This window comes from Armigeres subalbatus, chromosome 2, assembly GCF_024139115.2.
Source record: "Armigeres subalbatus isolate Guangzhou_Male chromosome 2, GZ_Asu_2, whole genome shotgun sequence".
In the NCBI taxonomy this organism is placed as follows: domain Eukaryota; kingdom Metazoa; phylum Arthropoda; class Insecta; order Diptera; family Culicidae; genus Armigeres; species Armigeres subalbatus.
The window spans coordinates 3553551-3677579 of record NC_085140.1 but is presented as its reverse complement, the minus strand read 5'-3'; the positions used below and the strand labels follow the sequence as shown (position 1 = coordinate 3677579).

General features: G+C 38.3%; 3 protein-coding genes and 1 pseudogene across 7 annotated transcripts; 2 read left to right on the top strand and 2 right to left on the bottom strand.

The window, feature by feature from the left end:
- The first annotated feature begins 7154 nt into the window (after nt 1–7154).
- LOC134208802 (uncharacterized) lies at nt 7155–8261 on the top strand. Its single transcript, XM_062684749.1, has 3 exons — nt 7155–7289; nt 7348–7503; nt 7569–8261. Exons 1-3 carry the CDS (start codon nt 7155–7157, stop codon nt 7641–7643), a joined length of 366 nt encoding a protein of 121 aa, XP_062540733.1. The 3' UTR covers nt 7644–8261.
- A 3457-nt stretch (nt 8262–11718) lies between these two features.
- On the bottom strand, nt 11719–13125 carry LOC134213942 (putative nuclease HARBI1; annotated as a pseudogene).
- A 1256-nt stretch (nt 13126–14381) lies between these two features.
- On the bottom strand, nt 14382–104762 carry LOC134217493 (alpha-tubulin N-acetyltransferase). Of its 5 annotated transcripts, none has more exons than XM_062696258.1 (8): nt 104478–104762; nt 62563–63057; nt 31905–32054; nt 31238–31482; nt 30630–30741; nt 30243–30399; nt 16627–16670; nt 14382–15817 (listed from the first exon to the last, which is right to left on the bottom strand). In XM_062696258.1, the coding sequence occupies exons 2-8, from the start codon at nt 62667–62669 to the stop codon at nt 15070–15072; spliced, it is 1563 nt and encodes a 520-aa protein (XP_062552242.1). In that variant the 5' UTR covers nt 62670–63057; nt 104478–104762; the 3' UTR covers nt 14382–15069. The 5 variants fall into 5 exon arrangements, with proteins under 5 accessions (XP_062552242.1, XP_062552245.1, XP_062552243.1 ...); XM_062696261.1 differs by having other exon boundaries at nt 104491–104762; XM_062696259.1 differs by lacking the exon at nt 104478–104762 and adding an exon at nt 85402–85550.
- Nucleotides 104763–119782: 15020 nt separating this feature from the next.
- Nucleotides 119783–120916, top strand: LOC134213940 (microtubule-associated protein RP/EB family member 1-like). The gene is made up of 3 exons (XM_062693396.1): nt 119783–120022; nt 120088–120664; nt 120740–120916. The coding sequence occupies exons 1-3, from the start codon at nt 119902–119904 to the stop codon at nt 120813–120815; spliced, it is 774 nt and encodes a 257-aa protein (XP_062549380.1). The 5' UTR covers nt 119783–119901; the 3' UTR covers nt 120816–120916.
- The last annotated feature ends 3113 nt before the right edge of the window (nt 120917–124029 follow it).

The window sequence follows — 124029 nt, the reverse complement described above, 5'->3', positions numbered from 1 at the left end:
CAGGTTTCATGCGCAAATATTTGGCTTATTCCCCTCCCATATTTCATACGGCGTCATTCAAGACTGGATCGCATTCGATGGACTATGTGCCAGCTAGATATGCCACGGTTTGAACTGCTTGACCCCACAATAGTTTGTCAACATTACTATCCGCCAGCATAGAACGGGCTCTTTCTACTAGAGTACGGTTCATCCGTTCACTTATTCCGTGTTGCTCGGGCGTATATGGAACCGTTCACTCAACTTGTATACCACGCCCCTTACAGAATCTTTCGAACTCACTATTGCGATATTCGCCACCGTTTTCGCATCGAAAGCGACTTATTTTCTGTCTGAGGTCACGAAAGCTTCATAATTTCGAAACTGTTCCAGTACTTCATTTTTCGATTTCATTAGGAACACAATCGCGAAATGTGACCAGTTGTCGATAAATGTCACAAAATATCTAACACCATCTAGTCCTACCGGTGTCACTGGTCCACAGACATCCGAGTGGATTGTTTCGAGCACTCGCGACGACCTTTTTGCTTCACGTATGGAAAACGGAAAGGTCCTTCGTATGGCTGCTGCAACGATTTCTTCACCAAGTCCACTCGTACAAACACGTATTTGCAATCCTGTAGAGCATGTTGTTTGAAAATCTTAGGTTTTGCATGATGGGTTACCTGCTTCGGTTTCAAATGATCAAAAATTATATGCTATTCCTGAGCGTAATCGCTACGGTCTGGTTCCGTTCTTGCTTCATCGAAGAGTTCGCCGGGTATGCGCAGTTGTTGACCATAAACTAGCTCTGCTACTGAACAGTTAAAATCGTCCTTTACCGCAGTCCGTATTCCTAAAAGTACCAATGGAAGTCTATCCGACCAATGCTTAGCATCCACATACATCAAAGCAGACTTGAGAGTCCGATGAAACCGTTCCACCATTCCGTTGGACTGTGGGTGATAAGCAGTTGTACGCAGATGTTCCGTTCCCATAATTCTGTTAAGTTCTCCAAATAAAACTGATTCAAATTGTCTTCCTTGATCAGTAGTTATGCGTTGGGGTACTCCAAAACGAGCTGTCCACGAGGAGTTGAATGCTCGGGCAACCGTTTCCGCAGTAATGTCCGCGATAGGTACTGCTTCCGGCCAGCGAGTAAATCTGTCGACCATGGTGAGCAAATAACGAAAACCATTTGAAGGCGGAAGTGGGCCAACTATGTCTACGTGAACGTGGCAAAATCGAGATTTGGGAAGGCTGAACTCGCCAATCGGTGCTGTTGTGTGTCGCAAAACCTTTGAACGTTGACAGTCAATGCAGTGCTTGACGAATTCATTCACGTCTTTGTTCATTTTTTCCCAAACAAAACGGTCAGCAACCAGCTTACGAGTGGCACGAGCGCCAGGATGTGCCAGTCCGTGCACAGCATTCAGTACAATCTGGCGATGTTGTGGCGGAATATACGGTCGAACTTTACCTTCAATTGATACGTCGCAATAAATCGGAACAGCACAATTTGGTTTTTCAAGCTTTAATGATGACGATCGCAGTAATTCTTGTAATTCAACGTCACTCGCTGATCAGCAGTAACAACACTGAAATTGATCCCCGATGAACTTGAGTCGACTATTTTTACCCGTGACAACACATCAGCGATCACGTTATCCTTTCCGCTTATGTGACGAATATCACTCGTAAATTGGGAAATGAATTGCAAATAACGATCTTCATGTGGCAGTCGGGCGGAAAAGTTGAATGACAATGCGTGAGTCAACGGATGATGATCAGTGTAGATAGTAAATATACGTGCTTCAAGGAGATGTCGAAAATATTTCACTGCCATCTTCATGGCAGTCAGCTCTCTTTCGAAGGTAGAATATTTTTGTTGTGCTGGCGAAAATTTCGTTGAAAAGAATCCCAACGGCTTCCATCCTCCATTTGAGAACTGCTGCAGTACTGCACCAGCTGCGGTGTTTGAAGCATCGACCATCAATGCCATCGGTTTAGTGGCATCAGGATAATGCAGTAAAGCAACGTCAGAAAGAACTGTCTTGAAATGTTCGAATGATTCTTTTGCACGATCGGTCCAAACTAAATTTCTGTTGTCATTCTTCTTGTTACCAGGAATCATCATTAGAAGTGCTGCTTGCTGATAACTGGCTCGAGGAATGGATCGCTTATAACCATTAACTAGTGCAATAAATCGGCGGAGTTGTTTAACGGTTGAAGGCAGCTCAAATTTACGAATTGTTTGTACTCGATCCGGAAGAGGTAGAATCCCATCACAATTTATCAGGTATCCAAGAAATTCTACTTGAAGTTGGGCAAAATTACATTTCGAGAGGTTGATAACTAAACCATTCTTCCGCAAACGTTCGAAAACGATGCGGACATGCTCTCGGTGTTCCTCCTCCGACGCTGAAGCAATGCATATGTCATCAATGAAAGTTATGACAAAATCCAGATCTCTAAAGGGAAGATCCATTAATTACGTAACGCAAAAATTGGACTTTTTCAACCCCCCCTCCCCCCTATGTCACACTTTTTGTATGAAGCTTCTGAAAATTTTGTATGGATCGTCACACTTTACTCAACCCCCCCTCCCCCCTCTAAGCGTTACGTAATTTGTGGACGTTCCCAAATAGCTGGTGCATGTACCGTTGGAACGTCTGCGAAGCGTTGCACAGACCGTTCTGCATCGTTAAAAACTCGAATAGACCGAACGGCGTGATTACTGCTGTTTTTGCGATGTCGTCGTCGTGTACCGGTACTTGATGGTAGGCGCGTTCGAGATCGATCGTGGTGAAGATTCGTTTTCCCTGAAATGCATTTAGCAGATCGTGAATATGTGGCACAGGGTAACGATCCGGCACGGTTACCTTATTCAACGCACGGTAATCACCTACAAAACGCCACTGTTCGTTCTTTTTGGGTACGCAATGTAATGGACTTGCCCAGGGACTACTTGACGGTCGACACAAGCCCAATTCCGACATCACTTGAAATTCTCTCTTTGCAGCGTCTAGTTTATCCGGAGCCAACCGACGTGCTTTAGAAGCGACTGGCGGACCCTTGGTAATTATGTGATGTTTTACCTCGCGTTCCTTCACTGCTGCTCGCATCGTCGATGGTAGTGTAATTTCACGGTACTCCAACAGCAGGTCTCGAAAAGGATGATCATTATTTATTGTTGTTACTCCATACACGCAGGCAGCATCCAACCCACAAATTGAGTGAATTTTCTGATTCTTGATTCTTGAGATCAACGAGAATGCCAAAGAATGCGAGGAAATCGGCACCAATAATTGCTGTATTTACGTCAGCAATCACAAAATTCCAACAGAAGCGACGTCGCAAACCTAAATCTGTGGCAACAAATCGGGATTCGTATGTTTTGATGCTTGTTCCATTTGCAGCATGAAGTCGGAAAGACGTGGGACTTTTCATACGTTCTTTTCTTGTAGCGGGAATGATAGAAACATCTGAGCCAGTGTCTATTAAGAACCGGCAGTTACTGGTGTGGTCAAAGATGTGTAAACGGCGACTTTCGGAAGGTGTGTCCACTGTTGCCGCTTGAGGTGGACACCAATCTAGTTTTTTGAACCAGCAAACGAGCAGGGTTCACGACACTGGTGCGCATTTCTTCCGTATTTTCGGTGATACCAGCAGAACGTTTCATTTGATTCTCGGCGAATCCGTGATGATGAACGGCTACGTGATACACCGGTTTTCAAACGTCGAACTTCGGCAGTAAGCGCAGCGATCTGATCTTGTAGGGAACTTAGTTCCAGTCCTGGTATTGTGCCAGAATTTGACGATGCCAACATTTTGTCTGCCATTTCTGCGATTTTCGGAAGGGCATCCTCGCTTATTGTCAACACAGGTTTGATTCGTTCGGGCATCCGTTGTAGAAAGAGCACTTTCATGACATCGTCGTTGATGTGCAATCCGCCGGCTAATTCCTGCATTCGGGCCAGCAGATGTGTTGGACGCATATCCCCCAGGTCGCAAGCATTCAATAATCGTTCCAATCTTCCTTGGGCGGAGATCTCGAAGCGGGCGATGAGACGATCCTTCACTGCTTTATATTTATTCGCTGCCGGAGGGTTTTGAACCAGATCCGCAATGTGGCATATTACGGATTGGTCAATTTTGTTGATAATGTGATAATATTTTGTTTCATCAGCTACCACTCCGGATAACACGAACTGCGCTTCGGCTTGTGCAAACCACATAGCCGGATCATTTCGCCAAAAATCCGGAACGACGATGCCATAGCTCCATTTGCATTGGAACACGACCGCATCGGCTCACTTGTGACGCGATCGACTTTCCAAAAATCGAGCTGGTATAATTTCCCAATACGAAAACCGCATGCCACAACTTCCGATCCACGATTAATTTTTACCTTCCCCCAACATGCATAACACGCATACCTGCTTCATCTGCATCGTAGTGCCGGAATACATGACCACGATCGTCTCGCCGCCTTTCGCAATCACTATTTCCACTGGTTTTCGCAAAGGTTTTAACTCTTCGAAAAGCGTCTTGTCGTTAACCAGGTGATCTGAGCAGGCAGAATCAATATACCACTGTATTCGATCCGACTTCACTGCTTCTTCTTTTCCTTTGCTCACACCTACGAAACACACGTCACCTTTACTGATGGCAAGGTGCGCCTTGGGCTTTCTTTCCTCCGTCTTCCTTTTCTCCTTCCGGATCGGGCAATCTGATATCTTATGCCCTTCCTTCTTGCAGCCAAAACATTTAAATGTTTTCTTTGGTAACTGCTGCTTCGATCCGAAAAAAGCAGTCTGTTCGTTGGTGAGGGAAAATGAATCTACTCCTTTCCGTTTCGTCACCTCGTCCAGTAGTCGACACTTCACAAATTCAATGCAAAGTTGTTCTTCTGACATAGTTTCGAGTGCCGTTATTACAGCAGCATACGATGGCCCTAGTGTCAACAGTAGATGGCAGATAACATTAACTTTTTCCAGCTCTGCACCAGTCGAGCGGTACTCGCGGACAAGTTTATCGAACAGCAGGAATTGCAAACTTCCGCCGTCGAAACGGAGAGATAGCATCCTCCGGTTGAGGTGCATTCGACTAGCTATACTCCGACGTTCGAAAACTTGCTGCAGGGCATCCCACCCAACTAACATTTAATGTCAATGTAAATGTTATTTCAACTCGTCTATACGGCTTCAAGCTGAATATTTGTGCTATACATATGATCAAGAACTTCTATTCAATGCTTTTACCAGCAAATCTGGCGAATCTATTCAGCTATTTTTGACGTGTCTGCACAACTACTTTACAGCATGTTACACAATTTTTTCTCAATCTTTACTAAACCATTTAGTAATATAATTCGCTTCAATGGCGCTTATTCAGATTTTTTGAATCTGTTAAATAAGTTTTATACAGCCACTGAATTCAATTTGATTAAATATTATTTGAGAGGAGAGTAAATTTCGGAGTTTATTCAATGTTTTTTTTTGTGAAAACTCAAATATCAATTTTGTTGCTACCTAGATTCGAACTCCTGATCTCCTGATTTAATGGCCGCTGCTCTGTCATCACCGTCACTTTGACATAGGTAAATAACAAAGATAATTATGGATGTGCTTCTTCGCATACCCTATAGGTTGTTTTACTAACGCAATTTTCAGATTCATGCTGTATAAACGTTAGAAAGAGGCCTACATGCTGCTTTCAGTACATAAGCTTAAAAATTATGCTTTCAGCATTATTTCAACCATTATTCAAACATCTATCAGCATGTTCTGTTGGCTAACTTTTATCCATCATCAATCGCTGAAATTGTTTTTAGGCAACATTTTCTCGATCTGTACAGATGCTACTTTGCTGCTAATCGTTTAACAGTAGCCGTCAACAGAAATATCGCTTCTAAATGGCTTGTTCTCTTACGCTATCTGCTAGCATTAATGACAGCGCTTTTTCAGTTGCTATAAAGCAGGTGAATACCTTTGTAGCTGCATTACAGAAATCAATAGCTCATACACAGCTCCGGCAACAAAAATCAAATGTAAACATAGCGGTTTTGACGTTCCATACTGATATGCTATTAAAGAAGCAGTATAAGGTTTACTTAAACGTTGTGTAATCTTCAAAGATACAGAAGTTGCCTAAAAGCTTCGTCAGTTCATTTATAGCGCCATTACGCTATATTGTTAGTGCTGTAACAACAGCCAAAACGTTTTCATTGTGAATGCTACTCACCGTAATATGGGAAGCTGCTTACAAGCAACTCGGTTACATACATGAGCTCTTAACCGATAAGCTTTGTTGCTAATTCAGACAGAGCTGTTTTATGACTATATGAAAGCTGCATAAACGATAAAAGATTAAATATATTCGGCACACTGACTAGCTGATAGATATTTGGGTAATAGTCGAGTTGAAGTTTAAGGGATTATTTGCGGATGTTTTTTTCTTTTATTCAGCATTGGCTGCTTTTATTCAAATATTATACAGCCAAAGGCTAAAAGTTGAAGCTTTTAGCACCAAAATTGTTAGTTGGGCAGACATCCTTCGGGGAATGTTTATCTTGAATGTATTCAAGCTGCGAGTCGTGAATGAGCTTAGACCGTTTCTGCCGTTCCACTTCTTTCCTCTTCTTGATTTCGGCTGTATCCCCTGGTGCTTCCATCAGTTCATCAATCTCATTGGCATTCGTCCGAACACACTCGACGAGCTCGTGTTCCTCCAGAAGGATAATCATATTATGGATTAATTAATTTAGCTTTAGATGTGGTGTTGTTCGGAGACGATGTAGATGCTATGGAAGGCCGTCTTGAATCAACAAAGATAGTGGTCCTTATTACGAACGTCACTTCACGGTGAAAACGAAGTGGAATGAGCACACCCCTACTACGGGAATCACCCAAGTGATGAAAAACAAAAAAGTTCATCCAAAGTGACAACTGGATGAACTCGGGGCTATTATGGTTGCCACGTCACCCGCATTTTAGCGAAAAAAATGACATGTACCGTGGAAAGTTGTCACCTTCGTTTTCAAACGTGAAAAGCAGTCGCATATAATGGAGTAAGTTGAAAAATGATTGTTAAGCAAATATACTTAAATTTTTAATTATTGAAATTATTATAAAAAGACAAACAAATTCCAGTTTGCTTGGTTTGTGTCCTTCATGGAGGAAAATCCCGAGCTGGCTAGAGGAAGCAAATTCGTAGCGCGGGATTTGGTTACTTCCCTATGGTGGAAGATAACGGATTCCTTGAACAGTTTGGGCCCTCCAAATCGTTCCGTTGCAGCCTGGCAAAAGGTATTTGCTTATATTTTGCTGAAATTTTGGACCGGCAATTTTGTTTATCTTATAATAGGTTTGGAATGACAAAAAATTGCAACTGAGACGAAAGTTGCAGCACAACAAGACCGAGCTGACGGCCACTGGAGGTGGGCCAAATAGCCTGCATTCTTTCAACGATCTGGAAGAAACCATAATTCGCCTCCTTTCGCTGGAGAGAGCAGTCATAATGGTAATATAATAGAATATTTCATAATTTATTAACATATCTAATAATCTCTTTTCTAATAAATTTAGGGTCTGTTTTCGGTACGCAGTTGGCATCCGGTCAAGCACCCGGTTCATCTGGAATGGATGAAAACCAAAACCTAGCCGAAGTATCAGCTGGCGAGCCGCAGGCTATAGAAGACGAGGAGCCTACACGGGACAATGCAGCTCGGGAAGATGAGCCAAGAGGTCAGTCGAATGGACGAGGACGTGGACGTGGACGAACAACCAAACGTAATTTCCGAAAAGCTCTCCTCGAAAAGCAGACTGACGATCTCTGCAAGATAAAACGCCATGTATCGGATTGCGCACGATATGCGCGTAAATCGTACGATTTGCACGAGAAGCGATTTGCGCTTGAAACAAACCGATTTGAGCTGGAAGAGGAAAAATTTCGATTCAAAAAGCAGATGATCCTGGATAAGGAGAAGAATAGAAATCAGCAGCTAGATTACCAGTTGCAGATGCTGCAATATAAAAGCAGAAGCTCGACTTTGAGATGAGACGAAAGTCTGAGATACCTGAAGTTAGAGACGAAAGTGACGATGAGTAGATTACTTCTTGCTTTGTTATTGTTCTCCTTTTTCTGTAATAATTTAATTTAAGCAATTAGTATTTTAACGTCATTGTTTTGAAGACATAAAAATAAAAATGAGAACGCTGAAAACTTTTTCATACTCACTGTAATATTTAGTACTATTCCTTACTATATTTATTCAGTTATGAACTCTCTAAAATACTAAAAAACATTTTAATAAAGAATTTAAAAAAATATACTATTATTATTTTATTATTTAGTATTTTCTCCGATATTTTATACTGCTCTGAACGGCGTATTCCTATCTCGTTTCCTATCCACGTTTCCGGGCCAAGAACATTATTTACACGCTTAAAATAAATCACAGATTTCTATGACGTTGATGCAAAAACGAATTGAATTCTGATCTTTGTATCACTGGGAGTATGTATCATATCATAAATGCTGACGTGTTTTTATTTATACGTGTAGATCCAAAACCACTCCAGTTATATCTAGAATGATCATGAAAATAAACTTGATAAAACTCAATTATCCGAAGGAAAAAACGCCAGCAGGAATAATGCACGAAGATTCTATGAGAAGTTAAACCATTCACGTAAGGACTCCACAAAACGCTCCAATCGAAGAATAATCGCCGCCGTATCAAACTGACTATCTACCAGTCTTCACGAAAACATGAGCGGCGCTGAGCTTGAGTGCAGTTTTTGCAAGTTCATGTTCATCCCGAGCGCGCGTTCTCCTTCAAGCTCGTGTTCACCATCAGCATCGAACATGGGTGCGAAAAATGAACGCGGTGCGGCTCAGCTCAGGCTCGAGCTCAAGTTCAAAACTTGGGCTGTGTGTTCAGGCTGTGTGCTCATCCAGCATGCTGTGTGCTCAGACTGTGTGCTTAGGCTGAGAACTGAGGCTGTGAGAATAGGTTTTGGGCCGAGCGCGATGCTTTACGATTATGCGGCACGTTTCGCATTCGCCATAGTTAAGCGGCATAGCAAAAAAAGATGAATCGGAGTTGGTAGATGAAAACAAGTTGTGCTTTCAGCATTTGCATTTGCGTGCATCAAACGGGACGTTCGCAAAAGTACCCATTCTGCGTGGCCCTTTAGTATGCGAAAAGCAAGCGTGTTATGTTTTATTGTAGAAAATAATCCAAAACGTGAAGCAAACTAACTTTAACATGAAAATTTAGAGTGTTAGCAAAGATGGTACATAACATTATTGTTTCTATCCAGCTTTATTAAAAGAATGAAACTCAATTGGGGAAGCAAATGAAATATAAAATCTTCCTAAAAAAATAAAAACATAAAAAGTGTACAATAAACGGATTAGTTAATTGATTACCACTAGCATGTTTGGGTCCAGTCTAGAGTGTTTTCGTGAAGGAAACATTTTCGACGCCCTGGACATAGTATATTAATTGTGTTTTCTACATAAGATACACAAAACACATGTATACAATGGCAGGCATAGAAAAGCCTCAATTATAACGGTTCCTTTAAATGCTAATAGGGAACACTTAGTTCAAAACAGGTCAAGTTGTAGTTGAAATGTAGATCCACTGAAGAAGAAATGTTTCGATGTTGTAAACTGTGTGTCAACTTATTTTGTTTTCCACAAACCCTCAACAAATTGTGTTGAACATATAGAATTGTGATAAGAAAATTATTTTGAGCTTTTTAGTGGAATGTTTTCACCTGTCATAAGACGAGTTTAAACAATCCCATTGAATTCCACCACTTAATTGTATCCTGACAGATACGTATTTCGACCTCAACAGTAAGGTCGTCTTCAGTGTCTCGTACTTGACTCGACGTCGAGTCAAGTACGAGACACTGAAGACGACCTTACTGTTGAGGTCGAAATACGTATCTGTCAGGATACAATTAAGTGGTGGAATTCAATGGGATTGTTTAAACTCGTCTTATGACAGGTGATATAGAATTGTTTTTTTCTATAGTAGGTAGATACATAGTAAAGTACGTGAGTTAAAATTTATGCATTAGTTGTTCAATAATTCCGATTTCACATGGAGGCTTATATAATCGTGAATTAAATACTTCATTGTTGATTATCGCATTGCCAAAATATGTACACACATTTCCATCCCAAGTAGAGAGAAATCCCTCAGTGCCGGACAACTTAGTCACATTACGTAAAATTCTATAAATTTCGGGTTCTGCGATAGGTACCTTTTATACACAAAATATACGATCCATATTTGATTATTCGAACATGGTTTCTGATGATGTACTTTGATAATGACTGAAGGTAAAAAAATCACGGATTACCAAATCGTCCTCCAATATCGTAAACTTGAGCGGCATAGGAAAGCAACCGAAAGAATTTTTGAAACTCTTCTCAACAAGTCTAAAATATATTCAATTAAAAATGGTTAGAAGTACGGGGTTGGACTTTCCTTATGCTTATGTTTTTCGTAGAATGTCCTTTTACTCTGTCATTGAGGATATTTCAAATATCTACGCGCATAATAAGAAGATAAATAAGTTCCTTTTTACTTTTACTAACAAAGTATCATCGAACCATTGAAATTCAATTATATGAGAACTAGAGATTCAACACAAATATGCTAAGCCTAGCCAACCAAGCAATGTCTGTTGATTTTGATTGTAACCGATGTTATGTACCGTGCTCAAAGCGGCGCTCACAGCCGCGCTGAAAACATCAATGTTCGAGCGCCGCTGTGAGCGCGGTGCAAAACATGAGCATCCAGCCTACGCTCGAGTTCATGCTCATTTTTACGAGTGCACGTTCGAGCCCGAAGCGAATGTTCATTCGAGTGCGGCAGCACGGATAAACATTTGCGCGGGGCTGCACCTTGAAGACTGCTATCTACAAAACGCTCATTAGACAGGTAGTCCTCTGCAAACACACCTGGACAATGCTCGTGGAGAACCAAGGCGCACTTGAAGTCTTCGAATGGAAAGTTTTGCGAGCTATCTATGACGGGATGCAGAAGGGACGATACGCTTCATGGAGGAGGCGAATGAACCACGAGATGCATCAGCTGTTGGGAGAACCTTGGTACTAACCGCAAATATCGGAAGACTACGACGGGCCAGGCAAGTAGTCAGAATGTCGGATAATAATCCGGTGAAAATGGTTTCCGACAACGATCCCGCACAAGAAAGCGAAGTGAGCAACTAGCAAGGTGGACGGACCCTCCGTAGACGGTGTGGTTGGCGACTTACAGCCATGGACCGTGCTGAACGTAGACGACTGTTATGTACTGCAGAGGCCACTCGGGGCATAGACTGAATAAATATAAATATTACGCCGAACAAGAAACCAACGATCGGAAGGAGCGATGCTATTCTAAAAGTAGGGGCGCTATTATAGGGATAGCGATGAGGACTCCCGTGGATGTAGAATAAATAGTCTACATCTGGCATGATATTTAAAAAGGACTATGTTATCTTTATGAACAAAATTGTGTATGTCAATGGAGAGCTTATTTCAATCCACCAGTACAAACTAACAGATCAGAGTTCTCTTTTCCTGCAGGTAATGTTGGTTTGGATTGGTGAGTGTATTGAAATTTTTGTTTACAAAATATAGATAGACCCTTTTAACATGTTACGCCAGACATCTCCCTCAGAATATAATGATTGGACTCGAAATATGTATGGTTGAATAATTAGTTTTAATTTTATCCTTTTTTGTTTGTATTCAAGAAGCAGCAACAACAAGGCAGTTCACAAAATGTTATTCAAAATTTGTTCTCTGATTCTTACTCCCTCATTTTGATTTCCGTTAACATCACGCAAATCTAAATCTTCTCCTTCATCTGCTAATTCCGGTTCGTCGTAATCCATTTTATGTTGAATGCGGAGATTATGTAGGGCAACACAAACGTTGATAATCTGTGTGGCTTTTTCAGGTGTATAATGAAGTTGTCTTGCTCCTAATAAACACCGGAACGTATTCTTGGCCACTCCAATGGACCGTTCCACGGTGATTCGGGTTTTGGAATGTATGTCATTGAACCTAGTGTGTCGTTCGGTGGTATTGGCACCTGTACGGAAAGGTGTTATGAGAAATGGTTTCAAAGGGTAACCAGCATCACCTGTAATTATTAAATTATAGATTTAATTTCACAAACATTACATTATTTACGTTGTGCGTTACGATTAGATAGTTTTGTATCCATTTCAATATATTCAATAACTAATTTATTACCGAGTAATCAGGAGCTCCTCTCCCCGTTGTTGTACCTTTGTAATAACAGCTGATTTAATGAACTGCCGTTCCATACAAAAGAATCGTGGGAGGATCCTGGATGATTAGCATCGAGATAGCGGATCATTAAGTTATTATCACAAACCTGTAAAATTTGCAAATATTAGCATGAGAGAATGAGGTCTAAAGCATTGATTCAACTTACCAACAAAACATTCAGACTGTGAAATCCTTTCCGATTATAATACAGATGTTTATCGCGAGCCGGTGGGATGATGCTTATGTGGGTTCCATCTATGCATCCAATTACTCCTGAAATCCAGTTTTCTGGTAGAACGCCAGTTTAATGGCATTTGTTTCTCGATCTTCGGACGGAAACTGGATAACAGTAGGACACACTTCATTTTCAATGATGTCCAATACAATTTGCAGCACTTTTGACATTGTTGGTTGTGCCAAGCCAATGTATCGGTCGTTTCCCACACCTTTCTGGTAATTACCTTCTGCAAAAAATCTCAACGATGCCGCTAACATGACCGTTGGAGAAACAGACGTGGACAATTGAACTGGGTTGATTTTTGCAGTAATGATTTCCAGAAGGTATACAGAAATATCCTTTGAAACTCTGAACAGTCGGATGAATCTGGGGGATGAGTTTCAATGTACACTTCCGATTAAGCTAACAAAGTATTTTCAAAACTTACGATTTTTCTGTTTGATCAAGCGGATTCGAGTTATCCCTGATCCGCCTACGTTCTGCTGCCAGGTTAGCATAATCCTCCTCGTCCTCACTGTCGGTTTCGAACCACAATTCTACACTCATTATTGAAAAATAATTTCCACAAAGTTGAACTTTTAATCATTATTCAAGTCAAAACATCAGCTAAAGAAATGACAGCTCATGTAGCCGATGTCGAATGTCACTGCTTCAGGGCTATTCTGAACATCACATCACTGTCGCTGTCACTTCACGGAGTTCATTTTGATCACTTCACTGTACGTGACAACGATAATAGGTCTAACAAGGTGAAGTGATGTGTGTATGGAGTGCAAGTGAACGTGAAAGTGACAACGATAATAAGTACCAGTATTAGGCGTTTTCGTGGAACAAGGTTCAAAATATGTAGCTGTTTGAATTACATGTAAAATTTTTTTGATGGTTGTTTGGTGAACGGTTCTGAACTGTGACCCAATTTGGCCTTTCGATTCAGTTTAGACTAATGCTGTCCAATGAGCAGCTCGAAGTAGCTCGAAGTTGTTCCCGTCCTGCTCGTTCTTTTTTGTCAACAAACGGGCATGAGCGTGACAGGAACAACTTCGAGCTACTTCGAGCTGCTCATTGGACAGCACTACTGCTTTCACTAGGTAATTTCCAAAACATTAGACGAAAGATGGGAAGCAGTTTTACGATAGACGGGGATACCTTCGAGGTGGTCGAGGAATTCGACTACCACGGATCCTTGCTAACGGCTGATAACAATGTTAGTCGTGAAATACAATGTCAATAATGTTTCAAATTCTTTTTACGTCATGTGCCGCAAAAAGAAGGCCATAAAACGAAGTTACGTATAAAAAAACTGCCGTTAAAAGAGGGTTGAGTTGAAAGGCAAAAACTGTTCACAATCATAACAAGGCATGAAAACCAAACTTGTATACAAGTGCGAAAAAACAGAATCGGATAGGTAGCCCCGAACCAGAAGTGATGATTCTCGCTTTGTTTTCGCTCATTTTGTGTTAGGGACCGCACAGCTGTGTAGAACAAGTTGAAATGCATCATCAGAACCAATGTATTGCGAAACTAGCAAAAGTTTACGAGGGCCTGGACATGTTGCAGGAATAGCGGACAGCAACCCTGTTAACATGATGTTCGCTTCAAATTCGTTTGTAACAAGAAGGCGTGAAGCACAGCGAGTAAGATGGAAGGATTGGATACGACACGACCTGGCCAGCGGTACGCAGTCGTGGTTGGAGGGATATTGTTGCGTCGAATTTGTATGGGTCGTTTTTGATCATGATCAATTCGAGAGTTGCAGATCTTCAGTTTTATTGTCCTATTCGGCTTTAATCGTAATGTATGTGATATTTTTTATAGTGAAAGTAAGCTCCTATTATCTACTGATTTCCAGACGTTGTTCTTTTTATTTATGTGTCATGATTCAATTTTTGCACTGTAAATCGAATAATACATATTGATCAAAGTGGTTTCTTTGGTTTTATTGTTTTAATACTAAAATTTGCACGAGTTCTATATTTGTTAGCCTTCACGTTGTATAATAATCATATAATATCGAAATGGTATAGTTTACATTCAATTGCACATTCAGATTTGATCATGTTTAAACGAAGTTCTGGGAGTTATCATCAATATCGTTAGTTGTGCTAGTAATATAACTTTTGGAATTTAATCGACATTCCTTTTTCAGTGAATGATGTAATCTTTCAGAAAATCTTCCTGAATATTTCTGCAACAAAATCAACAAGAACGAATTCGGATATTTATTCACTTGTAACGTAAAACAAGATTTAAACAGAAATATTTGAGCTGACGGTAACTCAACAGTTCAACTAGGTACAACAAGCGTCGACATCTACACAACAATACGGCTAAGGATTTTCTTCAGGTTTTTTAGTTTTCAAATGCGAGAGATATGCTACTCTGACTATCATGCATGCAGCCTCCGTTTTTTTTTTGGTAAATACGAGATTCAGTATCAGATTTTTCATTAGAGATCAATTGGTTAATATGTTACATCAATACAAAATCGTGATTCTGCATGGAGTGCATTTGGGAATGGTTTACCACAACTTGTTGTGGTAGAATTTCAGATCGAAATGACCATGATCGGTCAGATGGCTACTGTCGGAACCCTTCGAGTGAACCGACTCATTATCATTATCTCCGGAAAGACTGTTCCGAGTGCTTGATTTTCCAATCGGACGGTTTATTTTCACCGATCCGAATCCCTCGTTCTCCTCCTGATCGAATTCCATCTTTCCCGAGGGCATAACGGCGGCGCCTACCCCGGAGGACATATTCTTCAGGCCAGTGTGCTGTTTGGAGTACCGGATCGGTTTCTTCAGGCCCGGATGCTCCGGCGTCTGCTGCTGGCTGATCGATTGAGGAGAAGCAGAATTTTCACGATTAGTCATCATCTCCTGGTGGGGAGACTGGTGCTGCGAAAGCTCGAGGTGATGCGGGTGGAAGCTGTATGGATCCGGATCGGCATCCGGTTCCGGTATGTCTGCATATTCGTCGGCAAATTTCACCTGCTGCTGCTGATGATGGTGATTGGCGTGATAATCGGTGAAGTCGGTGGGCGGTTCCGACATGGACAGATTCCGCAAGTTGGCCGATAGAACCTCCTCGGCAACTCCGTCACCGTTGCTGCCGGGCTGTTGGTCCGGGTTCGTTTCCTGCTGGTGGTCATACTCGTTCGAGTCGTGATGGGGATGATCATGATCGTGATGATGGTTTTCGTAGTCATTATTGTTAGCGGAAGTAGCTGGAGGCGCATGATGGTTGTTAGTGGAAGAAGGAGAGGTGCTGCAAACACAAAGTCACAAACCAGGTTTTGTTGTGTTCGAACTGGGTTAGTACTACAGATAGATGGTGAACTTGGCAGATTACTACATAAAAGGTTTCGAACGGAATAGTGATACAAACAAATGCATATTCATGCTGTACAAATGCGGAACTACGTGGGACTATTTGGGATGGTGATATTTTTGTCCTTTAAGATAAGAAGCCAAACTTATTCGATTTTCGTAACAATCTGATGAAACAAAATCAGTGCAGTTTATTAAGTATAAAAAATAATCAAAAATAACAAAATCGGAAGAAAATTGTCGATCGCGAAAAATAATAATTTAGCTATTGTTTTTATTGCCAAGAGCAACCTGATATTGCAGAAATAGCCCGTCTTTTAATCGAACTTGGTAAAATAACGATTGCACATAGATTCGTAGCACCTCAAATAAAGGACGATCAGATCTTAAAAGTAATTACATAATTTCCTCATTGAAAAAAAAATGTCACACTCCATTGGGTCTCATCTCTGGATTGCAATAGGTCGATCACATAATTTCATTGCCGCGCGGCTGAAAACTCAAAAACTTAGTGTAGAAAACTACAAATACGTATGCACTAGTAGCTATATCGGTGTTAGGAGTCAGGTGTGTGTATTTTTGTTCAGTTTAAATCATAGAAACTAATACGATTTTGTGGTGGTTGAAGCTCTATATAAAATTTCTGGAAATAAATTGAAATTGGCGAAATTAAATTCTAAACCTACGAAGTCTAACATCAGCAAGCAAATAAGACAATATGTCGTGGAAGATGGTTTGATGGCTCACCTATTGGGCTCCGTGGAAACCGTTGTGGGGCTGTTATGAATTATCTGAAAAAGAGCATACACACAAAACAGTTATTAAGGAAGTAATCACATACAATAAAGGCACGAATTTCACTTCGGATCCAGGCAAGGGAAATGCAATTATTTGGATTGGTTCGGAAGGATATAAATCAAAAGCCTCAAGCAGTGATATTATGACACGCTCATAATAATACAGAAGCTCAACCGCAACAACTAAATTGCATGCAATTGTAAGTACGACTTGAATTGCTTGAGTTGAGGATTACACTGGCACTTGAGTGCTCATTCAGAATAATTACTTCACGGCAATCTAAAACTTGCATAGCGAAATAGAAATAACGGGCAGGCAAAATCACTTTAACCCACTTTTTGATTGATATGTAGGTGCCAGGTAGGTTCTCAAATTGGATGGATAGAATCTAAGAGTGTAATCATTTTGGGCTTTTCAGCAACAAAGTTTTGCACGACAGGTCATGATGTATAATCAGTTCTAGTAGTCATGGATGTAGATAGAATATGAATCAAAAAAGATCAATCATCAAAATGTTTTTAATGAAATGCTCTAATATTCGAAAACTTGAACCGTTGTGATACACACAATACCACCCATAAAATCTCCTTATTTTAGTTATTCGCAATTTAAATTTTTTTACGGAAGTTTCCCTACTTTCTATGTGACGGTTTTATTAAGGTTCATATCAAATCAATATTTGAAAGGAAAGAGTATGCAAAAGGCAATAAGTGGACACAGGCGGCTTTCTTTATACCGTCATTAGCACGTCAGCTACAATAAGGGCGGACGACCTTGTGGTGTAGTTGAATTTTAAAAGATGGGCTCGTTACACTGGCGAAAAAAAAACTCTGATGAGCAAATATCATGCAATTGGGTGCTTCATAAATTTTAGAATGGCACGACGCTAGCAGAGGTCCGGCTCACACGACGGTATGCACGCGATAGCGTCAAAGTTACATGGTATGCGGCAAATGTGACATAATTTCGTTGTAATTTTGAAGAAGAGAAAATTAACATTCGTTCAACGGACATACGCGATACAGTTTGAAGCATGTGACCTGGTTAAATAGGAAGAATGTTCTCATATGGGAAAGGGATTGGCCTCTCCGGCATTGACACGTTCCAACATGGCACGGCATGCAGCAGGTCATTGTCCACCGTCATATGTGATGCAGTAAAATTGAGGCAGAAATCTAGCAGCGACCTAGTTCTGTTGAAGAAAGTGAAAAATGCTGTTTGGCCCATGGAGTGAAAGTGAAAAAAAAGATTACTTTTTGAGGCAGGTAAATAACCTAGGCACAACATATGATTGGAATTTTTCGCTATACAGTATACATGAAAGACTTTCCTTATCTTAAAGCATTTGAATTTCATTTAACTAACACACCGTCAATCAGTCAGACTCCATTTCCACCTTGAGGGACGAACATCTTCAGGGGCGTTTGTCGTAACTTTGCTTGACAGCAGCTGCGTTTCCGGTGTCACGCCGAGAGCAATTTTAGTCGGTGGCCGCGTGAATGAGCATGGCGCTTTTTCTTGCGTTTGTTTTTTTTCAAAACTTCATTCTTCTGATATTTGCTCAGAATTTTGCTGGAAATGCTTTCATTTATTTATTTATAATTCTAGTGACTTCCATTTGCAGAAAAAGTGACCAAGTAGTGACTTTCAGATAGTGACAAAAAAAACTCAAGATCTCAAAACTCATGTACCTACGACTTAAGGAATCAAGGCAAAATATTAATTAGAGTCATCCAAATAGCTCACCTTTCATTTTCATTTTCATTTTGCAGCGTTTGGTGGGGCAATGAAAGCGCAAGTCAATCCAAAGCCCTCTCTATGGTAATGGCAGAAGAGTCCTTGCAGACCACTTGAACGCCATGGGGTAGGATAAGGATGGGGTGAAGTGAGGTTCGGATTTGGAATCGACTCGACACTAATGCAAAATGTAATTGAATGCAAACTAGTTAATGATCAAAGGCTAAAATGATAATGTCAAGATTTGTAGTACAATTTTTTTTCTAGTCATTAAAAGCAATTTTTAAAATGCAATGTCTTCTTGTTTGCCTTGGAAGCAGCTGATGTGGTTTGAAAGGCCACTTAGGCATATAGTACAATTATAAGTTATTTAATGTGTTAGCTTTTTGTGACCACATTGAAAATGTAAAAAAAATATTGCGTATTAGTGTTCTATTTTATAACTTTTATTTATGCAGAATGAAAATTAATTGATTTTGTTTGCTCTGAGTGTAGGTTATGCGTTCGTCAAATCACTTTGTTTACCTAAGTCATTGTTTCGTCAATATTTTCAAGCTGTGTCGACACTACAAACTCAATGTAAGTTGTATCATGTAAAAGTGGAAACTGCTAAAGAACTTAGTTTGTTCCATAATATTTTTTTGTCAAGGTTGACTATAGCTTTAAACTGTTCTAACAAGTATCTTTATCGTTGATTAATTACGGTGATTATCTATTAAGTTCTAATCAAGGTCAGCTATAGGATTCACTTTTCGGTGGCAAACTAAAGCATCACGCCTATTGCCTATCTATTTGTAAAAATCATCGAAAATGTTAATAGTGGAAGTAAATGGAAGAATAATAGTCTTTTAACCTTGTTATAAGATTGTTCATATACCATCATTATAATGTGTGGTATTTTTTATTATTACTCTTCAAAGAGAGGCATAACAAAATAAAACTGGCACCACGTTCCTAGTTTAAAAAAAAACTTCTACTCAGTGAATCAAGCAGTCGATTCCCTACGAATGTCGTGAAAACTTTGATTTTCAATAAATGCCTAGCTAGCTTAATGCAAGCGTGGCTACGACTCAGCGTCACAGGGAACGCATCAGAAAAGTATTGACGAAAAGAAGAGAACTCACATCATTATCACTGATGAAAAAGGCCTCTGCCTGACTGCACTACCATTCAAGGCTCCAAGACACGATGTCCGTTGGATCACATGCAAATGCCGTAAATTAGTGCGTCAATGCTAGATATGTAACGCGGCACCAAACAAAAATAGTCAACATGTGATACCACCACGACAGGATATGTCTTTGGTTGCCATCTCAGTGCTAATGGCGTAAGCCGACCCACCGCGGCGCGTGAAAACTTGATGAATAAGATATGGAATAATTTTACCAGTAACACTTGTTTATACATTAACAAAGTGTTCAAAATTTACTTGTATAACTAGGCAATGATTTACTAATTGTTAGACAGAATTATTTTTTTTAATTTAAACAACAATTTTGCTGTAAGTTTTACACTATTATGGGGAACAATGTTTTGTATGAGTTTTTCCTACAACCTCTATGTGAAACAAAATGCTTTTTATGATTGAAAATCATGTAAAACATTGCTAGATATCAAATTATGCCGACTCACAAAGCTATTAATCGGAAATAGGTCTAACTGCTGGTTTGAAAAACTTTTAAAAATTGAAGAAAATATTGCCATTTAGAAAATAAAACTGTTTCCAGAAATAGCATTGCGAAATAATAAAATATATTTTGAACATTTGTAACGACAAAGTATTGACCGACATGGGCTTTCCTCTTCTCAAGAAAAAGGGAAATTTCTATTGGCGCTGATAATCGAAAAAATCTCCACGGTATACGAAGTTTTTAAAAATTTTCTCAAAAATTCTGAAAGCAATTTAATTAAAAACAGTAAGCAGTACGGGGTTGGACTTTTCTTATACTGTATAATAGTTTACAAAATCGGTAAACGCACGTAGACATTTTTGTCTCGAATTTGAGCAAAAAAAAATTTGGAATCATTTTTTTTAAAGCGAAGCGCAAAAGCAGATTATTTGTTGCTTCAATATCATGAAAATCGGCTTTAAAAGTGTATTCTCTATCTTATAGAAAGCAATTTATGTTGCGCAGAATATGGCACAACATTAACTTTCTGTTCCTACACTACTAAAAATTCACACATATTTATTGGAAAAAATCCATAGATTTAACTTATGACGTATATCAGCGCATACATAACCAATCTCCACGCGAACTACTTATTAAATATATATCCAAATAAACTTTATGTGTGGTGTCGAATTAGCAATTATTTAATTCATGCGTGTTTCTATATCGATTATATTACATACTGCCGCTACTCGCATATCAGTCCCATTTCGGTTTTCGTCACTTTCGAGATAACTCCGTAAATAGTATTCAACTTTATCATACTTCCTCATAACATGATAAAAAATGAGACTTTGTTCGGGAGAAATGTGAAAAAATACCAAACCAACCTTGTCCCATATTGAATGTACCCGCATACCAGTCCCATTAAAATTTACATAAGCTGATTGCTCAAAATTCAATTATTTTTTCATTGATCTGAATCGTTTTACAAGCACTCATTGAATGGGGAATGACTCTGCAAAATTTGAACCAAAACGCGAAATGTTTGAATTTATTAGATTTTTTAAAGTTTTACATGGAAAATGCGTTTTGAAACTTCATCGGCTATTATCTCAGTGTGCGAAAAACCAATATGGGACTGATATGAAAGTACCGGCAGCATATATCTTATATAGGTATTTTTGGCAGTGTAATTATGCACGCGGAATGGATAAGTACAATAAGCCTGGCTTGTCAACCCAAATTGGACGTAGCAACTGTTTTGGCAAGAACACATATTTCAAAATGATATCCGGATAGATAGATATCCGCAAAGATGCAAGGGACATTTGCCACTTGGCCTTGCGCACCACAGCTCCACTATGCGTTTTTTGAAACTTCGAGGTATCTAATCTAAATGTGTATATCACGTGACTAGCACGAATAATTTTCCCTGAAAATTCGACATAATTCCTCACTCGGATATTTCCTAGGCCGGACTGGCATTCCGACATTTGTGAAAATAGCACTTTCGGCAATTATGTTGGACTGTTCTTATTATTCACGTTGGATTATATTTATTTCCATTCCATATAAATATCCGATTTGATCGGAATAAAAAATTGCCTTTTCATCATTGGAGAACTTTAGAACACAAGAAGGCAAAAAAGTGACTGGAACATTGACATGAACACAATAACTGATCTGGAATGTTGTCTTATATTAAAGTTCGGTTTGGAGCGGATGTTTTTTTCGTTTACTTAGCGTACAAGAACGTTTAAACGTTGTAGTCAGATAGACTTCAGGGTACATACATGGTACTAAAAACGTGCAAAGTAATGAAATATTTGTATAAATGCTCAGAACCATTTTATGGGACAAAAAATTACCCAAACTGAGTTTTTATTACTGTGCGCAGAATTAGAAAAATTGTGCGCAGAATATGGAACATTTCAAAATATGTGCGCAGAATTAGGAACCATATATGATAATTTACAAATCGATTAATAATATATGCTCTTAATCAATTTAATCAAAATTTTCATGATTTATAGTCTTCCGGGGATTATGGTTACAGATCTACTACATAAAGATATTCATGAATCATTATGGTTTCTCGATAACAATGATTTTATTTCAATTTTTTTTAAATGCGCAGAATATGGCATCTCCACGGTACGTCTAAGGGGAAGGCTCGAATACAGGGTGTAAAACGAAAATTTCATAATTGGGGACCGTCACGATATTATGTTAGATTTGTAATATTAATAGGACCTTTATCTTTCAATGGATTTTACAGATTTATGTATTAATCAATTCGCAAACTCTTTACCAATTTGCCAGTAGTATTGAAACTTTTGAATATCAAAAGGGGGCTTGGTGGCCTTGTACCACTACTTCTGCCTCATAAGCAGGAGATCAAGGGTTCGATCCCTGGCCCCTTCCCATTTCATATTAGATCATTCCATTAATCATATAGATTAATCTTTTTGCAAATCAAATTCTCATTGCTAGCAAGCAGGATTTTAAATATAGAATTTCTATAACAAGCTGCCTGTTACTTAGTAGCAGTAAATAAATGTAAAAAATAAATTGGAATTCATATGTACCCCATACGGATGCCAGATACGGCCACTGTTTTCGAACAGGCCTCATACAGATGCGAATGTATGAGGCTTGTTGTCGGGTAGCGGCAGTGAAGTAGACGTGTACCTGGTAGGAGAATCCAATAGCATTCAAATTTAAATTGTAAAAATGCAATCCCATTAGAATTCACTTTGATACTTTCCAATTGTTCTAGTACTCTAGTACTAATTCTCATTAAATTATTCCTATCCCAAAGATCGCATCACTTACCAGAAAGTGAATCCAGATAATATATCCCTTCTTACTAACACAACTCGTTAAAGGAGGCTGATCGGAGAGCTCTCTGAGTGTTTGAGCGTAAGGTGCTGCGGACAATACTCGGCGGTAAACAGGAGAACGGTATCTGGCGGCGTCGCATGAATCACGAATTGTACCAGGTGTATAAAGGGCTGGATATTATTAAGCTTATACAACACGGCAGACTACGGTGGGCTGGTCACGTTGTTCGTATGCCGGAAGAACGTCAAGCGAAGATAATATTTAGTAGAGAACCCGGAAGAGGCCGCAGGCTTCGTGGAAGGCCGCGTACACGATGGCTTTTTGCAGTTGAAGAGGGCCTGAGGGCGCTCAATGTTCAGGGCGACTGGAAGCGATTGGCCCAGGATCGAGTCCAGTGGAGAAGGATACTCCATTCGGCGTAGGTTCATCGAAGAGCTGTAGCCCATCAAGTATCAAGTAAGTACTAACACAATATCCTATCCTGAGACGATTGTGGAGATGCAGAGGTATACTAGGTCTCTAGTAACAACGAGAGTCGAAGTAATAATCCTTCCTTTCCTTGATGACCGTGAGCAGTGGCGCCGGAAGTGGGTAGGACAAGTACGATATGTCCTACGCACGAATTTTCGTGGGTGGGACAGTCAAGGCATTGTCCTACCCATGATTATGCCGAGCAGAGCATAAAATATTCACCGTCACGAAGCAACTTCGGCCCGAATTTCAACAAAGTGTCCATCAGTTGAACGTCGGGGTCAGATCTATGTGAGTAATTGTTCAAAACATTATATAAGTGTTCAGTTTTACAGACATTTAATAGTTTTCGAAGTCTGAATAAATTCTGATATGTTCAGCCGAATATGAATATGTTACGAAGTGAGAGTGTGGAAGAGGCTTCATCAAAAACATTCGATTATTTTAAGCTCTTGTTGCAATACTGTCTGCACACCTAAAATCGCTAGGTGCAATACTGTCTGCACACCTAAAATCACCGAATTGTCAACAGCATAACTGTTTGGTAAATAATTTTACAGATTTTCCGTGGCTTTGACAGTAGAACAAAGGAAAATATCACAGAAAATCGGTGAAATAACTACCGAGCAATTCTGTTGTTGGGATTTCGGTGAATTTCAACGAAATTCGCGGTGTCTTCGGCAGAAGGACTTGAAAATGTTCTAGGTCCTCGGATGCAACATTTTAATTTACCCATGATATGAGAGAGTTTATACTTTCGCGTAATAAGTATTTCAATGAAATAATATTTTCCCACAGAGCACCGTGAATTCATTGAAATCTGTGAACTGATTTAAGTGTGTGATAGGTCTGATTTCTAGGTCTATATAATATCATCAGATATTGAGCAGTCTAACTTATTTTTAGTTTAAATGAATTATTAGAAATATATGGAAAGAAGCTTTGTAGGAATCTGGAAGGACTAAGTAATCACAAATATCCTTAAGTCCGCATAAAATCTGGTCTGCGACGGGTCCTGTACTCCCCGAAAGATTATTCGACGATCATATGATTTCCTGGATAAGCGACGATCCATAAAAATGTCAAAGGTAGAAGGTTCAAAAGATTGAATGAACAAAACATAGAAATCTTCAATTTCATATACATGATGACTGGAACAATATTCACAACAGTAACTTATAATTGCCCAGAGTTTCTCTTTCCTTATTTAATTTAATTTATAAAGTGTTCAGCAGCCGTCGGGCGAAAAAAATGTGTTTTTCTTTTAACTAGCTGTTTCGAACTCAATCTCATAAACCGTGTGGAAAAGAACTGAAGTATTTAGTCGACTCCCCATACATTACTATCCGTCTTGTAGCAATGATTGTCGAAATAATTTTCTTCTCCTTATCCTACATTGATCATCGTTTTGATTAAAAGAGCAACTAGCAACTACTAGTACAATCATGCTTATTGAAGAAGCTATTCTGAAAATCAATGCAAATTTCATAAATTATGTGAAGATTTTTTATTTTTTAAATTTTTTATTTGTAATTTGTACATATTTCTCAACACCTGAAATGTTGCACAAACTGACATTTTTCCTATTTGTCCTACCCACGACTTAGAACGTGGATGCGCCTCTGGCCGTGAGGACGTGGTCGGCGACGTTATTGACTTAGTAAAATGCAATGAGTTTCCGAAATTTGTACATTGAGAATGATAGCTAAATCCCAAGCTACATTCAATTGGTTCCCTGTGTAATTTCGCAGGTTCTAGTCAATCACGGAGTAGCAACTACGAATTGTACGGTCATCCTGCTCATGCTCAGTATTGAAATTTTTGATTATCAACGCTAAACTATTGAACATTTTAGTTCTTTTATGCATCCCCTCTCCCGGTTCTTTTTTTACACGGGTGGGTTTTAGTCGATTAAGATCTTTAGCGTTAATGAAACTATGAGTTAAACCCATGAAAAAAATCACAAAAAATCAAAGACAATTCAGGTGGTATTTTAAAAACTGTGAAAAATCAGGTTAACCGGGAAATTAAAGAATACCAACCATGTAAAAAATATTGGGTGTACAGAGCGTGTTCCAATCCTTGGTAATTGCCTACTTTTAAGGTATTATCAATTATGAAACTGGATTGTATGAAAGGGGTAGTCCAGCTGCTAGACAGTGGAGTCCCTCACAGAGTGGGAGGGACTGCTAAAGCTGGGTAGTAGTGTTGGTGGGATGGTTTCTTCTCTTCTATATAGAGCGGAATGATTGGTTCAGTGTACTATATTTGGTTTTACGTAGTTTACGTCGAGCGGTCCAATCTTGTATACAGCCCTAAGATTTTTTAAATTTCATTCGGATACCGTTTTCCTTATTTGTGACTTGGTTCGCTACAATTTGAGCTTGTCAGAGACAATCGACTGTTTGAGCCACTTAGTAAACTCACCTAGTAAACAGAGTCTTATATCCGGATCTGTAGAAAGCGTCAGCGGCTTCTTTTACCCGAGAGTGGCGCTTAAGCTGCTGTACGTTGTGTGCACAACACAAACGTTTCACCTTAATGGAAAAATAAGCAGCGAGCGTAGTAACAATTTCAAATATTTTTTTTTACGATTCAAGGCTCGACGTAAGATGCAAAGAAAAACTTTTGAAGCTCCTCTAAAATTAAATAAGGAGTTGTTTATACCCAATTCAGGAATTTTAGTAAGCAATAATTTCCAAATGAGATACTTTAACATGTTAAATTTTGCATCGGGATTACATTAATACACAATTGGAAAATTGTTGGAAAACTATTTTTTGTTAGAAAATCAGCAATGTCTGCAGTTAGGCTTTCGAAAATGTTTGGATTCTTGATCTTATTCTGTCATAGAATCCGTCCATTCAATTATTATTGAAAAGCTAATAACCGAGTTAAAAGTTTAAGTTGGCCAAGTTTTAGTTGGAATTTGAAGGCAAGAAGAAGTTAAAAGCGACTTTTGTGCTTAAGCCTTAGAAGTTCATTTTTAAACATCCACATTACTATAAAGCAACTTCATGGACAAGTACATAAAGCGTTACATTATTTGAAATTTCGTTCCCATATGCTAGAATGATGTACATCACGAAACTAGGATTTGAAACCCTAAATTTTAATTTCGATCAAAATAGTTGAAAATAGTGACTTTTTACGAGAGAAGTGACTTAAATGACTTGAGATCCAAAAAAGAGACTTTTTAGTGACCTACCCGAAAAAAGTGACAAAGTCACTAAAAATGACCCGCTACCAGGCCTGCCAATGAAGAAGCAGATTGGGGGGATTTAAAAAGGATATGACGTAAAAGGAATGTTTGTTCAAATTGAAATACGATACATAATCTTAGAAATCCACAGACCCAAATTGTATATGTTATTATCACATGTTATAGGTCTTCCAAGAGTTCCCTGAAGCTTAGGTATTCAAAAAAAAAAAAACAATTATTGAACGCTTATTCAATTTAATTATATGGATCAAAATCAGCATAAGCAATCAAAAAAGGCAAGGTGCTGAAAGCATGTACTTCAGGACCTGCCTTTGACATAATTATGAATAAACATTGATTATTGACGTTTTAGTATTTTTAAAGAGGTTTTTTTATGATGCCTAAACTTATCATATGGGGCGACAGGGCCACCCCCTCGGGGCAAGATGAGCGAGGACCAAAAATTATATTAAAAGTTTGCTGAATTTATTTAGAACGGGTGACACATTCCTTGCACTTCTAGGGATTATGTTCAAATGATGTTTCGCTCGAAAATGTCGTATTCCATAATAATATGTTGACCTCTGTCTCTACGTCAATATCTGAATTTCCCTTAATCTAATTTTTACGATTAAAACCATATATGTTGTTTAACTTATCTTTGATTCAGCCAGAAACTATGTTGATGATTTTTTAAATGCATTTAAGGGTTAGGCGGCTCTTAATCCTGGAGATAATCTTGTTCCTAGTACAGTTGGCAATACCGCCCCAAGTCGACGTATATTTAAAGATTTATATCCTATCGATCAAAGGTACTGTGAATCTCCTCAAATTATTAATGCAGATAGGCTATAGTTATATAAAAGCCTTGGTAAATATCAATTTGTGCTGTAAAATGAGTAATTTGAGCTTCAAACCTTAAATTATGTATCTACAAAATTATAAGAAAATTACAACCATTATAAACCATTTTAAAATCAATATTTCAAGAACAAGTGATGTTGTCAAAGTGCGTTTTTCAGTTGTATAGCCCTTTTACATTATCGGTTACCATCCCTCGTGATAATAATGTGAATATAATACTCACTTACGTCATAATCAACGTTGGCTGTTTTTCCCCATATGGCGATCTTGCCCCACTTTCCCCTAACGGTTACAATAGTAGTGACCTCTTAATCTTATTTTTAAAACGTTCGGGTGCTACGCAAAAGTCAAAAAGCTTCTCAATCATTGTAAATGTCCTGATCATTGCAGAGACTGGTTCGTTGTGTCCAAAGAACGTACGATGAAATCGATCCTGCAGCAGTGATCGTTGTAGAAGAGGTTTTTGAATGGCACGAAGATCCAGTAGCCTGAGTAACCGAGGAGAGTGGACTTCTCCACACAGTAGTATAGCCACGAAAGTCGCTTGCTGCAGCTTTCGCCTTCTTTTGAGGGCATCTGCATCTGCAGAAGATTAAGTGGATCACGCCATGGTAAGGGCCATTCGAATAAAACTCCGTTGGACACGTTCAATTCTCAAGTTCCATAAAACGTCATATGGAGTCCAGACAATAGAAGCGGTTTCCACGATAGGTCTGTGTGGCAGTGAAATAGCACTAGCCGTTTACTATATAAGTAAATATTCAATGGCTTTGAAACCATCGAAGTAGGCCTGACACCAATATTCGAATAAACAACAATCGAAGCAGTCGTTGCACATGGATGTCAGTCACATGTGCTGCACCATCGAAGGTAAAAGGTTTTTCTGGAGACTCCTGCTTGTATATTAACGGAACAAACTCCACAAGGTCGAACCAGTACAAGGCCGTCAAGCAATGCGGATTAGTGAAGCACTTCACAATTTTCGATATGAATCCCAGCTGGCGGTTTGCCTTGGAAATAATCGACGTTTAATGGGCGTTGAACGTCGGTTATGGATCCAACACAACTCCAAGATCCATAATCTCCGTAACTTTTTCAAGTATGGTTCCATTAATACGGTAATCAAACAATGATGGGTGTTCTGAACGATGGAAGGTCATAATAGAGCACTTTGGGACCGGAAGCACTGACAGTCAATTGGCCGATCGGTAGAGATGTGGTTTTTCGATTAGCCAAGAATAACATCACTGACAATTATTTCGAATAACTTTGACGCTGCATACAAGTTGGTTATTCCACGATTGTTGTTCTTGACATCCTTTCTGTCATCATTTTTGCAGACCGGAAACATATAAAATTGTTTACAAATGTCCTGAAAATGCCGTCGTCCAGTGATCGATTTAAAATGGAGGAAAGTGGCTCAGCGAAAACAGCAGCACAACGGCAGAACACAACAGATGAGATGCCATCGAGACCAAATGAGAAAGAGCTTTTAAACTTTTTGGTCTGTTGCTTACACTGGCTCGAACACTGATGCAAATAATTTGGCGAACATTTCACATCGTTCCACAGGTGTATTTGCTTCGTTGGTATCGTACATCACATTGCTTGGTATGGACGAATTTTTCCTTTTGCTATTGACAAATTTCCCATCTATATGAGACAGTTATGCTTTTATGGGCATCATAGTAGACGTATGAACAGAGTTTCTAATATCTAAAGCACCTACTATAGTGTAGTACAGGCTTTTATCTTTCGCATAAGTCCATTTACATAATATTCTATCTGGGTCATTTTTTTCATATATTTGGATGGAGGTTAAAATGGCTATCATTCAGGATTTAGACACTGAATAGACACCCCATTAGTACTTTTTCATTAGGCATGACATGAAAGACAGGCATACACACAGGACAGACAGACATATGCTCTTGTATTGATAAATTGAAGTTGAAAAATTAATAAAAACAAAATGTTTGTGAGTATATAAAAATCCAACACAAAAACACTGAAATTGAATTAAAAACCCAAATTTATACCCCAGTGGCGACGATGTTTTTCCCGATTCGATCTGTCCCATTAGACTTAGTGTGTTAAATGTGTCCCAAAGTTATTTGCTTTCATTTTGGCTTCGAAGCTTTGAAGCGTTTCATGCATGTTGCTTAAAAATTACTCAATTATAAGAGTAACGGATTGCGCACGGCCTTAACGAATGGTCTCTGAGCCTCCTTTAAAAATTCCTCTTTGGAGTGCAATTAAAGCCTTCTGGTACAATTTTGTAGTACGAGAAAGGAAAAAAGCAAGGTCGGGTACCTTCATCGTGTATAAATTCCGGTTTTAATTAATTTATTCTTTTGCCGGAAAAGCCGAGAAACCCGAAATTTTTAAATAAAAAAAATCACACCCTACTATTAAATCTTCACTCTATCGTCCTGTATAACGTCTTAGTGTATTAAATATCGTGCAAGACTCTTTTCCACTAAATATGCTAACACCGTCTTCAAGATTTGCATGTTAATAGCTTTCGGTGCGGTGTGCTGTTACATGTTATCACACTTTGGTTCCAACTTTCAACCAACTAATTCTGAAAACTATAAAAAGAAACATGTCCACTATCGAGTAGCAGCGGTTAGCGGAAGTATGCCCGCAGAGGTGAGAAAAGTTAAACTTCCCGTGCGAGAGAAAAGTGGGCAGATTGTGGCATTTTTACCTTCCGAACTGTTACCTGGCGGGATCGTTCACTACGTTCGCTGTTGTCATCAAATTTAGTTATGGTTAGGGGGTGGAAAACGCTAACTAATGTGGTATAGATTTGCTTTTTTTTCAGTTACCTGAGCCATACTGCAGGAAGGTCGTTTTGCCGCATAGCGACCCACCGGGGGTTGCTGAACGACTGGCGGGGATATAACCGGTTGACGGGTCTGCGAGCTGGACCTCCTCTGTTCCCCCACGGTGGTGAATGTGGGCCCGAAAAGGTTTGTGTTAGGACTGTTGTAGTTTGGTGATGAGGTGGTTGGTTGTTGATTGATTGCGGTGAAATTTGATGGTTAAAAATAGAGAAGGTATTAAGCATTGTGATAGATATTAGTTACACCCTTCAATGATGTGTTGGTTATTTTGATTAAATTGAAAAAGCGCCCATACTCGTTCACTTGGAATAAAAGCACCAAAGTGTGTTAATTTTCGGCGTGATTTTCAACTTTCGTCGGAAAGCTTACCTAGCGGTAATGTGCATGCGGCGGCCGTCGATGTCAGAGGCGTGCTCCTTGTTCGCGAAGAAACCTTCGTAAACGACGAAGTTGTTCATTTGCGGTATCTTCTTGTAGAGTCCTGTAAGTGAAAAGGTGACGAATGCACAAGGAAGAAGAAATCCATTAGAGTGTAAAATTTACAGTGCTGCAGCAATGAAACTTGGGTAACGAATTGCTTCCACAAGGCATTTAGTCAGCCATACGGTGCCTTGCGTGACGAAGCCTGTTTGCTCAGTTGGCCGTACGTGTCTACTCAGACTGTTGATGTTGATGGTTAGATGCACCAACAAAACACCCACTGACTGCGATCTAAATGAATTTCTTCCGGCAAGTGCGGAAAAGTGAAACAAATATTTGCCATGATAAAACAGCGATAAGCATCCTTTCTAAACAAGAAAGCATGCTCATACTGTGGCCATCCATTTAGGGGCAGTCCCTGGCAAATTCCGTTAGTGTAAGTTAGCCATAATTATGGTGCATGACTGATTGTAGCAACTTTATCATGATTCAATTAGAGCTTCATTCGAAGTACAAGTTTTCTCCGCATCATTGAGCATCTACACAATGATACTCACCATAATGCTTCTGCAGGAATCCAAGCAACTTCTCCGACGGTCGATCGATGGCCATCTCCTCCGGGTGGATGTTTTCCTCTTTGAGCATGTGTTCGAACAGCTCCCGACCCAATCCGCCACGCTGTCGCGATTCGTGAACGTAAAAGTCCAACACGCACGGCGCCGTCACATTCACCGTCTCGCCATTCTGGTCGAACACGTACAGGGATTTACGGCCAACTTTCAGAATACCAACGACCAGTCCACTGCGGATTGGCGATACCCCGAGATTGGTTTAAAGATTTGAGAGAAAAAAAGTAAAAGCAAAACAAAGGATATTAGAATTCTGATTTGCATCACTATAATTTGTTCGCAAGCATTCGATCTCGTGCAGCATGAAAGGGAAATGGGAACGTCACACGCGATTGTTTCCGCCGTGTTCTTGTCAGGAGTTGCTAAAGAAAACTGGGCTAGTTTTCCTCATAGTCCTTGTTATTTTTTTTTCAACTGTGCCCATTAGTCTTATTGCTACTTATGAAAATTATAAATGCGATTATAATGTGTTTTATTTCTTAACTGTTGTTCTGGCTGAGTATTAGTTTAGTAATAATACGGGAATCAACTAGGAAACTAGAACTATGAAGAACTATGGATTTAGTTGTAGAGTTCATGATTACTGCAAACTTACTGCTTCTGATTTGATTCAAACATCAGGTAGATGTGATGGTCGGAACTTCGCAGCTTTTGTGAGGTTGTCACCGGATTCGACAATCCTTGTGCTTGTGCGGACAACTGACCAACAAAATTGATGATTTCGGAGATTTGTGCGGTGGCATCTCTGGAAAGAAACAAATAAATAATATAATGAGTATGGGTTGCATTAGTACGTAATTAACTAGGGCCAATCAAATGTGAAAAATCGTAAAATAGCTATTATTTTCACCTAAAACGTTCTATTGTTTTCGAATATATTTGGTATATCTCTAAATCTGAATAATGCAACATTGTCATCGTGGGAGTATATTACATTCCGGCGCAATATATTCATATTTACGACCTGCTCTGCGTAGTACCTTATTGGGCGCCGAATAGAGCGTCGATCGTAACCACAAACAGTGGCACCAAATACGGAACAATGCCGTTCGTACGGGGGTGTATTTTTTCTCTCAAGCTATAACTACTTAGTAGAGGCAGAGACGAAGCTATATATTTTTCGTTAATTGATCGAAATTGGCTGCCTCTAGCGCTTCGATCTCGATTAGTGTGGTAGCTGTTGCCGATGCATTTTAATAAGAAGCCGCCTGATTTCAACTAAAGATAGTAAGTTGTTTCGAAACTAGTCTTGGTATCGTAATAAGTGAAAAATAATGAGTTCGTAAATAAGATAGCAGAACCAATTATCTAGTTTTGGAAAAGCCGAAGGAAAGATGTACTGGGAATGATTTAATCGCTATCGCTATATTCGATTTCTTTCGACCAGGGATGTCAATTTTTTCAGAATGTAGGAATATAACATCAAAACGTTAAATCAATCAAGAATTCATGCAGACGTTTATTACGTATTGAAGAAATACTGAAGACGAATTTGTCGTATCAATATTCAGAAGTAACAGTCAAAGGCTTGCCCGATGTCGCTGGAACACTTCTGCTGGCAATCCATTGGTTAGGATATCTGCAAGTTGCTCGTTCGTTGGATTGTAGCGAACAGCACCGATTCCTCGCTGAATCAATTCTCGCACGAAGCGGTATTTCACGTCTACGTGCTTCATGCGACCGGTTTTTCTATCGTCCTCTACTACTCTGATCGTTGACTGATTGTCTTCGTAGTAAATTACAGGTCCTTCGAGCTTCCTGCCCAAATCCTGCAGCAGCCGTCGCAACCAGATGCCGAGGCAAACGGTCACACTAAGCGCGACTAACTCAGCCTCTGTCGATGACAGGCTCACAGTCGGTTGCTTCCTGGTCAACCAATCAACTGTACGGCCATGCACCTGGAACACATCCAGTGATAGATCGCCTGTCTACGTGATCATTAGCCCAGTCGGCGTCGCAGAATGCTTCCATCGTCGGCGCCTTTTCGTCGCCGCGAAAATTCAGCCCAAGATTCAAGGAACACTCGCTTCAGGTGCACCCAGTGCTCTTCCGTAGAACAGTTCTGAAACTGGCTGAAGTAGTTGACAGCCGAGCACAGATCGGGGCGCGAAGTCAATGTCACGTACATAAGGCATCCAACCAACTAACGATACGGATTCTCCGTCCGATGGAACTCCTCACCCATTGGAGTTGAGATTGGTTTGCATTCCTGCATGTTGAACCGCCGCAACAAACCTTCCAGGAAAACACGCTGGCTAATCCGCAGGTATCTGTTCTCGACGTCTCGCTCAATTTGCATGTCAAGGAAACTTTTCACAGGCCCCAAGTCTGAGCCAGAGCTTTGTTCACCGCTTCAATCTCCTTGATATGCGGTCCGATAATCAAAATATCATTCACGTATAGCACCAGGAACGTCAATCCGCTTCCGGTTCGCTTGACATATAGGCACTGGTCACTCGCTGCTCGTTTGAATCCAAGCGTCTCGACAAATTAATGGAACCGTTCGTTCCAGGCCCTTGATGCCTGTTTCAGGCCGTTTAGCGAACGATTCAAGCGACAGACTAGGCTGCTTGAAGCCCTCCGGTTGAACCATGAAATTCTCCTTCGAAATCTACCAATTGAGGAAGGCAGACTTCACGTACATCTGATGGACTGTCATCCTCTCATGGTTCGCCACAGCCAGCACAGCACGAAGGGTGTCCAGTTTCACAACTGTGGAGTAGGTTTTCAAATAATCGTAACAATACCGCTGCGTAAACCCGCGTGTCACGAGCCTAGCCTTGTAGCGATCCTCTCCGCCGTCCTCATTTCGCTTCAGCCGGAACGCCCACTTACCGTTGTTGACGTGGTGTGCTTCCTAGAGTATTCTCACCACCCGATGAGCACCGCTTCTCCCGGCGACACTGCAGGCTCCACGAACCATCTGATTGTTCATCTGCTTTTTCTTCACAATGGATTCATAGACGCAACTGTCAAAATTATCTTCATCCGCGTTTCCAGGTCCGCTCTCGACCGAGCTACCGACTTCACTTCCTGCTTCGGATTCTTTCTCTCCTTTTCGGACATGTATAAAATCTTGACTCTTCATATTCTTCGAAACATGATGACTGCGCCCGCCGCTTTCGACGAAAATCACATCACGTACGGGTACGACTGCAATGCCCTTTCGCTGTGGTAGCCATTATGGGAGTTTACGATGAACAATCATCGCCGCGATTCAAATTTTTTCCGGTGTTCCTTTGGAATATAAACGAAAACATCAACACTGAAAGCTCGCAGCTTGCGCACATCCGGCTTGCGTCCCTCCTATATCTCGAAAGGGATCTTCTAGCTTTCAAGAGCGCTTACTGGACGTCGTTCGCCGATGGCAACTATACCCCATTCCATCGATTCCCGCATCGTCGCTTACCGTATCATCAGCGAACACTATTTGCAGTCCGTTTATCTTGATTTTTCGCACGGACAACAAACTAACACTGGCTTTCGGAATGTACAAAACGTCCGTCAATGTTATCGGAATCGGTTCACCATTCACCACGGAGAACAGACGGATCACACCACGGTGCTTTGCAGTAATCGACTGTCCTGCTTAGCAACAGCGATTTCCATCGGTTTCTGCATCGGAACTAGCTCTTCGAACAGCCCGCGGTCGTTTGCAATGTGCTCCGACGATCCTTCATCACCCACTTCATGCATCGCGATATTCGCCGCACTGATAAAACACACACCTTTTCCGTGTCCCCCGTAGTGCGCACTTGTCTTCTTCCAATCACTCGGCATTCGACAACTCTGTGCCCCTCTTGTCCACAGCCAAACAACTTCCACACTCTCTTCTTTTGTTGTTGTCTCAGTACCCTTTTAACACGTGAACCAGAAAACCTAAATTAATGATTTCGTGTGTGTTACTTCTACGTGAAGTTAAACGATTTACAATGATATGGAAATGCTAATATCATCTTCCAAATTCGGACGTACATGTTCATGATAGCATTAGAGGCGAAAGTATAGAATCGATAGTTCCGTTAGGATACGGCAGGCATGAAGAATGTTTTTATAGAAGTCGATTTGAAAGCGAGCGGAGGGCAATATTTGTGAGGGCATAAATCGCACGACCTTCCTTCTGCCAAGCTCCCGTATGAAGGGGAGGGAAGAATATCAGTGTGGAAGCTGATATATCTCCACTGGCAAAAGGAAGGTGGTTTGACTTGCTCATATGCCATCGCGTGCGGAAGGATTTGCTATCGACGAGTACTGTCTCCAAATTTCTAATATGACATCAGCATTTAGTCGAATAGGATTTTATTGCACAGTTCTGTTTTCTCATTGCGTCCGTCTCGTCGCAACCAACTTGGCTGCCTCGGAGAGAACAAAGCAGAGAAAGGCACTGCTGTTGTACCGTCGACCAATAACAGCTGAATTGATGGATGCCCCACCAAGGGTAGTACACTAAATTAATGATTTCGTGTGTGTTACTTCTACGTGAAGTTAAACGATTTACAATGATATGGAAATGCTAATATCATCTTCCAAATTCGGACGTACATGTTCATGATAGCATTAGAGGCGAAAGTATAGAATTGATAGTTCCGTTAGGATACGGCAGGCATGAAGAATGTTTTTATAGAAGTCGATTTTAAAGCGAGCGGAGGGCGTTTAACTTCACGTAGAAGTAACACACACGAAATCATTAATTTAGTGTACTACCCTTGGTGGGGGCATCCATCAATTCAGCTGTTATTGGTCGACGGTACAGCAGCAGCAGCCAAGTTGGTTGCGACGAGACGGACGCAATGAGAAAACAGAACTGTGCAATAAAAATCCTATTCGACTAAATGCTGATGTCATATTAGAAATTTGGAGACAGTACTCGTCGATAGCAAATCCTTCCGCACGCGATGGCATATGAGCAAGTCAAACCACCTTCCTTTTGCCAGTGGAGATATATCAGCTTCCACACTGATATTCTTCCCTCCCTTCATACGGGAGCTTGGCAGAAGGAAGGTCGTGCGATTTATGCCCTCACAAATATTGCCCTCCGCTCGCTTTCAAATCGACTTCTATAAAAACATTCTTTCATGCCTGCCGTATCCTAACGGAACTATCGATTCTATACTTTCGCCTCTAATGCTATCATGAACATGTACGTCCGAATTTGGAAGATGATATTAGCATTTCGCATATCATTGTAAATCGTTTAACTTCACGTAGAAGTAACACACACGAAATCATTAATTTAGTGTACTACCCTTGGTGGGGGCATCCATCAATTCAGCTGTTATTGGTCGACGGTACAGCAGCAGTGCCTTTCTCTGCTTTGTTCTCTCCGAGGCAGCCAAGTTGGTTGCGACGAGACGGACACAATGAGAAAACAGAACTGTGCAATAAAAATCCTATTCGACTAAATGCTGATGTCATATTAGAAATTTGGAGACAGTACTCGTCGATAGCAAATCCTTCCGCACGCGATGGCATATGAGCAAGTCAAACCACCTTCCTTTTGCCAGTGGAGATATATCAGCTTCCACACTGATATTCTTCCCTCCCCCTTCATACGGGAGCTTGGCAGAAGGAAGGTCGTGCGATTTATGCCCTCACAAATATTGCCCTCCGCTCGCTTTCAAATCGACTTCTATAAAAAACATTCTTCATGCCTGCCGTATCCTAACAGAACTATCGATTCTATACTTTCGCCTCTAATGCTATCATGAACATGTACGTCCGAATTTGGAAGATGATATTAGCATTTCCATATCACAGAAAAACCTGCTGCCTCCATCTTCATCGTAACAGAATCAACATCAACACTCTTTCTCTTTGTCTCTTCGTCGAACTCCAACGTCAATGCCTCCTCCGGCATCGCCTCGATGGCTGTCACGACCGTCGCATACGCTGGCCCCAGCATCAACAGCAGGTGGCACACGACGTCCAGCTCGTCAATGCCAGTTCTGGTTGCTTTATATTCCCGAACGATTCGGTCGAACTTGAGGAACTGCTCCTGCAAACTAGCACCGTCTTGCCGATGAGTTATGAGCTGCTTCTTCGGGTGCAATCGACTTGATTTACTCCTTCTTTCTTCAAATTCGCAGCAACGCTTGCTAAATCTCTTTCGGAGTTGGTTTGTCGTGGATGTCCTGCAACTGACTGTCGTGCATACAGGAAATCAGCCACGATCGGCATCATTTATCCTTCTTCACCCTCTTTTCCATCGCTTTCGTATTCTCTCTGCGCACCTCAGCCGTGTCCTCCTGCTTAATTTCCAGCTCCTCCACCTCATCCGCCTCCTGCTCGATCGTTTTAATCAGGTCATGCTCGTCGAGCAACGCCAACATCCGAAACTTCCAGGCCGGATAGTTCGAGCCATCAAATAGTGGCACATGGGCAAGATCGCCTTCGCGCACTGGGCTCATTGGCCCTGACGAAAGCGAGAAACAAAATGGGGGCCGGGTGATGCTTTTTTATTTCACCCGGCACCTTAACAGTCACGGAAAAAGTCATTGGAATGGGTGTGGCATCGAAGGATATCGAATCACGCGACGTTTCTGGTTTCTGCTTCGCATCGCATCAGATGCACATCCGTTAGAGGCTAAGCGGCAGCACAAACCACGCACACAATAGTGGACTGACATTGTGAAGCATGAGCATGAGCATGACCGCACAATTCGTAGTTGCTACTCCGTGATTGAGTAGTACATGCGAAATTGTCCAGAAAACACAATAAATGGGTAGCTCCCATTCTCAATGTACACGTTTCGGAAACCCTTACGGTTATATAGGAAGGGAAGGATTGTTAGTCCGATTCTCGTTGCTACTAGAGACCGAGTATGCCTCTGCATCTTCACGATTGTCTTGGAATAGAATATCGTTTTAGTTACAAAGGATAATATATCTTTATTTTTCTTCGATCAATAAATCCAAAAGTACACAACCCAGCTCCCAATATAGGAGCCGAAAGTTAAGTAAATGTTCATTTAATCATCGTACAATGTTCTGTGAAATTGTTCTGTAACATACCAACTGCCATTTTTACAATTTTTGGCTCAATCGAGCAATCAAAACCAATTGCCAGATCAAATTAGTAACGGAAGTGTATTTTCCTATATATTTTGGCTGAAATCTCCATACAAACTTCAAATCAAATGCGCCAGTTTATGCAACAAGCGATTGAGCTGAAATTTTGAGAGATTGATTTTCTCACCCAAAGACACAATCCTGCCCCGTGGAATTCAACAACATTTTTTTTTCCCAATACAAAGCTGGGCCAGTCTAATGTGCATAAGCCACTGAACACCAAATAGATAATTTATCATTTTCGCGGCGACTAAAACACGCACTGTACTCACTTGCTTGATGGCCACTGCAAACTATTGAAGATCACCACTATAGTGGACTGGTTTTGTGAAGAATAAAACAAGTAGAAGGTTGTATCCAAGACACGATCGCCAATTCAACGTAGGATTACGAAAAGTTTAATTAAATTTTGAAATTCTGAACATACTGATGCTAATCAAAGGCTTTGATCGCTATGCGATGATTTGCGAGAACGAGGACGTAGCTCTACCCAAAACCGCAGAGTAGTGGTGGTGAAGACATCGTTCTTCTTCTTGTTGATTATAAAGATATCGAGATCATAACTTAAGAATAGTTTGGAATGTCGTAGGACGTAGATTGTCTGAAAATTCTGTAAAGCATCTATGATGGTACAGACATGGGCGTAGCCAGGATTTTGACAAGGGGGGGAGGGCCAATTTTTTTTAGGTTTTCTGAATCGTAGTTTTATTGGTGTTTGGTACTTTTTCCTTCTAAGTTCCAAAAACTTTGAAACTAAATCCACAACCAACAGTAAAGGCTGGACTACAATAGCGCGTTGCACTGGACGTTAAAGTCAGCGTTTTGTACTAAAACGCAACGCCAATAAACGTGACGCATTCACGCCCACAATACAACGTTCGCGTTGTGCGTTTATTTAACAACAATAATGAATAAAACAATAATAGATTAAAAAATGCATGATTTATTGATCATCAGATATTTTTAAATAAATTTAAATAAAGTGAGAACACGAACTTAGTATTCAGAAAGAATATAAAATCGGCATAACAATTATTAAGAAAATGCTGCATTCTTCCATAAGTTTTAGAAAACTAGAACCATACATCTGAATTTCTAAACAAATCCTCTCTGAAATAATATTTATTATAAACTAGGCAGAAATAAACAATATGCAATCTTTCTCCAGGAATTCCTTCGACGATTATTCCAGGAATTCCATCAGGGATTCTTCAGGCAACTTCTTCGGCAATGTCTTCAGGAATTCCAATATTCCGTGGAAATTCCGCAGAATTGCCAGCAAACATTCCTGAGAATTTCGCAAAAATTTTTCGAAATTCCATAAAATTTTCGAATAATTTCTTGTAAAAATTTCAAAGAATTTCTCCAGGAATCGGAAATAAAATCAATAATGGAATTTTCTGAGGAATTCCTAGATTAATTCCCAAAGAAATCCTGGAAAAATCCGGTGAACTTCAAGATTTCCACTGGAGATCCTCCAGGAGTTTCTCTGAAAATTCCTCCGGGAATTCTTCCAGGAGTTCCACCGGCAGTTCCTCCAAGAATTCCTCCGAGAATTGTTCCGGTAATTCTATCGGCAGTTCCTACGGAGGTTCCTCTGAAAATTCTTCCGGGAGTTTCTTTAGAAGTTCCTCCAAGAGGTTCTTTCGAGAATTCCTCCAGGAGGTTCCTTCGAGAATTCCCCCAAGAGTTCCTCCGGGAATTCCACAAGCAATTCATCCGGGAGTTTTTCCGGGAAATGCTCCGGGAGTTCCACCAATAGCTCTTCCAGGAAATCATTCAGGCTTTTTTCAGGAAAATATTTAACATTTCTTCAGACATTTAACTGGAAATTCCTCCTGAAGTTTCTCTGGGAGTTTCTCCGGGAGGTCCTCTAGGAAATTCTAGGAATTCTTCTAGGAGTTCCTTCTGAAATTTCTCCCGGAGTTCTTACGGGAGCTCTTCCGGCAGTTCCTACGGGAATTCCTCCGGGAGATCCACTGGCAGTTTCTGTGAGCATTCCTCCGGGAGTATCACCGGCAGTTCCTACGGGTGTTCCTCTAAGAAGGAACTCCCGGACTAATTCCCGGAGTAATTATCAGAGAAATTTTCGGAGGAATTGCCGGTGGAACTTCTGGAGGAATTTCATGAAGAATTTTCGGAATAAATCCAGGAGGAACTCTCGTATAAACTCCTGGATGTACTCCGAAATGAACTTCCGTAAGAATTCCAGGAGGAACTTCTGAAGGAATTTGTAGCTAAATTCCCAAAGAAAGTCTAAATGAATTCCCGGAGGATATCGAGACGAGCCAGCCTTTGCCTGAAAGTCTCGATAATAAAGACAAAAAAATCCCGGAGGAACTATTGGTGGAACTTCCGGAGGAGTTTTCAAGGGAGCCGGTAGAATAGCCGGAGTTGAATTTCTAGAGGAACTTCCGAAATCCCATTTCCCGTGAAATTCCTGCCAAATATCATCCAGGAATTTTCTGTGAATTTTCTGGAGGGATTCCCGGAGGAACTCTTGGAAAAACTCCTGTGTGAGCTCCCGGAGGAACTCCCACAAACACTTCCAGAGGAATTCTAACAAGGAAGTCCTAAAATAATTCTTGGAGAAGCTCATGAAGGAATTTCTGGAGAAATATCTGAAGAAATTTCCGGGAAAATACTGGGGCCCTCCTTAGCCGTGCGGTAAGACGCGCGGTTACAAAGCAAGACTATGCTGAGGGTGGCTGGGTTCGATTCTTGGTGCCAATCTAGGCAATTTTCGATTTGGAAATTGTCTCGACTTCCCTGGGCATAAAAGTATTATCGTGTTAGCCTCATGATATACGAATGCAAAAATGGTAACTTGGCTTAGAAACCTCGCAGTTAATAACTGTGGAAGTACTTAATGAACACTAAGCTGCGAGGCGGCTCTGTCCCAGTGTGGGGATGTAATGCCAATAAGAAGAAGAAGATACCGGGAGGAATTAATGCCGAAATTCCCAGATGAAATCCTGAAAGCATCCACAGATGAATTGCTGGAGAAATTACCGGAGGTTTGTTCTGAAGAAATTCCAGGAAGAGCTCTTGAAAGACATCCTGGAGGAAATCTGAAATTAATTTCCGAATGAAATTCTGGAGTAAATTCCGATTGAAGTCCGGACAGAATTCTAGGACAATTCCGCGGAAAAAATCCAGAAGAAATTCCTAAAGTAATTCCTGGAGAAGAACCTGAAGGAATTCCCGGGGAAATACTTGGACGAATTCCTGGAGAAATTCCTAAAGAAATTCCTAGAGGAATTCTTGAAAGATATTCTGAAGTAATCGCGGAAAGAATTCCAGAATGAAATCCTAGAGGATTTCGCTATTGAATTTATGGAGGTATTCCTGGAAGTTATCCTGGAGGAATTAAAGGAAGAGTTCGTGGAGGTATCCCCGGAGAAGTTCCTAGAAGAATTTCTGAAGTAATTTCTTATAGATTTACAAGTGAAATTATGGAGCGAAATCGGAGGATTCCCTTCATAAATTTTTGAAGAAGCTTCTAGTGGAGTTTTAGGAGGAAATTCCGTATGTATTCTTAAAGGAACACTCGAATGTATTCCTGAAGGAAATGTCGGAGAATTGCCGAAGAAATATCTAGAAGTAAAACTTGAAGAGAAGAAAAGAAATATGCAAGGAATTTCCAGGGGAGCTTCTTGAAGGATTCCAAGGAGAATACTTGAGCCCGAAATGTTTCGAGTTGTTTTGTACTTTCATATATTATGGATCCTGGATACCCTAAAAAGTTTTTGGGAATCTTTTGAATTTCAACCACCTATATCTGAATATTGGATCGTAAAGTGCACATGTTTAAGGGAATTCATTCCGTCATTCCGTTCAATCTTTCCACCATTTAGAGGGGGGCGACGGCCCCCCTTGCCCCCCTCTGGCTACGCCCTTGGGTACAGAGAAAGAAGCCCCACAGATTCAAGGATTTAATTCCAGCATGGAGTAGTACCGTATTTATTATTTTAAACATCAAGAGGATAACTCAAGAGTAGTTTGGATACCTTTGTTGCTCATGACCATACCTGTCCAATATTTTTTCCGACAGAACAGTAAATTCTGTTAAGAAAATTATTTTGAGCTTTTTAGTGGAATGTCTTCACTTGTCATAAGACGAGTTTATACAATCCCATTTAAGAGAAGACGACCTTACTGTTGAGGTCGAAATACGTATCTGTCAAGATACAATTAAGTGGTGGAATTAAATGGGATTGTACAAACTCGTCTTATGACAAGTGAGTAAATTCTGAACAACTTTGCCTAAGAGTGCTTCGCGGTATATATTGTTCTAGGGTCAAACATGTATAACCCTTCCGTATTGAATCGGTTGAATTAGGCGTATTATTTAAACAAACGAAGCATTTTTCTTAAGAAGGCGGAGTCAATCATAGTCCAATTGCACAACACGATTCGACAAAGTAAAAAGGCTACAATTGGTTCTAAGATATCAAAGGTCCATTACTGATTCGATAGGAAAAACGATGCTTAAAAACCAGTATAGATTTGTTTAAAAATGTGTTTTTTGGATTAGATTGGTAGGGACACGGCAGGTATTTTCGTATGTTCGTCATAGTCTCGAAAACCAATAAAAGAGACGCTTTTTTGTAAAACTCATACGTATCAAATCATAGGCTCAGGAGAAACGTTCTGCTATAGTGGAATTCTAGCAAATGTACGTTGCTTTCGTTGGTTTTAGCCCCTACGACGATGGACGGAAATACCTGCCGTGTCCCTATTGATTATAAATATTACTTCAAACTTAGGCCTGAACTATATAACAATTAAAAATCATAAAGTACAATTTTATTCGCAGTTAATTCAGTAAAACATTTTCCTACATCGATAAGTTTATTCCGCATCTGTTACTAAAATCAATAACCTTAAAAGCCTGTTGTTTAATAATGTAACAAACCAGCGCACGCACAATCTCTTGGCAGGACTCACTTTTGTGTGCATATTCTAGTCCTGTCATACCTGACCCATCAACGTCATTGTCAACAATAAGCCGGCTCCTTAGTGCAAAATCGAGCATCACCTGTAAGGACTCCACGGCTTCGTATTCAATTGCACATTTCAAAATCGTACAGTTTTCCCCATTGCGATGATTTAGCTCAGCTCCTTCGTCCAACAGTAATCGCGTAATATGGTCATGGTTGACATGGGTTGCCATTTCCAGAGCCGTCGTTTTTAATTTTCCGTGGACGTACTTCCATGTCAAACTTGGACAACTACGGAGCAGCATCTCGGTCATCAGAATGTTTCGATTTAGTATGGCATGGCCTAGTAGAGCAGCTTCTCCACTCGCGTTAGCATGCGTCGGATCTGCGCCATTTTGTAGCATGAAATCGGCAACTTCGCAGCAGTTTGTGGCAACGGCTGCTTGCAGAGGAGTATAACCGTCAAGATCTCTGTGATTCAAGACATTGATTTGGAGAGGATCGCGGTGTTGGTTGTGGTAGAGGTACATCAGCTTGATCAATGCCAACGGGACAGGTCTGCGAAGGACAGTGTGAAAAGGAGTTTCGGACCTATCATTTTCATGAACGGGATCAGCACCCATCCCGAGGAGACACTCCGCAATAGCAGGGGACGTATCCGGTTGTAAATTATGTAATATGTTCTCCTGGCCAGGCTTGTTGAACAGGAAAGGAACTCTGAATTGATCCTGTGATGATTGCTGTAATACACAGCTGATGGAATCACTCTGAATATAGAACAGTCGTTGTTCCGCTGAATCGTTTGTAACGATTATCTTCGCGGCGGTGAGCTTCAACTGTGGAAACTTAATAAGGAATGCTCTGAAAGCGTTGGTAATCGAATCTACATATTGGAGCGAAGAATTGTCCGGTATTCTGATTTGTTCAACTGGATAACAAACGTCATTAGTTGTAGAATAGAACGTAAATTCGATGTCCGTCTGTAACATGGTACCATGATAGTTGATTGCTCTGGAAGTTACTGATTTGATGACAAACACGTTTTCAGGTAATCGCTGAATCAGTTCCATAAATAATGTACACTTCTGCAAAATTCTATTGTCTACTGTCGTATGTGAAAAATCTACTGTGAAAAATCCATCAACATCTTCAATATGGAAACTTCCCACAAATTTCATTGTATCGAGTTTCATTAAATTGGCTATTCTTGTTGTCCATCGCTTCACGATAGAGGGATTGAGAACCATTGACGATATGAATTCCGAATTCAAACAAAGTATCGACAAAGTTTTCATGTCCTGAAATATGTTGATCCAGAACTTGAGCCCTCCATGTTCAAAGCGTATTCTACACGACTGTAGCATTTGTTCCTCTAAATATTCCAATATTTGTGGGTTCTTGTTTTTCATGGCCGATGATAAGATTCCACTACATGCAAAAACATCTATGCCAATCTGGAAAAGAAACTTTACAAGTCGCAGCGATCCCAATCGAACAACACCATTGACGATATTTCCAATGGAATCAGCAGGAATTGGTTCAGCCAGCATCTTTCGCACCAACCAGAAGTTTTGTTTGGATATCACTTGTAGTATTCTGTTTTCATCAAACCTTACTGCAGCTTCACTCGAAAGCAGCAAGTTGACAATGTTCCAGTGTCTCTGGTCGATGGCCTTCTGCAAACAATTCGATAGTACTTCTTGATCATGCGCCATGCAACTGTTCAACATGCTTCGCACCATTTCAAACCGTCCGAGATAAGAGCAACGTTCCAGAATTGTGTTCATGACTTCGGTTCCAACACTTGCCAAGTTCGCTGAATTGTTAACAAGATCTTGGAGGAGAGTGACATTGTTTTGCACGATGGATACGGCGAATTGATTATTGAGTGGAATGTTTGAAAGGTATTCCGGATCTAGAAGCATGCACGATATTGTCATTATGTGAATGGAAAAGGTGTTGTCTTTGAAGTAATGGGCGATCAACATTTTCAACAGCGGTATGTTATCTGTTCCTACTATATGCGGTAGGACGACGCCGAGGCAGGGAGCTATAAGAGACGGTTGTAGACTTTCAAACTGTTCGATTGCCTCTCGGATGGGCAAATCGTTGATTTGATGTAAATTCAGCTTGACTGCAAGACTGATATCATTGTAGACATGGCTGCTCAGAACGAACATAAATGCATCATTATGGGTTTGATCGAGCTGATCATGAGATAAGATCATGCGAACGTCGTAAAGTATCGGTCGCATAATCTTCCCCAAAGGCTGTAGGTATCTTCCATTCAACTCAGCGCCCATATTTAAACTTGTGAGCAATCCATTTCGATCGTGAGTTTTGATGCTGTTCAGAAGATTCGCTTGTAGTTTGAGCCACTCCGAACCTTGTATCTCCAAATCTACCAATCCACTTAGTTCAAAATTGGGTGAACGAGAAAAGATGTTCAATTCTGTTGCGTTGAATGCCAGCACAAATCCATTGATGAGCACTTTCAGAGGTCCGGATGATGTCAGCAGATCATATGATAGGGAATCATGGGCCAAATAATTACGATAGGATCTTCCCCAGATCAACGGAATGGATTTGGTTAGAAGGATAAAGTTGTCACCGAAATGTCCGCTGGATTTGAGAATTTCCATCACCTGCAGCTGCCAATATTCGATGGCTAATCGATATTTTAGCGTAATTTTCTTATGGTTTCTGATAAAATTTTCCAAATTGTCGCATTCGCTCCGCCTGAATGCATCTTGGAGATTTAGAATAATTTTTCGGAAAGTCTCATTCAACTCTATTTCATCTTGGTGCCGTAGAGACGCTAATTTTTGCTTTATGTGTTTATTTTGAGTTTTGAAATGGTTTGATAATTTTGGCCCAACACTAGAAGAAGCCTTCAAACTTTCCTTGATCGATTGTGCCTTCGAATCTAGTGCAAATACGTTATTGTAATATCCGTTGCGAGTTCGGGAAAGAATTGCATGCAGTCGATTCTCCATAGCAGTGTAGGTTGGAACATCCAAACCCCATTCGTCCGTAAAGTGATTGAGAATTTGTCGCGTTTTCTCACGATAATGCCACTGTTCACTTGACTCGCGATTCAGTTCCATTTGTCGTTGAACGTTGTATTGTTGTTTGCTGACATCTTGTGGCAATGGAATCTTCTGCTCTGCTATCAACACGTCTAGTATGGATTTGTTAGTAAGCTTGGTATAAAGATGGCAACGTATGGCCTTTATCGGTGCGTTGGCAAATGCCATCATTTGAACTTCCATTAGGAGGTTGCAATATGTATCGAGCAAATCCTTGAAGGCCTTTGTTAAAACACTATCGTCTTCTATTTCATTTTTATGAAAAGGTCGAATTGTATCATTGCCCAGGTATCTTATGAATGCGCAAAGATCCTCATTGGTCCGGCAGCGTTGAATCAATCCATACATATAACGATAGCAGTCGATTAAAATAAACACGGTGATAGAGTAGAACAGTTCAGCACTTAAATTGATGTATCTTATGAGATTTCTGTAAAAAATCAAATGATCTGCCTCTCTATGATATAGTTGCGACAATGGGAAACCATGCGTTGAATAATTTCTGAATTTAGAATTGAGCGTGATCGCTTCGGTTAGCATCTTCGACAGCATCTTAGTTAATTTTGCAGAAAGATTTGGCGTTTCCACTGTATTCTTGATCGCTTCGCCACAAATTTGGTTATAGCGTTTAAATGCGGCCAGCGTAATCGTAGAGTTGTCTCTCTTAAAGTCGCTGGGGTCGAATTCACTGTGAACTTTCACATATCCCATCATCTTGTTTACTGAATACATCTGCTTTAACCTGCGATAAGTTTTGCGTAGTTTCTTCAGAACACCAGATTTTCTCTGCTTATCAATGTTGTTCGATATTATAATTGATTTCAATCTCGAAACAATACCCACTAGAAAGACCATCACGTTCCGCTTGTTGATCACCATTCTGTAGATGACGTTTTCGGGATCGTGATAATGCGAACGTGCAAATATCGCCAAACAGAATATCAGTTCCCTCAACGGCAAGCCTTGCACCTCAGGACGATGCTTCACAAAGAACAAATGATTATGAATCATGCGAATGCGATACATCACTTCATCATCAATATCAAGAAAGTCATAGCACTTAGATCTCTGTCGCAACTCTCCAACCCATTGAACCACTCGATCGATTGAATCACGCCAGTCAATTTTCGTATCTTTATCCGCCGGGCTTCCGCACAGTCGGCGCAATCCATATGCAGACAGCTTATACATCACTAGCGTTTCCATTTCATCTGAAATTGGAACATTTTTTACGTCCAACTCGAGCAGCGCATTGGAGCAGAATCTGAACGAGTCCCATTCTGAGCACTGCTCCACGGATGAATCCAAATGCCGGAATGTGGCCACCAATCCGTCGCGGATCAGCTCGTAGTAGATTCGTTCGGGATCACCAGCAAGATTTCCGAGCAAGTCATTGGCGAGCTGGGGATTCCCGGCCAGCAAAGCACTTTCAACGCGCTGAAGATGCGTCATCACAACATCGAAGCCGTCCTCAATGCCTAATGCGAAACGATAACTGATTTTGCCAGTGTGATCACTTGAGAGGTCGGAGCAATACTAAAACTTCCCTTTTGATGGCGGTCGTTTCGCAGAAGTGGCTGTGTGTTCAATTGCATAGTGTTGTTTTTTTGTCGATACAGCCACAGAGGCCTTCACGCACATACGAAAGGATTGAATGTCAACAAGATAGAATATTCTGAGAAATCGGAACAATCAGTTATCAGTCGTCCGTAAATCAACGGTAAAATGCGCTGCATGAAAATAGAACCAGTTGATGCAGTTGATGGTAATAATGATTGGAGGGATATAAACAAGTTCATATCAATTTGTTTTCCAACGTGCATTTCGGAAGTACACTAACCCCATAATCATGGGTCATGCACTAGTGTGACTAAATTATTGTTACACAGCTACCCGTATATGTGTGGTCAGTGTAAGTTGCTTCTTCTTCTTTGTTGACATTACATTCTTCACTACTGCATTGCGGTCTCGTAGTTTAGTGTTAAGCACTCCTACAATTATTTATTCACTGCAAGGTTTCAATATTGAGAAATAGATTAAATCTCAGCTTAACTTTTAAAAGGACCTAAGTAACATTTTTTTCATTTGAATTAATTTGGAGAATACTGCAAATCAAAAGCTTTCATGTTGTTCTGTTGATTGCGCCATTATTAAAATTTAATTCATGAAAAAAAATTACTTAGAATCTTTGAAAAGTTAGGCGAAAAATGATGTATATTCAGGCGTCTGAATATATTTTTGGATTCTTGGCTATATTTTGCGTGTGTTTTCTTATATAGCTTTTTTTTGTTAATAAACAGGGGAACTGGGTCCGTAATTTCCATCTCACTAAACACTTATATTCATCTCACCTGCAAAACAAAGCAATACAACACAAATTCCCGTCGCTTCTTTTTGCTTTGACACGCGTGCCGCGTGGTAACTTTAAGTAAACTGGTACGACTGGTAAGAAAAAAAATCACAAAATAATAAGAAGAAAAAAAACAAATTCCTTTTACATTGCATCTCGTTATTTATGGGATGGAAATAGGAGCTATGGGATGAAGTGCCGAACCATGCCCCTATAAATCATGTGTCTTTTCTGTATTGTGCTTAATCACATTTCCATTAATCCCAGGCCTGTTTTATTCCTTTCACTTTTTATCTTATACATAACTACAACTTGACTAATTCTAACCGGTAACTGTTATAATTCGAAGTGAGCGAAAGCTTGTTCCGGCATCCAATTAGAAGATAACCACACTTGCACATTTCACCCGATAAGCAGGACGAACCTAAGCCATAGAACCTAACTCGCAGATTCCAATAAAATTTCACATGAACTCGTGGCGAGCGCAGAAATGTTCTTGCAGTTGGGCGAGTCATCAATTTCTTCCTATCCCTGATAGGAGGACGTGAGGGTGCTGTTTATATCTAAGTAAAGATGGATTACAATAAATGTATTTATATGGATGATTGTAACCATTAAAAATACCTAGAGATCTCGGACAGTGCAAATTGAGGTTGGAGAGCAAATCCCTTGGTTCCACCCATTGGATCCCTGTGCAATTTTGATTGTTCTGGTCAGGTCTATCGTGGAGTAGCAACTACGAAATGCACGGTCACTGGCGGAGATAAGCTGGGGCACGTGACCCACCAAATCGAATATTTTCCCTGATATTTTATTATATACGCCAAAGTCGCTTTAAAAAAATTCCCTAGAATTTCTTGGAGTTATTTCATTTTTGAATAAATCTTGAAATTTATTTGGAAATTCTATCGGAAATTCTTTCGTAAATTTCTGTAAGAATTCCTTCGGAAATAATTTTAGCAATTCCTTTAGAAATTTCTTTGCAAAATCTTTCCAAAATCATTAAGCTTTCGCTTTGAAAATATGTTTGAGAATTCAATCTGAAATTTATCCAGACATTAGTCGACCCGGCAGACGTTGTCTGTCCCTGCATAGTGAAGGCGAAAATGCGCTGTTGTGAACTGCCCTTGCGAAATTCCCCATACAAATCTTTGTCTTTAGTTAATATTTTTATAATTTACGCAAGAGGAAATATCATATAAACCCGTCGGAGTTGATAACGAACATATCTGCTGAAGAAATGAAGAAAATCCTTTTCCAGCCGTTTTTCGAGTTATGCGGATACGAGCACTGTACAGACCATTTCATTTTTTTATTATATAGATTTCTTTTATAATTTCTTTTGAAAACCCTTCAGAAATTGTTTCCACTCGAGAACTTCCCTCCAGGAATAATTTATAAAATTACGCCATTAACTTCGTTTATCATTCCTCCAGGAATTTCTTTGGAAAATCCTTTGAAGAGGCCTTTGTAAATTCATCCGGATATTTCCTATATAGATATTCCTTCGGAACTTCATCTTGCTGTTAGAAAAACCATTCCAAATTCCTTTTAAAATTGCTGAAAGAATTATTCCGGAAATTTTGTTGAAAGATTTTTCCTGAAATTTATAAAAAAATGAAATAGAAAATCCTAAAAGAGTTTTCGGAAGAGTTTGTTTGAGCATTTGTTTGAAAAATTCTTGGAATAATTGCTGATGAAAATCATTAAAAAAAATTGAAGGAGTTCCTTTATTCAATTTTCGGCAGGGAGAATTCTAAAGCAATTTCCAAAGGAATTAATAAAGGAATTCAAAAAAAATATTCTTCTAAATAAATTTTGAAAGGTTTATCTGAAACAATTTCCGTATTTATTCTTACAGGAATTTTTGAAATCCAAACAAATTCCCAATGGAATTTACAAATTTCTGAAGGAATTACCGAAGGAATTTCTTAAAGAATTTTGGAAAAAAATCTTCAAAGAATTTACAAAGGAATTCTCGAAGGAATCTTTAGAAGCATTTCTGAGGAAATTTCTAAAGGAATTTTTGAAAAAAAATCGCAAGTTATTTTGAAAAATAATTTGGACTTTCCAAGGATTTCCTGAAGACATTTCTGAAGGATTTCTCCTAAAACAATTTCCATAGGTATTCCTAATGGAACACCCAAAGGATTTTTCATAGGTATTTGCGAAGAATTTTCCAAAGAAATTTTTAATAGAGTTTCCAAAGGAATTTCTGAAACAAATTTGTAAAGGAAATTGTGAACGGAATTTCTAAATTAAATTCTGTAGAAATTTTCGACATTTTTTTTTAATTTCTGCATGAATTTTTTTGGACATTCCTCCAAGAATTCTTCCGGAATGTGTGGGGATTTCTTTCGAAAATCCTCCGGAAGTTGCATCGGAGATAAATCTAGACATTTCTTTGGATATTCCTTATAATATTCCTTCGAAAATTCAAAGAAAGAATTAGCTATAAGAACATTTTGAATGTTCCTTCTTTTAGGATTTTTTTTTCACCTACGGAAATTTGAAAATTCCTGTAGGAACTCCTTTATAATTTCCTTTGCGCATTCTTTTGGGAATCTCTGCAGAAATTTCTGCATGAATTTAGGAAGAAATGTTACATTTCAATTTCTTTAGAAATTTACAAAGGCCTTCCTGGAGATTTTACGAAAGAATCCCTGAAGAAATATCCTTATCAGAGGCGCATCCACATTCCGAGTCGTGAGTAGGACAAATGGTTTGTTTGAATCATTTGTTTGAGAAAGTGCTTATATCCATTTTTCACAATTCCGAGAAAACAACAAAAAACTGTTTTCTAAACAAATTGGCACCGAATCTTTTGATTTCTTCGGCACAGATCAATAATGTTGTTTGCAAACTCAATATCCTGACGCACTTCCAGTTTGAAAACTACTTGACAATACTTCTTTATTGCTCTTCAAAGTGCGATATTACATATGAAGTTTTTCAAACAAACGAAAAATTCTTCATACATTTCCGAACAAATTTTATTTTTCGTATTGTTTGCCAGAATACGTATTTTTGAACTCCTCGTCCTCAGAATATATGAAAATTTCATTCTAACTAAAAATGTCACATATGCAGTTTCTCAAACAAACGGTTCAAATAGGAAAGCATTAAGCGATTTGCACAAATTCGTGGGTGTACAAGCCTAGACTGTTGCATGAAGGTAGCATATCTACCATCCGTTACCACAGAGGCACTCTCCATCAATCGATATCTGTTGCGACTGCTTTAGAGGAAATGATGGCCACATAGTGAAGAAAGGTAAAGAGAACTCTTCGACTCTTCATAGGCGCCACGGGAGGTTTGGCAATTGTTAGTGCGGAAGGTATAACAGTAGGAATTGTTTTGGTACAACAAGAAACTCATGAAGAGCTAAGTCATACAGAATAGGAAAGGGACGAATCTGCGATCGAACTCACGATTTCCTGTTTATAGGCAGAAGCAGTAGAAGCTGGTACACCGAGCTTGTCTCCTACAGTTCTAGTGAGTGTTGAGAAATCGGATGTGCTGTTCCCTATATATCGACGCTGAAAGCATAAATCAATTCGATATGCTTTATGTTAATCGATTCTAAAAATATTTAATCAGGACTTGAAAGTTCTTGCGGTCAGAATACTCACATGACTTGAGACATTTTCTTTCGTTTTCATGACTCATATTGCTTCTCCAAAATAACTAAGGTTGGAAGGCATGAAATACAACTTGGAATTCTTACGATTATCGAATATCTTCACAAGCTTTCAGCAGAAGTCACGGATCACAGATTTTTTTTTTATAAATCATCAATGGTTTCGATTATTTATTGCTAACTGCTAGGATTTCAAAATAGGTATCAGACATGCCAAGAAATCGCATGATTGTCAAATAAATCTTTCGGGAGCTTAGAATTCTTTACTGTCCAGATTTCAAGCGGGATTTGGGATGTTTGTGGATACTCAGATTTCAATTAATCTTTTGAGGTCTGCATAAAATGCTGATTTCTAAAATGAAGCTGAATTCTAAAATGTATTTATGATTGACTTCTTGTGCAAAAGGTTTTTGTTAACAATGCTGCTAGTTGCAGTAACTTAGACTAAATTATTAGAATTTTGTTATCGTTTAAATATAGTTACAACAGCTAGCGATTTAACTCTGTTTTTTTTTTTGTGAAATTCAAACAACAATTTGTTCAGCAGAGTTGTAGGAAAACCTTCACACTTGACACTCATCATACAACACATTTTTAAATTTAGCCTCTGAAGTGAGTTATTGGCATACTACATCGAGCCCAAATTACTAAATGAACAAAGACATCCTTGATCACACAGATTCTTGCCAGCCTTGACTTCATCCTACCATAATCATGGGTAGGACAATGCTTTGGCTGTCCCACCCAGGAAAATCCATGCGTAGGATATGTCCTTCTTGTCCCACCCACTCCCGGCGCCACTGATCCTAATGAACTACAGGGGAATTTTATAAATTATTCCTGGAGGAGTTTCCGACAGAATTTTTGCTGGCTTCACTGGAGAAAGTTTAGAAGAGAGATTCCTGGAGGCATTTCTAACTGTATTTCATGAAGAATTTTCGAAGAACAACCTTAATAGATTTGGGACAAGAATTTCTAAACGATTTTCTGAAGGAATTATTGAAGAAGTTTTCTAAGGAGTTATTACAAGAATCCTTGGAAGAATATCCTATGAAATATCCCAACAAATTCCTAATGGAATTTTCATATAAATTATTAGATTTCTACAAGAATTCTTTCTGGAATTGCGCCAGGAATTTCTCCGGTAAGTTCTTCAAAAAATCGGACAGCAGTAAAACAAAGCCCTGTTTTGAATCTGGAATTAAAAGAACAACAAAAATATCGGCATTTCAGTCGATCCGTCATCGAAGAAGGATATTCTCAAGAATTCCTTATGGATTTACTTCAGGAGTTGCTTCGAACATTTCTTCAGTAATCATTCAGGTGATACCGTTTTGACTCAAATTCCCAACATAACTCATATTCCGAACACTCGTGTTTAAATGACAATTTTGGCTTTATTCATTATTCATTGACATTTATTATTATTCAATGACTTTATTCATTCTGACTCCAGAGGATCTTGAATTCGTTTGTAATATTGATCGTCAGTGCGGAAAACCGATGAAAATTTGAGTTAGAGGGCGCTAAAACGCCAGGGTTTGGAATATGAGTCATGTTCGGGTTTTAAGTCAAAACGGTATTTCATGAAGTTTTTCGAAAGTTTGTTCGGAAAATCCTCCCCCAGGAAATAATTCGGTTAGTCACTCAAAATTTTTTTCAGGTATACCTTCGAAAATTCCTTCCAGAATTTCCGTCGTACTTTCTTCTCTCTTCTAAAGGAAGTTCTTCAATCTCCTTCGTGGGCCAAAAATCTAGAAATAGGAAATGACGAGTTTGCTTGAGGTTTTATTCTATTATTGGGGTTTTCTAGGACCAATTATGCATATCAATGAATATTGTGGCCGAATTTCATAAAATTTGGTCAACAAAACCTCCTGACAATAATATTAGAACAAAACCTGTACAAGCCGTCATTTCCCCTACCTTAAAAAAAAAAATTCGTTTATGGAATTTTATAGCAAATTTTAGAATAATTTATCTTTAAATTATTATTATAGAAACCTCTCGGAATTTCCTTTTTAGGAATTCAACTTCTTAGCAATACTTTCAGAGGAAATTTTTCAATGTATTTCCATCGGAAATTCCATACCAACAGACTCCCGTGTAATTCTACTTGAGACTGGAGATTTCAGCCTGGGCTGAAATCTCCTTAATAAAGACACACAAAAAAAAAAAAAATTCTACTGGAATTCCTTTCAGGCGTTTCCGAACGATTTCCCTACTGAGGAATTTCCGCAGGAAATTCTGCAGGAATTTCCGAAATTCTTGAATTTCTTTATGAAATACTCCAAAAAAATTCAGGGATTTCCTTCAGGGATTCTTTCGGCAAATTCTTGAGGAAATTACTTTGGGAGATAGACCCAGATTTTTATAAATTACATCAAGATATCTCTGAGAAGCACTACATATTGCAGTACACATCAATCACAGTAACTTATATATGACCGGATTCAGTCACAATATGAAGCTACTGCAACTAGATTTTGTTGAACTTGTGTTGCTTGGGATTCTTTCAAAAATTTCTTTAGGAAAACTCTTTAAATTCTGTAAGGAATAAGTAGGTACTTGCGTCTTGGAGAATTTCTTCAGAATTCCTTCCGAGATTTCTTTCCTTCGGATTTCCTTAATAAATTATTTTAATAATTTCTTCGAAAAATTCTTTCGGAAATTTCAGAATCGGAAATCGCTTTGAAAATTTGATCGGAGTTCCTACAAAAAATCTTCGGAAATACTCTACGGAAGTCGCTTTAGAAAAATCTTCCGAAGTTCCCTTTACCAATTTCTTTATGTGTTTTACTTTTGGGAATAGCTTGTAGGAATATTTGGGGCAATTAATTTATTTCTTTTGAATTTTTATATGAAATTCCCATAACAATTATGTCAGAAATTTATTAATAAATTAAATATTAATGAATTATTCCAATTTTTCTATTATTATAATAGAGTTCTTACGAAATTTTTTCGGTACTTCATCCAGGAATTTCTTCGATTTTTTTTCAATTTCTTCGGATATTCCTTCGGAAATTTAATTGAAAATTGTCTGAGACTTTCGGATATTCCTTCAAGATTAAAGATTTTTCAGGAGTCACATTTTTTAGGATTATTTGGAAATTACTTTAAGAGTTCTTTTCGTAGAATTTCATCTAGACATTCTTTAGGAATTACTCTTTAGAAACTCTTCCAGAAAAGTTCTTTTTAGTAATTTTCTATTTTATGTTTTCATAAATTATTGGAAAAAAATCATCCAAGAAAATTTCCGGAATAGTTCCTGGAGGAAGTTTTTCTGTGTATTTCGAAGAATTTTGAAAAGAAATCCAAAAGGCATTTCAAATAAATTTAAAAAGAATCTCAGAAGAAATTTCTAAAAAAAAAAGCAATAAAAAAGGAATTTTCCGCCAAATTTTGAAATTTTCGAGCCTATACGAATTGCTTCCTTGAGTTTTCAAAAGTATGTCTTTGGAAATTTCCAAACGAATTGGTCCAATGTCCAAAGATATTCTTGGACAAATTTAATGTCCGGTACGTCTTCAGGAGTTCCAGTTGTCCCCACTTCCGTTAGCAATTCGTTCAAACTTTCAGGGAAATTCCTGAAGTTTTGTCCTAGATTTCTGAAGGGATATTTTGCTGGAAATTCCGGAAGAATTAACTGAAGAAATTTCCTTGAGGAATGGGATTTCCGACGATAATTTTATATAGACGATAAAAATGCAACACAGAATTTTTGTAATATATATTTGAAATTGCCTGAGCTTTTTAAATTCAATATCACTTGACTGATTACGTCCCTAATTGTAGTTTTTACTACTGACGTCAAATTTTAAATGAAACTAATTACGCCAAAAATGTTGGGTGCCCTACCATTACCAGGTTTCCGCGCCGTCATGCTCATGCTCAAAAAGAATTGTGATTTCAGAATTTTCTGGAAATCGATTGGACAAATCTATGTCGTTGATGATTTTATATAAATGGCATAAGGAGTTAACAATACTTTGGGATCCAAACACTTTATATCGTAATATTACTTTAGTTGTTCTATGATTGTTGGTCGATATTCACACGATATTCTAGAATTTGATAGACCGATCTATTGACCTTGAAATTGATCATATTATTATTCTGGATTATTGCGAGAAACGCGGATTATTATAACATTTTGGTGAACGACGCTTTGTCTGTTTTGCTCACTAGTGGCATAGCCACTGTGGGGTGAGGTTGTATTGGGAGTGAAACCACCCTCTCCAGAGCCAACCTTTTTAGAAGAAAAGTAGAAGCTCTTTCTTACTCAAGATCCAATTACCTAGCAAGTAACTAGTTAGCCTTTTCAATAAAAATCCAAAAACTCTGAGAATTTTTAGAAGGTGTAGGCTATTCATCGACTTTTAGTGGGCAAATAATGGAAGTTAGTGCTGTAGGGTCATAAACGAAGCACTGAAGACTAGCATATTTCAAAGTTACAATCAGGTTTTTGAATGAAATAAACTCAACTGTTTCAAAGGTTTCAATCGTGATTGTTGCTTCTGGTGCAAGTTTTAATCATCCTCTCTAACACCAAATCGCAAACTGCCGAAAATCGCTACATTATTATAAAAAAAACATCGACGATAAGAAGTCTACCAATGCCGTTACGCCCTATGATACTAAACGTGAGAAATGTACAGGAGCTCGACAAAAAGGTTGTGATAGAAAACAAAAGGACGATGTTCAAGCTAACAGACTATCTCTTAGTATTCTGTCCTTAGCCTAACCCACCCAAGTAACACCGAAAACATCATTATTAACTAAGATCGAATAATGATGTTGAATAAAGGTAGGGAAAATGAAATATAAAACATGTTATGTTCAAGGAAAGCTATCATAAGGTTTTTGCAAAACATATAGCAATTCGATCAGAGAAGAAGTTTCACACTACATTCTCACAACTTGCTGATAACATGTCTATTTTTGACATTTGTTTGGTTTTTTGAGATGTTTCGTTTTACATTCTCACAACATAAAACATGTCTACAGGAAGATTTTACGAACAAGGTCATAACATGTTCATTTTTTGACATTTGTTTCGTCAGAATATATGCCCTAATGATAGAAGTTTAACGTAATTTCAACATCTTTTAAGATCAATGTTATGAACGTTCTTCATCGAAACTGTTGTTTATCGACAACTTGCCATATTGTTTTTCATTCGCAGATTCGAGAATTTGTTTACATATCAATTTCAAAATTATGCTTTGGCATAGTTATGTTTTTCTTCAATCAATGGCGCATGAATTTAGGAGAAGTAAAATGAAAATTTAGCCAATGAAACATGAGCCGCATATAATGTTTCGACCGAGACTTCGAAACAAATTTGATTTATTTATTCAGTTTGTACATGTTTATTAATATTGTTAAAATGGTGTTCATCATTTCATCCATGCTTGTTTTCATTCGTTTTCTGAATAAAATTTATTTCTTTGAACGTGTTGGTCAGCATTTTTGTTTTGGTATTCAATTTGACAGAACCATGTTGAAAGTCGGTTACTGAAAACGTCCTTAGTACTTAAGTTTAGTCTTGTGAATGTGCAATCAAAAACAAGGTTGCAACTGAAAGATGTTGAAAATATCGATAGTTTTTGCGCTGTTTGGGTCGTGTGAAAGTAATCAAAGCAGTTTTTCATACCAAAACGTAACATACTAAATGTTCGAAAGATGTATTTTTAACACTCATACAACAAACCGTGTTACTTGGGCAAGTAACACGGTTTGTTTAAGCCATTTAAAACTTTTCAAAATGTGAATCGGTCCACGGACACCGGAGATGTTCCAAACATTGGAGAACGAACCATTGCGCTCAATGTTTTCATTACTTGCTTGAAAACGCAAGGATTCTGCATAATTCTATTTGAGTCCGTCAGAAACAAAGTTGAATAAAATTTAAAACCAGTACAACAGACAAAACATTGAAATTGCTCCAACCAACGAAATTCAGAAGAAGGTTTAAAATCCGACAATCCATTGTCCGTGATAGATAAGTGGCAAACAGACTATGCAATCCCCCCGACTGGGTACTTGTATGCTTATCGGCAACAGAATGGCTAGGCTGACCAGATCATTTCGGTGAAAAAACGTGACAAACGCACTTGCAAAACGGGACATGTCAAAAAACCTTGTAACAAAATTCAAGAGCTGTGGAAATTTTAAAATGTATGGGCCTTATTTTCATTTTCCGTAGAAGAAGTTAGAGATTTTTTTTAGAGTGAATCATTCAACACCATCACCTTCTATTGTATAAAACTATTTTATTTGTAACCCACTCTAAAACATGCATTAAGGATTTTATCACTGATAAATATCAAAAACTTTTCCAATTCTGAACAATTCTGAGCAATCGGTCGAGCATTAGAAAGATAAGAAAAAATAATTTTTAGAAAATAAAATGTCAAAAGACAAATGCGAAAAGAGCAGTAGGCTAGGATTAATAATTCCTCGTGCTAAAACTTTTTTTTATAAATATCATTGATAAAAAATCTGTGAATTAGAAAAACAAGAATCTCAACTAGGAAAGAACATTGATAAAATGTAATTTTAATTATTTCCATGAATATGGCTGGCACATGTAAATAATTGTCAAATCGAATCAATTCATAGTCCTTTTTGATCTAAATTGATAAAATGACGCTAAAAGTAGCCTCACACCTCGGGAATCTTGTTAATTGATTTTGTTCCCATGTGCTTCCAAAAAGCAAACTTAAGGAATTTCGTCGCGAAAAGTAAAACAAATCCTGGCTAATTTATAGGCTGGTTTACAGATGGAACTCTCGGAGGATTCTGACAGGATTGTATTTTAAATCGGGCTAATTTTCTACAACGGAATACCATAAATCGCGCCCACACATATGGAAGCGAACTTTGCAGACAAGCTCCTGATCTGTAAACACGCCCTTAATAAGTACGTGAGGGCCGAAATCCGAACCAATTTTTCCTCGGTTAGAAACTGCCTAAACTCGATTTTGTTCAGCTGATTTATAAATTATTTTTAATGTCGTCGTTTTTTTTACAGTGGATGATTTCGAAATATTCAGAATCATTCAAAAAGACTTTGAATGATTCTTAATGTTTTGATAGGAATCAAACGTTTGAAAAATTTGTGGTAAAGCAGATATGAAAAAAAAAATAGAATTACCTGCTCCGCAAGAAAAAAAATCGAAAATGATCTTAATCTGGAAATTAGAATGTCTGTCCTTTCGTTTCATTTTATTGACGTTGAGGCGTGACCTGATTTTCAGGATATACTTGCCAACCAAGTCACCAGTTCCGTTCAATCCACTGATGAAAGTGGCCAAATTTTAATGCCTTCAGAAAAAAACAGAAAAGGTCATTGAAATTGAACTGTATGTAAAAAACTCCCGTTGTCACCTGTTGCCATTAACTGTTAAAACCTTAAGAAAAGTCGATCCATGCAAAATACATAACGGCATAGATAGCATCAAAAGCAACACTAATAATATAACATCCCACCCTTTTTTGATGGGTTTCGTCCACTTTCTTTGTATTTGGTTTTAGATTTCTGCCTAAAATATTGAATTTGTTTGAATAATATTTTGGAGCTCTTTGAAAGAATCAATGGAAAAACGGGACAAATTGAGGATTTTTTAGATTACGACGGGACAGCACAATAAGGTCTAAAAAACGGGACTGCCCCATTAAATACGGTACGTATGATCAGCCTAAGAATGGCACAACTCCTGTGTTCCCACGGCTCCAATATGAACTATGCAGTGAGGATAACTCCGTTCTTCACTGCATTGACAGCGTACAGCATATATATTGAGTAATTCGTTCAACAATCCACAGACCTTACCGTTATTTCTAACCGCCTTTGTATCTTTGTATGTTTGGTAGGATTTTAGGACCTCTCTTGAGAATCAGTTTAGATAAAACGAGTTCTGAGAGATTCTGGTCATCTAGGTTTCTAAATAGTTGACACATTTTAAATTTTTGCTTGTCATGATTATCATTAATCAAATTTGTGATTTACGTGTGACCCAACGTCATCTGAACAACCTACTTAGAACCTCGTATCGATGTTAAGTCGAGTGTGTAGAACCCAAGCTGGCCACATCCCACTTTGGTTTCACCAGCTATTCTAATCGACTGTGAAATAGCAATCAGATATTTTAGCTGAATTTGAAAGTCACGAGTTGATTAAATAAAGTATTTTGTTATGAAACGTCATGTACTTCATTAAATCTGTGAACTTTGACAGCAACACACTATTTAACGAGTCTCTAGTCTAGTCTAGATCAAGTCTCTAGTTTGACAGGGCTATTAGAAATGCAAGGACCCATTTATATATAAACCATGGAATTAATTCTGTTTTATCATTCAAAACATTATACGGCATAAATTATGTCATTCTTTCTATTGATCAAAGTAATGATAGATTAAAAGCAGCAGTATTGGAATTTTGAATTGAAATGTGTTTCGTGATAAGGCCATTATTTTTTTGTCGCGGTTTTGTTTTTGCGGTCGTTGTTTTCATTTTGTTGGTCGCGGATTTCGCGGATTGAAATTTGGTCATTTCGTAACAGCCCAGCAATTATTCAGGAACTTTTTCAAGAATACCTATTAATTTATCCAGGAATTCCTTCAGGTATTCCATGACATTCACCTGACGTTTCTCCATAAATTTATTCAGACATTTCTTTATGTTCTCCGAAGATTGTCCTAGAAATTCCATATTGAGTTCCTCAAAAAATCCGGCACTACTCTGAAGGTAACTGGGTTCAACTCATACTGAATAGGCTTGGAATTATACACAGATAGAAAAATCCACTGAAATGTACGCTAAAAATCATGCACATAAATGGAACGTCATTATTAGCGTAATTCCACACGGGATACAGCCTAAATGTATACAATATTTGCCGTGAATCTTCAATATTGCATGCAAGTTGTAAGCAATCTTGTTAGGAAGATGACCAGCGTTGAATAGCGTTAATTTCCGCATGTCAATTTTTACGCGTTGTTTATTTTTCATTATTTTTTTCTGTGTACGAAATGTCACAATAAAAATTGTGCGAAATGTCTCATTTATTTATTTAAACTCTTGAATCAGGAAACCCCCGAAATTCATAGATAATACATATAGTGATCTCTAAATATGTGTTTAAATTCTAAAAGAAGGAACATCCCAGAAGTTCAGTAGAAGGATTTCCCTAGAAACATGGATCGGACTAGCCTGAGGCGAACCATTCCCCAGGAACCTAGGAGGAGGAATTCTTCCAAATTTCTGAAGGAGGAATTCCTCTGAACTTCCGAGGGAATTATTTCCTGAAAATTAGAGAAAAGGAACAACTGAATAGGGAAGCGGCTGAGGTTCTCTAGAACTTTTGGAGGAAGAATTCTCCATAATTCCTGAAGGGTAAGTCTTCAGAACTCCTGGGATAGAAATTCTGCAGAATTCCTGGAGATGGAAAAATTCAAAATTCGTGTAGCAAGAATTCCTCAAAATTTGTATGTTAGGCAAACAAAAATATTGAGTTTTTTAATCAACGGATGGAGGACATTTGACTGGTTTCCGACATATTTTCAATCTATTCGAATTTTCTTTAAAATCATTTTTTACACAGTTATTAAAAATAAATAATAGACTGACACTAAAATTCATAGAATGCCAGTTAGCGTAATGCTCTAGTATCATCTGGTGAATTTCGGGGTGATAGAATAGAAAATGTGACAAAATCGGAAAAACAATTTATTTTCAATTCTCAAATTAAGTCGAGTCAAGTACGAGACACTCAAGACGGCCTTACTGTTGAGGACGAAATACGTTCATGTCAAAGATACAATCAAGTTGTGAATTAAATGGAATTGTACAAACTCGTCTTATGACAAGTCTCAAATTTGTTTCACAAATATGAATCAGTTTATGCCTTAGAAAGATAAAATACGTAAACGGAACCCGAATTTTTTGTCGAAAAGGCTTTCAAAATTGTTGACTGGTACTCAAACATGATTCATAATAAACCGCAGGTGTTATTTCATGAAAATCATTGTTGTTTGCGGTATTATTTACACAAATGACTAAACGACTAAAATTTATCTTTGTTTGTAAATGGTATTGCTGCATAAATACCAGTAAATAAATTCTATATTGGTAAATGTATCATTATACTACTTACAGAGCTTCTCGCCTGTGTTGTGCCACGAATCCGGTCGGCAGGAGTGAGTTGTTGATCCGCACTATGCGCTGCCTGAACAGCGGGTGACAGTTGAACCGAAATTCCATCTTGCGCTGCTTTCGTACAGGTATTCCACAATCCCAAAACCAACTTTTTGCTAAACAGAGCCTCAATTTAGAACTGCACTCGTAATTTGCACACCGTTGTTGTTACTTTTCCCCGACACCGTTCACAAATGGTAACATTCGACAAACATTATTTCATAAACACGCACCGGTCAAAACACTCCGACGCACGTGCGGCTTCCTTTGATTCGTTCTGATTTTCACTTTCGCTGCTCTCTGCTTCACCAAGCGGTTGTTCGAGGTTTCGTGTATTGCACTTTGTGGGTGGGGGAATGGAATGACCGCAAGTTAATAAATTATATATACACGCAGCTAAGCCCGGTTTATCACAATATCCTGGTACGAATGTGGATTCGACTAATTGGGGTTTCTGTGGAAGAAAAGAATGGAGAAAACACATTAGAACTGGGTTGAAACTACCAAAATGATGTAGGTGGGAGTGCTACTGCCAATGAGGATTATTGTGGCAGTCGATCACACCCACCCCCAAGAATCAATTCCGATGCTAATTCGATCCAGATTGTGATTGTTTCCATGATGACCGATGACCTGGATGCAAGTCAGAGAGGCCGGCTTCATGAATATGCGACGTAAAACCAGTAAGCAGTAATATTTCCTTTCCCCTATTTTCAAGCTACTTGAATCATTTTCAATTTAAAAATGTTGCGTTTTGTTCATTGTCAACGCCTGTTTTATTCTATTATGTAGTTGATCCGTCACGCTCGCTCTACTAATTTCATGAACAAGGTAGGTACGGAAAGGCTTATATAATTCCATCTAATCGAATCGATCGTCCGATTCGTGGTCTCCTATATCCATTATACGTTAATGGGAAAATTTCTCTTTCCTATGTTTCTATACGATGTCGACTCCATGTAATTCGTCGGTTTCGATAATGTTTTGAATGAACTCGGACAGAGAAACAATAGGCGGCTATCAGACACGGCTAAGAGGAAAATCACCGAGATGGAAAATTGGCGAGATAAGCTTGACACAGTTTCAGTGGCGGCTATCGGCGAAAACCATAACTGCATGCATTTTGCGTAAAAAAGTGTTTCGTCTTCCGTTTTAGCTTCGATTATGCATTATGATTAACTGTAAAACAAATTGGATAGAAAATTCCACCCAGAATCGTATTTTCTACTAATTTGCCGTGTAACATTGTCTAAGCGTTTTTCATGTCATCTATGAGCAAAATCGGGTTAATTGTATTCGTCACCCAAATTTTTCTTAATTATTATTCCTATCGATTTCTTGTCGGAAGCCGTCGAAAACCACAAGTTCCCCTCTAGGGTTTAACCAGAAGTCAAGTTGAAGGAGAAATTCTTCTGTGCAGGCCTTGTCCAGAGTGGAGCGAACGCAAGCCATCTGACCAAACCATCTAGTGCCATAAAAGATTTGAGTGCGACGACTTTTCTGTCGTATACGTGTAAGTCATTTCTCATGTGGCTGCCCACTTTACTGGGGGAAATTCGGATTTTCGGTATACATAAATTAGCTTCTAGTGCTGGCTGCGCCATGTTTCAGTAATGCTTTGACTATACATAAAGAACCCTCCACATTAGCGTATTAATTAGCTTATTTACAGATGTATTAGCATGGGTTAAACAAACTATTATCGTTGTTTGCATCAGAGAAAATGTATACGTGGGATTCTACAATAATGGCAGGTCCGGTTCAGGATGTGTTTGGGTGGGAAATATGCTCAATTCCCTTGGTATAGTGTATTCATTGTGGTTGTCTCACAAGGAAGTTTTTGAAACATCTTCATCTAAACACATAAGATACGTATTCATGTAATGTCAGGCATAAAAAAAGCTTTAAAATAAATACTGTGGAAATGCTACCTAATAGAACATTAGGTTGTAAAGCAGGCCAAGATCCAATTGTGACTTTATTTACTTTCATTGGTACATTAATTGCTATCAAAAAAGCTTCAGATACAAATCAAATTGTAATTTTCCTGAATATTTATTTAAAAACCCAGATTAATCCACCTAGCGGTGATGGTGCCTTTCTCGCTCATCATAAAATATATCGCGAAAAGTTAGAGAAGTCAAAACAGCAATTAATGGGGATAGATACCATTATTTTCATCCAATTTGTTTACATGCATTTATCTCACAAATATGGCTTTGAAAAATGTATCGACAGTACAAGTTTTTAATTATAATAGACTTCCAAAAGATTTTACAGTCATCTTGGATGAATTTATAATAAGCAACATACGATGGAAATCGTTAGTTGTTTTCTAGAAAAAAATGTGGCAAAATTCAGGCGTAATTGTCAGCAAATTGATGGTAAAAGAAATCGGAGGCAGACCGAATTGGGCTTAATAAAAATCGAGACATCACTGTAACTTGTACGTACATATTCATTTTTGGAATATTTATTTGAACAAATAATCAATCAGAAGTCCAAATGCGCTCTGTTTTGATAGAAGCCAGAAATAGTGCTTTATCAATTAATAAGCAGAATCTTGATGTTTATGTTTAGAGGTGTGCGCCGCCGCCGCCGACAGTTTTTAACACGCCGCCGCCGCCGACAATTTTGCACCGTCAAAATTTTGTCACGCCGCTGATGTGTCATTTCCCACGCCTATTCAAATTTGTAGAAGTCCGCAGAATTTTCCGAGCAAATTCCGAAGATCCAGTGTAGTGTAAACTCCATAGATTGCTTCGTAAGAACTCCAAAAAAATTTTTTAGAAAATTTTAAAGAATTTTCTGATGAAATTTCGAAAAGCTCTCGGTAAAAACGAAGAAAAACTTCGAGTGGAAATACCGATGGATTTTCCAGAAGACTTCCCATTGAAACCCGAAAAAGTTCTCGTTACAATATAATTTTTGAACGCCGAAGTCCTCAAGGCCGAAGGTTGTTTGACCGAGTACGCCATTTGACTGAGCAAATCATTTGGTCGAAAAGGACATCCGGCCGGCAGAACAGTTCGTTTGGTTGATAAAGTCGTTTGGCCGAAAATGCCATCGTTGCGTTGGACTGATCATTTGGCCGAAAAGGATATTCGGACGAAAGTGTCATTCAGTCATTTTATCGAAAAAGTTGTTTGGTTGAATAGGACATTTGGTCGAAATGGTTATTCGGCAGAAAGAATATATGCGTGCCAGATGGCTCTTTTTGCCAAACGACCATTTCTATCAAACATCTTTTTCGACCAAATGATCTATTCTATCTAAAGACATTTTCGATCATACGGTTACTTCGGCAAAACGGCATTTACAGACAAAGGACCTGTTAGTGCTAATAACTTTTTCGACCAAATTACCAATTCAGCTCCATGTCCCTTTCAGCTGTATGTCGCTTTTGGCCAAATGAAATGTTCGGCCAAACCATTTTCGACCTAACAACCGTTTTGGACAAACGTTTAATTCGGCCAAGTGGAATTAAAAAAACGGCTTGAAAAGAATGACTTTCGGTAAAACGACGGGAAGATCCGTTTGGCCGTAGACCACAAGGCCGAAATGTTTTTGGCCGAATATGTAGTTTGGTCGAAATTCGTCTGGTCGAAAATGTCATTTAGATGAAATGGACATACGGCCGTAAATTTCATTCGACCAAATTGATCCTATGGCCAAAAAAGTAACTTGTCTGAATAGGTCATTTAATCGAAAATGCTGTTTGCCGAAATGGTCGTTTAGCTGATTTTTTTAACTTTACTTCCGTAAATTTTGAAATGACTCCAGTCCTCCACCGTTGGCTTAAAATTTCATTTGGTCATACGGCCGAAAATGTCGTTCGGCCGAACCGATCCTTTGGTCGAAAAAGTCGTTTGGCCAAACGGATCGAGATTTTTGCTCGATTATTTTTGCTCGAGTTTTTATTTCTGGAATATCTGTACAGCCATGTGTCCAACAAACAAACAGATATCTTGGCATAAGTTTCCTTTATTAAGTGGCATTCGGAAAACTATTTGCAGATTTTCAGCAACATTGACAGATATCTCATCAAAAAATATTTTCTGGGGATCGGCTGTGTGGATCTCGGTAAAAGCTTAATAAATTGCTGAAATCTACCGTGACCTTCCGAAAAAATGGCATTTTCAACCAGATGACCTATTCGCCGAAACAACTTGTTGGGCAAACGGGTTTTTCTGCCAAATTTCGCTTTCGGTCAAATGAAATTAACGGTTTTCGAATCAATAACCGTTTCGCTCAAATAATAGTTTCGGCCAAATGGAATTCGGCTAGATGACTTTCAGCGTAACATGTTTTTCGGCCAAATAGCTTTCCGTCGAATGACTCTCTGGTCAAACGACCCTTCCTCTTTTTGCATTGTTTTCCGTGAAATTCTTATGGACAATACAAAAGTATTACCGAAGAAATCTTAAGAAACTCCCTTAATTTTCCAAAAAAAAAAAATAAAAGAATCCCGCGGGACTTCCAAAGAATTTCTCATGGAAATTCCAAACAATTTTCCTTCAAAATACAAAGAATTTATTAAATCCACCCTTTGAACAGTTTGCCTTGGAAATTCCGGAAAATGTTCCGTAAAAATTGCAGGGAGTTTCTCATGAAAGGTCCTAAGAGCTTCCCGCGGATATTTCGAAGAATTTTCTGTGAAAATATTCAACAGAATTTTCGAAGAGCTTTACCAGGATATTTTAAACAATTTTCTGTAGAAATTTGGAACAATTTCCCGTGACAATTTTTAATAATTTTTCGTTGATTTTTTTGCAAATTTTTTTTGGGAATTCCGAAGACCCTTCCTTGAAAATTCTACAAAATTTTTCTGTGGAAACTTCAAACTAGTTCCCGTGGAAAATTAGAAAATAAATTCCATTTGAATATTTTGGAAAAACGTTATCTGGGCCGGGGACTTACATTAGGGTTCGTTCTCAAATTATGTAATGCTAATTTTGTCGATTTCGAACCCCCACTCTCCGCTCGTAACTACTTTTGTATGGAAGCTTTAATTTTTTTTTGTATGAACCGTAACGCTTGGCCTGACTCTACCCTCCCACTATAGCGTTACGTAATTTGTGAACAGCCCCTTAGATTGATAGACGATATTCATAAGATTCTCCCGTAGATATCTTGAAAATGTCTCGGAAAAATAAAAAAACGAATGCAATGAAAAAACGCCACGCCGATCCACGCCGCCGCAGCCGCCGGCTAAAATGGCTATCGGCGTGACGCCGAAAATGCCGCCGCCGCCGACCAAAATTATGACAAACGCCGACGATTTTCGGACCGGCGCACACCTCTATTTAAGTTCATTATATTATCGTAATTATATCTAGTTATAAAGCTTGTATGTAATCTGAACAGAAAATTGGCATCATTACTACCATCCTCACCTTTCAGAAAATCAAGAATGTTAAAACGAAAGAAGGCGAGAATAGAAATTTTTTAACTCTTGGGTGAAAATGAACGATACGATCAACGTTGGCGTTGACGTTGATTCAACGATCTTCGTTTACGTTGACGTTGATTTATTGACATTTTTTTGTGATTTTTCTAATAAAAAATGGTATTTTGCCCATAGTTTCCGGTCCCATCTGGCCAATTTTCAATGGGAAACAATGGGACAGAATTATGCATCGAATGACACTTGTTGCGGAAAAATCAGTTGAAGATATATGTCTGAAAAATGAGTGACATTTTTTACGCGATTTTTTCGTATAAATTTGTATTTTGGACATAACTTTCGATCTCATAGTCCGACTGTATTACATCTTTTCAAAACGTCAATCTAAAACACTGGACATATATGACCCATCCGTCCCGAAAGGTTTAAGGATGTCAATTTTTTCTTTTCCCGTAAGTCCGATCTCAAAAGTTTTCAAAGTTACAAAAAATTCAAAATTTTGATAGGAAGATTTCGAGCACCCCTAAATCATGTCCGATGGAGCTCACATTTTGCATAGGGGCATATTTTAGGGCTTAGGAAATATTTTTGTAACGTCTGGTTTTTAAATTCGGTGAAAAATCGTTTTCGCCATAAGAAATTTCCCAAAACAGTCAATTTTTTTCAAAAAAAATAATTCTCACAGTTTCATGCATTTTGAGCCATTTGGCACCAAAAAAACAAAAAAATGACACCCCTTGAGAAAAAAAAAATTTTGAGCACCCCTAAATCATGTCCGATTTAGCTCAACTTTTGTATAGGGGGATATTTTTTTCTACGAAAACGTTTGGTGTTAAAATTCGATGAACAAAATTTTCATAATTTTTTTTGAAGTATCGTACAGTTTTAAGTCATTTGGCATAAAAGACAAAAATTTGATTTTCGATTTTTCCTTCGGTCCTCCCTTGGGAAAATTTTCATGGGTAAAAATTTCATAACTTTGATGATTGTTAGGCACCCCTAAATCATGTCCGATTGAGCTCAAATTTTGCATGGGGTCATATTTTGGGGTAATGAAACAATGTCGTTTTTTGAAATTCGAAAATTAACTCGACACATTGTTTTTGGATACAACTTTAGCGCAAAAACCGATTGTAATTCCGTCCAGTCAATTGTGGCGTTCGCCTACAGGATGACATCAACTTTTGCATTCTATTGCTGACTTTCTTTCACATTACTTATTCAACTGAACTTGGAGCCAATATCAGCTGGAACGTGAACATACACCATCATGTCTAATTTATGACATATGAGAGGATCGCACCGTAGTAGGCACTGGAAAAGATCTTCACTTGACGGTGCTGGTTGGCAATGACTCGCGCGCGCTCGTATAGGTACGTACGCCATTCAGTTCGATGACCCAGATTTTCGGGTGGTGCGCTTCGGTTCGAAGAAGAGGTGATTAAAGTGCGAGTCGTTTTCACCCGTTTTTGCGCTATTTAGCTCTTCCTATCTTGCAAAATGCAATTAGTTGCCGGCATTTGGTAGCCTTCATTATTTTCAGCTACTATTTGCTGACTAACAATACTTTGGTAGAGAACAGAGTTGCTGAAAGATTCATTCAACGAGCGGAAACAGAAAACTTTGAGCATAACACTTCAATTTCAGTTAGAATATCGTGACCCCGTACAGGATCACACTAATTTTACTTTCTTTTCAATATGAGTGCATAGTTCCCATTTAGTTTTGTTATTTCGAAATTCCTTGGTAACGACCGTCATCAGTTCACCGAAAATAATTATTGAGAACTAAAGCAAAGCACTGGAAACCTCAATATATGAAATAGTGCGCCTGTCGATTCCCCGAAACTAATACAATACCAAATTCTGGCGGTTTCGACTTGCGACCCGTATACTGATATCAATCGACGAAGGCATACTTTCTCCTGTTTTCATTATTTTCATTCTCGCTTATCAAAAGATTGACATGAAATCGAGAAATTTCTATCGCTCCCAAAGCTTCCTGCTGAGATGTTTATTTTTCAAGGCAATGTCATTGTAACTTGATCCACCTACCCATAGTAGGCAGCGTCAGGCAACATCGCCGTCGTCAATGGACTTAGATGGGAAACAAGGCCAACTGCACGCTGCTAAGAACAGCAATAACAACAACCTCATTTTTTGTACCTACATTTATAAATGCGACAATTATCCCACTCGAAGACGCCAGTCAGTGCCTCCAACGCTTGCGCGCACTCATTCGCTCCGAAAGAGATCGTAATCACGCGACAAATGGTGCAGCGATGATGAAAGCCTTTTCCGCAATCGTGTGTGCACGGAATTGGAGCGAAACGCATTGGCGCAGGTTGAATATCGCGAAAAAATGCCCAAATCTTACGCTTTCCATTTGATTTCCTTTTTATTGCGATTCGGTGGGGGGCCAGTTCGATACACAAGTGCGGTCTTAACCACTCAGATGCGCTGACGCGAGGTCCAAGAAGCTACCAGGTCTAACCATCGAGATGGCCTAAATTGGAGAATTATAAATCTCTATTTAATCTTCCGTGCAAAAATGTTGGCGGAAAGTAAACGGTGGAAGTATGACTCGTACTTGTCGTGGCATACGTTAGTCGTGCCGATGGAGAAGATGCAGCGGTAGCGGATATAGAGATAAGAAAAGCGATTCGCTCACTGCTTTGCCCGTTTGTCTTAGCAGTTTTCTACTGGTTTTGTGTAACGATTTATGTGGCGTTGCACGCATTGGTTGTGTTGGTGGTACATACCGAATTTAAGCATTTATTGTTCCCCATGTCGAGCTTTCCTTTTTCTTTGAACCTGCTGCCGCTGTTTTGCTGTTAAATATTCAATTTTGGTATATTTTTAAATGACTATTATCATGCAAGTGTTCATGAGCTCAACGCTTCTGTAGAGGAAGAGCGTGTTGAAAGAGCCACAGAGTAATATTGAAGAGGTGAGTTTCGGGTGAATCGATCAAGTTATAAATCAAGACTGATTATGGTAATAAGCACCAGTAAGTGTTATGCGCAATGATGGAAAACGATAGTTTTTATAAATAATTTACAAATAATCGGAGTATAATTCACCTAACAATGGCAATGTCCTCCTAAATCAATTATAAAAGAAGAAAGTATCGGTTCGACTTAAATCCTGTAAATGTCTTATATTCTGAACCCTCAATTCCAAAGATCTTGTACGCATTTACAATTCTGATCTTTGTACGGAAAATCGTGGTAAGATTTAGTTTCAGGAGGTAGATGTGTCAGGGTCTTCCGAAAGACGAACTTTAAAATGCAAAAATCAAAACTTTGTCAATCACAAATCAAAGAACAATACTGTACTAACTGAAAAACTGGTTCGAAAGGTTCTGTTATTTGACTTTTCATTTCATAGGAAACTCTCACTGTAGACCTGTGCAGGAGTTCATCGAATTCACTCACCTAATGGATTTTGACACTCGAGCGAGGTATTCATTCGAAAAAAAGATCATTTTGCGTTCATTTACGACCCGCATGTCATAATTTCTTTGGGGAGTTCATTTTGCGTTGGTCTATTTTCCGAATTTCGAGCCGGCGTTTTGGCCCATTTTACACAAAGAGTTCAAATTTGCTCTTCAATCCTCCAAGGATTGACAGGATTTGATGATTATGGAGGCGCATGGTAGTTTATGTATAAAAGGTGGTCGGCAGTCGCCCCACTTTTGTTTTTGATTTATAACTTTCCTCTTATTGTTTGAAATGGTGACACAGTGTCGACCCGATTTTGTCACTCACCGATTTCGTCTACCCCCGATTTTATCACGATCTCGACCCGGTTATATCACGTCCCGATTTTATCACGTTTTTGACCCGATTTTGTCATCCCACAAAAATTTGAAAGTTTTAGTCGTTCTTTTTATTTTTGTAAATATTACCGCAAACAACAATGGTTTTCATGAAATGGCCGCCAAAAAGTTACGGATATCGTTCACGTATTTTGTCTTTCCTTTCTTTGCCTTTGTGGAATAAATTAAAAAAAAGAAAATCAAAAAATTTTCGATTTGGTCACATCTAAAATTTACCACCACGGACCATATAAAGGAAGATCCATAAAGTACGTCACGCAAAAATGGACCCCCTCCTGTAAACGCGTGACGTACTTTGTGGATGGCCCCTAAATGAATTAAAAATTCATACAAAAAGTGTTACTAGGCGCATTGAAGGGGTATAAAATTGTCCAATCTTGCATTACGTAGTTCGTGAATACTAATAAAAACATTGAATCTTAAGCTAATAGCTGGTGAAGAGATTGGACGAATTCCATCTTTTAGGAAATGTTTAGGGGAAGGAGGGGCAATATGCCCTAGCTAAGCATAGACTGCTTTTATGCCTTAGCTATACCGATTTTAATGGGTGTTTCTACCTCACGTAACATTTACACAATATAGCTAGCTGAAGCCATATTAAAATTAGAAAAAATCTCAATCATATTGAAAATACTTACATTTCAAAAAAGTGGTGATATTTCATTGCCGGAAAACTCATGAGGCAAAACGCCTTTTAGCAGTCAGCTCTTAGGGAACAATGTACCATGCGTCGGCAGATCAGCATTCTGATATGGACAGTGCGTGGAGACGCGAGTACATTGTAGGATAGTTCCACTAGAGCGTTTTGCCTCGCCAAAATGTTAGATGTTTCATCAAAATGTGGAAAATTTCAGTTTTTCCTACATTCCTATCTGTTATTTTGACACTTTTATCGCCTAACCTACATAATTTCACGTCTAGTTTTATTAAGGCTATCTCAAACATGGTAAATATAAGTGGATACCCGAAAGTCGTTTTGCCCCGGGGGGCGTTTTGGGGCCTCTTCCCCTATTATTAATTTTAACAGCTCCCTAAGTAAATCTATTAAAAATGGAAAAATATTATTTGTAAGTTCTATGGCTGAAAATACATAAGAAGACGTTTTTAATGTCAATTGCAATACAATTAGTTATATTTAGGTATAGTGGCTTACAACATAATTTTCATTTTCCAAGCCGCTCGTAGGTGTGACAAATTTATCCGCAGTACAATTTATTGTACAGGCATACAACACAGGCACAGGCGTACATGACAAAAATTAATAACAAATCGAAACAGATGCTTGATTTTGGGTGTCACTTTTCACAGTTTGATTATTATCCCTTGAGAAGTGTCTATCTTTAATTTAAGCCCTACAGTGAAGATGGTTCTATTAACGGAATTCAGCTACATGAACTCAAATTTTTCTAAGCAGTATTACGTAGTAAATTTGATAGGTTTCATTTGTTTTCGTGATTAATAATGGTGAAATGACAAAACAAATTGAAACATATTTTTTCGGGATGTACTAGATCATCCAAACTGTTCATGAATCCAGAACTTGCGATCTACAGGTTACCATGTAAGCTTTTGCGTCACTCCATGCTTGGATATGTATTCAACCATATCCATAACATATTCATGAAGATCAGGAGACATGACCAGATGGTTTTGGGATATCCTGGGTCATCGAGACCGTACTTGAGTTCATTACTTGGGATCAAATGCCACGAAACAAGTTTTTTTTTCGAAACTAGAAGCTTAGATATGTATTCAACTATGTTCATAACATATTCCAGAAGACCAGGAGATATAGTAAGTTTGTTTTGGGACATCCTGGATAATCCAAACCGTCCTTGGATTCAGAACTTGCAATCTACAGCCACCACTCTAGCTTTTTTCGTTGCTTCAAGCTTGGATATGTATTCAACCATATCCATGATACTTTATTGAAGATCAAGTGACATGTATAGATGGTTTTGGGATATCATGGGTCATCAAAACCGTGCTTGAGTCCAGAACAGCAGTAGATTTTCCAGGTAATCGTCAAATTTTAAAACAAAATGAGAGATCGCAGCAGGTGCGCGGACGTTTGCTTTTAAATTTGCTGTCACGGTTTTTATTCGTTTTCGCAAGAAATAGTTTCGGCTGATGAATATATTTTACATATATACTAGAAGAAAAAAAGTTTAAGTTATCTAATTTACGAGTTTGGTGACTTTTACTCAAGTGTATTCTTATTTGAGCGTGCGAAATTGTTTGTGTAGTTTGAATACGGGGATGTAATTGGTGAAAATATGTATGAATGTGTGATAATATCAGGAAAATATGGATCAATAAAGAATTGCTCGGAATAGCGCTGGAAGAGTAGTGATTTTTCCATGGACACTAGTTGTGGTCTTCTCTTCCTCAGTTCATTTATCCGGAATTGGATCAATTTAGTGAGATTGTTTCACTATGTTTTTATATAATTCCAAAACTAAATACGCGCTGGATTTAAAAATCCGGAAGTTTGTTTATGGATCTGTTATCCAATTGATAATGGTAGCATAAACAGGCGGGGCTTATTGCAAGTGAAAGTGACCTCGGACTGGACGTGAGTTACCAGGCAGTCGGAAATGGGTCACTGGTGCTGCAGAAGAGCTAACACCTTCTAACTCCCGGGTTAAAGCTGACTTTATCAAAGATAGCTCCATGAAATTTTTATTATCTGCCTTTTCCACATAACATCCTTTTACCTCATCCAGAAGCAAGATCATCATTGACTAAGACAAACTACAAAAGACGGAAACTCTAATAGCTTAATTGCTCAAGAACAAAAACTCTTATTAGTTATTTCTGCAGGAGATATAATTATCTCTTTAAAAGCACACTTTGTTAAAAGCGCATAAATCTGAAAAGTATACGCTTTCTTCTTCAAAGGATGCATTTTCACAGCATTATTTTTTTTTTTCTTTTTAAACTGTATTTATGTGTTTTCGATTTTCACGACATATGACAAAGGAAGGTACGATTCCTTTTTGCCTTTCTCGTACACTAAGTGTACGTAAAGGCTATAATATTGCTTCAAAAACAAAATTTTGATAGGAGGCCCGGAGGACCGATTTTTATATACCGATCGACTCAGCTCGACGAATTGAGGTGATGTCTGTATGTGTGTATGTATGTATGTGTGTGTGTGTATATGTCTGTATGTGTACAAATTTTGTAGACACACTTTTTGGAACTTAGCATTATCCGATTTACTCGCAACAAGTTGCATTCGACGGGGAATGCGGTCCCATTGTTTGCTATTGAAAATTGGCTCGATCGGACATTGCATTTCGGAATTATTGAAAAATCATTGTTTTTTCCCAAGGGTCCCCCCTTGGAAAAAAAAAATTCAAAACCGAAAATTTTTTTTTTCCGAAAATGGTGGCAATACATTTTAACTAATGCAAAAACATGCAAAATGATCGAAAAAATGTGATCTATTCTCCTAAAGAGCTTTTTTGACCTTTCTAATGTGATTCTTTCAATATATTTTATAATGCACGATAAAGGCATCATCACTGCTAGGTGGATTAATCTGGGTTTTCAAATAATGCATTTGTCCGGCAAAACACATTCTTATTCTCAATGTATGCATTTATTCAGTTAAAGGAAAGGGAAGATATAATTCATTTCTTTCAAAGGATTAATTTACTGGGCAAAGGCAAAGAGGATATGATTCATATGATCAATTAAGGCAATTGCTCGGTTTAAGGCAAGGGAAGATATGAACCTTTCTTTCAAAGGATGTATTTGCCCATCAGAATGCAAAAGACGATATGGTTACTGCTTTCAATTCAGGCATTTGCTCGGTTGAAGGCAAGATAGAATATGATCCCTTCTTTAACAGGATGCATTTGCACGGCAGATGGCAAAAGACGATATGGTCCTTCTTCTGATTCAGGAATTTGCTCAGTTTAGGACGAGGGAAGATATGATCCCTTTTTTTAAAGGATATAGTTCCCTCTTTCAATTCAAGCATTTGCTCAGTTCAATGCAAGGGAAGATATGACCCCTCCTTTCGAAGAATGTAGAGGTAAGAGAAGATATGGTTCCTTCATTCAAAGAAAGCATTTGCCCGGCAGAAGTCAAAAGAGGATATGGGTTCTTTTTCCAACTCAGGCATTTGCTTGGTTTAAGGCAAGGGAAGATATGATATGATCCCTTCTTGCAAAGGATGCATTTGCCCGACAGATGGTAAGAGACGATATGGTTCCTTCTTTCAATTTAGGCATTTGTTCGGTTTAAAGAAAGGGAAGTGGTGATCCCTTTGTTCCGAATAATTCCTTTGTCCAGCAAAAGCCAAAGAGGATAATACTCTTTCGCTCGATTCAAGCATTTGCTCGGTTCAATGCAAGGGAAGATAAAGTCCCTTCTTTCGAAGGGCGTATTTGCACGGCAGATGGCAAAAGGCAGTATGGTTCCTTTTTCATGTTCAGTAATTTGCACGCTTCAAGGCGAGGGAAGATATGTTCCCTTCTTTCAAAGGATGGCAGAAGGTCCAGCAGAAGGGAAAAGATGTTATAGTTCCTTCTTACAATTTAAGTATTTGCTCGCTTATAGGTAATGGAATATGAGATTCCTTCATTCATAGGATGCATTTGCCCGGCAAGAAGACAAAAGATGATATGGTTCCTTTTTTCAATTCATACATGCAAGGGGAGATATGATCCCTTCTTTACAACGATGCATTTGTTAGGTTTAAGCCATTCGAAAATTCCTCAAAATGGATCATTTTAAAAAATCATGCGTTTTTCCTCTCTTTGATTCTTTATTTTAAAGCATGCATCAGTCATGTAAAGGAAGAGAACATATGGCCTAGTACATAGTTTCCCAAAGTGGTGAATCGTGACCCCAGCCTGTGTAAATCTTATGGAAGGGGGTTGCGACCCTCAACTTTGGGAAGCTATGGCCTAGTAGAAGACCTGGAGCTCCATAATGCTATATACTAATAGACTCAGCTTGACAAATGGAAGTGATGTCTGCATGTATGAAATATGATATCTTTTCCAAAAAAAAAATATATTTCATAGTGCATGAGAGAATTCAAATTTCTTTACTAATAAAAGGGAGAAGTGGGAAAGTTTTCTGGCATACCTTTACATGAAAACTAAAACTTGCTGGTAGGTGTCAACATTTGAAACTTTCCCATTTTTAAAGGAAGCTTCTTTATTCTTATTAAGATGACCCGTTGAGCTTTGTCTCACCTAAAATTAATTAGTTAGTACAAAATAGATGATTGTACTTCACAATTTGTTTGTTTGCTCTGCGATTTGATTTCGTTTGGCAGAGTAAACGTCAAAACTTCTTTTTTTTCACATTCCAAATTGAGTTCAATTTGCTTGATTAATTTTCGAGTTATGCTTAAATTAGAGTTATACTTGTATAGGAGCCCTAGACCCGACCCCGCTTCTTGAGCTGTAAGGGTCTAGAGCTATCATAGAAACATTTCTTCTCTTCATAAACCTCCACATGCCAAATTTGGTGTCATTTGCTTGATTAGTTTGCGAGCTATGCGAAAATATGTTTTTATTTGAATGGGAGCCACCACTTCTAGAGCAGAGAAGGGTATCGAACTATCTTAAGAACCTTCCCCGGCCCCAATAACCTCCGCATACAAATTTTCACGACGATCGGTTCTGTAGTTTCCGAGTCTAAAAGGATCAGACAGACAGAAATTCACTTCTTCATTTTGGCTGTTGGATTGCCAAGAATATCTTAAAACTATTTTACGATATCTGTTGATCTCTTAGAAAATGCAATGGATATAATTGAATACACATCGAAGCTTTGAGTGCCGAAAAAAGTTTCTGAACAGCTGTACATATCAAACAACGAACTAAAGAATTGTTTGAATAATCCAGAATATCCCAATGAACACGGTTAAATACTCAAATAAACTTTGAGTAACGAAAAACAGCTTTTTGGCAGCTGTAGATTTCATGTCCTGGCTGGACGCAAGGATAGTTTAGATAGCCTAGGACGTCCAAGGATGACTTGGAAACACTGCTATTTTACAAGACTTGCACTACACAAGTGCAAGTGTAGTGTAGTGCAAGTCTTGTAAAATAGCAGTGTTTCCAAAGCCCTTAATCGTCCACACTAAATGTTTAAATTAATTACAAGCCCTCCCTACATGAAAAACGGCTAACTAAGAACGAAAAACAGTAGACAGTTTCACTCTAGAAAAAGGCCAAAATAAAAGTCCGAATCGTCGGGCAAAACAAAACACATCGTTTTGAATACATAAGACTGAGAAAGCCAAAAAAATTCAGAACAAATCTTCCAGTCGATCTATCACTTTATAAAAATCTTATTTTGAGCGTGTAATACACGTCAGTTTATTTGCTGTGCGCACGCCCGCATGTATTTGGCGTGCACCATTTTGTCAGATTGAGTGACATTTCGAAAACTCAAATATCCATCTATTAGTTGCACTAACTGAATGAATTTTATTTGATTGTTAGAATTTTTTTTTTGTGTCTATTAAGGAGACTTTCAGCCCGAGCCTGGTTCGTCTCCGGATTCTTAAAAATTGTGAAAAATTAAAGAGCAGATTTTTGGCCAACTGTGTAGGACATCTCTGCACCTAATATTTTCTCTTTCGTAACTTCACCGTGTTTATAACGTCCTAGGATGTCGTATGGTCTTCATCGCCCATGCCTGATATTTTTTCCTAGTAGAGGAGTTAATTTCAAGCAATTTTGCTGAAGATGGTGTTATTTTTATCCATCGTGCGATTTTATACATCCATTTTTTGTTGGGGTCATATATGACCGCGAGCCTGAGAGGGTTTTAAGGTATGTTTTGAACGATCTATATTGTCTACACTTTTCGAGTTAGAATCTGTAATTGTCATATTCATCATAGTTTTATTGAATACAACTGTTGAAAAGCAATACTTGTTCAGAAAAAAATCGAACAAAATATCAAGCCAGTTTGTCCCACCTGGATCCGTTTCATCTACCGAGCTACGAATCTGATCAGCTGATCAATCTGAAACTACTGATCGATCGACGATACATGGCAGGGACGAATCGACTGTGTGGTGTTATGCTGGAACAAATAGACTTCAACGTCCAACCACGTACGCTTCGGAACAGCCATATGTTGAGACTGCCTCTTCGTCATACAAATTACGGCATGCACGGTGCTATTTGTGGCATACAGTGCGTCTTCAACAGAGCTGCATTCTTTTTCGATTTCCACGTTGCACGGAGCATGTTATGCCGAAGATTCTCTTCCTTCATCGCAGGCATAAATAGACTAAGACAATGATAGTGCTTTACGTTAATGCTTTTCGTCTATTTTATTTGTCTCATGACAACAACTTTTCATGTAGGGGAATTGTGGGTAAAACCGACACTGCGGGTAAAACCGACACCACTTCAAATCTCTGATTTCAAATGATTATCGGACAGAATTTCAACACCCTTTGAATAAACGTTTGATTTCTTGTATTTCTAGTCATTTTGCAACTGACGGAGATGTGTAAGAGTCATAATAAACAGACAATTAGCATTGATCACCATTGAGGAGATAAGTTATGTAAAATTTTGGCATCGGTGTATAAGCTTTTTCGAGAAAAAATTGTTAATTTTCAGTATTTAATTCATCTCTGATCCATAATTGAACATCATTTTGTGTATGTTGTGGAAAAATAGTTGACTTTTCTAATTATAAACATCCACATTATCTCATCATTATTATGTTATCTGTTGGGGTAAATTCGACACCTGCCATCGAATCACGAAATATCTCTGTTTTATTAGACTTATCATTCGCATAATATCATTCATGTATTGGAAAACAAGGCGCCGAGGAGTATAACATAATCATAGATCGATTACATACCACATCATCATTGGGTGTGACAATAGGTCTAGTGGGTAATATTGGGTAATCAAGGAAAGCCTGCAGGTCGGATACCAATAGCGCTCAAAGAAGAACCATATTTTTAGGCTTATTTTGCTCTAAGCCAGAGGTTCCCAAACTTTTTGGATACGCGACCCACCTATCAGAATCCTAAATTGGTTGCGACCCACCAGGTACAAATGCATTGATTTTTATAAATTGGATAAAAATGAGTTTCCGTTAGATTTACCAAATCATAATAAATTGCTTCAAATCCCATCATTGTATTTTTGTTTTTTGAATTGGATGTGGAACTTGATTGGATTTGGATGGAATTTGGATTGGTTTTGAATTGTTTTTGAATTGGATTTGGATTGGATTCGCATTGGATTTGAATTAGATTGTATTTCAACTGAATTTGGAAATTAATTAGATTTGGATTGAATTAGAATTAGATTTGGATATGATTTTGATTGTATTTAGATTGGAATTGGATCGAATTTTTATTGGATTTAGATCGGATTCGAATTAGATTTTGATTTGATTCGAAATTAAATTGGATTTCAATTTGTATGGATTGGATTTGAAATAGATTTGGATTGTATTTGGATTGGAGTTAGATTGGGTTGGATTTAAATTAGATTTGAAATTGAATTGGATTTGAGTTTGATATGCATTGGATTTGGATATGAATTAAACTTGGGTTGGATGTGATTTGGATTTAGATGGGATTTGGAATTGATTCAGATTAGTTCTGGATTGGGTTTTGATTAGATGTGGATTGTATTGAACTTCATTCTATTTGCCATTTGCACAATAAAAGAAGACCATTGACCTCGTCAAGTTTGGCGGACGGTTGCTTTTAAATTTGCTGTCACGATTTTTGTTCGTTTCCGCAAGAAATAGATTCGGCTGATGTATATATTTTGAAAAAAGAGAAAGAAGAAGAAAAAAGTTTAAGTGATCTAGAGTTTGAGATTTAAGAGTTTGATGACTTTTACTCAAGTGTATTCTTGTAGTGTATTTGAGCGTGCGAAATCGTTTGTGTAGTTTGAATACGGGGAGGTATTTGTTGCAAATATGTATGAATGTGTGATAATACCAGGAAAATATGGATAAAAAAATTGCTCGGAATAGCGCTGGAAGAGTAGTGATTTTTTCGTGGACACTAGTTGTGGTCTTCTCTTCCTCAGTTCATTTATCCGGAATTGGATCAATTTGGTGAGAATGTTTCAATATGTTTTTATATGACTCCAAAACTAAATACGCGCTGGATTTAAAAATCCGGAAGTTTGTTTATGGATCCATTATCCAATTGATAATGGTAGCATAAACAGGCGGGGCTTATTGCAAGTGAAAGTGACCTCGGACTGGACGTGAGTTACCAGGCAGTCTGAAATGGGTCACTGGAGCTGCAGTAGAGCTAACACCTTCTAACTCCCGGGCTAAAGCTGACTTTATTAAAGACAGCTTTCTTCCATAATACCACTGCCGGACAGTGGGGGTTAGATTGAAGATACACACACACACCATTGACCTCGTCAAGTTTGATGTTCTCTTATAATCGAATCATTACTTAGATCGTTTATCTAAAAGCTGGTATATATTTGTGAGACTAAATAGTGACAAAGTTATAAATCAAGATTTGTCTTTCGCGACCCACCATTGATCAGCCTACGACCCCTCTGGGGGTCGCGACCCACAGTTTGGGAACCCATGCTCTAAGATATATTCAACCCGTTCTCTAGTGTTGTTCTTTCGTGATCCATTACCTCTGTAAACATGTAGCTTGTCACGGAACTGGTCATTTTCATTTCTTGTTATAATTGCACCATACGCATTTATTTTAAATCGCCGTTATAAACAACTTTTTAAAATAAGTGAAATTTAAATGTAGGTCAATATTTACAGTAGATAGTAAATTTGTTACTAACATTCTTATACTCTATATATTTTTCACTCACTCGAAACTAAATAAAGTATGATATGTGGTGATGATTTTAAATATATAAAATTTTGTTCAACCATCGTTTATGAATGATCCCTAAACATGAATTTCATACACAAAAATTAAAATGAATGTCGTTAAACATTTTCTATTATGTTGTAACATCATTTAGAATTGTTATGATGTTCAATTCCATAAAGACTTGATGTGTCGGTTTTACCCTCATGTGGTGTCGATCTTACCCGCACCCCAGCTGTTTGGGCTGGAAGATGGACTGTTCGCGTTTTCATCATAAATCAAATTCTATCAAGAAATATTGTCCTGAGACCACATGAACTGATGCATGAAGAGCCAAAGTATGTTTGTATGAAATTTCTAGACCGAAAAATTGTTTCATAGATTGAGGAACTGTAAAGTTGCTTAAGGTGTCGGTTTTACCCACGTTTCCCCTACATTTTTCTCTATCAAATTTTCAACATCATTGGGCCTAAATGTAGTATGTTGATGCAACAATAAAGACATTGTGCAGCTTTTACCAAAATGGAACGAATTGGCATGATGCTTGATCCTAATTTTCTCCAATTGATGTTCTTATATGGGACTGATATGCGATCATAGGCAGTGTTATGCAATTTCAGTCAATCAATATGGATGGATTAATAAATTTAGTTCCAGTACGGATTTCGATCCCTTGATTCAAAATCCGTCCACGGTAGACGGAATTTGATAAATTTCAATAATAAATATAATCAAACTTTGAAACTTTTGTAATAGTGATCGTGTTACATCCCTTGCACGCCCGATCGATTGATGAACAAGCTATTTACCTTCGAATAGTATTTTCTAGAGCCACATACGAATACCGAAATGCTTAGGTGTGCGGATTTCGAAATCCTATGGGATTTAGAAAAAATATTATTTCTGTTTTCTGCCAAAAGTTACGGCGGTTCCTGCAGGTCCTGTCCCATTTTTCGAGTTAAACTTCAACCAAAAATGACAGCTCAAAAATGTAGAGTCCGTCCTGTAAGGTCCAGATTAGTTTTGAAACAAACATTTATTAGTTAGAAACAATGAGCTAAAGCAAGAAATCAAAAAATACTTCGCAATACCTAAATTATAGGGCTACCTTACTAGTATTAGTTTTTGGTCGTGGACAAACTTTTGAAAATAAACATCTCCTTTTTTTCAAATCGTAAATCAGAATTCTGAATAGAAATATGTGAACTATAATGAGCCATTAAGAGCAATACATAGAAGATTTCCTTGAAAAAAACATGTGCAGTTTTCTGAAACTGTTTTCAAACAATTTTGTTCAAAAAATCCTGGCAATCTGGATGAGATTCTGGTGCACATTTTGAAGAAAATGCTGGTGAAAGATTAGGAAAATTTTTATTTCTATACCGCTTGTTTAATTGGGGACTTTACTTGCAGTAAAGCGATACGAAGCCAAAATCGTATTATTCAATACAATTTTTATTGATATAATGTTTTTATTTTTATAAATGATATACTAATGATATGATACTTTTATCGGCAAGGAACTTTTGTCAGCTTTCTCAAAAAAATATGTTTCTAGAAAATCTTTGAAGACAATAGTAGATGCTAGATAAACCCTTAGGAACATGAATAGATTTCTAAAGCAAAAACGGAGCGGAAAGGACTTCTAGAGTACATAATTGCTGGACGGACATTGGAGGTGAATCCTGATTTGAAGAATTTTGAGGAAAAATAACGCCTATGTCACTTCAAGAAGAACTTATGGAGATTTTTTGGTGTAACTTCTGCTTTTTTATTCTATTAGAAGTTATATAAGAATTTCTCGAACATAATCTGGGATTATTGGAAGAATTGAAAAATTATGGAATACATGGAAGCCCTCGAAATTATTCACCTTATAGGCTTGACGTGTAGTTTTGAATTATTTGGCATTATTTCTAAAAGCGAAAATTCTGGTGAAAAGAGGTAAGGGCTTCGTCCTACCACATCCATAGGTATCTCGGGTAGTGCTGGCAGAAATATTGATTTTTTTTTAAATATTGATAACTCAATCAATCTGCATTGCATTTTCAGCATACCCTCGGAAACCCCGGAAAATGGGAATCGCAGCAAGCCATACGCGCGGGTTGGTTGATTTTGAAATTGCTGTCACGTTTTTGTTTGTTCCCGCAATATTACTAGAAGAAACGTTTAATTGATCTGAAGTTTTCCATCTACGCGTTTGATGTCTTTTACAATAGTGTACTTCATAACTGAGTGAGCGAAATCGTTTGTATAGTTTGCATACGAAAATGTGTTTTTGGTGAAAATATATGCGGCTGTTTGATAATATCAGAAAATATTGCTCAGCATTATTCTGAACAAAAACAAGGTAGGTATTTTGTTTTGTGCGCACTAGGAGGGAACTTCGCTTCATCAGTTAAATTATCCGGAATTAGATCAATTTGGAGAGATTGTTTCAATGTGTTTTTACTATGATTTCAAAACTAATTTGAAAAATCCGGAAGTTTGTTTATGGATCCATTTTCTTCCACGAATGTTGATAGAAATTATAGACCAGTGATTAAATGTAAATATGTAGTAAAATGTAAAAAAAACGGTGAGTCATTACTAAATGTTGGATCTGACAAAAGATATTTTAGTTACTAGATAAATATTGTCGCTACTGTTCCCTTTGTTCTGCTGTCCGAAACATGTGTGGTACATACCTGTCAAATCGTATGGATTTTCCATCTTTGACATTTAGCTCCCCTATCCTCGCCAGCAAAAGATGTTCCGGACAGCGACGACAGCGACAATCTTTATCTAGTAACTAAAATATCTTTTGATCTGACTATGAATCGTGAGTATGAACGAAATTTCTAATCAATCACGCCAACGGCAGATAAGAACGAAATGCCTTATCATATGCATTCTCCACAATCGAGAGTATTATCAACAGTGTAGTTACAAACAGCTACATTGTGTCATTGTCAAGGTAAACATCACTCCGGTTAGCTATTTGATAATAATTCTTTTATCATCCGATTGTGATATCTGGCTGACATTCCGAATGGATCATTGCCGGTACCTACTTGCGATAGTCCGACATCAACCCTTACCACGATTGACCTAACCCATTCACCTAAATCTTGCGCCCCAACGAACGCGAACTTGGGCTCACAAACCGTACTTTTCCCCGACACTTATCCACGGACTGCTGCGCCTTCCATCAACTAAAACCGTTCGTTCGTCTCAGTGCGCTGGTTATGATTACATATTCAGATGGTCGGTCCTCCGCAAAACAGTTTACTGTAACCGCAGAAGTAATAGGCACACGACTTCTTTTCGCATGCCATGCTATGAGTCACTTTTGGTTGCGGAAGCCTCCTGTACTCGTTCGGTTCGCGGCGCCAACCAGCAACCTAAGAAAACACCTCACCACCGATGCCGATCCACTACCACTAGTCGTGTGCTTTTGGCTGTTCGATTTCACATTCACAAATGGCAAACTCTGCTATAGCAACCTCCAGGTGCGCTGACGAGGTTCCCCAGTGCTATTCCAGCCATGTTTTTGGCTCTTATTCACTAAAATAACTGCATTATATTCGTGGGCGTCCAAGGGAAACAGTAGTACGATTGTTTATGCAATGCCACATAAATAACAACAAAACACAAAAGCAAAGCCCCACAAAAAAATCAGAGCACCTAGAAAGAGTACCTCAGGGCACGTAATACTGAAAAGCACGACTCAAATTACCAACCTTCTGGTCCGACGCCTGATTGTGTTCTGGTGGTGTGGTGCATAGTTTGCTTTGATTTCTAGCGGAGTGGTCGGTCATGTTAGTAGACGCCAGCGCCGCTCTCACGGCTGCTCACCAAAGTTGGCGCGTTGTTGTATTCGACGTCGCTGGTGGCGTCTGTGCTCTGCTGGTATGCACACATCAAGCTGTGCATGAGGTACCTTGCCGACATACCTAGATACGGATTTTATTTCACATTTAGTAGACGTTTCTTGAGATTTACTACAATATGATTTACCAACAACGCTTTCGCGTGAGCTCGCTCTGTGTAAACGACCCACGAAAAGAAGAGGCTAAGTGCAAGCAATGATGTAGTAGTAGTAGCTTGCGACAAAATAATCCTTTCAAGTGGTTTTATTTATCATGAATTAGAATCAGTAGCGTATACAGAGGAACGTGACAATTGGCGATCAGTTTGGCTTCAAAAAAAATTTAAAACTATGAAGGAAGATTGTATTTGTCGTAATTTGCGAAACATATTTTGCTGGTGAAATGCTTTCGTTTCGGCAGTTATGTTCCCAACAAGCGAATAAGAACAAAGGGAGCTAGCGAGAGTCTTCCTCCATAATTTAATACCTTTATTCTACGTTATTTTATTACTTGGATTTCGTGAAATTTAACTTCATAAAAACATTATTTTTCTCAATTTCATTCCCAGAAACTTCGCAGGGCTAATTTTCAATTTAGAGACAAGATACTTACTTGAGACAAGATAATTAGGTTTAAAAATTCGAGACGAGCCAGCCTCGGACTGAAAGTCTCGCTAATAAAGAATAATCCAAAAAAAACAGATTAATCCACCTAGCGGTGATGATGCCTTTCTCGCTCATTACAAAATGTGTCGAGAAAAATTCTTTAGAGAGATCAATAGAACAAACATAAAGCAATTAATGATTTTTGACTGTCATATTCCAAAAATGTGGCAAAATTGGATTGTGAAGAAATCGTATGGAAGTGGTGCATGTTATATTCAGTAAATTTTACAGAAGACACATTTTTCCAAAAACTTCTAAAATAAAATTCAAATTTGCAGTTTTCTGCAATTCAACTGTACCAACGTGTTATGACTGATGTGCCTAAAGCTAGTAATGAGAAATATGCGAAGTTTCTTAACAAATTTCAAATTTGTTAGAACAAAATACACATGTACCACTATTAATGGGAACAAAATGCAACAGGAACCGAAAATCGTTGCCAATAAAGACAACAACAGAGTAAATGTTACTTATTAAGACTGCTATCGCCGAAGAAAATCGATCTTAATAGCAAAACTTCAGTCGTCAACCCCCAAATAGTTTAATTGTAAACAAATAATTAACCGAAGCCCGAATGCATCCATTTTTGAAAGAATAAAAACCAAAAATAGTGAACTGTGTTCCAAAATCTGGAAAAAAAGAAACACAGTATCTTTGAAATACTTTCTCAGTAATAGCAAAAATTAGGTCGTCTGAGTACACGCGATCACATGCGTAGGGCAATCAAACTCATCAAATGCTTTAGCCAAGTAAGCCTTTGGCACAGCAGAGTGTTATTGATTCCCACTCCGCCTAGCCCGTTGTTGGGGGCATAGAGTGCGATCCTCTCGTTTAATAAACAATGTGCACTCGCTTGACTGTGGATATACAAAAAAAAAAAATACATGTGAAGATTGGACAAATCAAGCATCCGAAAGATATTCAATTTGCAAAAAAGAGAGCTAACCGCGGTGGAGGTTGGTACTCGGATTCTGATGGCTTTTCTGCAAACGTGACCTTTAAGTGGTCTTGATGTGTAGGGGTTATCACGCCTATCTAAAAAGTAGGAGGTTGAGGGTTCGAGTCCCTCCAAGACACGTGGATTCTTTTTCACAAATTTCATATCAATTTGTCCATTTCGAAACATTTGCTGTGCATATGCACAGCCAAGATATTTAACAAAAAAAAAACTAAAAGTAGCTAAAACTATTTCGAGCGCCTATTCCGACTACAACCTTTATCAGAATAAAGCTATAATAAGGAGGCTCTTGATGTCAAAGTGGTCGTCTAACATCTCGTAATCTAAACAGACTGTAAGAGTCCCCTTTTAGAAAACCAAGAATGTTCAAACGTATGTTGGAAGCATTTTTGACAAACATCATCGGATAATGGTAAAAGAGTAGAAAATGTGGTTACCTGATAACTTTCCCTTAAAACCACAAACGTCCATTATGGATGAAATTTATTCGATTAACGATAATTTAAACTACGGGCAACATAAGCTCAGATCCTATTTTCAGTTGCTGGGCGACTTGATACTTTGAATTGCTCTGATTAAATCAGAACTAGTAATCTGCTAACTCACACATCAATTAAGTCCCTTACTCCGATGTATGTATAATTAGTCCTACAAAGGGTTTCAAAGTTCCATCATCCGAGCTAGCGATTTTTGGATTTCAAGGTTTAAATTATATCCACGGAATTCAAATTGAACATGAGTTATGAAAAATATTAATCGAAAGATTTAAGATAAATAAACGCAATTGAAAAACGCTCATTTCTATGAACATTGAAGTTGCTCCGCCTCTCCTTTATGGAATATTTCTGTGCCAAAGGAGCGTGACTTGAAATTTTTTTCAATCTGTATTTGTCGATGACACTTGATATTCTATTGAGACTTCACTAGTTACGCAGTTCACATTTTCATATATTCATGAAAAATAAAACAGACAACAAAAAAAAAACGATCTCTCTTTGAACGTGCTCGGAAAATGAGTTAGTTTTTGATACCTAATTATTCTTTTATGGTCATTTTCAATACAAAACAATGGGCAGCAACTTGATGCAATAAATCGGTTAAGGAAAAATGCATATAAAAATTGTATTTTGGCCATAACTTCTGAGCCCATAATCTGATTTCTAATACAACTTGTTGTGAAAATACAAGTATAGATCGATTTCTCTTCGTCTATGTTTTCTTTTAATTATTGTACCGAATTGCGCTAGTTTGTCGATAATTTGATGGTTTGGTGTGATAAAGGATGATTGTATCTTGCACTAGAATCAATAATCACGGTTGTAGCTGTTGAAATAATTGAGTTATCAATAAAATATAAAATCGATTAAGAGAAATCGATCAATACAGTTACGCCCCTATGAAACTTAGCGCTAGAATAGTTTCCGGGCCTCTTATAAAAAGTTTGTTTATTGTAAAACAAAAGTATATTGGCCAAAACTTCCAGCCCAGAGTCCAATCAGCCCAGTTTTCAATGGAAAACAATCGGACAGGGTTCCTTGCCGAACACAATTTGTTGCGAGCAAATCGGTTGATGGAATCTGATTGAAAAATTGGCGAGACTTTCGTAATTTTCGTTATTTTCGTAATTTTGCGTAAAAAATGTATTTTGACCATAGCTTCTAATCCCTTCAGCCCATTTCTTAATAGAAAGCAATGGGACGGGATTCTCCGTCGAACGCTACTTTTGCGAGCCAATCGATTAAAGGATAAGTGCCAAAAAAGTGAGCTAGATTTTTTCACTCTCCTTCGTCCAAAGAAAATGTATTTTGGCCTTAACTTCTGAGCCCATAGTCCGATTCAGCCAATCATAAATAGGAAAAAATGAGACCGGATTCCACGCCGAATGCAACTGGTTAAAGATAAGTGCTTTAAAAATGAGCGTAATTTTTCCACTCGTTTTTGTCTAAAGAAAATGCATTTTGGCCATAACCTTTGAGCCCATAGTCCGATCTGGCCAAATTTCATTTTTTTATTTTTAACTTCTCCATCAAACTGATGTCGTTAAAATGTGTGTTTTGAAGTCAAGTTTTTGTGGTAAAAATTTTGTGAATAAATAAAGATGGGTTTTTAAGATATTTCCATTTTTACAATAATTAACGATTTTTTCCAGTGTAAAATATTTTTTTTGACCCATACAATATTTTCTCCATAAAGTCCTTTTAGCCTCCTACAATTCCTTCTCAGATAGTTTGTTCGTACAATAATCGGTTTACAATTTACAATATTTTTATAATAATTTGCTCGAAAACACATTTGACCTTTTTATAAATTACTCTAGAGTCAGTCTGCTGTGCCGAAGATATGTGCAAAATTTCATCCCAATTAAAGACGATCATGTTAAAATTTCGTTATTTATGTGTCATTCTGCGTGGAATGCGTCAAGTGCCAAAAGAGTGAGCTAGATTTTTTCACTCGTCTTCTCCAAAAGAAAAAGTATTTTGACCATAACTTCTGAGCCCATAGTCCGATCCGGCCAATTTTCAATAGGAAATAATGGAACAGGATTCTGCGTAGAATGCATTTTCGGTTAAGTGTGAAAAATGGGCTAGACTTTTCCACACGTTGTTGTCTAAAAAAAAGTATTTTGACCATTACTTCTGAGCCCATAGTCCTATCCGGCCAATTTTCAATAGGAAATAATGAGATAGGATTCTGCATCGAGCAAATCAGTTATGGGTAAGTGCCTGAAAAGTGGGCTAGACTTTTTGCGCACATACACACATACATACACTCACACAGACATCACCTAGATTCGTCGAACTGAGTCGATCGGTATATAACATTGTGGGTCTCCGAACCTCCTATAAAAAGTTTGTTTTTGAAGCGAACATATAGCCTTTTACTTTGTATACGAGAAAGGCAAATAAAAGTAGGAAACAAGAATAAGAAAGAAGGAAGAAAGAAGAAGGAAGAAGAGAGCAGGAAGAAGGAAGAAAAATGAAAGAAGAAGGAAGGAGGAAGAAAAAACTAAGAAGAAGTTCACTATTCTCTTCCAACTCTTTACTCTCTTTACTGTGCACACTAATTACGTAAGCACAAGGGGGGGGGTCTTCCATGTATGGGAATTGTATGGGAAAAGTCTTACATGTGGGGAGGGGGGGGGGGTCGAAAAACCTAGAAAAAATGCTTACGTAATTAGTGTACGGACCTACTTCTCCTTCTCACTCTTGACTGCTCGTAATCTGAGGTAATTTTTTTCAACTATTCGACCCAACGGCATTCGGCCAAACGACCCGTTCGGCCAAATGGCCTGACTCCATTTCAACCTTCCTAGTGCATTGAAAAAAAGTTATATGTTGTGCATTAGTGGGTCAAAAATTACCCCAACTTTAATTCGCTGACAAAAGTGTATTTTCGAATCAATTTTCAATATATTGGAACCAAATTGAAGGTATGGATTCCGCGGATGTTGTTACGGACTAGTTTTCAAGTTGGCCATTCTGGTTCTTAGGCAAATTTTTGGCGTAATTTCTATTCAAGAGTAATTTCGGAAATGCTCTCCAATTTGCGTAGTAACAATCTCAATAGAGGGCCCTCCTTAGCCGTGCGGTGAGACGCGCGGCTACAAAGCAAGACCATGCTGAGGGTGGCTGGGTTTGATCCTGGTGCCAGTCTATGAAATTTTCAGATTGGAAACTGTCTCGACTTCTCGGGCATAAAAGTATCATCGTGCTAGCCTCATGATATACGAATGCAAAAATGGTAACCTGGCTTAGAAACCTCGCAGTTAATAACTGTGGAAGTGCTTAATGAACACTAAGCTGCGAGGCGGCTCTGTCCCAGTGTGGGTATGTAATGCCAATAAAAAGAAAAGAAATCTCAATAGAATGTAGCCATTATCTATTTTCGTGGATCAACACAATTCCTGGTTATTCCAGTCAGTTCTTGAAACTTATAGTTTCCCACTTAAGTACATTTAACCGTTGTGTGGCCGGCAAAAAAACACCCTTAACAGGCCGGCAGGGTACCCGGGTACCCACGAAACTAAAATGCTTATATCTCTGGAAATTTTCAACCGATTTCAACAATTTTGGGCTTATTCGATTCAGAATTTTCTCTTCTATAAAGATGTTATCAGGATAAACCGATCCGGTCAATTCGATTCCTGGAAAATCCGGATTTCCAGGAACATGTCCTGCATAAATGATACTGATCGTGGATTTCAGTAGCTAATCAGCTATATGGCTATCAAACTTCTTGAAATTCCATCATTAGATTGATTTTTATCGATTTGGGTCCATCAGAAGTGCAGACTTTCGATTGGCCATTCCAGAACAGGTTCCTCGAGGGGTCATAGGTGGCCATGAACATTGTTCAATGGAACATCAACAATATGGGTATCAAACTTCATGAAATTAACTGTTGCGTATATCCTTCATGATCTTAGGCTCACCAGACAAGTTGACTCCGGAGTGGCCATTCTGGAACAGGTTCCCCGGGAGCCGGGGTTGGCCAAAAACATTTCTCATTGGACCCCCAACAATATGGGTATCAAACTTCTTGAAATTGTCTCAAGCGTTTATTTCTGATCTATTTGGGTTCATCAAACAAGTTCACCCCGGATTGCCAATTCCGGAATAGGTTGTCAAGAGGAGTCAAGAGTGTTCATAAACATTTTCAGAGCCGCATTTTGTTTTATATCAATTTATCTAGCAATGTGAGTGCATAATCAATGCAAGGACCACTCATTTGCGCCGGGTGACCAGCAGGAGACCCACCATAAGATTCCGGACACTCGGGGATATGATCGATTCCAGAAATTCTTCTAAATAGATGTGACTTTTCATAAACCCATGACATGTGACAATGATGTTTCCTGTGAAGTGAAAAGACGTATTGCTGCTGCGAACAGGGGCTTCCTCGAATATTGGAAACGAAATTTGCTCTGATTCGTAAGAATGTAAAAAGAGGCGGACAGGAAAGCTTTTGACGTTTTCGAGCGAAAAGTGCTACGTACAATTCTCGATGGGAAACTAGGAAAAGATGTGTGGCACAGACGCATGGATCACGAGCTGTATCAAGTGTATAAAGAAGAAAATATTGTGAATCGTATAAAATACGGTAAACTCCAGTGGGCCGGTCACTTAGTGCGAATGTCGGAAGAAAGAATAGCAAAAACAATATTCACCACAGATCCGGATAGAGGCCAGTGACTTTGCGGAAGGCCACGAACATGCTAGCTGCTGCACGCGTTGTGTCGGACCTGGGAACCCTAAGCGTTTATGAAAACTGGAGGAACATCACCCAAGATTGACAATTGTGAAGCTCTACAATACGTCAGTCAAAGGTTGTTTAGAGCTTCTAGTGGAGCGTTTTCACTTGTCATAAGACGATTTCGTACAATCTCATTTTATTCCATCCATTCCATTTGAAGTGAACGAACGATTTATTGAAAGTCGCAGCATTATTGGATGTACTGTGGCTATCCGTTTAGATTGCATCAATTATGCTCTCACATTTCTCAACAAGCGATTTCTAAAACCTCACAACTTTCTAGGACGACTTAAAAATTGGCACATCTTCGAAAGTTTCGAAGCTTCCAGATGCTCACCTAACGGCCACACGGTGTCAATGAATGATTCTCGAATTGATTTTGATCGCACACAGCTACAAAAAAAGTCGCAGCTAACTAGAGCGAGTTTCTAGAATTGATTACCTTTTCGGCTATTCCGGAGCTTCTGGAGCACCACTTAATGGCCTCCCGGGGTCAACGTTCGGTTTTTGAAATGATATTGGTCTCATTTTGATGCATAAAAAACAGTACGGTTTACGAGGATGAATTTAAAAATTGGCCCTTTTCTCAGAATGTTCCGGAGTTCCCTGGAGTACCATTTAGCGGAGTTTTGCTCTCACATTCATAACAAACCACTGTATTCTAGGACGATTTTCAAGAATTTATCTTTACTATGGGTGTTCCAGACCTTCAGTGCCAGATGACCAATGGTGGTCAATGCGTTGTTCATGCAATGATTTTACTCTCACAATGCTACAACAGGTAATAGTTTCTAGGACGGATTTCCAGAATTTTCATTACGCCAACAATAGACTTATAAAAAAAATAAATAGACTTATAAATCAAAATATAATCTTCTACATCTGGTTATTTCTCCTGATGTTCCAGCAAAAGATATTTTAGTTACCAGATAAAGATTGTCGCTTCGGTTCCCTTTGTTCTGCTGTTCGAAATATGTGTGGTACCTAACTGTCAAATCGTATGTATTTTTCCTTCATTGACATTTAGATCCCCTATCCTCGCCAGCAAAAGATGATCCGGACAGCGACGACAGCTAAAATATCTTTTGTTCCAGCACTTTCTAAAAACCACTTAGTAGCCATCCGGGATGAATGAGTAGTCCTTGTATTGATTTTGCTTCCTCATTGCTACAACACTAAAATTCTAAAAAGTCTCAGTTTTCTAGGATAAACTTTCAGAATCGGCAACTTCTCCGGATGTTTTGGAGCTTTCGGTGGTCCACTTAGTTGCCTTCTGGTGTCAAAGGGTGGTCCTTGCAATGATTTTGCTCTCAACACACGGATTGCAAAAAACTGCAGCTTTCTATTTTTTTATTTATATTTATTTATATTGACAAGTATTCATGGCCACTTAAGACCCTACGGGGAACCTGTCCTGGAATAGAAACTATAAAATCAGCACGTCTGGTGGCTCTAAAACAAACAGAAACAATCTGCTGAGGCAATTTCATGAAGTTTGATGCCCATTTTGTTGAGGTTCATTTGAAAATTGTTTATGACCATTCTTGGCCCCACTGGGAACCTGTTCCGAAATGGCCACTCAAATTTTCACACATCTGTTGGTACCAAGATAATATACAACAGTCTGCTGTGGAAATTTCAAGAATTTTGACATCCATATTGTTGGGGATCCAATGAGAAATGTTTTTGGCCTACCTTGACCAAACCCCCCCCCCCCCCCTTTCCCCACCAGGAAAACTTGTTCCAAAATGGCCACTCCGGAGTCAACTTGTCAAGAACACACGCTGGAAATAATTTCAAGAATAATTAATTATTTTAGAGCGTCTTAGGGGAAATGCTACAGGGTTAAAATACTATTATTCTTCCATTTACTTCCACTATTAACTTTTTTATGTATCAACAAGCAGATACGTATTTCGTTTCCTACTTGGAAACTTCTTCAGTGTTGTTATCGACTGAAGAAAAACATTGCTCATTAACTTTAAATATGGTGTGTAGGTAGAACTGTAGGTAAAAATTAGGGCACGTCCTTGGACCGATTCGTCGTCGTCCCGTGGGTAGTAATCTAAACAGCCAGGTATATCCGTTTCCTTGATCTTTGTTAAGTAAGTTTATTTGTTTTGTTTGTAAATTTCTAAGCTTTCCGCTACGTCAAGTTTCAAGGATTTTGTATTTGTCTGAGAAGTGATATGTTGTCTTTGGTTAATTGATGATCTTCGTTAAATATATGTTCAGCTACTTTAGATTTGAAATGATAATGTATACCCTTTTCAGTGTCTTTGTTTGCTTTAGTTACTTCTGCCAAATGTTCTTTGAACCTCGTGTCTATTGTTCGTTTTGTCTGTCCTATGTAGATTTTGTCACAGTGTGGGCATGATATTTTATAAACTCCAGATTTTCCTAATGCGTCAACAGGGTCTTTTGTGCTTCCAAGTAGTGTCTTCAGTTGGTTGTTCCTGCTACTGAAAACTAATTCGATACCAATTTTCTAAATTTTGAGCGTAATGGTCTGGTTATATTATGGTCAAAATTAACGGATACTCGTCATAATTCATTTGTTATTGGTGATAATGTAGTTACTGATTTTTCTGTACTGGGTTTTCTATGTTTGTCTATAATAGCTTGAATAGTTCTAGTTGGTATCCGTTTGGTCTGGCTGTTTTTGAAACAGCTAGACTAACAGATACTCAACTATTAGACAAAAACAAAAGCAAACATGAAAAGGACCAAAAGAACAAAAGAATCGAGCAGACATAGAACAAACATCGTCACTGCAGACAGTTCAACATATTTAAAGTTAATGAGCAATGATCGTAACACTGAAAGATTTCCAAGTAAACGAAATATCTCAATACATAAAAAAGATAATAGTGAAAAATGGAAGAATAATAGATTACAACAATTTCAAGAAGTTTGATACCCATATTTTTGATGTTCCTTGAAAATTGTTCATGGCCATATATGACCCCTCGAGGAACCTGTTCTGGAATTGAAGATGGCCAATTGAAGATCTGCACGTCTGATGGACCCAAATCAATAAAATCAACCTGCTGATAAAATATCAAGAAGTTTGATACTCATATTGCTGATTACCTATCGAAATCCACGGTCAGTATCATCTATGCAGGACATGTCCCTAGAAATCCGGATTTCCCGGTGATCCAAGGGACCCGACCAATTCAATCCTAAAACAGCATGATAAAGGACAAAATTCTGAATCGAATGAGCCCAAAACGGTTGAAAACGGTTAAAAATTGCCTAAGATGTAAGCATTTTCGTTTCGTGGGTACCCGGGTACCCTGCCGGCCATTTAAAGGGTAAAAAAATGTCGGAACCCCTCCCTCCACCCCTCCTTAATCAAAATTTCAGTTAACCCGTACAATCGATTTTGGCCGTCATTATTGTGGATATGACAGAGTTTCAACATCCTACTATGAAAATTTATTTAGATATCGCGAATTGAATTCCAAAAAGGTACCCGGGTACCCAGCCGGCCACACAAGGGTTGACAATCAATTGTTACTTAAAGTACGATAATAAAAAACTTCGTAAAACTTAGAATCTAGTTCCTTCAAAACCGATTCCTGGGAACCAGAATGGCCAAACTGAAAACTAGTCCGTAACAACATCCGCGGAATCCATACCTTCAATTTGGTTCCAGAATATTAAAAATCGGTTCGAAAATGAACCTTTGGGTGCGAATTCAAGTTGGGGTCATTTTTGACCCGCTAATGCACAATGTGTCACTTTTTTTTTGTTGCGGCTAACCTAGAGGTCGCTAAAAGCTGGTTACCATCCAAAAATTTCAGAAAATTTCAAAATCCTATCTCATTTGGTTACAAAACTGCAACGTTTTTAAATCATTTCTGGGCCAAAATGGACCCCAGTGCACTAGGAAGGTTAAGGTTGGGTTCCGACACTCATTATAACTGGATTTAAATTTTGAAATTGACTTTGAAAAAATAATGTTTCTACATTAATTGTAATTTGGAGGCTTAGTAGTAAAAATCAGGGTTGTAGCACTGGATGAAGGTGATGTTTTTTTTTATTTATTTGTACCGATTTGAAATCAACTTCACATTCCAGGTGAAAGAGAGAAGTAAACCTCAGAACTGGAATGCACCACAGTGGACTGCACAAATTCGCAAAGCAAATGATAAAAAATCACCACGTGTTTAAATGTGCAACTGATTTTTATGTGGTAACGCACGAACTGAATTCTAAATTTCATCTCTGCACTAACAGTCATCTCACCACGACGGCGATGAATGCGACCATAGTTTACACAAAGATCTATGTTTTTCACTGTATTGACTTTGAAATATTGCTACCATGGTTCAAACAAAGAAAACCTAAAATAACAAAGAGAAAGATGTTATAGAGATTGATAATAGACTTGGCATAGAAAAAAGAGCCTCACACGTCGAGAATCTTGTTCACGAATTTTCAATAGGGCGAGATTGACGAGATTTTTACGCAGGAAATCGAGAATACGGCCGTTAATTAAGAGGACCAAAATCCAACGGATAATTTTTCCGAGTATTTTAACCACGTAATAATGGAAATAAGAGCACGTAAATTGTTATGGAAACATTACTCAGAAGTATAGGGTAAAGATTTGGATTGCTATTTTTGACATGGCATGGGTGCAAGACCATTCTCTCCTACACTAAAAATATGTGCATTGTTATGACTTTGAAGCCATAAAGTTTAATACCCATTGATACATACACCCAGGTTTTTTTTACACGGTTTGGTTTTAGTCGTTTAAGACCTTCAGCGTCAATGAAACAATGAGTTGACCCCACCAAAAAATTCACAAAAAATCAAAGAAAATTCAGGGGGTATTTAAAAAGTTGTGAAAGTTCGGGTTTACCGAGAAATTGATGAATTCCAACCGTGTAAAAAAAACCTGGGTGTAATTAAAAAAATGGTCACCTTTCTTGAAACCGATTTCACGGATTTAACGGTAACGGTCATAGTTATATTAGATGTTTGTCGACCGATCTGTGATATAAATTCATCAATCATCTCAGAAAAAGCTCTAGTTTCTGTAAAAAAAATGCAAAAGGCCAATAGCCTCGATCATTTTGTTCAGCCTCTGTGTATGCAAATTTCAAACATAATATGGCGTTATGGCAAACCAACATCAATACAATGATTGAATGGTTATTTGGATATATGTATAACGTTTTTGAATCCCAACGCATTACTTATTCTATATAAACTTATATAAAAAAATCAATCTATATCTATATCTATATCTATATATATACATAAAAATGAATTTCTGTCTGTCTAAACCTTATAGACTCCGAAACTACTAAACCGATCGGCTTGAAAATTTGTATGCAGAGGTTTTCGGGGCCGCCGGGGAAGGTCCTTAAGGTGGTTATACAACAAAGCCACAAATCGGCCATCTTGGATACCACGTGCTTTTTCTAGTGATTTTTCAAGAGCACGAATTGAGAGAACCACAACGCCCATGGGGATGAAACATCCGTAAATCGTTTACTTACTTATGCTAAACAATCGACTTGAATTTCAGCATTGTACGAAAATTATTACGCTAGATATGAACTTTTGATAATAGGAGTAGAAAACCGTGTGGTGAATTTAAAATTCACCACATGGCTTGATTATATAATCACCTTAAGATGGTGCGAGACCCTTTCCTCCTTTGGAAAGGGGGGGCTCCCATACAAATGAGACAGAAATTTCTGCATAACTCGAGAACTAAGCAGAGAATAAATCAATTTTAGGCGAAACGAAGTTCGTCGGGTCTGCTAGTTATAAATAAATAAACCATTTTAAGGTGATTATACAATTGGTCTCGTGATGAGTTTCAAACTCACCACAAATTCTTTTACTCCCATTGCAGTAAATTACCCATTAAATTCCACTACTTTATTGTACCTTTGACAGATACGTATTTCGACCTCAACAGTAAGGCGTCGAATCAAGTACGAGACACCGAAGACGGCCTTACTGTTGAGGTCGAAATACGTATCTGTCAAAGGTACAATAAAGTAGTGGAATTAAATGGAATAGTGCAGACTCGTCTTATGACAAGTTAGTTGGGTACGTTTAGCTAATGCATAATATCCTTCATATCCTTCAGGAAAGATAATGATTGTTGTTCTAGAGCATCCAAAGTTATCATATGTTCGAATTCACCGCTTTTTACAACCAAGAAGGCTAAGACACTGTGATTCATTTAACATCAATTCTAAAACAAACCACGCTATTCCAAATTGCCGCCTTCTTCCGGACTTGTTTCGTGCGCCATTCGCTCATGACCACGCGTAGGCCCTAATTCATTGCCTCCACTATACCCCGTGGAGGCGGTTGACGACGCGCGGTTCGGTCCGGTGTCCGCACGATGATCGTTCTATCATACGTTAGTTCTGCATCTATGCTGCACGAAATGATAGAAGCGGCGTTCGGTTTTGGTTCGCTCTGTCTGACCATGGTAAATTGACAACACAATTGCAGCGGATCAGTTTGAATCACCGCAAGTGATTCATCCCTCATGCCAGCTTGGAACGTAGGGATCGGTTGTTGAAGTCATCGCAAGGGGAGCTGCCTACTTAAACGCATACTAACTTTCACGATCATGATTCCGAACGTTACCACCATCATCGTCGATTGGCAAGGTCAAATGCTCAACGAAGCCGGCGAGATTACGTCAGCTCTGAAAGCGAACATTACCGTCGTCTTCGTCGATGTTGGTACGATGGTTTGAAAAGTTCATTGAAACGAGATGTTAGTAAAATGTATCCGCTTAGTGAAGATACGTAACGATCTATGCGTTTTGGAAAGCATTTGTTTGTTTGTGCAATCGAGCTGAACTTTCGAGTTGAAAATTAAAAATATTCCTCATTCACGTAAACAATGACGACGCGTCGGTAGCCAAAGCGTTCTTCATAAAGTTACGTTTGAAGGACGATCACGTTTCCTTATTGGGAAACTTGAATTTCTCATGTGATGTATTAAGTAGCAGATTTATACAGAAAAAAATAGTCAGTCGCTCTTCAAATAAAGGAAACATGGTACATGGTCAAATAAAGGAAACATAGACAATGTTCTTCTAGTGTAGATAATTCTGAGAGAGCATTGTCAACCAGAAGGTTTTTAACTACATCATTATTTACATATATTCACATATTATTCTATTGTCGATATGCGCACTTTGATTGCAATGTTGTTGTGTATCAGTGTTTTGCAATTGAATTAAGTTCTAGCCACTGAAGCCGACTTTACAGTTGATGTTGAAATACAGGCATACCTCGATAGTACGTACCCTCGATAGTGCGTACCCTCGATAGTACGTACCCTCGATTGTACGTACATTTTACCTCGATAGTACGTACAAAAAAAAATTTTTTTTCGTTCAATTTTCTTTACGATTTTAGTAAAAATTTGAATATGCTTTGATCATGGCACATGCGGGGGTCCTTCATATGTTACGTAATAATTTCACAATTGATTTAAACACCATCGTGAGCTTATAAGGAATTAAGTAGCAAAACTTTGAAGAAGTATCGTGTAATGAATGCTTGCCAGTCTTACGTGACACACATTTTACTATCATTTTAAACAATTGAAGGAACATCTGAAACAGCTGAGCGAGTGTTATCAGCGATTATTGAAATTGTATGGGTATGATTGTCTTAGAAAGCATATTAGCAATCCACTTAATTGAACAATTATTATTTTTATGAATTATTTTATCTATCAAGGAAATTAGTTCCAGAGCCCCATGCATTAGTTCACCTGATAGACCAGAAAATATTTCCCCGAGGAGTAAATTAATTCTATCATGGGAATGGTGATTCATAAAATTAATAATTTTATTTTTAAATTTTCGGCAAGATATTTTACTGTTTAATTAAGTTTACATTAAGTTTAGTTCCATTCGATCCACTTGTCGGTAACATTTTTTTTCTTGAGGAACAAATTAGCAACGTTACTAAAATGAGGAAAATTTTTGGTGGAAAATTTCCTCTGGGACGTCTTACTGAGTTTATCATGGAACAGTAGTTTCTCCCAAGAGTTCTCCCTGGGATACCTTGGTAGTTTGGTCGAAAATTCCATACATGATTTAACTTGATATTCTATCTAGACCTGTGCGCCGATTGAAATTTTATCGACGGTGAGGCGTGATAGATCATTTTCAGCCCGTGCCAGTGGCGTGATGGTGATTGGCGGCGGCGTGAGTCAGCGTAAATCAATTTCGTGTATTACAAGTTTTCCGGAATTTATCTGGATGTTCCTCCAGGAATTCCTCCGGAAGTTTTTCCGGGAATTCCTACGGGAGTATTTCCAGATATTTCTCTGAAAGTTCCTACAGGAATTCCTCCGGAAGTTCCTCTAGGAATTTCTCCGCGAATTTTTACGAAATTCCTCCCGACATCCATTATAAATTATAGCCAAATATTTCCCCGGTAATCCTTCCAAAAATACCCTCTAAATTCCATTATGTTCGCGGTAATTTCTTCAGCAATTCATTTAGGAATTCTCTTAGAAATTCCCACATCCCCTTTCCCAGAACTTCCACCAGAAAATCATTCAGAAATTCCCATGTAAACTCCTCCGGGCATTCTCTCTGGAGTTACTCTAGAGATTTCAGCAAGATCTCTCCATTAATTACTTCGAAGTCTTTCCGTATTTTCTTTAGAAACTCACGTGGAAGCCCTTGATACTCACGCCCCAGGAATTATTCCGGAAATTCCTCCAAGAACTCTCCCGGAAAATTGTTCCCGTTTTTTTCTTCGGGAATTCTCAAGGAAATTCCTTGCAAAATTCGTCTGCAAATTCATCTCGCTACAAAAATTAAATTTCGCCAAAACCAGTGCTGGAAATACTCGCTTCACGAGTAAGAAAAGAGTGTAATTGGGCCTACCAGAAATGCCACACTCGCGCAAACCTACTGTCTGCATTGCTTGCTTTGTTCGCGAGTACGGGCAGAGTAAAGACAAAAAGCAGGGCAGTATTTTTTCGCGAGTAAAAATCATGATCGCGAGTATTTGTGGTTACTTCGAATAAAATGGATAAATTTCACTTAACATGAACACAGTAATAATGAACAAATGTGTTCTTGCTCGAACATCCGTGTGAATTATAATCCGAGGTTGGTTTATGACATTTTGTAAATTAACCCGAATGACTCGCGAAGCTCCACGAACATTTTTCGGGGTTCGCTTTTCTGATTTCTTTGTGAGTAGTAGGTAGGCAAGAAAAGGCAAAACAAGTGTTCGCGAGTATTTTGCATGGCATGGTTTTTGTGAACAAGGTTAACAGATTTCCACCAATGGTCAAAACTCTTTCGGAATTACCTACAAAAACTCCCCTTGAAATTCCTCTGGAAATTATTTAAGGGATTCTCCCGGAAGATCCTGCAGCCATTCTCGAAATTTCAACGGTACTTCGCTTAAAATTTCTAAAAAAAAATCATCCAAAATGCCCTTCAGTATTTTCCGAGAGTTTTTTCCAGGAATTTGCAGCAATATCTTAAAACAATAACCCCGAAAATTATTCGAGAAACTCTCCCACTTTTTATGCCAGAAATTCCTCCATGTATTCTTCCAAAAAATCTGCCAATAATTTCCCCGGAAATTACTTCAAGAACTTGTTCAGAAATCTCTTTAAAAGTTCCCCCTTAAAGTTCATCAAAAATTATCCGGGAATTCGTTTCGGAATTCCCACAGAATTTTCTCAAATTATTCTGCAGGAAATTCCTTCAATAACTGCTCCGGGAAGTTCCTTTTTCAGGATGAATAGGAGTATCCGAAAGGATTTTCTGAAGAATTTCTTAAAGTAATTTTTGAAAAAAAAATTGCTATGTATTTCTTTGTTTGAGTTTGAGTTTCGAAAAATCTTGATGGATTCACCCATGGATTTCCTGGAGATATTCTCGAAAAAAAAAACCTAGAAGAATATCTGAAACAAATCTAGGAGAAATTTGAAAATTAGAAGTTTTTTGAATGAATTTCCTATAGAATTTTCATAGGAAAATATTTAAGAATGTCAAAACAAATTTCAAATAAAGTTTTGAAATAATTTCAAACTAAAACACGAAAAAAAATCTAGTAGAATTTCAGAGGGAGTTCATGGAGTAATTCCTTAGTTTCCTGAAGAACAAACACACATTTTCAGAAAAAAGTATCTTTATGTTTGGCCGAGAATGTGTTGAATAGTGGCCATGTTGCCAAAAATTATCCAACGTCGCACTTTTTGGACAGAGATCTACGCTAGTGGCAGTTTGTGAGTAGATCAACATTCAATGATTTAGATTTAAATTCTTTATTGACAGACACCACCTCAATTCATCAAGCCGATACCGATCAAGTATATAAAAGTCGACCCTCCAGGCCTCCTATCAAAAATCGTTTTTGAAGTTTATAGCCTTTTCGTTACACATTGTTGTACGAGAAAGGCATAAAAAACGATTTTACAGACGAGAAAATTAAAATAACTTAGAAAGTAAGAAATCAGTTTTGTTTGTTATCTTGATACTCATCTTAGTGTAATGTACTTATGTATATAATTACGAATCATAATAAAGGTTCCTCCAAATCAACGCGATGCGTTTGTTGCTATAGCTGACAGTTTGTCGCTTTGGTAAGGAAGCGTCAATGGAGCCAATAGAATCGCAACGACAGTGACAGCTCAGGACATCCTTAAAGCTTTTGATCTACATAAAATCTATAGGTGGAATCCATAAAATACGTCACGTAAAAATGTTGTGATCAACCCCCAATCGTCACTTTTTGTAGTAACATGCATAATTATGCATGATGTGTAACATATCTTTAAAACGTCACAAATATCACGTAATTTATGGATGTTCCGAAGCATTAACATACAATATTTCATAAAAACAATAGCCTCACATTTACAAGGACGATAATTTTGCGCAATGCTATATGTAGGCACCAATTTAAGAAAAATCTGAGTCATGCTGGTCTGTTGTATACTATATCAAATATAAATTTGCTTAGAATACAGAGCCTTCTATCGAAATTTTGGCTTCCGAGCGGTTTTATAAACATTACACCACTCCCAAATAAATAGAAAGGCAAAAAAAAATTTTTTTGCCCTATTTATTTTTTGCTTCGATAGTACGTACGCTTCGATAGTACGTACACTAAAATTACGGAGGTGTACGTACTATCGAGGTATGCCTGTAATCGTAATAGTGTTCTACATAACAACATGACTTATAGACATGATAAGATATCGCGTGTAACATGCATTTCGGTTAGAATCGAGATATATAGATACTAATGCATGCAAAAGAATGAGATCTATACCTCTTAAGTAATATTCTAAATACATTTTATAATGCACGAGAAAGGTACCTCCACCGGAATATAATTCCAAATTTATAAATTTTATTATCACCTGGCAAAAGCCTTTATTAGGTTGAAGGAAATATTATTCGTTTTCCATTTCACACTCGTTATAATTTTCAAAGCAAAAATAGGCAATGCGGCAATTTATTGTTCTTAGTAAATAAATTAAATAGAATAAACCTGCTATAAATTAATTTGGTTATTGATTAATGCTCCCATATTTCCATATCAAGAAGCAATCGCAAACTTTAGCACTGAAACACCATTTTCGGTAATGGATTGCACTGCAATCTATCTAGCGCCTCCAAACGCCGCACCTTTTTGGTATTTTCGTGACGAGTGTGTGTAGGCTGCTGTCTCCAACACTCGATGGAAAAATCGATAATACGTCCCTCCAGCAGCGATGGACTATTATAGCCGGAAAACAGTGCCTGTTTGGTGAGAAAACTTCCGCTCCATGTTTGAGAAGGCTAGAATAAAAACGCAGCATCCCACGCCTTTCTGGCACTCTGCCAAAGGCATCGTCTACTAGATGGACAGACATGTTTGCTGCCTACACGCCTCGCACCGTCAAATACCGACCGCTTCCGAAAACATTGAACTTCTGCACGCACGTGCAATGCGTGAGACAGCAGTCTGCTGCATTCCCAAACGATAAATTCCTGCCTAAAAATAGTGCTCTGGCTTTTCGTTCTACTCTTCGCCCATACTTACATGTTTTTACTACCCAGGCTTGAGATGATGATTCAATTAGCGAAGTCACGAATGATGAGCAATTCGATAACTTTGAAGCAGTTGCTATTGGAGACCGCTGATCAGATGTTTGATGGGTTATGAACACAATCACAAAGCAAAGTCTGTTGTAGGTACGGAAAGACTTATTAACACACAGACCGAACCGATCGAAGCAGGCGCTTAGCCGACTACAAACGAAGGAACGAGCTCCAATGGAGACGCAATCAAACTGTTCCGTTCACGATTCCTCACAAGACTGAATGAGGGGAGTTTTGTCGCTCTGGCACCTGCTGTGGTGTGCACGACGCCAATATTGTCGCTGCCACCGTCGTCGTTGTCGCAACCAAAGAGAGGGCTGAGCACGCTGAATGTTCGATGCGTATAACGTTGGCGCGTGGCTCCAATAATGCTCCATGGGGATAGCGTCGCGAGAATTGTGCACGAATACAAGCTCCCATGCTCTTTATTGGAGTTTTGAGGCGAAGCTTTTATTTAGTACTCCAATGGAGCGTAAAGCTTTTTCGTGTAGAAGCTTATCTAAAGCGGAATTGGGGTTTTTATGGGTATCGATGTTTTTACATAGTCTAAATCTGAAGGAAAAACCGAGCTGAACTCTAATTTTCAGAGTTCTAGAATTTCTGGAGTCCCGGAACTTCTTTAATTTTGCATTTCAAAATTATATGGGACTAAGAATTTGTTCTTTTGTTGAATGTGCCATTTGTCATTTTCAGTGTTGGTAAAAACTCAAAATCTCAAAACTCTTGGATGATTCAAATCAAGCGTGAGTTGAAACGCACCCAACTCAGCACCTAAAAACTCATGGATGAGTTGAATCATCCATTTGAATCATCGTAGGTTTTCTTTTGTTCTCCTTCGTTAAAACAATGAATTGACGTTTGTCGCATAAAATATTAGACACTCTTTTATGTATAAGCAATAAATTGCCCCCAAATTGATTTCAAATGCGTTTTTAAACCAAAATGATTTTTTGGCAAATGAGTGAAATTATGCGTTTTGCCATGAAAAATTCAAGCGTGATGCATTCCTTTAAAATCGCAGACGATTTCGTTCGCACGGGAGCGCTCGTTGATTGAGATTTATGAGTGATTAAACCAACACTGGTCATTTTATGAATGTAAATAAAAGGTTTACAAACAGTATAAAAATATAAGCTCTTTTTAGTGGAATGTATTCAACCGTCGAAGACGAGTTAGACTTTAAGTCGAGTCAAGTACGAGACACTGAAGACGACCACATAGTTGCGGTCGAAATACGTATCTGCAAAGATAACAAAACGTAGTTGAATTAAATGGAGAGTACTAAACTCGTTGTTGTAGTTCCCTCGCCCTCGTATTTCTTTCTTCGCTTAGGGGTACCGTCTACATCCTATGAATCATGTGATGAAATGCTGCCATTTTATGTCTATATTACTCGTTCGATCGTAATATTCTAAAGATAATAAGGATCTCCAGTTAGCCTTGCGTACAAAGACGTAGGATCGCCAATCCGGAGATGGTGAGTTCAATTTTCTGGTCCGGTCCAGGATGTTTTCGGGTGGAAAACATTCTTGACTCCCTGGGCATAGTATATTCATTGTATTTGACACACAAGATACATACTCATGCATTGGCGGGCAAAGAAAGTTTTCAAATAATAACTGTGGAAATGCTAATAGAACACCAAGTTGAAAAGCAGGTCAAGTTCTAGTTGGAATGTAGAGCCATAGAAGAAGATGAAGACGAGTGGTTCGATGTATATGGGATGACTCTAATTTTTTTTCGTGGGCTTCCTGTAAATTTCGAGACTCAATGTTGTATTTGCTTCCATGATGACTAGTAGATGTAATAAAGGTAATTCACCTTAATTTTCTCCTCGTGGGTAAATTTGATATTCTTATGTACGTTGTTTATTGCCGTTCTACGCATAACTGTCCCTTGTACATAGGAATCCCAGCAAACATGGTACAATTATGCGTATGACGGAAGTTTATCGCTTCCAAAATCGTGGGTAGATCCTTTCGGTTGATGGTGCTATAAACGTCATCGACGTATCTCCATAATTTCTCGGGTAGTACTTTTTGATCCTGTAGTGGGTTCCCAAACTGTGGGTCTCGACCCCAAGTGGGGTCGTGGATTGCTCAATGGTGGGTCGCGAAAGACTTATTTTGAATCATACTTTTAACCCAATTTTGTATCACAAATCTACACAAGGAATTTGATTTGAATCTACGGAATTATTTGGTAAATTCACGAAGTAAATGGCCTTTTTTTCGTTATCCAAAAAAGATGGAGTTATGAATGCAGGACAGAGTCAAACACTCAGAAATAGAATAAAAAATTGCAGATATTTTTGCAAAATCTAACTCAAATCCAATCGATATTCAATCCAAATAAAATCCACATAAATGAAATCCAAATTCAACCTAAATCCAATCTTAATCCAACCAAAATCCAATCCAAATCCGATCCAAATCTAATCCATATCCAATTCAAATCTAATTCAAATCAATCGTAATTCATTCCAAAACCAATTCATTAAATCGTAATCAAATTTCAATTCAATCCAAATACAAAACCAAATCAAATTTAAATTCAATCCAAATCCAATCCGAATCCAATCCAAATTCAATCGAAATCCTAATCCAATCCAAATAAAGCCCAAATCTGATCTAATTCCAATCCAAATGCAATCCAAATCCAATTCAAAAACAATCTAAATCCAAATCGAATCCATATCCATCCAAATTTAATCCAAATCCAATCCAAATCTTATCTAAATCCCATCCAAATCTAATCCAAATCCAATTCAAATTCAATCCGAATCGGAATCCAAATCGAATCCCAATCCAACCCAAATCCAATGTAAATCAAATTTAAATCCAATCCAAATCCATTCCAAATTCAATCCAAATCCAATCTTAACCCAATCCAAATGAAATGAAAACCCAATCCAAATCCAATACAAATTCAATCCAAATCCAAATCCAACCCAAATCTAATCTAAATCCATTCCAAATTCAATCCAACTACAATCTTAATCCAATTCAAATGTAATACAAATCCAATCCAAATCTGATTTAAATCCAATCCAAATGTAATCCAAATCCGATCCAAATCCAATCTAAATCCCATCTTAATCCAAATCCAATTCACATTCAATCCAATCCAAATTAAATAAAAATCGAATCTAAATCCATTCCAAATTAAATCCAAATACAATCCAATCAAAACTTTATCCAAATCCGATCCAAATCCAATTCAAATTCAAACCAAATCCGATCCGAATCCAAATCCAACCCAAATCCATTCCAAATTCAATCCAATCTTAATCCAATCCAAATGTAATCCAAATCCAATCCAAATCTGATCTAAATCCAATCCAAATGCAATCCAAATCCAATCCAAATCTGATCTAAATCCAATCTAAATCCAATTCCAATCTTAATCCAATCCAAATATTTTCCAAATCCAATCTTAATCCATTCCAAATTAAATCTAATCTAAATCCAATCCAAATCCAATTCAAATTCAATCCAAATCCAACCCAAATCCAATCTTAATTCATTCCAAATTCAATCCAAATCCAATCCTAATCCAATCCAAATTCAATCCAAATCTTATCTAAATCCAATCTAAATGTAATCCAAACGTAATCCAAATCCGATCCAAATCCAATCCAAATCCATTCCAAATTCAATCCAAATACAATCTTAATCCAATCCAAATGTAATCCAAATCCAATCCAAATCTAATCTAAATCCAATACAAATGTAATCCAAATCCGATCCAAATCCAATTCAAATTCAATCCAAATTTGATCCGAAACCGATTCAAATTCAATCCAAATCCAAATCCAACCCAAATCCATTCCAAATTCAATCCGATCCAAATCCAATCCAAATGTAATCCAAATCCAATCCAAATCTGATCTAAATCCAATCCAAATCCATTCCAAATCCATTCCAAATTCAATCTAAATCCAATCTTAATCCAATCCAAATGTAATCCAAATCCAATTCAAATCTGATCTAAATCCAATCCAAATCCAATCCAAATGTAATCCAAATCCAATCCAAATCCAATCTAAATCCAATCCAAATCCATTCCAAATTCAATCCAACTACAATCTTAATCCAATCCAAATGTAATCCAAATCCGATCCAAATCCAATCTAAATCCAATACAAATCCATTCCAAATTCAAATGTAATCCAAATCCGATCCAAATCCAATTCACATCCAATCCAAATCCAAATCCAATACAAATCCAATCTAAATCCATTCCAAATTAAATCCAAATCCAAGCTTAATGTAATCCAAATCCGATCTAAATCCAATTCAAATTCAATCCAAATCCAACCCAAATCCAATCTAAATCCATTCCAAATTAAATCCAAATCCAATCCTAATCCAATCCAAATTTAATCCAAATCCGATCCAAATCCTATTCAAATTCAATCTAAATCCAAACCGAATGTGACTCGAATTCAAATCCTAGCCAAATCCAATGTAAATCAAATCGAATGAAATCCAATACAAATCAAATTCAAATGGAATCTAAATCCAATCAAAATCTAATTCAAATCCAATCCCAATTCAATTCAAATCCAAGTCCAATCCAAAACTAATCAAAATCCAATCCAAATCTGATCTAAATGGAATTCAAATATAATCCAAATCTAATACAAATCCAATCCAAATCGAATCCAAATCCAACCCAAAGCGAATGTAAATCCAATCCAAATCCAACCTAAATTTAATTCCATTCCAAATTCAATCCATATCCAAATTTCAATCCCAATCCAATCCAAGTCCAGCCCAAATCTGATCTAAATTCAATCCAAATGTAATCCAAATCCGATCCAAATTCAATTCAAATTCAATCTTAATCCAAATCCAATTGAAACCAAATCCAAATGTAATCCAATTCCAATAATAATCCAATCTAAATTCAATCCAAATCCAGCCCAAATCTGATCTAAATCCAGTCCAAGTGTAATACAAATCCGATCCAAATCCAATTCAAATTCAATCCAAATCTAAATCCAATCCAAATCTAATCCAAATCCAACCCAAATTCAAATCCATTCCAAAATCAATCCAAATCCAATCTTAACCCAATCCAAATGTAATCCAAATTCAATCCAAATCTTATCTAAAAACAATCCAAATGTAATCCAAATCCGATCCAAATCCAATCTAAATCCAATCCTAATCCAACCCAAATTCAATGTAAATCCAATACAAATCCAATCTAAATCCATTCCAAATTCAATCCAAATCCAATCTTAATCCAATCCAAATGTAATCCAAATCCGATCCAAATCCAATTCAATTTCAATCCAAATCTGATCTAAATCCAATCCAAATATAATCCAAATCTAATACAAATCCAATCCAAATCGAATCCAAATCCAACCCAAAGCGAATGTAAATCCAATCCAAAACCAACCTAAATTAAATTTCAATCCAAATCCAATCCAAATCCAATCCAAATCCAGCCCAAATCTGATCTAAATTCAATCCAAATGTTATCCGAATCCGACCCAAATTCAATTCAAATTCAGTCTAAATCCAAATCAAAATTGTAATCAATTTTAATCAAATTCAGATGTAATCCGATTCCAATAATAATCCAATCAAAATTCAATCCAAATCTAGCCCTAATCTAATACAAATTCAATCCAAATCTAAATCTGATCCAAATCCAATCTAAATTCAATCCTAATCCAACCCAAATCCAATCTAAATCCATTCTAAATTCAATCGAAATCCAATCTTAATCCAATTTAAATGTAATCCAAATCCAATCCAAATCCAATCAAACTGCAGTCTAAATCCAATTAAAATCTAATCCAAATGTATTCCAAATTCAATCCAAATCCAAATCCTTTCCAAATCTGATCCAACTACAATCCAAATAAATCCAATTCAAATTCAATCCAAATCGAATCCAAATCTAATCCAATTCAAATCCAAATCAAATTCAATACAAATCCAAATTCAATCCAAAACTAATCTAAATTCAATCCGAAACTTATTCAAATATAATCCAAATCCAGTTCAAATTCAATCTTAATCCAAATCCAATGTAAATCAAATCCAAATCCAAGTCGAATGTAAATCAAATCCAAATTCAATACAAACCCACCTCAAATCCAATTTAAATCCATTCCGAATAGAATGAATGGCAAAGATTTTGGCAAATATGTACAATGAAGGGATATGAAACAATGTATTACCCTAATTTTTAAGCAATCTAACGCAAACTCATTTTTATCGACTTTCTAAAAACAAAGGCATTTTGTACCTGTTGGGTACCAAGCAATATGGGATTCTACTAGGTGGGTCACGTATCCAAAAAGTTTGGGATCCTCTACTGTGGGTTGTTCTCCAAATTCGTCATGAATAGTTTGCACAAAAACGGTGAAAGCGAATTTGTCGTCGGTGCTCCATTTGGCTATTTGTAGTAACAATTAATTGGATATTATTCGGTAACTCGAATACGAAAATCATTTTTTGTTGAATATCTTGGCTGTGCATATGCACAGTATATTCTTCGAAATGGTCAATTGATATGAAATTTGCGAAAAGGAATCCACGTGTCTTGGAGGGACTCGAACCGTCAACCTCCTACTTTCTAGATAGGCCACTAGATCATAGCTTGCTGGAGGGTCGCGACCCCCTTCCATAAGATTTACACATGCTGGGGGGTCGCTACCCACCACTTTGGGCTTTATGCTCTAGATCAGCGGTTCTCAACCTGGGGTACATGTACCCCTGGGGGTACCTTCGCTGGCCCAAGGGGGTACCTCGAACAAAAATGCGTAATGGCGGATGTATTACAATTCCAATAAAAACTTATTGCTATTTTTTATTTCAAAACATTGTCTTGTACATTATTTGCATGGGGATCATTAAATGAAAGCGTATTGAATCCTACCCTTAACTCGCTCAGTGATAAGGAGCTGTGGAAAACAGCCTAAACGGACAAAACGCCGAATGATTTTTTTTTTAAATTTCGGTGCAATCTACCTGTTCGAAACAAAATGTTGAATAATATGTTAAGAATATGCTATGAGGTTTGAAAGCCTCCTTTCAAGAGACTTGGAAGTTGTTTCATCATGGAACAAAAGGCTTGAAAGTCTCTTTTCAAAAACGTTTGGAAGCTTCATATTAAGAGGCTTGGAAGTCTCCGTTTGAGATGCTTGGAAGTTTCCTTCCATAAGGCCCGGAAGCCTGGAAACATTTATTCAAGAGGCCCGGAAGTTTCGTTTCCAGAGGCCAGGAAGCCTCCTTCTAAGAGGTCCGGAAGCTTCCTTTTGAGAAGCCTGGAAGTCTCCTATTAAGAAGCTCAAAAGCCTACTTTCAAGAGGCTCGGAACCTCTTTCAATAGGCTCTTAGGACTCCTTTCAAGAGGCTCAGAGGACTCTTTCAAGAGGTTCGGAAGCTTCCTTCAAAAGGTTCGGAAGCCTCCTTTCAACTGACCCGGAAACCTTCTCCAAAGAGGCCCGGAAGCCTCATTTCAATTGGCCCGGATGCCTCTTTTAAAGAGTCTCGGAAGCCTCCTTTCAAAAAGCCCTAAATCCTCTTTTCAAAACGCCCGACGGCTTCCTTTGAAAAGGCCCGAAAACCTCTGAAACATTCTTTCAATAGACTCGAAAAGCTTCTTTTAAGAGGCTTGTATGTCTCCTTCAATAGGCTCGTAAACGTGTACGCGCGTACCTGAGGAATAAAATTCGCGGTCCTTGGCCTTTTACTCAGCAAATCCTATCCCTACCTCCTCGTGGCGCTGGCCGGGATACGAGCAACCTTAAGTCGGGTAACCAACCCCGATGGGAATTATGGTCGTATGCTGTCCGGGAAGGGGGAGTTTGCTCCTCTCCGGAAATTTTCCATGTTAGGGGCAGCTGATCATCGTCCGAGTGAGTGCCAGCGAGGGACTCTACGTGAAACTGTGCACCATGGTCCACCGGGAATAAGGAGGAATGGTTCTCCAGAAATTTAGGAGGTTTGGTATCAGGCCCTAAAAGCCAGAATCTTTCTTCCAAGAGGCTCGGAAACCCCATTTCAAAGGGATGAGAAGCCTTCTTTCAAAAGTCCTGGAAGCGTCCCTTCAAGTGGTTCGGATTTTTTTTTTCAAGAGCCATGGAAGCGTCCTAACAAGATGTACAGAAGCCTTCTTTTAGGTGGCTCGAAAGCCGCTATTCAAGAGGATCGGAAGCTTTATTTTTCTGAAGCCTTTTTTCAAGAGGCATGGAAGGTTTCAATAGTCATGAATGTCTTGTAGGAAGCTTGAGCTATAAACTTACGAAGTAATGAAAATTTCAGCCAGCTTTATGGGGAGTCGTCTTCTTCTTATTGGCATTCTTCTTCTTATTGGGGAGCCATATTTCTCGTTAGTTTCCAGGTCCATTTTTCATACATATTATGAATTACGCTTATTTCATTTACCATCATCAAAATAATAGGGGGTACCTCAATTATTGGAAATGTTCGAAGGGGTACCTCTCAAGAAAAAGGTTGAGAACCGCTGCTCTAGATAAAGCCACTACACAACAAGACCAGTTGAAGGTAGCGTTTGCGGAAAAGCCATCAGAATCCGAGAAGCAACCTCCACCACAGTTAGCCTTTTTTTGCAAATTGAATATCTTTCGAATCCTTGTTCTACCCAATCCTCACATGTGCTTTATCCGTGGTACATCCACAGTTAAGCCGTTTAAACACACACGACTGCTGCGTAGAACAGTCAAAATGTGGAATGTGAAGTAGTTATCCGTCATGCATAGCCTTTGTCAGATTTAGGTACATCTTCACCTCTGATTGCCATGCTGTTTCCGTTCTTTATGTTTGCGACCAACTATTCAGAAGATTCAGAGCGTTTGTCATTAGAGCGCTTGAGAACAATGCCGCAACATCGAATGATACCATTATGTCCTCTTCTTTGATACGTCCTGATTCAAACAGCTTATGGATGAACTCCTAGAAGCAGATTACTGACCTCCATGAATGGTTTCGGCATACTTTGGAATTCCTTCACAGGGGGGGATGTAGATGACTGACCTGCATGAATGGTTTCGGCATACTTTGGAATTCCTTCACAGGTAGGGAAGCCTATTGATGAAACTATCTTTCGCATCCCCTTCCCGGGTTTATCTTTGGTAATCATTTAATCCTTGGTTTCACCGAGTTTAATGTCTTCACTCGAGCTTCTCAGATGATCGCTTCACATTCCTTTATTGTTCTCTCCGTTAGTCTTATTCATCCTGGTAGCGGATTCACTCTCAAATGCCTGTATGGTCCTTCGTTGATTTTCCTGCTCGTCGTAGTCCTCTTCATCTATTATCACTACTGCGTTGTCCTGGTCTGCTTTCATGTAGTAGACTGGTTTTACCTTCAGCTTCTTCAGAATCTCATCTCATCATGATTCGTTGTTCTGGGTTGTCCTTCTTTAATTTTTCGTCCCTGATGTCTGTTTTTAATGACTTTCGAGAATTAGAACTGCTGTAAAAACAACATTTTCCAACCGATTCCTTCGTAATAAGTTGCATTCGATTCAGATAGATCCCAATTTTTCGGATCCAAATACTGGATTTGGGTCAATACTTTGTACGGTTCCAGAGTTATTCCATAATCCGTTGTGGTAAGTTGTCCCCGGATAAAGTGGCCATTTGCAAATTTAAATCAAAACAGCTCGTGTGACACTTCAAACTTCATTATTTCGCCAAACAATGATGGGAATGCTATGTTTGGGGTTCCTGGGCTACTCGGGCTCAATAGGCCACATCTGCCATAATACGATCTCACGAATTGAGTCATAATAAGTCGTGTGACACATAAAATTTAATGATTTCGCAAATCAATGATGGAAATGATATTTTCAGCGTTCTTGGGCTACTTGGGTTCAATCCGGTCACATCCGCTTCAATCTGAAGAACCTACGGAATGGTTCTAAATTGAGTCAAAACAAGTCGAGTGACATCACTTCATGGTTTTACAAAGCAATGATGGGAATGATTTTTTAGGGTTCCTTGGCGACTTGGGTTCAATCAAGAGGCCGGATTGAACCCAAGTGCTCTGTAAAATCATGTCAAGTTTGAGGTGTCACACGACTTATTTTGACTCAACCCTAATTCAGTACGAATCGAAAATTGGGATCCATCCGGATCGAATGCACGTTGTAGTGAAGTAATCGATCAAGAAATGTGGTTTTTACAGCAGTTTTAATTTTTGAAAGCCCTTAAAACCTGACGTTCCTCGCAGTATTCTGATTCTGATACTTCATGTTTCGGGAAATTATTATCCCCTTGTCTTCTCGAAGCTTTCTCTGCTACGCTTGCGAATTATGCTAACATACCCAGCTTTTTACGCAGGTCATGCTATAAACTTTGAATCACCCCCTTCGACATTTTCTGTGTTCACTATAATTTTCGTTGTAATTGGATCAAAGTAAGCGATTTAGAAAATGTTGATTATATGGAAACGTCATAAGGAAAATTGATTTCTGCATCCAGGACCACCAATCTCGATTTTTTTTAATTCTTCAACTAATTTTCTATCTTATTCTTGCTGATACAAGAGCTGCTGATTGCTGAACAAAATACCCGTTCAATCTCTGACCAACCGAATGAACTTCGTGAATTCCAAACTGCAAGCATTTATTCGAATATTGTTTGTGGCTCAGATGGTTTTTATTTTGATAATTATGTGTGTGGCAGGCGCGGACTTTCCGTAAACTCAACGTTGGTTTTTTCATCATACGTCCAGGCATATTGGTACGTTCCGGATGTTCAGGGTCACGATTTGATTATTTAATCTCAGGGCTGGTAGCGATCTATGCTGCTCAAATTAGTGACTTAAGTGACCAACGTTGACGAAAAAAGAGACCAAATAGTGACTTTCATTTGCAGAAAAAGTGACCAAATAGTGACTTTCAGAAGAAACTCTAGATTTCAAAACTCATATATGTTTTGAATCAAGGCCAAATCTTGCATGATTAAAATCAAATGACTTACCTCAGGATTTTTTTTTGTATTTTCACCTGATTGATATTTCGGAAAATTAGTGCAACGAAACGATTTTGCATGAAAAACTCAAGCGCGATGCTTTCCTTTAAAATTGTAAACGAGCTTGCTCACGCGTGAGAGTTTGATGAATAAGATTTGAAATGATTTTACCAGTAACACTTGGTAGGGGTTCTGCCAATTCGCAGCAAAAGCCAATGGAAAATCTATAAGTTTTACGCAGAAATATGCGTTCAAGCAGTTCCAACTAGTACCAGTTCAAAATATTCACAAACCGTTTTGAACATACTCCAGCTTAATAATTGAGGATAGAGAGAAAGATATAAATATATTTAAATATATTCTCGTGTTCTTTTTAAAAGCATAATACCCGGAACAGTAAAAAAGCCGCTTGGTGCAGTTTAGTCAAACCCCGACCACTTGTTGTAGAAAAAGTGATGAAAATTGACTTTTATATGAAGTTAATAACAAGGAAATGAGTTACAATTTTGCAGCCAGCTCCTCAACATTGTGGGGAACAATGTATATAGCTACGAACTTTTTTCTTCAATCTATGATGTAAAAATACCTTTTTTATTATTGAAAATCATGCTAATGATTGCTAAACATGGAATTATTTCCACTTGCAAAGTTTTTAAATCTACAATACGTCCCTCTGTTGAAAAAGCTGAAAATCAATTGTTGGGGTAGTTGTTAGTTCTGTGAAACTGGCAACACTGTTAAAGATAAATTAAATCAGTATGAATTCAAAGTTGGTGTGAAACGAATCTGCCTTTGGCAAATCGCGATTTGTGCACTATAATGTAAGTAGTTTTAAGTAATACAGTCAAACCTCCATGAGTCGATATTGAAGGGACCATCGACTCATGGAAAAATCGAGATGTGGAGTAGCAAAACCTTGGAAAGCTCTTTGGAGGGACCATCACAGTAATCCAGAAAATATTTTTTAGTATGGAATAATTTGCTTCCATGAGTCGATATCGAGTCATAGAACATCGACTCATGGAGGTTTGACTGTATTGTATGAAAATTTGTTAAAATAAATCTATTCATATACAGCATTGAAGCTACTCACAAGAAGCTGTTTTCAATAGGTGTTTCATTCGCGCCAAAGGTGACATACTCAACAACAATATTGCCATTTATAAAATAAGACTGTTTCCAGAGTTCGCATTTCGAAATCATTAAATAAACACATTATGAACGTTAATAGGCAGATAGGCAACGAGCGTAGTAACGAATTTAAATATATTTTTGCGATTTTGAGTTTGACGTAAGATGCAGAGGAAAACTTTTGAAACTTCGATAAAATAAAATCAGTTCAGTAAATTAAAATTTCTAATTTGCAACCACAGCTCAGATTCTAAATCACTTATTCAGGGCTTATTCAGAGGAATTTTGCTCAAGAAAAAGTTTCCTCGGAATATCAAACGGTAATTCAAACTCAATACTTCCAAATCTTTAAAAATTCAGATCCAATTTCAAAGTTTATGCAATTTTAAATGTACAAATAATCATCAAAATGCAAATTCTCAAGTGCTGATCGTTTGATCATTTGAGCAGTTCCTTGTTTGCTTTTGGATTTCTTGAAACACCGGGAAGTTCATGTAGAATTAAAAATATTTAATCTGAATAGTTCAATTGATTATGGAGCTCAATAGATTGTTTAAAAGGGTTAGAAAATGAGCAAATCTGCAGTTAGCCTTTTGCATATGTTTGGATTCACGATCCCATGTGTAGTGACATAGAATCCGCCCAATAAATTATTATTCACGTCACGTCATATTATTGAAAAGCTTATAACCAAGTTAAAAGACTGGCCAAGTTTTGGTGAGAATTTAAAGGCAAGAAGAAATAAAGAGCGACTTTCGGCGTAACACTCTTTTAGGAGTTCATTTATTATACATCCATCAGTTCAATATAAAGCAACTATATCGACGAGCACACAAAAGTGTGACATCATTTGAAATAGCTTTCCCATGATAGGATGATGTACCTTACGAAACTTGATCCAATCTGGAGTTGGAACCCTAAGTTTGATCAAAATAGTTGAAAATAGTGACTTTTTACGAGAAAAAGTGACTTTAGTGACTTGAGCTCGAAAAAAGAGACTTTTTAGTGACTTACCCGAAAAAAGTGACCAAGTCACTAAAAAGTGACTCGCTACCAGGCCTGTAATCTTTTTCGGCCCTAGCCATGTTATAAATCAATATGGAATCCTGAAGGTTACCAGTTGGTTGTTGCTGATTTATTCATTTCAACTATCCAACACCCCACAGAGGTTTCCAGAGTTCGATCCTACAGTTACCAGAACCTCTCTTTTTTGGAGTTCTCCAGAATTCAAAAGTAAAACAAATTTGCAAGAAGGCATCGTCAAACAAGTCAGGGTTTATTAAGTACATCACGCAAAAAGTAAATATATTCAAATCTCCTTTGCCTTTTCTTAGTGCTTTTCTCACACCTATTTGTGCTGAATCTTGTAGTAACTTTTTGTATAATTCAGCATGCTGTACCAAACCCCGGTTTTCGAGAAGTTTAACATATTTCATGAGTAACCTTCAAAAGCTCCATCAACATTTTACGTTGCAGGCGAGGTTGTATGCAGATGGAAGATTGTTGAACCCCATTTTAGAGAATGTTCAGCATTTGAGATCGAAATAAATAGTTGGATTTGTGAAGTTTCACCTTTACCTAAGTAGATTTCGAGTAATTACGTATATCATTCTCAGACAGCGTCTGTAGTACGTAAAATATTTCATATAAGGTGCTACCTCTTTTGAGATCCGAGATCCCTAATATGCATTTCTTAATCTGACATTTAACCAGTTGCCCAAAAAACGAACACTTTCAATTCTTGAGCATCGAATAAAAATCCTTCTAGTTGGTTGCCGTCAGATAATTAATTCGTGAGGCTTCAATTGATTCTCTCATTCTAAATATCAATCCCCGGAAAATAAGCGAAGAGAGCACTAGCAGTAATTTATTACTGGCTTAAAGTCAGCTTCAGCTGACTCTCAGATTTTTAATTTAATTTGCATCTGCCATAGTCTAGAATAAAAATAATACCTTATTAGAATGAAAAATATGTACTAAATTTACCTTGAAATGGAAACATTGCAGCTGTACACAACATCTGTCATGATTGAATATACATGTACATCATTGAATGACCCCCCACAACATTATAGCTAGCGTAAAAAGCTGGATATGTACTACTATTTGGAACTGAAGCTGTATTTTGCAAAAATTATTCTTCTTGGGAAAACCTGTCTTATAACAGGTAGGTATTCTGTTTGGTTGATAGTGTCGAGGTTGTAAATTACTCCACAAGACATGTTCAACACTGAATGATGACCAACTTCAATGGGCAGGCTATCTATAAGACTGTCAAGACGTCAAGTGTATCTCGAATTCTGACCGATCCATGCGCAAAATTCAACGAGTACCACGCGTCTCCTTCGTTGTGTTGCTCGTAAACTAGTCCTACACTTTGAACCCTCCTCAAATCTACATTCTCCCTGTTAATGATTTCTAAGCCCTTGTGTCCTCATAGTTTGTGCACATTATTTAGCCTTGTGACTCACTTTCTCACTTCAACGAGTGATTGGTCGAGTGTTGAAATCGGTCAAGATTCCGAGTAGAGCATCAGGATCTACCAATTCTGATGTGCCGGTTGGCTCTTCTTCTGGGCTTGCGCGCTTCGACACATGCAGATTTTTATACAAGTTGAACTGTTCAGTATAATCATTATTAATGAAGTCCACGCATTGAAAATCGGAGTGACAGAGCTTCAAGAAGTATAGGAAGTGATTGGGTCAGAAAAAAGTTCAACAATGATTTTCAAATGATTTGGGTTAGAAACGCCCTCGAGTTGGCTGGACGAGCTTGACTGCCTCGTATGTTCTATCAACAAATTCAAATGGCGAAAGAGGGCTGTACAATGAATAAATACTATTTGTAAGTTTGTTCAACACCTATCCTGAGTCACATTGGAGTTGGCTACCGTATAGTAAGCATATGCTAAAAATGTGTGCATCACGAATTCAATTCACAAAGCGGATGATTTTTATCTTAAAGAACTGTTTTAGTACCAAGAGCAACAATTCAATCGTGAACTTTAGTATGTATATTAAAAAAGCACAACAAGTATGTACTAAAAAGAATGCTCTGCTATAAATTTTGGAAAGCTTTCTCCTATGCCTCCTATGTCTCCATCTTCCGCTGAATGAAGGAATTGTTCGAACGATTGCTAGAACCGTCAAAAGTACGATCGCCGATAATTTGGCAGTTTACAAAGAACTATTGTTAGAATTGCTGCTTTGTTGGTATTCTGATAGTCGATTTCCTTAAAAAATTCCATTCCATAGAGAGGTGTGAAAAAATGGCTGTAAATGTATACAGCACCAGTGTTACCACGGAAAATCTTTCCCGCAAAGAGATGCTTGCGTGGGTCAATCGCACTCTTTTGTCGGAGTTCAGGAAAATTGAGGAACTCTGCACAGGTTAGATGCCCCTCTTTGTTTTAAATACTAATAAAATAGTCATCAATAATCTATCATCATTCAAGGTGCCGCTTACTGCCAAATGATGGACATTCTCTTCCCGGGCAGCGTACCACTCAAGCGGGTCAAATACTGCACTAATCTGGAGCACGATTTCCTCAACAATCTAAAAATCTTCCAGAACAGCTTAGTCTCAATGGCGGTGGACAAAGCGGTTCCAATCGACCGACTGATCAAGGGCCGCTTTCAGGACAACTTCGAGTTTCTGCAGTGGTTCAAGAAGTTTTTCGACGCCAATTACGACGGCAAAGAGTACGATCCGCTCGGTGCTCGCCATCAGCATCCCATGGGGTATGGAACGCCTAACACGTTACGTCCCAGCCAGAGGGCAAACGTCAGCGGTGCAGCGCCGAAGGTGATCGGTGGTGGTACCGGAGGTATGAATAAACCGGTGATCAAACCGGCTGAAAAGAAGGCTCCAACCACCGCGTTTGGCAATATGAAGATCAGAGAAGCGAGGGACGAGTTGGCGGAGCAGTTGCATGTTTTGACACAGGAAAAAGACGATCTCACGGAGAAGACGCAAACGGCCGAGGCGGAACGGGATTATTATTATCAAAAGCTGACGCTTATTGAAGCATTGTAAGATGATAATTTTTCTTTTTTTTTCAACTACTTGTCGATTTATTTTGATTATAATTTAAACCTTGTTTTCAGGATAAATGAAGAGGATAATGAAGAAAATCAAGCCTTTTGTGAAAAAGCCAAGGAAATCATGTATACTGAAGCTTAAGTCATCATTTTAACGGTCTTTAGTCATTTATGTATTATTATTTATTGAAATCTTTAGCACTTGATACGATAGAATGTAACAATGAAATTTTTCGAGTATAATCTGTGTCTTTTTTGCCTTGAATCTTTGATTTTGTGTACAAAACATTCGTAAGAAAAATGCAAAAAAGCATTTTTGTTTTACTTACCTTTTTGAGATGCTACAGCTACGATACAAGACCATGCTGTTAAGAAAATTATTTTGAGCTTTTTAGTGGAATGTCTTCACTTGTCATAAGACAAGTTTGTACAATCCCATTTAATTCCACCACTTAATTGTACCTTGACAGATACGTATTTCGACCTCAACAGAAAGGTCGTCTTCCGTGTCTCGTACTTGACTCGACTTGGTACCTCCATCATGATCGCAGCAATATCTCTTTTGATGAATTCTGTAATTGGAATTATTTATTCTTCCGTTCCGTTTCTTGAAAGAAAAAAGTTTTTACTTTTCATACTGTCAATTCCAAAACATGACCCTTATGGAAGGCCATAGATTTATCAACACCTTCCTAAAGCAGGCTTCATAGTTGAAAATTCTTGATTTTTAAATGATATAATTTTAGGATCACTTATGCACACCTTTGGGTTTCGTTTTCCTTTATTAATAAATAGGAATGATTTTTTTTCCACTGATAATATCATAGGAAGATTTTGATTATCCAGGAATGACTAGATTTGTTGTTGGCGACGGCTTCTAAGACGCTTTTGGAATCGCTGAATATGACGTTTAATCCGGTGGGGCAATGTTCCAGGGCTTTAATGATGGCGAATGCTTCTGCACTGAAGATTGATAGGTGTGTGGGTAGGCAAGTGACGATATTTATATTGTTAGAATGTACGCTGCAGCCTACACCATCCTGTATTTTTGATCCATCCGTATATATGTGACGATGATATGGGTAATCGGTGTTGCAAAGTTCTTTGAATTGAATTTGTTTTGCTTTCGGGGGTTTGTCAGGAATTCCGGTGTTAATTTGGTATACACGTTTTTCCCATGCTTGTGATTCTGCAGGGTTTTCGCTTTCAATGGTCATATGCGGGATGGAAAGTTCGTTCATTAGGTTTTTGGTATCATTTATGATTCGTAAATCCGATTCAAGTATTCCCCTGGCTTGTTGCCTTGTGCAGTAATCAATGGTTTTCTTGATTGATGCGAGGTGTAGTGGAGGGAGTCCGCTTTCTGAGAGTATGCTTTCTATAGGGCTGGAGTGAAAGGCTCCTGTGGCAAAGCGTATACCTTGGTGATACAATGGTGCTAGCTAGAATATTTTGTCTGTTTGCACAAGTTATTATGGGAGCTCCGTATAGTCATTTTGGTAGAATTGTCATATGTAGGATATGAAGTAGGTTTTTCCTGTCGGCTCCGAAATTAGTTTTGCTGAGGCAGTTCATGATGTCTTAACCGTTTTTTGACTTCGTCTCTAGTCGTTTTTGTGCGATAGTTGTAGTTGAGGTTGCGATCAAGCCACACTCCTAAAAGTTTTTGGTTTTTTGTGACTGCTATCTCTTCGTTATCCAGTTTGGGCGGGGGTTGGTTTTGGAGTTTTTTTTTCTTTTTCCAATGTGCATGATTCCCGATTTTTGTGCGGAGATTTGGAATCCATTTGCGTCGCTCCATTTATGTATGCAATCTAGAGTATTTTGTATTTTTGCCCGCGTCCATTTAGCGGATTTAGAGATGACAGCGATGGTGATGTCGTCTGCGTACATTTTTAAAAAGGTGTCCTTTGGGAGATAGTCTCTGATGCTGTCGACGGCTAGTAGGAAAAAGGTGACTGCGAGAACGGATCCTTGTTGCACGCCATTCTCTTGGGTTTTTGTGTCTGATAGTTGATCTTCGTACCGCACTTAAAATTCTCTTCGTTCTAAGAAAAGCTTGCAGAATTGAGCCATGTTTCCGGAGATCTTCGCTTTTGCTAGTTTTTTTAATATTAGTCTGCGCCAGGTGCGGTCATATGCCTTCGTTAGGTCCAGGAATATTATTTCTGCTTGTTTTTGGTTTTTTATGGCATCTCTGCCAAAGCTGTCGATTTGGGAGATGACGTCAATTGTTTGGTGTCCTTTGCGAAAGCCGTATTGGGATTTCCCAAGAACCCCGTTGGTTTCTAAGTGGTTCATCAGGCGTTTATTTACCATGCGTTCAAATAGTTTGAGCACACAGCTTGATAGACAGATTGGTCTTAAGTTGTTAGCTGTGTTTGGACATTTTCCTGGTTTGGGTATCGGTACTAGTATTGATTTTCTCCATGGTTCTGGAAAGGTTCCGTTGAGCCAGATTTCGTTGTAGGCTTCTAGCAGTTTCTTTTTGACGTAAAACGGTAGGTGTTTGAGCATTGCGTTGTGAATTTCATCGGGGCCTGGTGAGGTTCCTGTAAGTCTGTCCAGCTGGAGTAGAAGCTCACTCATTGAATATGGTTGGCATAATTTTGAGTTACGGCTGCTTCTGAAATTGAGAGGCCGGCTTTCCTCTTTTTGCATTTTGGTTTTGAATTTGTGGGAGTATGCTTCATTTGAAGATTCTTTTTGGAAGTGGTCAGCTAAGTGGTTGGCAATTTCCAGGGGTTTTGATATGATTTTGTTTTCAGCGGCAATTGCCCATGTTCTTGATGCTGGTTGTCCTGTTTTAGATATTGCACGGATGCGGTTCCATATTTCTTTAGTTGGAGTGTTTTCGTTGATGGAGGAAGCAAACTTTTCCCATGATTTTTGTTTCTCTTCTTTGATGATTTTCCGGCATTTATTTCTGGCGCTTATAAATTCGTCGTGAATTGCTTGGTAGAGGGGATCGCCTGGGTTTGATTTTTGCTTTTTTCTTAGAGCTTTCTTTCTTTGCTTGATGGCTTATGCCACTGTTGAGTTCCACCTTGGAGCCGCTTTCGAGTGTACTTTGGTTGAGGTTTTTGGTATTGATCGTAAGGCTGCTGATTTGATGGCTTCCGTTAGTTCTTCTATCGAGTGATTGGAGTTTGGAGGAATAAGCTTTTCAATTTCCTCTTCGAAAGTGTTCCAGTTTGCGGCGTCTATTTTCCATCTAACGGCTCGGTTTCTTTGTTCAAATTGTTCGAATCTTATAAGGATTGAAAAATGGTCGCTGCCGTGTTGGTCGTCTACAACAGTCCAGTTTAGCTTATCCGCTAGGTCAGCAGAGCACAAAGTTAGGTCGATGCATGATG

What these genes read in the sequence shown, in the direction of transcription:
- LOC134208802 (XM_062684749.1), top strand. Translation starts at nt 7,155, where the DNA reads ATGGAGGAAAATCCCGAGCTGGCTAGAGGAAGCAAATTCGTAGCGCGG. An exon ending in CCGTTGCAGCCTGGCAAAAG is followed by an intron (nt 7,290 to 7,347) that starts GTATTTGCTTAT and finishes ATCTTATAATAG; the next exon opens with GTTTGGAATGACAAAAAATT. An exon ending in TGGAGAGAGCAGTCATAATG is followed by an intron (nt 7,504 to 7,568) that starts GTAATATAATAG and finishes TAATAAATTTAG; the next exon opens with GGTCTGTTTTCGGTACGCAG.
- LOC134217493 (XM_062696258.1), bottom strand. Translation starts at nt 62,669, where the DNA reads ATGGAATTTCGGTTCAACTGTCACCCGCTGTTCAGGCAGCGCATAGTG. An exon ending in TTTGAATCAAATCAGAAGCA is followed by an intron (nt 31,483 to 31,904) that starts GTAAGTTTGCAG and finishes GCCAATCCGCAG; the next exon opens with TGGACTGGTCGTTGGTATTC. An exon ending in CTTCCTGCAGTATGGCTCAG is followed by an intron (nt 16,671 to 30,242) that starts GTAACTGAAAAA and finishes GCTCTTTTTCAG; the next exon opens with ATAATTCATAACAGCCCCAC.
- LOC134213940 (XM_062693396.1), top strand. Translation starts at nt 119,902, where the DNA reads ATGGCTGTAAATGTATACAGCACCAGTGTTACCACGGAAAATCTTTCC. An exon ending in AATTGAGGAACTCTGCACAG is followed by an intron (nt 120,023 to 120,087) that starts GTTAGATGCCCC and finishes TCATCATTCAAG; the next exon opens with GTGCCGCTTACTGCCAAATG. An exon ending in CTGACGCTTATTGAAGCATT is followed by an intron (nt 120,665 to 120,739) that starts GTAAGATGATAA and finishes CCTTGTTTTCAG; the next exon opens with GATAAATGAAGAGGATAATG.